General features: G+C 41.0%; 1 protein-coding gene across 4 annotated transcripts; it reads left to right on the top strand.

Annotated features, from left to right (window-relative positions):
* The first annotated feature begins 31658 nt into the window (after positions 1 to 31658).
* On the top strand, positions 31659 to 121629 carry rmdn2 (regulator of microtubule dynamics 2). 4 transcript variants are annotated; one of them, XM_073055998.1, is made up of 10 exons: positions 31664 to 32376; positions 71265 to 71484; positions 76668 to 76770; positions 79958 to 80018; positions 97828 to 97903; positions 105142 to 105219; positions 113230 to 113328; positions 119487 to 119540; positions 119674 to 119751; positions 120939 to 121629. In XM_073055998.1, exons 1-10 carry the CDS (start codon positions 31943 to 31945, stop codon positions 120990 to 120992), a joined length of 1257 nt encoding a protein of 418 aa, XP_072912099.1. In that variant the 5' UTR covers positions 31664 to 31942; the 3' UTR covers positions 120993 to 121629. The 4 variants fall into 4 exon arrangements, with proteins under 4 accessions (XP_072912101.1, XP_072912102.1, XP_072912100.1 ...); XM_073056000.1 differs by lacking the exon at positions 113230 to 113328 and having other exon boundaries at positions 31659 to 32376; XM_073055999.1 differs by lacking the exon at positions 105142 to 105219 and having other exon boundaries at positions 31661 to 32376.
* Positions 121630 to 144179: the final 22550 nt, after the last annotated feature.

The raw sequence follows: 144179 nt of genomic DNA, 5'->3' as shown, positions 1-144179 counted from the left end.
TACATTTTTATCTCTGAAAAAGACTGGTTTGGATGGCTTCCATTTCAGAAGACATAGAGGGAGAACTGTTGATAGACTGTGATGCACCATCAATATAACTCTTGGAGACGTGAGGCAAGATATAGACTTTTATTGGCTGGAAGAAAGAACAAGCAGCAAGTGACCACCACACAGCATCCTGGAGACTGAGGAAGGGGCAGTGCCTCCAATCGCCTTTATACCGGGGTCTGTGGGAGGAGCCACAGGAGCAGTCAGCAGGGTGGGGGAGTGTCCAGACAGGTATATGTAGTTCACCACAGACTGTAATAAGTTTGAACCATATAGAATTTTTTTTTCTGCAGCATTTAAATGAATTAATTGTTTTTTTTTGTTTCGTATGCTTTTGTAAAGAATTTTTTAAGTAATTATTTGGATTTCGTTATGTTTTAAAGATAGACTGGACAATTTAAAGATGGCGATTGTTTTTCTTCTGTGCAAATATTTCAAGAATTGTTTTGGATGTGTTTTTCTTCCCTTACCTAATGTTATGAAGGTTACTTTCAATTGAAGGTCGTTCTGTTTTACAAGAAAAACACTTTCCTTCCAAGTTAATTATATTGAGATACATGTCGACTGTAATGAGTTTTATGTTCGGTGGAGGGAGACAGATTTTTTTTTCTTTCTCTTTTTTTTACTTAAATAGGCAGAGCTTGCATTTGCATCTATGGTTTTCTTGGGGCTTGTGTCGATTGATATCGACCTGTTTCTGGGCTTTGTAGTTTGGGTGGGATTTTTTTTTCTTTTTCCCCCCATTATGGAATCACGGAGCATAAGCCAATTATTTTTATTGTTGTTCATCTCCGCCATTTTCGACTACCCTATCCTGACATGCGTCTAACTATTCTTTTTAGATATCATCATGGAACTTTGCATCTAAACAGTTAAATGTTTTAATTAGGAATGTTCACGGTTGGAATCATCCTATTAAGCGTAAAAAAAACATTTAAAGTTATTAACCGATTTCAGCCTGATATAATCTTTGCTCAAGAGATGCATATCAGGTTATGTGATAAAAATCAATTGTTTTAATTTTGGAAGGATCCTCAGTTTCATGCAAACTCCCAGAGTAAAACTAGAGGTGTCTCTATTTTTATTGATTCCAATATCCCCTTTAATCAGGAGGATATTATAGCTGATATTAATGGTAGATTTTTGATTGTTAAAGGAATAATTTGTAATAGGAAAATGGTTTTGGTTAATATTTATGGACCAAATGTTGATGATCCCTCATTTTTTAAAACTGTTTTTGCTCTATTACCTGATTTAAATGAATATATGTTATTAATGGGTGGTGATTTTAATCCTTGTCTAAATCCTTTAATGGATAAGTCATCATCCAAATATCAACTCCCTAATCGTTCTGCATCACTTATTAATTCCTTTTTAATTGATTATGGTTTAATTGAGATCTGGAGGCATATGCCCCCTAATGATAGAGAATACTCTTTTTTCTCACATGTTCATAATAAATATTTGAGAATCGACTATTTTATAGTTGACACTTGACTTTTATTCAATGTTCAGAAATGTGAGTATGATGCGATCGCTATCTCTGATCATGCTTCTTTAAACTTAATAATTGAACTGAAAGACGTAGTTTTTAACCAGACCACTTTGGCGTTTTCCAGAACGTTTATTACAAAGTTCAGAATTTGTTGAGTTTATTGAAGCTCAGATAAAAGAGTTTTTTCTCTTTAATAATATAGGAAACGTCTCTAAGTTAGTAACTTGGGATACATTAAAAGCTTATTTACGCGGTCAAATTATTTCATTTATAGCTAAACTGAAGAAACAAACAAGAATGGAATTAGATAAAATTTCTAAAATAATTAAAGAATTAGATAACATCAATGCAACCTCTCCAAATGTTGTTTCATTTAAAAGAAAAGTAGAGTTACAATCACAAACAATTTATTACTAACATATCCTATTGAAGGATATTAGCTTAAATTGAAAAGTCAATTTTATATTTTGGGGGATGAAAATAATAAGTTCTTAGCTTCTCAATTAAGAGCATCTAGAGCTAAAAGACAAATCTTAAAAGATTTGTAAAAATAATGGAGATATAGCAAGTAATCATGAGGACATTAATAATACTTGTCAAGATTTTTACTCTGATCTTTATAGATCTCAATTTCCTGCAGATTGCTCCAAAATGAAGGCTTTTTTTTACATAAGATTACATTTCCACAAATTTCTGTTGATGATCAACAGATGCTTGATGCTCCAATTACCAAGCATGAAATTCAGAAAGCTATTTTATCAATGCAATCAGGTAAAGCTCCTGGACTTGATGGTTATTCAGTGGGATTTTACAAAAAATTTGAAAGATTACTTTCTCCGTATTTTTTGGAAATATTTCATGAATCCTTTGAGAAGGGTAATTTACCTTCTTTTTATGAAGCATCTATTTCCTTAATTCTTAAAAAAGATAAAGATCCTGTTAAATGTTCATCATATAGACCTATTTCGCTATTAAACATGGTGCAAAAATTCTCTCTAAAATAATGGTTAATCGCTTGAAAATATTTTAACTAAAATCATTTCTATGGATCAAACGGATTTTATTAAAGGCCGTTATTCTTTCTCTAATGTTCGGAGAATGATGAACATTATATATTCATCATTATCTAAGCAACCTCAATGTGTTATCTCTCTCGAATGCAGAAAAGGCATTTGATAGAGTTGAGTGGCTATATTTGTTTAAAGTATTAGAAAAATGTGGTTTTGGTAATAATTTCAATAGATGGATTCAAATGATTTATAAGAATCCTATTGTCACGATCATTACTAATAACTGCAGGTCTTTTTTCTCACTTTCTTGTGGTACTAGACAGGGATGTCCATTAAGTCCTTTATTATTTAATCTTGTATTGGAGCCATTAGCTATAACACTACGTGAAGCTAAAAATATTCATGGTATCTCTATGAATGGAACCATACATAAGATTTCTCTTTATGCAGATGATCTTTTGGTTTTTATTTCAAATTTTGAGGAATCAATTTCTAATCTTTTGGAAACACTTAAAGATTTTGGTAAATTTTCAGGATATAAACTTAACTTCAATAAAAGTGAATTGTTTCCATTAAATGTCCCTGTTAGTATATATAATGATATTCCTTTTAGAATTGTTAATACATTTAGATATTTAGGTATTAGAATTACTAAAAAAATATAAAGATCTCTATAAAGTGAATAGAGTTCCTTTAATGGACTCCATGAAACAACTATTTTCTAGATGGAATCCACTTACTCTTTCTTTAATAGGTCGTATTCATGCTGTGAAAATGATGATTTTACCTAGATTTTTATATATTTTCCAAAATATATCTATCTTTTTAACTAAAATAATTTTCGACCAAATTGACTCTCTTATTTCTTCCCTTATTTGGAACAATAAGAGACCAAGAATTAATAAATATCATTTACAAAAATCTAAAAAAGATGGTGAACTTGCACTCCCTAATTTAAGACTATTATTGGGCTGTGAATATTAGACAATTATTTTTTGGTTATATTGGCTTGATAAGAACCAAAAACCATTATGGGTTGATTTGGAATTAAAATCTGTTAAACAATTTCATTTAACTTCAATTTTAAGAGCTCCTTTACCTTTACAGCTCTCTAAAGTTCCAAATTTAAATCTCTATCTGGTTATTAAACAATCCCTACAGATTTGGGTTCAGTTTCATAATTTTTTAAATTTTAAACAATTTAAGTTGTCTAGTTTTTTTATATCGAAACTTTTCATTTAAACCTTCAACAACTGACCCCATTTTTCTTCTATGGAAAAATAAAGGAATCCATTCTTTTACAGATTTATTTTGTGAAGGTCGATTGATGACTTTTGAAGAGTTAATTAATAAATTTTCTCTTGCTCATACACATTTTTTGCAACACTTTCAGGCTAGACATTTTTTACAACAATATTTACCCAAGTTTCCATATTTACAAGAATCTGATTTGTTGGATTCCATTTTGAAATTGAATCCCTTAGTGAAAGGTTCCATTAGCAGAATTTATAACTTATTTTTGTTACAGAAAGAGAACCTATCACTAAAGATTAAACAAGATTGGGAGAGAGAACTTAATATAACCTTTATTAATGAAGACTGGCTTCAAGTTTTGAAAAACGTAAATTCTTCTTCTGTATGTGCCAACCATTGTTTAATTCAATTTAAAATTGTTCACTGTTATTATTTAACAAAGGAGAGACTATCTAAAATATTTCCTAGTATAGACAACTACTGCAATAGATGTAAAACTGAAGTAGCTACTTTGTCACATATGTTCTGGTCATGTTCTTCATTAAAATCGTTTTGGAAATCTTTATTTTCAACAATTTCTAAAGCTCCGAAAATTAATTTACAAACTAATAGATTGACTGTTCTATTTGGAATTGTTCCGCATCATATTCAGGGTATCTCATCTTCAGATCAACATGTAATTGCATTTGTTACACTGCTGGCAAGAAGGGCTATTTTATTAAAATTGAAAGATATTTCTTCCCCTACATTAATTGAATGGTTTTCTCAAGTAATGTTATGTCTTAGTTTGGAAAAAATTAGAAGTAGAACTTTTGATCCTCGATTCGATTTTGAGAGAAGATGGGATTCTTTTGCCAAATATTATTATTTAATTTGAATTAAGCTATATGGTTTCTTCCAATTTTATTTTTTTTATAAATATGAAATGGCAGTTGATGACTTTTTTTATATTTAAATGATGGTCAAACGTATTGCTCCGGGGGTTTGATTCCCAATGGTCTTTTTTTCTTTTCCTTTTCCTTTTTTTGTAGTTAGTGGGGGGGGGGGGTTCTAGTTAGATGGGAGTTTTTTTCCCTTCTTTTTCCTATATATAAACATTTTTTTTCCCATTTTTATATTTTACGATCAGCATTTTTTCTTCAGCTTTATTAATTGCATACATATTAATCTGCTGAAGTTTTGTATCATTTTATAGCTGTAGAAGATTATGTACCAATAAAAAGATCCTAAAAATGAAAAATGAAAATGGCATTCAACATGCCTCGCAGCATACAGAAAAATTCTCTACTTCAAAACCTTTCAGCATCTGTGGACATTTTTTCCTGTCACATTTAAATAAATAATGGAGCTTAAACCTACATGAATCTGAGGCAAAAGCACTTTAAGCTGAGCTGAAATGGCATTCGGAAAAATAAAACATCAATATTGGATCGCAGCTTCGCTAAGCAATTGCCCCTTAGCAGCTATGCGGCAAATCAGCTGGTCAATAGGCAATCTGCTGTGCAATAGTGATGAGGGGCAAACAGATGCAGGACTGCACAATGTGTACAGCTACTATAGGGCATAGGTAATTACCATATAGGATTAGCAAAGACATTTGCAAACTCTGCTTTGATGTGTAAAATATCATTATCATCATGTGCCATGTCATATGATGTGGACAATCATGGTCTTCCATCTGTTTTTAATCTGAGAAATTCTAATAAGCTCATCAAAACTTTTGCTTGTCCATCCCTTGATGTAGCACTGTCAACAACAACTTTTTCTTCCGAAAAAATGATACTGTGTAATAAAGATGGCTTAAAATGGTGCTGGTTAATCTCAGCGATTTCTGCCTGATGGGCAATGAAACAAAGAAAACAATTAAATATTCTGTTAATCACTCTTTTTCTGGTAAACAATCATCGCCTGTAACTTCCCTATGGATTTAGAGGCAATTCAACATTTGTAGAACAGAGGCGAGGTGAGGCAGCTAGCCCATCACCAAGAGCGAAAGAGACCCAAGGTTGGATTAATTTAAGCACTGAGCCGAATCGGAAAGATTAGCAAATCGAGATGGCTTGATCCATGCTCCAGAGTGTATCGAAGGGACTGAATCCAACGTTTGGATGATTTAGGCACCAGGCCAGATTGAAAAGGTCAGGGTGTCAGGACCCAAAGGGGAGGGAGGGGCCTGTTCAGTTCGCTGCTCTGCTGTGTGCTGAACTAAGGGTCTATGGACAGGACTGTCATTGTGGACTTCAGTTCAGAACACTATTAGCTTACATTTATTGTTTGCATGATTTGTGTTTATCTCTGCACATCGGGCATTTGACATTTTATATGGAGGGTTATTTGGGTTTCTTGTTTTGTGGCTGCCTGTAAGGAGACTAATCTCAAGGTTGCATAATGTATATATGCTTTGATAATAAATGTACTTTGAACTTTGAACTTGGAGAAAAGTATACAAATGAACAATAGCTATACCAAAATCATCATATCATTATTCAAGTACAAAAGGTTTTTAGATCATGAAATTAACAAAAGTAGTCAAACAAGTTTTCCAAGCATACACGCAAAATGCTGGAGGAAATCAGCAGGCCAGGCAGCATCTATGGAAAAAGTACAGTCGACATTTCAGGCCAAAACTCTTTGGCAGGACTGGAGATAAAAAGCCTTTTTTCTCCAGTCCTGCTGAAGGGTCTCGGCCTGAAACATCGACTTTTTTTTCCCCATATATGCTGCCTGGCCTGCTGAGTTCCTCCAGCATTTTGGGTGTGTTGCTCAGATTTCCAGCATCAGCAGATTTCCTTTTGTTCGTGAAACAAGTTTTCCATCTTATTTTAGTAAAATCTCTGTCCTTGCCACACTTGTTCTGTATTTGTTTTATTCTTGTACTACCCTAATGTACTCATGCAACAAAATGATCTGCAATAAGGGCACACAGAACAGCTTCACTGTATACGAGACGATAATGAATCACTTTAGCAATTTACCTAAAAATGCTGATCTTTGCATTAATCACACTCTCAGGTCATTCTGTACAATTCTGCTTTATTTCAATGAAATATATATACAGTATATGTATGTATTAGGAGGCAAGGTAAAATAAAAGATTATTTATATTTCTGTGGCTAAATTACACTACTTGAAACTTGAATCAGGCAGCAAGGTGCTAGAGTATGCTGGTCATCACTATATATACCTCCATCAAGTGTTACAAGACAGGATCATATTTGCAATATCCCACTGAGAAACTTGCTTTGATATTAGTTATGCAGTTGGCAATTTGCTGATAGAATACCAAGAGCATTCTAACTGGCGACATCACTATTTGGTATGGCGGGGGGGGGGGGGGGGGGGGGGGGAGGGGTGAAGGACGCACTGTACAGGATCGAAATAAGCTGCCGAAAGTTGTAAACTCAGTCACCTTCATCATGGGCACGAGCCTCTCCAGCATCCGGTAGATTTTCAAGGAGTGATATCTCAAAAAGGCAGCATCCAGGACATGCCCTCTTCTCATTGTTACAGGAGCCTAAAAGCACACACTCAGCAATTCAGGAATAGTTTCTTCCCCTCTGCCATCTGATTTCTGAATGGACTTTGAACCCATGAACACTACCTCATCACTTTTTGTTTTATCCTTTTGCACAACTTATTCAACTTTTTAAAAATATATATACTTCTTAATGTAATTTACAGTTGTTATATTTCTGCCGCATAACAACAAATTTCATGACTTATGTCGATGATATTAAACCCGATTCTGATTTGTCACGTGGACGGTAACTACTACCCCAAAGTAATAGGAAGAGATCCTACAAAAGAGCAAACCATCCAAATGTATAGTCACGAACAAGAGAAAATCTGCAGATGCTGGAAATCCAAGCGACACACACACACAATGCTGGAGGAACTCAGCAGGCCATAATCTATGGAAAAGAGTGCAGTCAACGTTTCAGCTGAGACCCTTCAGCAGGACTGAGAAAAAAAGATGAGGGGTCGAGTTAAAAAGTTGGAGGAGGGGAGAGAGAAGCTCAAGGTGATAGGAGAAACCAGGAGGGGAAGTGGTGGAAGAGCTGGGAAGTTGATTGGTGAAAGAGACACAGAGATGGAGAAGGCGGAGTCTGATAGGAGAGGACAGAAGGTTATGGAAGAAAGTAAAGGGGGGAGGAGCACCAGAGGGAGGCAATGGGCAGGCAAGGAGATAAGGTAAGAGACAGAAAGGGGATGAGGAATGGTGAAGGGGGAGCTTTCCTGGGAGTTCAAGAAGTCAATATTCATGCCATCAGGTTGGAGTCTGCCCAGACGGAACATGAGGTGTTGTTCCTCCAGCCTGAGTGTGGCCTCATCACGACAGTGGAGGAGGCCATGTATAGATGTTTCAGAATGGGAATAGAAAGTGGAATTAAAATGGGTGGCGATGGGGAGATCCCGCTTGTTCTGGCAGACAGAGCATAGACGCTCAGTGAAGTGGTCTCCCAATCTATGTCGGGTCTCATCGATATACAGGAGGCAACACTGGGAGAATCGGATACAGTAGATGAAGCATTGCCTCACCTGTTTGGGGCCCTGAATGGTAGTGAGGGAGGAGGTGTAGGGGCAGGTGTGGCACTTGTTCCATTTGCAAGGATAAGTGCCAGGAGGGAGATCAGTGGGGAGGGGCCAACGGACAATGGAGTCGAGTAGGGAGCAATTCCTGCGGAAATCTGAAAGTGGGGGAGAGGAAAGATGTGCTTGGTAGTGGGATTCTGTTGGAAATGGTGGAAGTCACGGAGAATTATGTGCTGGACGCGGAGGCTGGTCGGGTGTTAGGTGAGAACAAGAGGAACCCTATCCCTGGTAGGGTGGCGGGAGGATGGGGTGAGAGCAGACGTGCGTGAAATGGAAGAGATGCAATTGAGCACGGCATTGATGGTCAAGGAAAGGAAGCCGCTTTCTTTGAAGGAGGAAAACATCTCCTTCGTTCAGGAATGAAAAGACTCACCCTGAGAGCAGATGTGGCAGAGACGGAGGAATTGAGAGAAGGGGATGGCGTTTTTGCAAGTAGCAGGGTGGGAGGAGGTATAGTCCAGGTAGAGAGAGAGCTTGAGAAAGGGGATGGAGGTGTCGAAAATGGACCAGGTAAATATGAGGGCAGGGTGGAAGTTGGAGGCAAAGTGGATGAAGTCAATGAGTTCCACGTGGTTGCAGGAAGCAGCCCCAATGCAGTCCTTGATGTAGCATAGGAAGTGTGGGGGACAGCCATCAGTAGGCTTAGAACATGGACTGTTCCATGTAGCTGACAAACAGGCAGGTATAGCTGGGACCCATGCGAGTGCTCATGGCTACACCTTTTGTTTGAAGGACGTGGGAGGAGCCAAAGGAGAAATTATTGAGCGTGAAGACAAGTTCCACTAGGCACTGGTGGTGGAGGGACACTGGGGGTGGAGGGGAACTGGTTGAGTCTGGTGTCCAGAAGGAAATGGAGAGGTTTGAGTCCTTCCTGGTGGAGGATGTAGGTGTATAGGGTCTGGACATCCATAGTAAGAATAAGATGATGGAGTCCGGGGAGCTTGAATGTATAAATGTATATTCATTCATTGGTTGATAACTTAACCAAAGTAATAATTGGAACATATATTCAGATCAAACACTTGATATTTTGATTGAGGAACAATAAATAACATGAAGAAACTTAAAGAAAACCTTTAAATGGATATGAGAAAAGAAAGATGATTTTCCTACAAGCAAGAAACATTTCTGATTTTATACACCTTAGGAAATTGGAAAACTTCTCACAATTTTAACTATTTAACCGAATTTGGAGTCAGAAAGAAAATCTTGGAATATTTCTGACCGTAAACAAATTCCCCAAGCAGTCTGTACAAAAACTGTGCTTAGAGTTTTCCTTTGCTGATGTCTACTCAGATCACAGGTACTCTGTGATCAGGAAGCAGCTTTTGAAGCATTCATCATCATCATGTGCCATGCTGTATGACGTGGGTGATCGTGGTCTCAATACCATGATTATTCTTGGCATTTTAAGCATCATAAAGTGTTCAATAAAGATTGAAATATATAAAAGTGTTTTGAATAAAAGCTAACATATCACAAAATATGAAAATCATCCCATATATCTGAAATATTCATGAAGAAATTACAATGGACATAGGCAAAATTAGATTTTAGGAGTCAATATAAACAGGGGTCCTATGGATGTACTGCACGTATTTGCCCAGTACCAACATCAAAAGGTGACAATTTCATGGAACTCAAAAAAACAGCATCCATCTTTTGAGCTCCATAGATCAAACTTAGACAGCAACTGTGTCCTCATCACACCATGTACCATGACAAAATAGTCCTTCAAAGCATTAATCTCCTGAAGACTCTTTGATTTATCTGACACACTGATGACTCAGTGCTGGCAGGTGGCCTTCGATGGAGATTAGCTTGTGGCCAAGTGGGCCATGTTAGTCAAATATATTTTTAAAATGACAGGGCATGATTTTTTGCTTCAGACGTAGATCTGTATTTTCTCTGGTTTGACCCATTATCTCTTTGCCATACGTGGTGAAATGGCTGGAAGTATATTTTCCTAATAATGACAACAGTCTAGTTTAATTTTCAATAAAGTTAAAAACTAAAATATGAGAAGTCATTATAAATGAACTTTGGTATTAGTTAGTCCTATTATAAATATTTAGTTGCAATATAAATAACAGAAGCTTAATTGTGAGTTTGATAACCGAGCCAACACTTAAACAGGTTTATTGTACATGGAACTATACAGGTATGTCAAACATGACTGGCCATTCCCTTTTCTCTCTTCTACCTTCTAAGATAAGATACAGGAGCCTGAAAACCTGGACGACTAGACCTAAGCATAAGCTTCTTCCACACTGCTATCAGACTTGTGAAAACTACCTTCTTTTTCACATCCCCTTCCCAGTAGTGTTGCCACATTCTTGGACTCCTAATTTTACCACCATTATTAATTCCATTTTGTCACCTTAACAGTTCATTTTAGACTACTTTAGATTGCACTACAAGCATTGTAACTTCCTGCTGTTTTGTGCTTGTAGCTGTATTCATTGTTGTGCTTATTATTATGATGTATACTGTTTACTCTGGGAGCAATGGCTTTCACTGTGCATTGGTTTATACAACACAATAATCCGAATCTGCAAGGCAAAGACCTGGTCCCAACCAGCTCTTCTGTGAAGGGATTCATACTCCAATGAAAGCTCCTCCCATACTTCCTCATCCAATTCTATCAGCAAAATTCTATCTCTTCTTCGTATCTACCTGAGGTGTTTCTCAGGGGTCAATACTGGGACCGTTACTTCTCACACTGGTTGTCAATGATTTAGATAGTGGAATTGATGCTTTGTGCCAAAGTTTGTGAATGATACGAAGGTAGGTGGAGGGGTAGGTAGTGCTGATGAAGCAATACGATTGCAGCAGGACTTAGACAAGTTGGAAGACCAGGCAAAAAAAGTGACAGGTGGAATGCAATGTTGGGAAATGTATGATAATGCAGTTTGGTAAAAGGAACAATAACGCAGAATATTATCTAAATGGGGAGAGGTGTAAAGGAGCATAGGAGTCCTCGTTCAAGACTCCCAGAAGGTAATTCACAGTTTGAGTCTGTGGTAAAGGAGGCAAATGCAATATTGGCATTTATTTCAAGGGGAATATAATATAAAAACAAGGAGATAATGCTGAAGCTTGATCTAGCCACTAGCCAGGCCACAGTTGGAGTATTGTCAACAGCTTTGGGCCCATTATCTCAGAAAGGATGAATTGTCAGAAGGGTCCAGAGGGTGTTCATGAGGATGATTCCAAGAATGAAGGGGTTAACTTATGAGGAGCGTTTGGCAGCTTTAGGCCTGTACTCACTGGAATTTAGAAGAATATGTGGGAATCTCACTGAAATCCACCAAATGTTGAAAGGACTAGATAAGGTGGATGGGGAGAGGATGTTTCCTCTGGTGGGGGTATCCAGAACTAGAGGGCACAGCCTCAAAATTGAGGGACAAACTGTTAAAACAGAAGTAAATTGGACCTTTTTTTAAAAAAAAACCAAAAGTGGTGAATCTGGAATGCTCTGCCACAAACTAGTTGAGGCCACATCAATGGGTATATTTAAAGTGGCAGTTGATAGATTCCTGATTGGTCAGGGCATCAAGGGATATGATGAGAGAGCAGGTGTATGGGGTTGAATGGGATCCAGGATGAAATGGCAGAACGGAAATGATGGGCTGAATGGCCTAATTCTGCTCCTGCATATTATGGAAGCTCGTCCACACTAATTTCCTCAGCCTCGTTGTAAGTTCCACATTCTCATCATTGTGAATCCAAATTTCTGGTAAATATGTTATTATGATTGGGAATGTGTAATTTTAAAAGATAGTGAAAACCTACTTTAAGAAGAATTGTTAGAAATTGAAAAGGTTACTGTATATTGCAAAGAAACTGTACCAGTTTACTAATCGGAAGCCCACGTCTGCAACCCTACCTCTCTGACGGCTCCACCACACGATCGTAAATGATCTCACATCTCCATTTGCATTTATTCACAGTATCTTTTTTACCCTTGTTCATCAAGAACCCATCCTCCTCCGACTTAAAGATATTGAAACGTTCTGCTTCCATTGTGAGAGAGAGTTCCAAAGATTCACTCTCCCTCCCAGAAAGAAAATTTCATCTCATATTTACCTCCTCTCGTCTTAAGTGTGTAACTGATAACTATGAGCCAATCATCATCCAGGGATCAGCAGTGGAGTGGGGCAGGAACTTTAATTTTCTTGGTATTATTATTTCAGAGGAACTGCCCTGGGTCAGCGTGTAAGTGCAATTATGGAAAAAAGCCCGACAGCACCTTTACTTCCCGTGGAGTTTGCAAAGAATCAGCCTGACATTTAAAACGTTGACAAACTTCTATAGATGCGTAATGGAGGGTATATTGACTGGCTGCATCACAGCTTGGTATGGAAACACCAATGCCATTGAAAGGAAAATCATACAAGAAGTCCATCACAGGTAAAGCCCTCCTGTGTGACTCTCAACACAGGACCCCCTCAGGGCTGTGTACTAAGTCCCCTCCGTTACTCCCTGTTTACCCATGACTGTGTCACCACCCACAGATCTAATCTGCTAATTAAATTTGCCGACAACACTATATTGATTGGCCTTGTCTCAAACAATAACGAGGTGGTTTACAGGGAAGAAGTCATCTCTCTGACACAGTGGTGTCAAGAAAACAACCTCTCCCTCAATGTTGCAAAAACAAAGGAGTTGGTTGTGAATTACAGGAGGAATAGAGATGGGCTAACACCTATTGACATCAATAGATCTGAGGTTGAAAGGGTAAACAGCTTTAAAAGTTTAAAAGGGTAAAAGTTCCTCAGCATTCACATCACCGAGGACCTCACATGATCTGTACACACCAGCTGTGTGGTGAAAAAGGCACAAAAGTGCAACTTACACCTCAGACAGTTGAGGAAGTTTGGTATGGGTCCTAAATCCTAAGAACTTTCTACAGGGGCACAATTGAAGTATCCTGACTGGCTGCAACACTTCCTGGTATGGGAACTGTACCTCCCTTAATCGCAGGACTCTGCAGAGAGTGGTGCGGACAGCCCAGCACATCTGTAGTTGTGAACTTCCCGTGATTCAGGACATTTACAAAGACAGGTGGGTAAAAAGGGTCCGAAGGATCATTGGGGATGTGAGTCATCCCAACCACAATCTATTCCAGCTGCTACCATCCAGGAAACGGCACCGCAGCATAAAAGCCAGGACCAACAGGCTCCGGGACAGCTTCTTCCACCAGGCCATCAGACTGATTAACTCATGCAGATTTGAGTGTATTTCTATGTTACACTGACTGTTCTATTTATAATAAATTATTATGAATTACTATGATTGCACATTTAGACAAAGACGTAACAGAAAGATTTTTACTCCTCATGGCTGTGAAGGATGTAAGAAATAAAGTCAATTCAATTCAGTTCAATTCATTGAACACATCTACACGGAGCACTGTCACAGGAAAGCAGCATCCATCTTCAGGGACCCCCACCACCCAGGCCATGCTCTCTTCTTACTGCTGTCATCAGGAGGAAGGTACAGGAGCCTCAGGACTCACACCATTAGGTTCATGAACAGTTATTCGCCCTCAACCATCAGGCTCTTGATCCTGTCATTGAAATGTTCTCACAACCTATAGACTCACTTTCAAAGACTCTTCTTCTCACGTTCTCAATATCTATTGCTTATTTATTTATCATTATTATTTCTTATTTTTATTTGCACACTTTGTCATCTTTTGCACACTGGTTAAATGCCCAAGTTGGTGTGGGCTTTCATTGATTCTAATATGGTTATTATTTTATTATCAATTTATTGAGTATGCCTGCAAGAAAATGAATCTCAGTGTATGTACATGATGACATACATGTACTTTTTATTAGATTTACTGTACTTTGAACTTTTAAACAGTGACTCCTAGTTCTACATTCTCCCACAAGTAGTAGCTTCTCTAAAGACACTTTGTTAAAACCCTTTGTGATCTTGTGTTTCAAAATTTCTTCTCTCAGTTTTTCCAAACTCCAATGGATACAAATGTGTCCAAGCTTTCCTCTTAAGACAATAATTACTAATAACAACACACACAAAATGCTGGTGGAACGCAGCAGGCCAGGAAGCATCTATAGGAAGATACTTTTTCCTACAGATGCTGCCTGGCCTGCTGCGCTCCATCAGCATTTTGTGTGTGTTGCTTGAATTTCCAGCTTCTGCAGATCTCTTCATTTGCTTTTTTAAATCTATAAGAGTTTCTTTAGCCAAAGATTGGTTGGTTGGTCGCCCTCTTTCCCATTCCAACAATCAACTTGCTTGAAGCCTATGGCCATGCCCAGACCTTCCGCACCCCTCCCAGAAAACCTCTGAAGAATCTACAACTGCCTGATGCTAGACAAATTGCCTTCTCCTGATGGTCTGAATCATAGAACCAAACAGCCTAGAACTGGCTTTTCCACCAATTACATCCATTCCAGTCTATCTATGCTAGGGAATGCCAGCACCTAGCCTATGCTCTCTTCTCACTGCTGCCACCAGGAAGAAGGTACTGGAGCTTCAGGACATACTTTATCACATTCAGGAACAGTTTCTAGCCCTCAACCATCAGGCTCTTGAACCAATGGGGATAACTTCATTCAACCTCACTTTCCTGTCACCGAACTGTTCCCACAACCTAAGGACTCACTTTCAAGGAATCTTCATCTCATGCTCTTGATACTTATTGCTTTTGCATTTGCACAGTTTGTTGTCTTTTGCACATTGGTTGTTTGTCCACCCTTTTGCGTGGAGTCTTTTATTAATTCTATTGTGGTTCTTGGATTTACTGTGTATGCTTGCAAGTAAATGAATCTTATTGTTGTATATGGAGACATACTGTATGTCCTTTGATAATAAATTTACTTTGAACTTTGATGAAGTGCTTACAAAGCTCTGTTTTTAATTTTGAGGCATTGTTCTGGAGACACACACAAGGTAGTTTATCTGCTCCATCAGACCAATGATGAGCAAATTTTTCATATTAAATCTTTGCAGAAAGCTTTTATATCTGCAAAGATTTTGTCAATACTAATAGGTGCTATATTAGTAATTGTCACAAGGTGGGGACGAGGGTGCTGGGAGAGGACCCACACGCAGGACACAAACACGTCTTTCTTAGGTACAATAAAATAGCGTTTATTACTCCCTCCACAGAAGATCAGGAAATTGAGGACAAAGAGAAACACGAACCTCAGACTAGGGACTTGGATCACCATGGACCTGGGACTTGGAAACAGGGAACTGGGACAGCCGCGGACCTTGGACTCGGACCCTGGGGACTGGGTAGAAAGGGGGGAAGCCCCACCGGGCAGCAGCAGTCCGGCCGGATCTCCCCAATGAGGCAACGGGTAGGAACATCGAGTCAGGACTCCGTCTTCCACTCAGGCACTGAGCCGGGACTTCTTCAAAGGGTAGACACAGACAAGGGGCATAAACGTCGAGTGAGGACTCTGCCTTTCACTCGCCCCTGGTAGATTGACCTTGCCCGGACCCACTCTGGCGACGGAAGGTGAATTGCTGGTACTCCGATGCGGGCTGGATCACTCTGGTGACGGAAGGTGAATTGCTGGTACTCCGATGCGGGCTGGATCACTCTGGTGACGGAAGGTGAATTGCTGGTACTCCGATGCGGGCTGGATCACTCTGGTGACGGAAGGTGAGTTGCTGGTACTCGGATGCGCGTTGGGTCACTCTGGTGACGGAAGGCGAATTGCTGGTACTCCGATGCAGGCTGGATCACTCTGGCGATGGAAGGTGAATTGCTGGTACTCCGATGCGGGCTGGATCACTCTGGCGACGGAAGGTGAATTGCTGGAACTCCGATGCGGGCTGGATCACTCTGGCTTGTCGTAGTGGCGGCGACTTGTGAAGACCCGAACGGCTAAAGCCAAGGGCTTATAAACTGTCGGTTCGGGCCGAGGGTAGATTACCTTGATTACCGAGCTCAAGGGACGCGTAAAACGGAATTAAAAGGGAACAAGGCGTCAATGGTCCGGATCACAACCTAACTAAATTTAAAGGGGAACCGATCCAGACCAGGACAGTAATTATGATTTTCCAGGTATGGATAAATGCATTTTCTGCAACTTCAGTAGCAGGTGAAGTTTTTGCACTGAAAACAATGTTCACACATTGAACCATGACATTAGGAGATGAGATTCCTTACAGATCTTGGATGGCATAGGTACATATGAACAGCATACTTTACACCGGTAATACAGGTGGAATTACATGCCTTTTTGGGACCTGTACAAAGACAGGTGTGTAAAAAGGGCCTGAAGGATCATTGGGACTTGAGTCATCCCAACCACAATCTGTTCTAGCTGCTACCATCCAGGAAATGGTACTGCAGCATAAAAGCCAGGACCAACAGGCTCCAGGACAGCTTCAGACAGATTAATCCATGCTGACACATTTGTTTTTCTGTGTTATATTGACTGTTCTGCTGTACGTACTATTTATTATAAGTTACTTTAAATTGCACATTGAGATGGAGACGTAACATGAAGATTTTTACTCATTTATATGAAGGATGTAAGCAATGAAGTCAATTCAATTCTAAATTCCATTTAGAGCAGAAATGCAGAGAAATTACTTTAGTCAGAGGGGTGATAAATCTGTGGAAATTTTACCAAGAGCGGCTGTGGTGGCCAAGTCATTGGGTGCACTTAAGCAGAGTTAGATAGGCTCTTGATTAGCCAGGGCATCAAAGGGTATGGGAGAAGGCAGGGAGTGAGGATGTCTGGAATTATTGGATCAGCCCATGATTGAATGGCAGGGCAGACTCGATGGGTCAAATGGCCTACTTCTGCTCCTATATCAAAGGTCAAAGGTCCAATTTAATGTCTGAGAAATGTATACAATATACAGTACATCCTGAAATGCTTTCTCTTCGCAACCGTCCATGAAAACAGAGGAGTGCCCCAAAGAATGAACGACAGTTAAATGTTAGAACCCCAAAGTTCCCCCCAACCCCTTCCCTCCCATACGTAAGTGGCAGCAAGCAACAATCCTCCCTCCCCACACCGGCAAAAAAATGCATCAGCACCCACCACCGAGTATTCAAGCATGAGCAAAGCAACAGCAAAGACACAGACTTGCAGTTACCCCAAAGACTTCACGTTTCACCCAGTATACAACACACCACAGGTGCTCTCTCTCTCTCCTTAATAAAGGAGAAGGAGGTATCTCTGTTTTCCCAGCGAGCGGGGAGATATAACAAACAACTCACTGGTTTATGATGTTAAGAGTCCATTACGTAGCTTTTTTCGAGCTCTGTGCCTGAAGATCTCAAATATCTCGTGTCTCGGGGCACACAGCCGTAGATATTTCGACTCCCCCACGACACACGGGTCTTTTGCTGTGACATTGACCCTCGATCCACCCGACTCCAAATCCCTGAGATCTTAGGCTTCTGAATCTGAGCCGGACTCTTAGGCCAAGCCCTTGGCGTGCCAAACAGCAGCCAGTTATGAAACCCCGAAAGCGAGTCCCATTCCCACAAAGAACTGAATTCAGCATGTAACTCAAGGTCAGGGTCTTCAAAGGAGCCCTGAATGGGAAAATTAAAGATGGAAGTAGAGCTGTTTCCAAAGATGCAAGCAAAGGAACCATCATTACTCCACTCTGCCTCTTGGTGGTCTAATTCAATTCAATGCTGTCATTTAAGTGCTGCTAGTGCAATTAACATCCTACACTAATTTTATTTCAAATGCCAATCATTTTCAGGTGCTTTCTCTCATCTGGTTAGTGACAGAGTTGGAAAAGGCAAAATTGATCCCACTTCTAGGAAGTGAGTAATTCTACAATAGCTGTGTAGGAACAGAATTTTGATAGTAAATCATGATGCAACAGACTTTCAAATTAAGTTCTGCTATTAAAGTATGAATTTTAAAAAATCTGCAATAATTAATTAGAATTGGATAGGAAACAAATGAGTATAGAAATGACTTTTAATTCATATTTGAAAGGAATCAAAAATTACGTTTAATATTTCTTACAGTCAATTGTCTGAAAAGAATTCCCTCCAGACATTTCGGGGTAGTGAGAAAGTATTTTGGGATCAATGTGTATTTTATCATTATAGCACAATTTTGAAGCCCTATATGATGATGTGAGAATGCAGAGTAAAATTTTAAGGTGAACAAACTGGAGGATAGACATGTAGCTTTTGCTCTGCCTGCAATATAACCCCATGTACTAACATGTTTGTGCGGTGGAAGTGCCACATTAATGCTGGGGAAGATCAAATAGATCTTGTTTCACAACTATCTTAATGCTTCAAGTCTAATGTTAAAGCTCTGGAACTAGGAACCACCAACACTTGCCTTTTGATAATGATTGACAGGCATATTGGACCACCATCCTTCACCTGCACAATTAAACAAGTCAAAACTTACTAAATGATGCTATCGCTCAGAGTTCATCCATATCACTGTTATGTGCTTAGAAGCAAAGTACTTCAAGGAGGCTCACCCAGATGTTGTGTAAGATAAAGTGTTCACAAAGCATCATATGACATTGACATTGACCTACTGTGTGTTTGTTCATGGGTGAATGCCATCCTATTATCTCCTGTTATCCAATGCCAAACAACATCAAGGTTGCTGAGGTTCATAAATATATGTCCCATTTAAACTTAATGAATAGGGGATGGGGGTCTTAAAAATAACCCTTCTTATACACAGGCTCCAACAATGAAGTGTGAAAATATCGGTGATGTGCAAAATTGCACGCGCAGAAGTTATGTATCCTTTCATTCAGCATAACCTTTTACAATTATCTGCTTCTGGTAGTAGCTAATTTAGTTTGCAGGGACGGTTTGAAATAACTTTGCCAAGAGGGAACATATCCTATTCATATTCATATCATATCCATATCATATTCATTATAGAAGAATGAGAGGGGATCTCGTAGAAACATTTCGAATGTTGAAAGGGTTGGACAGAGTAGATGTGGAAGGGCTGTTTCCCTTGGTGGGTGGGTCCAGGACAAGAGGTCACAGTCTCAGAATTAGAGGGTACTCATTTAAAACAGAGATGAGGAGAATTTTTTTTAGCCAGAGGGTCGTGGATTTATGGAATTCGTTGCCACATACAGCTGTGGAGGCCTGATCATTGAAGGTTTTTAAGGAGGAGATTGACAGGTATCTATTTAGTCAGGGTATCAAGGGATATGGGAAAAAAGCCGGAAATTGGAACTAGACGGGAGAACAGTTTAGCTCATGGTGGAGTGGCGGAACAGACCCGATGGGCCGAATGGCCTGATTCTGCTCCTTTGTCTTGTGATCTTATGATCCTAACATTATAATAATCTCAGCATTATTATGAAATAGCTTCCTCTAAAATGGTTACATCCAACTAACATTTTGAATTACTTAAATATGTCAGTGTCTTTAGCAGCCTTACTGTTAGGCAATTTTATACTGTGATTTGTACATTCTTGTATTCAATTATAGTATCAGTTATATTGAAACATTTTGCCTTTGCCACTAAATTTATGGTCTAAATATTTGTAATAAAACATAAAACCTCCAAATTGTGCAATAAATTGATTAGTAGCAGTACTTAGATAGCTGAAGGTTGCTCATTGCAGAAAGTTAAACTAAACCATGTCAAGCACTCTTTTAATAATTTACTGTTAATTAATGATGGAATGGACCTTAACCCTATTGATCAGGTGAAAGGCTAATGACCAGGAGAAACAGTAACACTTGGAGGAAGAACAAGCGGGAGTAAAAGATCTGGGTTACAAACTTTGTCCTGCCCAATCTGGACATGGAAACTGATGCAAGTGTGATGCCTCAAACCCTCAGTCAAGTCCCCATTTGATCACACATATTCCATCTGGTATAGGCCATCATATCAACCCCTTGGCCACAATGCAAAAATAATAGGCAATCACCATTCTTTATCATTATGTGCTGTGTCATATGACGTGGGCAATCTCAGTCGTTCCATGACCATGATTGTTCTTGGCAAATTTTACTACAGAAGTGGCTTGCCATTGCCTTATTCTGGGCAGTGTCCTTACAAGACGGGTGACCCCAGCCATTATCAACACTCTTCAGAGACTATCTGCCTGGCGTCAGTGGTCACATGACCAGGATTTGTGACATGCACCAGCAGCTCATGACCATCCACCCCTGCTCCCATGGCTTCACGTGACCCCAATCCGGGGGGGGGGGGGGTGGGGGTACTAAGCTGGTGCTACACTTTCCCCAAGGGTGATCTGCAGGCTAGTAGAGGGAAGGAACACCTTATTTCTCCTTTGGTAGAGCCATATCTCCACCCCACAGTGTGAAAGACCATTCAGCCCATCATTTCCATGCAAGCTTGGCGTCAGAACAAATCACTTGTTTCACCACTGCCCGCTTACAAATATCTCCTCATTGTAAATTTATTAAATTCCCTTTTAAAGCTACAGTGTAACCTGCCTCCACCACTTTGTGCATGCAGTGCATGCCAGATTTCAATCACATACTACAAAAGTGTTTTTCTTCATTCCAGTATTAATTATCACCTTTATTTTATACAATTACCTCTAATCTTTGACTCTTCCATCAAAGGAAAGAGGCTCCCATGAAACACTTCGGCTAGTTTGGTATGGGCCACCAAATCCTAAGGACTTTCTACAGGGGCACAATTGAGAGCATCCTGACTGGCTGCATCACTGCCTGATATGGGAACTGTACTTCCCTCAATCACAGGACTCTGCAGAGAGTGGTGCGGACAGCCCAGCACATCTGTAGTTGTGAACTTCCCATGATTCAGGACATTTACAAAGACAGGTGTGTAAAAAGGGCCCGAAGGATCATTGGGGACCCGAGCCATCCCAACCACAATCTATTCCAGCTGCTACCATCCAGGAAACAGTACTTCAGCAAAAAAGCCAGGACCAACAGGCTATCAGACTGATTAATACATGCTGACACAATTGTATTTCTACGTTATATTGACTGTCCTGTTGTACAGACTATTTATTATAAATTACTATAAATTGCACATTGCACATTTAGAAAGAGATATAATGTAAAGAGTTTTACTCCTCATGTATATGAAGGATGTAAGAAATAAATTCAATTCAATTCAAAATTTTATGTCTAATGGATCTTCCCTCAGCCTTCTCTTTAAAATGAAACAATCCCAGCCTCTCTGTTAATAACTCATCCCAGGAACCACTCTGATCATTTTTTTCAGAATGTTCTCTAATGCACGGTCTCCCTACACTGAACTATAACACTATATTCTGCACGTCGTTATTGCTTACTTCAGTGTAGCGATGTGGTGAAATGATCAGATGAAATAAAGCTTCTCACTGTACTTTGGCACAAGTGACAATAAACCTATTAAACCAACAACTTTGACAGTTCTGGAATAATATGTCATTGGTTCTCGGTGTAGATTTGGCTAGAAACCTGCTATAAGCTTATCATCCATTCATGCGTCATGATAACCCCCCCCCCCCCCACCCCACCTAATCAGCACCTCCCTGGTCTCGCTGCTAACCTCATGATCACCTGCATCCACGTCTGTGATCTGTCATCCTCTGTTACTCAGTTGCCCGGCACATTGAAACTTCCGGCCTCAATCCATCCTTTTATAAATTGTTGGTCCCAATCCAGTACCTCACCTGCCATTCCATATCCCTACACCAAATGTCCAGTTACAGTCTTTCCCCAATATGCACCCTCCTCCACTCCCCAATGTCTAACTTGCCGAGTTCAGATGTTTCATGACCCTCTCCAACCGGCTACAGCACAGGCCTTATCAACCCTTTAGCCACCAGTCATCCAGAACACAGCTCCCAGGAAGAGAACCGGGCAGTGTGCTTTTGGTGCCAAGAATGTGCAAGATCTTGTGCAATAGATTAAAGATTAGTTATATTTGTCACATGAAAATCGAAAAATCAAAGCATGCAGTGAAATACGTCGTTTGCATCAGAGCAAGTCAGTGAAGGCTGTGCAGGGGCCAGCCCGCAAGTGTCACCATGCTTAGCATGCCCACAGCTTAGTGACCTTGACCCTAATTGTATGTCATTGGAACGTGGTACACCCAGAGGAAACCCATGTGGTCACGGAGAGAAATGAATCCCTTACAGACAACTGCAAGGATTGAACCCCGATAGGTAATCGCTGGCGCTGTTGAGTGATTGCACTAACCGTTACACCAGCATGTCGCCTTAACACTAGTATGACGACTGATAAAAGAGGAAGTGAACAATAGGGCAAACAAGTGAGCTTTCTTACCCTTTCCTTTCCCTTTCTTACTCTTACGAGAGTTCAACTTTACAATTTGCAGCACGGACAATTAGGACCACTTGTTAATTTATCAATAATATGTGTTATGCCTCCTGCAAATATTATCACACTTTTACCACTATTATACACCCCCATCCTGCTTTTACTTAAAATTATTCAACTTGTGAGATCCAGAACTTCGATAAACATTGCTGTGTATGAGAGTTATTAAGATAGTCACTCTGGCCAAATATAGTCTCTGAAGTCAACAGTCCCAACTGCTGCTCACCTGCTACTGATTACAACAGTACTGCCCACTGCAGCAGAATTGTTCAGTGTCCATGGCTATTGATAGCTGGCCATTTTACTATTGGTATCCTCTTTGTTTGATTCCTGCACAGGCCGAGGCTGTTATCCTTGTGCAAAGGTCTGTATTGTGTAAATTTATGGAGTGTTGTTTATCAGTTTACTGTACCCTTGTGTGTCATAAACTGTCCTTCACCAGTCCTAGGTTATAACAAAGGGAAAAAATTCCAAGATTCTCTGCCTATTAATTATCCTTCTTGCTGATAATTTTCATTTCTCCATTTGACTATTTGTACAGGAGGATAAACTACGGGTTTGTAAGTGGGAAGGGAAAAAAGTAAATGTGACAGAAGGTAAGGGATAAGCAACCTTCAAGGCAGATGGGGTAGAGAATAGGATTTTCACAGTGCGTACCAAACTCAACCTTCAGCATTTGTTTGCTTTTGTCACCAAAACACTAATCCTCAATACTTTATCACCTGCTTAATGTGAGAGAATGGAGGAAAAAGAGAAAATCAAAGCATAGTTAATGCCTTGAAGTTGAATAGCAAGTAAAAGAGAAAATTAGCTTGACAAAGACAGTAAGGACTTTAACACGTCTCCTTTGTACGTGTGCAATGGCATAACACACTGACTACTATTAATGTCAACATGATTTTTTTGTATTTATTCATTCATAGAATGTGAACACTGCTGACCACTTCAACACTTTCTGTCTACCCCTCGTTTCTCCTGAAGGGAGGAGATGAAAAGTCAACTGGCTTGGTGCATTTGACACCACACGTAGACTACACTGTTCAAAGAACGATAAACTTCAATCCACGAGTGACATTTGTTAACTAGATGGAATATTACAACTCTCCAGCAATTCTAAGTTTACCATTACTGAACCTACATTTTTCTCAATTCTAGATATACAGTATTTAATTACTTGACTTTCATTATTCCTACAATGATGAATCAGAGTACAGAAAGGTGGCAAGTAACTTAGTGATGTGGTGTCATGATAACAACCTACCCTCAATATCAACAAAAGAGCTGATCGTTGACTTCATAAGGTGGGTGCAGGTGAAGCACACATTTTCTTGTCTATATCAATGGGTTTGAGGTTGAAACAGTTGAGAGATTCAAGTTCCCAGGTGTGAATGTCACCAATACCCTGTCCTGGTCCAACCACATTGATGTCATGGCCAAGAAAACTCACCAATGCCTCTACTTCTTCAGGAGCCTAAAGAAATTTGGCATGCTCCAGTCAATACTTACCAATACTTATCAATGCACCATCTTATCCCAATGCATCATAACTTCATATGGCAATTGCTCTGCACATGACAGCAAGAAACTGCAGAGAGTTCTGGACACAGCTCAGAACTTCACAGGAACCAGCCTCCCCCCATGGACTCCATCTATACTTTTTGCTGCCTCGGAGAAGCAGCCAGCATAATGAAAAACCCTACCCACCCGAGACGTTCTCTCTTCTACTCTCTCCTATCAGGCAGAAGATACAAAAGCCTGAAAGCACGTATCACCAGGCTTAAGGACAGCTTCTATCCCACTGTTATCAGACACTTGAACAGACTTCTTGTATGATAAAATGGACTCTTGACCTCACATTTTATCTCGTTATGATCTTGCACTTTTTCGGTAGGTTTTGAACTTTTTTCTGCATTGATGTTGCTTTACCTTGTTCTGCCTCAATGCAATGTGTAATGATCTGATCTGTATAAACAGTATGCAAGGCAAGCTTGCCGCTGTATCTTGGTACATGTGACAATAACCAACCATCTGCCATGTGGGGATTCAAATTCATGTTTTGGATTAGTGAATCATTGGTAGGTATTCTGGTGCTTGCTTAAGCATGAGAAAGCAAATTAAAAGGATTTCTTGATATTTTATGCCTTTCTTTGAAGTTCTATGCATTCTTGGTATTTTCTATTTTACAATATTAAGTGGTTCAGTTCTTTTCTCTTTCTTTTTTTCTCCCTAGACATTCTAATGGAAATTATCAAGTACTTCTTAGTCACAGTGTCTGTGAGCTGAAAGATGAAGGAATAGAAATCCATCCTCGATCTGTGCTTTTAACATTTAGTTTCAATGGAACCGAATTTCAGAAATGGAGAACAGGGTACATTAAACAATGAATTAAGCAAGAACACACGTAAATGACATTGGCAACCCTAAAATTTACAATAAGATACCATTAGACTAATCATGACTGCATATCTACAGTACAGTGCAAAAGTCTTAGGCCCATACATGTAAATATGAGTCACCAGAAAAGGTAATTTGATTACATATAATTGACCTATTGATCACTACAGAACATCTACTTGGTGTTTCCCATTCCCTCCCCTCTCCCTGCCCCATTCCTGCTCTCAGTCCACAGTAGAGACCCATATCAGAATAAGGTTTATCAACACTCACATATGCCATGATATTTGTTTTTTTCACAGTGGCAGTACAGTACAATACATAAAATTACTGCAGTACCATGCAAACATCTTAGGTGCTCTGACCATATATGTGTGCCTAAGACTTTTGTACAGTGCTGTGTTTGGATGGAACTCCAACTTAAATATTTAGTTATGAGAAGAACAATCCTAAAATAAACATTTTACTTCTAATTTTCCCCAAGACAAATACTGTACCACTTCAGTCTTTTGATCACCAATTAATCTAAGACTTTATTTATCAATCTGATTTAGGGTCACTTCATGTACCACATTGTTTAGGTTAGCAATACCATCTAATTTCATGAAGGAGGTTATAATCTTAATTATTATTTCTTTAAAATCTTTTCGGTTGGCAGGATAATATCATCAGTCTTGTGAAATGCACTGCTATCTTCTTACTATTTATTTAATATCCATTAACCTTCTGAAAGATAATCCATTAAAATTCAAAGCTAACAATTTTGTGAAGTTTTTTGTGCATTTGTGTAAATGTTTATAGGAAGGAAAACGCCAGCTTCTCAGAAGGCCAAGTCATTCATCTGCATGAGAAAAAAGATAATAATAATAATAATAATATTGATGATTTTAGCATTTAGCGATCTCTTCATTACTTTATTTTATAAGCTTGCCAAGTTCCCTACCTTTCTGTCCACCATTAAATGTTTCTGTGACAGCCTACCAAGACTCTTGTCCTTGCCTGCCACCCCATGAGCCTCCACATCCAACACATCATTCTCTGCAACTTCCGCCATCTCCAAAGGGATCCTACCACCAAACACATCCTTACTTTATCCGACCCTCCCCTCAACCCGCTTTCCTCAGGGATCACTCCCTCTGCGATTCCCTTGTCCATTCATCCTTCCTCGCTAATCTCCCTCCCGGCATTATCCCTGCAAGCAGCTGAAGTGTTACACCTGCCCATTCACCTCCTCCCTCACCTCCATCCAGGGCTCCAAACATTCCTTGCAGGTGAGGCATCACTTCGCCTGCAAATCTGCATAACTTGTATGTACAGGGGAAGAATTTATTGTGTCCAGTGCTCCCAATGCAGCCTCCTCTACCTTGGTGACACCCATCATAAATTGGGAGACCGCTTCTTCAGGCACTTCCACTCCATCCACCAAAAGCAAAACTTCCCGGTGACCGAATATTTTAATTCTGCTTCCCATTCCTGTTCTGACACGTCAGTCCATGGCTTCCTCTTGTGCAATGATGAGGCCACTCTCAGGGTGGAGAAGCAACATCTTAAATTCCGTCTGGGCAGCCTCCAACCTGACGGCATGAAAATCGATTTCTCCTTCTGGTAAAAAAAAATCCCTCTGCTTCCCATCTTCTCTTATTCCCCACTTTGGCCTCTTACCTCTTCTCACCTCCCCCTCAGTTTCCTTCCTCTTGTGGTCCACTGTCCTCTCCTATCAGATTCCTTCCTCTCCAACCCTTTACCTTTCCCACCCACCGGGCTTCATCTATCACCTTCTAGCTATCCTTCTTTCCCTCCCCCCACCTTTTTATACTGTCATCTTTCCCCCTTCCTTTCCAGTCCTGAAGAAGTGTCTCGGCACGAGATGTCAATTGTTCATTCATTTCCAGAGACGCTGCCTGACCTGCTGAGTTCCTCCAGCATTTTGCGTGTGCATGCTATGAATTGCCTTTTGACGATTTTCTCCCCTTTTCTCCAGCCCGGCCATTAAATCACAAGATTGTTTATTTAACGGTGCAAAATAAAAGAATGGTGTGAAAAGCTAACCTGAATAATCCATGGATAAAACTTGAATAATTATTTTAATACTGAGTGCACTGTTTTGCTGTAATTTAAAACACTTTTACCTTTTTGAGTTTCTGTGGAGAGTTTGTCTCACTTCAAAACTTCTTATCGCAGATATGCATCACCTAGTCAGAATCAGAATCAAGTTCATTGTCACTGACAAATGCCATGAAATTTGTCATTTTGTGACAGCAGTACAGAGCAAGACGGAAGTAATTGCTAAAAGTTACAACAAAAGAGTTACTATAAGTTACAAATACTATGTTACAATGAAGTAAAAAGTGTGATAGAAATCTGATGGCAGAGGGGAAGAAGATGTTCCTGAAATGTTGTGTGTACCAGCTCCCTGATGCTAGTAGTGAGAAGAGGGCATGTTCTGGATGGTGAGGGATGCTGCCTTCCAGAGGCACCATCTTTTGAAGAAGTCTTGGATTATGGAGAGGCTTGTGCCTGTGATGGAGCTGGCCGAATCTGCAACTCTCTGCAGGCTTTTTTAGATCTTGGGCACTGGAGCTTCCATTCCAGATGGTGATGCAAGCAGTCAAAATGCCCTCTCTCCTCGAACACCTTTAGGTCGTTCGCCAAGAACAATAAATGGGGCCTTTAAGAAGGGTGAAGTCTTTATTCTCCAGGGTTCATAGGACACCAGAAGAAGAAAGATAAAAATGGAACCATATCCTTCTTTTACAGTGTGTGGGGGAGGACCACAGAATCAGTGGTGATGGGAGACTGAGAAAAAGCTGCCATCAATGAGTGATTGAGTGTGTCTGCTGGGCACTGCCAGCTCTGCCTGACCCCTCGCACACTCGACTGTTGTGTCTTGGCTGGTGTGGAATGTGGGGTGGTGGAGTGCCGGAATAGTGGAGAAAAGGCATGTGGAAATGCCCTGCTCCCAGCTGGCAGAAGATGTCTGCAGCCTAGAGCCAACACCAAATCCTTCGCCATCTACCTCACTGGTCTCCCAAAGCTCATTTGTATCTAGAAGGTATCCATATATCAGGTATTTGTAACCTGAGGAGGTATTGTACACAGTACTTCAGGTGTAATCCCACTAAAGTCCTGTGCAGACTTCCTTAAATTTCTACTCCAAACCCCTTGCAGTAAAAACTTATACACCTTCTTAATTCTTTGATCTATTCCATACTAATTCTCATCTTCAGTCAAACTCTCACCTTGTGACTGGTTTTTGAAGAGACACATGTATCCTGACATTCATTTGTTGCTTTTAAATTAAAAAATTAGTTTGTCAAATGTTACTAGTTTGACTTTATGACCTAAGCATACTATGTGGTATGACTTTTGATTCATCACTATGTTATGTTTTTGTTAATGGTGAGTTGACTCTTCGATTTTTTTTTGATAGCACTTCCTCCATTGTTGGCCTTTGCAACTGCACAAGAGAGCTTACAGACATCACAGAGAAAGTGAGTTTGTGTCTTTGCCACTCAGAGGTGTAGCGGGGCAATAATGTAGTGTGAAATTAATGGAGAATGGCTTTGAGAGGCATTGATGGTGGATAGTGGATCTGTTAGACCATGTTGGCTTAGCTTAGGACTTTACTCAGCTAGTGGCCTTGCAGTGAGTGGAAATTTTCCAGAGGGTGGATGATTTGATTGAGGTTTGGGGGACAATATATAATGGGGCCATATAAGAAAATAGATTTATTGCTGGGTTAGACTTTGGCCTTTTTAACCATGAGAGTGAGGTTTCTTACAAGGACAATGTAAAAACCTTGGAGACATTTCAGTCCAGCAGCTTTTTAGATAGTTGCAGTTTTGGCATGTGAAACCAGTAGAGGCATTAGGCAAAACAGATCAACAGTTAACTCTTTCTGCACAGATGCTTTCCAGCATGAAGAGTGTTTCCAGAGTTCTTAGGTCTTATCATGACAAATTTGTGGTCAGTGTAGGAGCCAAGCATCTGTTTTCTATCTGCATTGTATTCTGTACCACGTGTTTATTATGGTAACCAGTCACGTGGGTGTGATAAGATCAAAGGGAATAAGTCACATATTCGTGCTTTGTTAATCACAGTTTGTAGTAGCTTGGGGGTGATGGATGTCATATCTTTTGCTGACCACCCAATTACACTTAGCTTACACTTGGGTATGCTTAAGTTTTATTGCTTCATGATTATATGTTTGCTAATTGCACATAAAGGATCGAATACATATTCTCAACTTTTGGAGCAATAATTACAGGAGTGAGGGCACATCATGCAAGTATAACAAATCAGTAGGGTGGCAGGAAGCGGCAATTATTTTGGTTAGGTTTGGCCGCTGCAGTCAGGTTAAAGGCATTGGCAAGCAGTATATTTTCGAGATACCTTATATGAGGCACTGTGCTGAAATTTAATACAGTATCTAGGCTGGCAATGATGGGATTAAGACAAAAGTTTTTGAGGTAATGAACCTGACACTTAATAGAGTTGGCAGAATATCAATTAACGTGGAGATGACATCATTCAAGGCACTATTCAAAGGCGGAGCAGTGAGTACAGTAATTCAGAGATAGGAATGGCTGTGTCTTCTTTCTCATGGCCAGATCATGTGGGCACAATTGGATGGTTCAACGGGAGAACGATTGGAAGGCTGTAAGTCGCAACTGTGGAAAAGACAGGAGGCTTGGCATTGGATGTTATGGGGACCGCCTGAATACCCTAAACCAAAGATGCATCTGGGTGCACATTCTTTAACTGTTAGCAAAGGTGGGTTTCCTATTTGCTGAGGTTGCAAAGGAGCACAGGTGTGAAACACTCCAGGTGAGGTGCAATAGACATAGTGGAATCAGTTCATGGAATAGAAATGGGAATTTTGAATAGCATTTACTACTCTCCAAAAGTGGATGAAATGAACTGTTGAGGGATCTTTACTGCTTGAGAGAGCAAAAATAAGCACGTGCATTGACACTACTGTCAATTTGTTGCAGGCCAGGATATGTATTTGAAATAACAACTTCTTTATTTTAAGGTACTGCAAAATGATGTTCAAAGTACAACATTCAAAGTAACTTTATTATCAAAATACATATATGACACCATATACAACCTTGAGATTCATTTTAATGCAGGCATTCACAGTAAATACAAGAAACACAATCAGATCAATGAAAGACCAACCCCCAACAAGACGAGCAACCAACCAATGTGCAAAAAGACAAACTGTACAAATACAAAATAAATATTTAATAATTAAGTAATAAATATTGAAAAATGAGCTGAAGAGTCTTTGAAAGTGAGCCCATAAGTTGTGGGAACCATTCAGTGATGGGGTGAGTGATAATGAGTGAAGTTATCCCTTCTCCTCTGGTTCAAGACCCTGATCTTGAGGGTAAACAGTTGGGCACAAATGCAGAAAGGTCACCCCAAATCATAAAGGAACAAAAAGCACAGTTGGGTTGCTATTTGTGGACAGATGGGTCTGGCTGTTCATTGAAGTTTGTAGCTAGCATACATCATCAATCATGGGCATACCTTGGATTGAGTCACTCAGAATGGCATTGCAACCATGGGAAGAGCAGAGATGCAACAGAAACACATGTTTAGCACTGCACTGATCCTCCAAAAATAATCAATGGAGGGACCACTGTCAGACGAGAGTCACCATCATCAAAATTATGAGCAATCATGACCACCATCTGGTTGGTGTAAACGCAGCATTCATACAGAGCAGGCCGCAGGGGTGCAGCAACACGAGGCATAATCATAGTTTGTGCATTAATCAAAATGATCAAAATTACACACAGCTTATCTCTTTTTATCCAGATAGTGAGGAAATACAATATCGTGGCAGTAAACTTCCACAGTAGAGAATATTTTATAACAGAGAGAACTAGGAGTAGAAGTACAGTTTTCAGAAAGTGGAATCACCTGGAGACAAGGTGGTGAAGAAGGCACTTGGGACACTGCCTTCGTCAGTCAGAGCACGTGAGTATCTCTTCTCTTCGGTTGTCCATCAGGATCCGATGACGACGTCCACTCCTTTAACGGTGAGATCTTTGGTGACTATACAGTCCTACCCTGGACCCACAAGTTCTATTGCGGACGTGAGTATAGGAGTTATGACATCATGCTGTGTATATATATATATATATAAGGCACTGGCGAAATGACACTTGGAGCATTGTCTACAGTTCTGGTCATACAGCTATGGGAAGGATACAATTAAGCTAGAAAGAGTGCAGAAAAGATTCATGAGGATTTGAAGAAGAGAGCTTGAATTACAAGGACAGACTGGAACCTTTTTTGGAGCATATAAGGCTGTGTGGTGATCTTATAGGGCTTATAAAATTATAAAGGGTATGGACAGGTGGTTGGTCATAGTCTTTTTTTCCCTGGGTACAGTCATCTAAAACTAAAGGACACAGGTTTAAATGTGATGGTTTTTCCACATAAGGGTGGTGGGTATGTGGAGCCAGGAGGTGGGTACAATTACAATGGTTAAAGGGCAGGTGGACAGTTATATGAACAGGAAGGATTTAGATACAGAAATATTGACTAACACAGGCCAGTTCGGGAAGGCATTACGATCAGCATGGATGAGTTGGGCCGAATGGTCTGCCGCCGTGCGGTTAAACAAATAATCTTCGATGGAGGTCCTGGATCAGAAGAGAGTGTGTTATCCGCACCCGGGGCTAATCTGAGGAGGGAGGATCCCGATCTGAGAGCGGAGTAAGAAGTAAGCGATCAGGTTGCGACGAGTGACGGAGCCGAGAGGCGGCCGCTACGGCCGTCCATTAGCTTTGAATTCGCGGCAGCCGTTCGCACTCGAGCGCCGACCCGCTCGACGTAATGGCGCCGACGGCCGAGGTTAAGGCCGTGGTTCTGGGCCTGTTAGCCGGGATCGGGGCGGCCGGTTTGACGCTGGCCGCGGTGGCGTGGTACCGCCGAAGGAGGGAGAGGGAAGGCGACAGAGGCTGGGCCGAGGCGGTCGGCTACTCGAGGGGGCTGCGGCAGGCGGACATCGTGGACAAGTTGGACGGGCTGATCCGCGGCCTGGAGGAGCTGAAGAGAGAGGTGAGGAGCCTGAAGGAGACGGTGCCGCGCCTGGAGAAGCGAGTCTGCAGAGAGCTCGGTCAGGCCGGTCCCCCAAAGCGAAACAGCCCCGCACACACAGCGTCCAGGAAGAGGAAGAAGAGCGCACGGAGCTCGGACGAAGGCGGCGCAGATGTTGAAGCAGCTGGACAAGGTTCCCTGAGCTCTGAGGAAGTGGAGAGTGAAAAGGGGTGAGACATCTGCCTGCTGTTTATTTTACACACACAGTGGAGTTTTCTTTATCGGGATGTATATTATCTGGCGAATTTCCAGTGGCTGCTGTACTTTCAAACTAGGTTTGTCTTGCAATATAATTATACTGGGACAAACCTTGCAGCCACTTAAGTGTTCCCTCTAGTATTAAAGGTTGCTTAAAGTGTTGAAGCAATTGATGCAGATTTATTTAAGGGAAAGGTAGATTAACCCATTTAGAAATGGATATGTTTTATAGGGTCCGTTAGGGAGTGGGACGGCGGAAGACTGATAGTGTTGGTGATGCGCAAATTAGAATTTCTCGAGCTAATGTCATGGTTCTCTGCTTTCTTGTATTTCATTCATATGATACTCAAGTTTAAAGATTGTTTAATGTTATTTCCTGTACACACGTGTAAAGGAGAATGAAATAAGTGTTATTCTGGATCCGCACAAAAATGCAATAAGATAAAAAAAATACAATATTAATAACACAATAGTTATAACCACAAGAGGTAGCTTATGTACATTGTATGCCCATAAAGTGATGCTAGGCATTTGTCTGGGAAAATGAAAGAATAAAGGACACACAGATGGGAGAATGAATAGAGTATAGAGGGATATATTTTCCATTATTAACCTAGGTGGCATAGAGGATGGGGCATAACAATTTGTTGTCCCCTGCACTCTGGTTGATCTTTCATTGATCCTGTTACAGTTACTATTCTATAGATTTACTGAGTGTGCCCATGAGGAAATGAATCTCAGCTTTCTTTATGGTGACATATATGTACTTTGATAATAAAATTTACTTTGAACTTGGATATTGCAGAAATCATGCATTATCACCTTACTGCACAACTGCACCTAGGCTGGAATACAGTTTTGGTTGCAGATGTGTAATTTTGACTCTCCCTTTCCACTGATGCTGCCTGACCTGAGTTTTTCCAGTGCTTTCTGGGTTTAATTACCCGGTCTGGTAACATCTGCAAAGTGAGGAATCTATTATGTTTGAGTTGTCGCTCTTTTGTCAGATCTAGTCATTATTCAGGAAGTGGTGGTCGGTTTGGTCTCCTTAAGGAGAACTATATTTCTACTTGAAATAGGTCAAGGAATATTCACTGGTTGATTACAGCTTAGGTGTTACCGTATAAGGATTAACAGGCTGGGCCAGTACTGTTTGGAATTTAGAAGAATAATATCTGTTAATATTCCGAGACAAATGGCTATAAAAATTGAGAGGATGTTTCCCTTCAGAATAAGGGGATGCCCTTTGAAGTCAACTGCTCCTATCTTGTACATCTCCTACTCCTGTCATTCTTTGTCCATTTTAGGGACAGAACTGGAGAATATCACAAATATGAGCTATAATTTTGAAATATACAGTGTAAACATTAATATTTTTGGCTCAACTGGTCTACAGTGTAACTTATGCATTAACATTGTCATGTTCTACTTTGATCCCTATAAACATATTTTTTCCTTTTCCCTTGCAGATTATCTAGCTGTCCCTTGAGTATATTTATGTTGTAGACTTAAACCAGTCTTGATGGTAGTAAGCCACTATCTAAATCAATAAGTTTTTATTAGTGACTTGTTATGGTTCATGTTTTTAGATAACAAGTTTCAACATTCTTTCTATATCTACCTATTAACAATAATTTGCACAAATAAGAGAGTAAAGCACCCTGAGGATCTTCATTGCAGTATTTCCACATTAAACACATGATGTCAACTTTGTAGCTGATTGTAATCTTGAACAGTTGGGTTTTGAGGAGAACTTTGGAGATGTGAAGAGTTAGACCAGTTTAGGATCAGAACTGCCCAAAAGTTAGGTTAAAGCTGCTGAATACATGTTGGGCGATATCAGGAATGTCCGGAAACTAGGCTATTCGAGAAAGCATAATAGGAGAAGCCTATTTCTAGGTTAGTCATAATGGCAGTTTTATGGCAGTTTTAAGCCGAGTGCCATTTGTACAATTTGGTCTTTGGACCATAAATTATTTTTAAGTGAACAATTGCTTAAGAAAATAAAAAATATAGAACGTACTTTATAGGAAATGAGCAAATTCTCTGATTAACCACCTGCATTTGGGGCAGTTTAAAGCAGCCAGTTGACTTACCAATCAGCATGTGCTCACAATGCTGGAGCATCTAGGGAAATACATGGGTCACAGGGAGAAGGTGTAAACTTTATACAGACTGTACTGGAGGTCAAAATTGAACCTCACTCACTAGACTTTTGAGACAGGTGTTCTACTTGCAGTGCTAATTTGCTACCCTCAATACATTAGAAAACAGAAGTATTATATTAAACATTTATCATGATGTCTATTGCATTGCATTAAAGTTCTTGTATGAAAGATAGACACAACTAGAAATGTCCAGGGGCCATTCTGCAATGTAGACAACCTGAACGATGATTAAGGAGAAATAGGAAGGATTAGAACATTGTCATGTGAAATATCAGTCTTATCATGTACTGGACATATATTTTATTCAATTATGAGTGAGCAGGTAGAAATGATATAACCATATAACAATTACAGCACGGAAACAGGCCATCTCGGCCCTTCTAGTCCGTGCCGAACGCTTACTCTCACCTAGTCCCGCTGACCCGCACTCGTCCCATAACCTTCCATTCCTTTCCTGTCCATATACCTATCCAATTTTACTTTAAATGACAATACCGAACCTGCCTCTACCACTTCTACTGGAAGCTTGTTCCACACATCTACCACTCTCTGAGTAAAGAAATTCCCCCTCGTGTTACCCTTAAATTTTTGCCCCCTAACTCTCAACTCATGTCCTCTCGTTTGAATCTCTCCAACTCTCAATGGAAAAAGCCTATCCACGTCAACTCTATCTATCCCCCTCATAATTTTAAATACCTCTATCAAGTCCCCCCTCAACCTTCTACACTCCAAAGAATAAAGACCTAACTTGTTCAATCTTTCCCTGTAACTTAGGTGCTGAAACCCAGGTAACATTCTAGTAAATCTTCTCTGTACTCTCTTTATTTTGTTGACATCTTTCCTATAATACGGTGACCAGAACTGTACACAATACTCCAAATTCGGCCTTACCAATGCCTTGTACAATTTTAACATTACATCCCAACTCCTATACTCAATGTTCTGATTTATAAAGGCCAGCATACCAAAAGCTTTCTTCACCACCCTATCCACATGAGATTCCACCTTCAGGAAACTATGCACCATTATTCCTAGATCACTCTGTTCTACTGCATTCTTCAATGCCCTACCATTTACTATGTATGTCCTATTTGGATTATTCCTACCAAAATGTAGCACCTCACACTAACCAGTATTTAACTCCATCTGCCATCGTTCAGCCCACTCTTGTAACTGGCCTAAATCTCTCTGCAAACTTTGAAAACCTACTTCACTATCCACAATGCCACCTAACTTAGTATCATCTGCATACTTACTAATCCAATTTACCACCTCATCATCCAGATCATTAATGTATGTGACAAACAACATTGGACCCAGTACAGATCCCTGAGGCACACCACTAGTCACCGGCCTCCAACCTGACAAACAGTTATCCACCACTACTCTGTGGCATCTCCCATCCAGCCACTGTTGAATCCATTTACTACTTCAATATCAATACCTAACGATTGAACCTTCCTAACTAACCTTCCGTGCGGAACCTTGTCAAAGGCCTTACTGAAGTCCATATAGACAACATCCACTGCTTTACCCTCGTCAACTTTCCTCGTAACCTCTTCAAAAAATTCAATAAGATTTGTCAAACATGACCTTCCACACACAAATCCATGCTGACTGTTCCTAATCAGACCCTGTCTATCCAGATAATTATACCATCTCTAAGAATACTTTCCATTAATTTACCCACCACTGACGTCAAACTGACAGGCCTATAATTGGAAGGTTTACTCTTAAAACCCTTTTTAAACAATGGAACCACATGAGCAATATGCTAATCCTCCGGTACCATCCCCGTTTCTAATGACATTTGAAATATTTCTGTCAGAGCCCCTGCTATTTCTACACTAACTTCCCTCAAGGTCCTAGGGAATATCCAGTCAGGATCCGGAGATTTATCCACTTTTATATTCCTTAAAAGCGCCAGTACTTCCTCCTCTTTAATCGTCATAGTTTCCATAACTTCACTACTTGTTTCCCTTACCTTACACAATTCAATATCCTTCTCCTTAGTGAATACCAAAGAAAAGAAATTGTTCAAAATCTCTCCCATCTCTTTCAGCTCCACACATAGCTGTCCACTCTGATTCTCTAAGGGACCAATTTTATCCCTCACTATCCTTTTGCTATTAATATAACTGTAGAAACCCTTCAGATTTACTTTCACCTTACTTGCCAAAGCAACCTCGTATCTTTTTTTAGCTTTTCTAATTTCTTTCTTAAGATTCTTCTTACATTCTTTATATTCCTTGAGCACCTCATTTACTCCATGCTGCCTATATTTATTGTAGATATCTCTCTTTTTCCTAACCAAGTTCCCAATATTCCTTGAAAACCATGGTTCTCTCAAAATTTTAACCTTTCCTTTCAACCTAACAGGAACATAAAGATTCTGTACCCTCAAAATTTCACCTTTAAATAACCGCCATTTCTCTATTACATCCTTTCTATAAAGCAAATTGTTCCAATCCACTCCTTCTAAATCCTTTCGCATCTCCTCAGTTAGCCTTTCTCCAATCAAAAATCTCAACCCTGGGTCCAGTCCTATCCTTCTCCATAATTATATTGAAACTAATGGCATTGTGATCACTGGACCCGAAGTGCTCCCCAACACATACCTCTATCACCTGACCTATTTCATTCCCTAACAGAAGATCCAACACTGCCCCTTCTCTAGTTGGTACTTCTATGTATTGCTGCAAAAAACTATCCTTCACACATTTTACAAACTCCAAACCATGCATCCCTTTTACAGTATGGGCTTCCCAGCCTATGTGTGGAAAATTAAAATCTCCCACAATCATAACCCTGTGCTTACTGCAAATATCTGCTATCTCCTTGCAAATTTGCTCCTCCAATTCTCGCTCCCCATTAGGTGGTCTATAATACACCCCTATAAGTGTTACTACACCTTTCCCATTCCTTAATTCCACCCAAATAGTCTCCCTAGATGAGCCCTTTAATCTATCCTGTCAGAGCACCGCTGTAATATTTTCTCTGACAAGCAATGCAACACCTCCCCCTCTTGTCCCTCCGATTCCATCACACCTGAAGCAACGAAATCCAGGAATATTTAGTTGCCAATCACACCCCTCCTGCAACCATGTTTCACTAATAGCTACAACATCATATTTCCAGGTATCAATCCATGCTCTAAGCTCATCCACCTTTCTTACAATGCTCCTAGCATGAAAATAAATGCATTTAAGAAATTCTCCACCTCTTCCTCTCTGCTTATCTCTAACAGTATAAAGAACTTTACTGTCTTCTTTTTCTTCCTTCTCCCATACATCTGTTCCTACACCCTGGTTCCCCTCCCCCCCGTATCTAATTTAAATCCACTGGAGCCTCTCTAGCAAACCTACTCGCAAGAATATTTGTCCCCCTCCAGTTCAGATGTAAACCATCCCACTGGAACAGGTCCCACCATCCCTGGAAAACTGCCCAATTATCTATAAATCTGAAGCCTTCCCTCCTGCACCATGTCTTCAGCCACGCGTTGATCTGCACTATCTTACTATTTCTAAACCCACCTGCACGTGGCACTGGTAGCAATCCTGAGATTGCTATCCTGGAAGTCCTGTCCTTTAACTTGGTGCCTAGCTCCCTAAACTCACCTTTCAGGACTTCCTCACTCTTCCTACCCATGTCATTGGTCCCTACATGGACCACGACATCCGGCTGCTCACCCTCCCTCTTGAGAATACTGAGAACTCAATCTGAGATATCGCGGACCCTGGCACCACGGAGGCAACAGGCCATCCGGGATTCTCGATGTCTTCCACAGAACCTCCTATCTGTCCCCCTATCGCATCCCCTATCACTACTGCTCTCCTCTTTTCCCTCCTTCCCTTCTGAGCTGAGGGTCCAGTCTTGGTGCCAGAGATGCAACCACTGCAACTTGTCCCTGGTAGGTTGTCCCCACCAACAGTATCCAAACCGGTATACTTATTATTGATGGGAACGGCTCCAGCTCCAGTTCCCTAACACGGTTTGTCAGGAGCTGCAGCTGGATGCACCTTTTGCAGGTGTAGTCATCAGGGACAGCTGTGCTCACCCTGACTTCCCACATACTGCAAACGGAGCACTCAACTGCCCTAACTGCTGCCTCCATTACCTACTCCTAAGCTAATTAGATTAATTAAAGGAGCTTACCCGGCCTTGCCTCACCTGGAGTGAAACTCATACTCAGCCTCTGCTCGCTTTTTAAATTCACCCGCTGATCTCACAGGCTGACTTTCATGCACTTGCGCAGTTGTGCCCCGTTCAACCCCCACCTCTGCCTGTTCTCGCCGAAGCCCGATTGAGCCAAAGCCGTCCCACTCTGCCTCAGTCCACTCCGACGATGGCCGCTGTATATGGCGGTCTTTCTTTTTAAACCTTTGCTGTGCTACGTCACGCGCCTGCGCAGTCTAGCCTCTTTGCCGCGATCAGTTTAAAAAAAAACAGCTTCTCTCCGAGCTTCTTTTACCTCTTCCCTCTCCGCCTCTTGCTGCGATTTAAATAAATAACCGTTGAAATGATGTGTCTGTCTGATTAAAGACTTAACAAGTATGGATACACAAATATTTATCAAAATATTTTTTATATCAAATTTTTTTTTCAAAATGAAAGTACTCCTGTTAGAGAATATAATTAATTGGAGAAATTGCACTTCTTTATGATAGGCTTCTCTTGCATAATTACCAAAAGTTTAATTAGTGTGAAATTTAGAAATGAAGATATCAGTGATAACTTTTGGCAAAATGCTGAAGTGCCAAATACATATTGATGTAATTTAACTTCTACAAGAATGTCAAAGTCTTTTGTATTTAGGAACGATGTTTTAAAGGATGTCTGTATACCTATAGTGACAAATTAAATACCTTTCATTCAATCGTTTGTTATGTGCCGTGGGCGATCATAGTCTTTCCATGACCGTGATTGTTCTTGGCAAATTCTTGTATAGAAGTGGTTTGCCATTGCCTCCTTTGGGGCAATTTGTAAAGGTGTTTGGTGACAGACAGAATCTCCTTACACCTCAAATGAAGTAGAGCCACTGGTGTGTTCTCCTTGTATTGGGCTCAGTATTGGAGCTCTGATATGTTGACGTCCAGGAACTTGAAGCTGCTCACTCTTTCCAGTGCTGACCACCTCCCCCCCCCATGAGGACTGGTGTGTTCTTTCCCGACTTCCCCATCCTAAAGTCCACAAACAATTTCTTGGTCCTGCTGATATATATTGATGACGTTTATGTGATTGTAAATTTAATTTGGCTAGATAACAGCTGGTTTTTAAACCACAAATTTTAGATTGCGTTAACATGAGACGGTTTAAGAATTAGAATCAGGTGTATTATCAGTGACTTGCGTTGTGAAAATTTGTTGTTTTTGTGACAGCATTACAGTGCTAGACGTAAAAATGCTGTAAATTGCAAAAATTGAATAGTGCAAAGAAGAATTAGTGAGGAAGTGTTCATGGGTTTATGAATTGTTCAAATCTAGTGGCAGAGGGGAAAAAGCTGTTCCTAAGACACTGAACATGTGTCTTCAGGCTTCTATACCCCCTCCCTGATGGACGTAATAAGAAGAGGGCATGTCCTGGATGGTTAGGGTGCTTCATGATGGATGGGTGCCACCTTTTTCAAAATAAGTCTGAAGCTGTCCTTGATGGTGGGAGAGGTTATGCCTACGATGGAGCTGGTTGAGTTCCCTGTACATTGGAACCTCCATTTCAGGATGTGAAGCAGCCAGTCAGAATAACTCTCCATCGTAAACCTGTCGAAATTTGTAGAGTCTTTAGTGACGTACCATATCTCTTCAAACTACCAATAAAGTATAGCTGCCGGTATCCCTTCTTCATGATAGCATCAGTGGGTTGCACGCAGGATAGATCCACTGAGAGGTCGATGTCCACCCTTTCCACTGCTGACCCCTCAATGAGGATTAGTGTGTGTTCTCCCGGTTTTTTTTCCCTTCCTGAAATCTACAATCAATTGTTTGGGTTTGCTGATGTTAGGTGCAAGGTTGTTGTTTGAGCAGCCTGTGCTTTTAACTGCAATTTACAAAAAAAACTGAAAGGCTATTTGCAAGCTTCTCAAACTTATTTGCATTTACAATAAGAAATGTAAATAAGCCTGGTTCCTGTTTGAATTAATATCTGTTATATTTACATGACTCCAAAACACTCCCTAACGTTCTCCTCTTGGCCCCAGACAGAAATTTGTCCCAAGAAGGCCAAACTTTAAGGAGGATCTGATTAAGTAGGACAGCAAAAACACCCTTCACGTTTATTGGATATAATTTTATTTTTGAATAAAGTATATTTTGTTTAATAAAAAAAACAACAACTTCTTGGCCTTTTGGCTAAGATTAAGTGTAGTATCCTTGGGACACACGACGATCGGAAGGCGGAGAAGGTTTTGCGCTGACGCAGGGGTGGATCCTAATGCTGATTGGCTCCCAATCTAACACCCCTTTCCAGCGACGACGACAGTGGTGAACAGAATGGCTGAAGATAACAGCGCATCGGCCCGAGGCCCGGGCATCAAGAACACTGTCCGGCTGACAGTGCGATGCCAGAGCGAGGGCAACGGCTTCACGAGACTGACCTTCATCCAGAAGGTCTTGATGGACTGCTGTGGATTTATAATCGACAACATCTACTGCGTCCAGGACTTTGCTGGGCTCTTCGACGTCACCTTCCGACGACCCGCAGGGTGGCAGAAGTTGCTCCAGCTGTTCCAGGAGAAGGGGAGAGAGGCGCCGCTGTCGCTGCTGCAAGCACAGCCCCTCTTCGCTGCCGCCCAGCAGGAACGGACTGTCACCGTGCAGATGTTCAACCCGTACGTGCCGGTGGCCGACGTCCTTACATTCCTCGCTCGGTATGTGGAGAGCGTAGGAGCTTGTCTGGATGTGAAGCACAGCCTGGGGTGCTGGACGAGCAAACGGCAGGCCAAGGTGAAGCTGAGAGTGGACTCTAACGGCTGCGTCGTCCACCCGCCCTCGGTCTTCGCCATCGGAGGGAACTGAGGCTACGTGATTTAAACCGGGCAGCCCAGGGTGTGCCGCAATTGTGGCAAGGTGGGGCACGTCGCAGCCCAGTGCAGGGCGGTCATCCGCAGGAACTGCAAGGTGGAGGGACACCTCACCAAAGGCTGCACACAGGCCAAGTCCTGCAACCTCTGCGGACAGGGCGGCCACCTGTACAGGGTCTGTCCGAAACGTGCTGGCACCTATGCACAGGCGACCAGGGGAGGTGCTGGCACTGGAAGGGCCCCGGCAGGATCGGATGTACCCACCACCCCTGCAGAGGTGGCACCCGAAGCGAGGGAAGACGCCAGCAGAGGAGAAGGCGCAGCCACCCCGAGGGCCTCCACCCCCTCGCAGACCCTCCAGGACCCGCCACAGGAAAAGGAGGAGGAGTCCATGGAGGAGGGGAGAGCCGAGGGGGAGGAAGGCTGGAGCGTTGTGGGCAAACGAAAGAAGGCCCAAAAAGCTCCGGCCAAATGACAGAGAGCGGAACGGAAGGAGCGCGTGAAGAGAAGGGCAGGGGACCACGCAGCCTCCGGTAACCTGTCCACTTCAGACGAGGAAGGAGTTGGGGGAGGCCAGCAGCAGTCCCAGTAGACGAAGCGGTGGACAAAGCCAACGGAGAGGAGGAGAGGGAGTGGGGAAAGTCTGCTGGCCACCCCCCAAGGACAAGCACAGGAGGCGGAGACCACCAGAGACCCCCAGCTATGGGAACCCAGGAGCGGAGCCACGTATGGCGCCTCACAGCCTAAAGGGGCAGCAGGCCTGGGAGACTCCAAGCCCCCAGGCACAGAACAGAAACTGCCACACCCAGGGGAGGATAACCTGCAGTTCCTGAGCCCACAGAAGTTGAAGGACTTCACAAAGGCCGTGGGCATGAAGGCTCAGGACTGCGAAGGTAAGGAGAGTGTGCTGCTGAAATAAAGAACTTTAAATGGCGGACATTTCACTGGCATCTGTTAATGTGCGCAGTCTGAAGAGTACTGGGCGATGCTTCAGCACGCTCTACTTGGACTCGGTAAAGGCCAACGTGACCTTCCTCCAGGAGTGCGGACTGCCACACCTCGGCAACTACCGGAGGCGGTCACATTGGTGGACCCGGGGTTTGTCGGTGTGGTCGGGGGGCAATGACTGTCGTGCTTCCGGCCTGGGGATTCTGCTACGGGGAGGCAACTTCTCAATCACCCAAGTCAAAGAGGTGATGGCCGGGCGCCTCCTGGTCGCAGACGTCAAATACCGGGGCACTCCGCTCTGGCTGATCAACGTGTACGCCTCCCCCATGCAGAGCGAGCGGCTCCCACCGCTGCTGGCGACATCCCGGCCGGTCGTTCTGGCCGGAGACTTCAACTGCACCATTGATGCGGCTGGACGATCTGGCGGCAGGCTGGACAGTACCTCCAGACTCCTGATGGATACGGTGAAGACAGCCAAGCTGTGCGACACCTTTGGCACCCCCACAGGTGCAGCTCAGCCGTAAGCCACCTGGACACGATCGGACGGCTCAGCCCGCTCCCGGATCGACTTCCTCTTCCAATCAGAGTCCCTCACAGTCAGATCCACCAACGTCACGCCGGTGTTCTTCTCTGACCACTGCCTTCTGCAAGCCACCTGTCATCTACGGGAGGATCAGAAGGCAGATAGGGGGACGTGGAAGCTGAACGTCAAGCTGCTGACCCCAGAGAACATCGAGGAACTAGAGAAGGAGTACACAGGTTGGAGAACCTTGAAAGCCTTCTTTGATTCCCCGGTTCACTGGTGGGAAGCCACCAAGGAGAACATCAGGAGGTTCTTCATCCACAAGGGTATCTAGAAAGCAAGGCAGGGGCAGAGGGAACTGCGTAAACTCCAGACAGAGTTGCAGCAACTCCTCCTTCTGCAGTCGAGGGGGTGGATGTCAGGGAGGAACTGCGGGAGGTGAAGGGCCGGCAAGCCCAGCACTTTGCCACCGAATCCTCCAAGATCATCTTCTGACTTAGGGTCCAAACCATGGAGCAGGATGAGACGTGCTCAGAATTCTTCTTCCAAAAGGTGCACAGGGGGAGCTCTGTGATCCACAACCTTAAGGAAGAGGACGGCTCAGTCGCATCCTTGCAGACAGACATACTGAGGATCTGTAGGTCCTTCTATGCTGGTCTGTACGGAGAAAAGGCCACAGACTCCACAGCCTCCCGCAACTTCCTGTCGTCTATCACGCAGGTCTTAGACGATGGCAAGCGGGAGAGTCTGGAGCAGCCACTGACCCTGGACGAGCTGACTGGCTCCACCCGTTCCTTTGAGTCGGGTAAGACTCCCGGAAGCGAAGACTTACTGGTCAAGTTGTATTCGGCTCTGTGGAACCGGATGGGCCCCGACCTGCTGGAAGTTTACAATGCCATGCTCCTGGCAGGCAGCATGTAAGAATCCATGAGGAAGGGCATCATCACCCTCATCTACAAGCAGAAGGGGGAGAGGGAAGACATTAGAAATTGGAGGCCCATCTCACTCCTGAATGTGGACTACAAGATCCTGTCCAGGGCTATCGCCAACAGGTTCAAGTCTGCACTGGAGCAGGTGATCCATCCAGACCAAACCTGTGCTGTACCGGGCAGGAAGATCTCAGACAGCCTCGCGCTACTGAGGGACACCATCACCTATGTGCAGGATAGTGGGGTGGATGCCTGTCTGGTCAGCTTGGACCAGGAGAAAGCCTTCGACAGGATATCGCACACGTACATGGCGGATGTACTCTCCAAAGTGGAATTTAGGGAGGGAATCTGGAATTGGATCAAACTGCTCTACACAGACATCTGTAGCGCAGTCCAGGTCAACGGGTGGGAAACAGAGAGCTTCCCCATCAGGTCTGGAGTCAGGCAGGGCTGTCCTCTCTCCCCTGTCTTGTTCGTGTGCTGCATAGAACCCTTTGCTGAAGCCATCAGGAGGGATGAGGGCATAAGAGGAGTGACGCTGCCAGGCAGTGGAGGGACCCAAGTCAAAACCTCCCTGTACATGGACGACGTCACCGTCTTCTGCTCTGATCCGAGGTCAGTTCGCAGGCTGATCAGCATCTGCGAACAGTTCGAGCAGGCGCCAGTGGCCAGGGTCAACCGCACGAAGAGCGAAGCCGTGCTCTTCAGCAACTGGCCCGACCGATCCAGCATCCCCTTCACCATCAGGTCTGATCACGTGAAGATGTTGGGGATCTGGTTCAGAGGGTCTGAGGCGTGCAACAAGAACCGGCAGGAGTGGACTGCCAAGGTCAAACAGAAACTGGGACTGTGGGGAGGGCGCTCCCTATCGATAACGGGCAAGAACCTGGTCATCAGGTGTGAGGTGCTCTCAGGGCTGCTGTACTTGGCGCAGGTGTGGCCAGTCCCCCGCTCCTTTAGCTCGGAAATCACCTGAGCCGTCTTCAGATTCGTCTGGAGATCCAAGATGGAGCAGGTCAGACGGACCACCATGCACAAGTCCCTGGACAATGGGAGCAAAAACGTCCCCAATGTCGCCCTCACCCTGATGACCAGCTTCGTGTGTGGCTGCATCAGGTTGTGTGTGGATCCTAGGAACGTGGGCACCAAGTACCACTATGTGCCCAGGTTCTACCTGTCGCCCTGGCTACGAAGGATGGGTCTGGCCCCTTTCCCGCTCAACACCCCTGTCAGCTGGTCGTTGCTGCCATACCTGTCCTTTGTAGAGAAGTTCTTTCAGGTCAATGCCTTTGACCACAGGGCCATCAGGCAGTGGTCAGCAGGCACTGCAGGAGAAGGACGTGATGGACACAGTGGGGTGGTTCCCTGAGCAGACTGTCCAGTTCATCTGGCAAAATGCCTCATCGCCAGACCTCACCAACAGGCACCAAGACCTCGCCTGGCTGGCGGTGAGAGGGGCCCTCCCAGTCCGATCCCTTCTGTACGCCCGGAACGTCGTCTCCACACCCCTCTGCCCACGGGAGGACTGCAGTGAGGAGGAGTCGGTCACCCACCTCTTTGCACACTGTGGGTTTGCGGAGAAGGTTTGGAGGAGGATGGAAGGGGCAGTGTCAAGGTTCATCCCTAGCAGCCCATCAGAGTCTCTGATCTACAGGCTGTTCCCGGGGACGCACGCGGACACCAACATCCGGGGCTGCTGGCAGATCGTCAACTTGGTGAAAGACGCTCTTTGGTCGGCCCAAAACTTGATGGTCTACCAGCACATGGAGATGTCTGTGGGGGAATGCTGCCGACTGGCACATTCTCGGCTGCAGGAGTAAACTCGGTGCAGCCACCGCAAGGGCCCGGTGGGGAAGGACCACAGTCTAGGGGCCTTCTCCCATGGGAGTTGAGGGGTAGGGGGTGTGGGGTGTATACCCCTGAACAAGTGTATGCAAATGTGGAATTACAGAGTGCCACGTGGGTGGCAAAAGTGTGGGAATGTAAGGACAGCAATGGAAACAGTTGTAAAGGATTGAAAGTCATTGAATGGTTTATTGTATATAATTTTATTCTTGAATAAAGTATATCTTGTTTAATAAAAAAAATACGACAACTGTTACCCGACTGCTTCACCAGTGACAGCTTTATGGGAGAGTGAAAAAGAGAAAGCCACCATTGGGGGAAAAAACCTCACATGAAATCTCAGCTAGAGGAGACTCTGAAGTCAGCTGGAAGAAGGTTCCATGGTCTGATGAAACCAAATTTGAGCCTTTTGGCCATCAGACTAAACACTATGTCGTAAACCATACACCACACATCACCAAAAACTCACCATCCCTACTGTGAAGCATGGTGGTGGCTGCATCATGCTTTGGGGATGCTTCACTATAGCAGGCCCTGGAAGGCTTGTGAAGGTAGAAGGTGAAATGCAGGGAAATCTTGGAGGAAAACCTGATGCAGTCTGTAAGAGAACTGCAACTTGGGAGAAGATTGTCCAGCAAGACAATAACCCAAGCATAAAGCCAAAGCTACACAGGAATGGTTTAAAAACAACAAAATTTATGTCCTGGAATGGCCAAATCAGAGTCCAGACCTCAATCCAATTGAGAATTTGTGGCTGTTCACTCACGATCCCCCTGCAATCTGACAGCGCTTGAGCGTTTTGTAAAGAATGGGGGAAATTGCAGTGTCCAGATGTGCAAAGGTGAGTAATTATTTTGGGTTTAATAATTGTAATAAATCTAGACCAATTTGTATTTTCACTTGACACAAAAAGGTCTTTTCTATTGATCAATGTCAAAAAGCCAAATTAAATCCACTGAGTCAATGTTGTAAAACTATAAAATATGAAAACTCCCAAGGGGGAATACTTTTTATAGGCACTATATCTGGGTGTAAACTCTCCCTCAAATATCTCCACACTATTTCCTATACTATGCAAAATATAATGGGTGGATAGAAATGAAGAGGAACTTACTCAAAACCCAGTGAGTGTACTCTGCATCCTTTCACCACTGACGGCCCTGTTTCACCAAGCCAAGCAAACTGTCTGATAGCTGGTCCCATATATAACACACATGCCACACCACGTTTTTGTATCTGCCATGTTCCTTGATACTTCGTGATTCTTCGTCATTGACCTGAACAGATCTAAGTGTGGGTGCTTTTGTTAAAGACTCAGTTGATCATGAACATCTCCCGGATGAGCTCTCAAATGTTGTGACTGTGATCAAATTCACTGGAGAGAGACTGAAGCTGGTGATATACAAGTCTTTATCCGGCACAACGAGGAGGATTCCAAAGGCACGTCACATTTTTATACCCTTAAGATCAAAAGTAACAGTAGGGGATTTCAATAGTTACAACGACATTGTTTACTTCTATGGGTTGACAAATGATATACATAGTGAAAGTACATTGTAACAGATAAGATGCCTCTGAAGGTCCAAGCACCTTTGAGAGAAACTAATTAACACAAACATTTAAACACTTTAGACAACAGAGAGCCAGAGACCCAAACTTAATGTTGTTTCTGAATACACAAATTTGGTAAGTACAGAGAAACTACTGATTGCCGATACCTGTGATCACATTTGATATGCTAAGTGACAACATCTGTCTGGATGCTAGTCAAATACTTTCACTCAAGTCACAATGGTGTAAATAATTTAGCCATGTTGCCTGGTTTGATGCAATCCAATTAATACAACTCCCATTGTTTTAACGTTTGGCTCATGCATATGCAACCTCTTAGTCTGCGGAGCAGCTTGTGTTTTTAATTTAAATTTACCGCTTGCAATTTACAAAAAAAAACTGAAGGCTAATTGAAAGTTTATAATCCAGTTGACTCCTTGGATATTCATCCTTGATTTATCCCCATAACAAACCATGCGTAATGTTAGCGATAAATGGCAATTGAAGTCCTAGCTGACTGGACATCTGCCTGACTGAGTGGAGTTGAGTGGTGGTTGTGGGAAAGATGCAAGATTGATGGAAGATATAGCTAGACTAGGGATAAAGAGAAAAAAGACAGTTGGAATGAGGATAGATGGAGAGGGTAAGAGACAAAGTGTGTGTGCAAGTGAAAGAGAGAGAGATGTCTTGTATGTTTTATTTGGTGTCTAGATGGAAAAGTAAATTTGTTACAATATTGTATAAAATTTTTATCCTGTTTTAAGATTTGATTGAACTATTGTATACAGTTATATTATGTACATATCTTTGATTGAGATTCTTGCGCTCTAGAATACAAACTGAATTTTTAAATTGAAACTTATAGGAAATGTTGTATCACAAATTTGAGTTAATTAATTGCTTACAGAATGCAAGGGCTTTGTATGGTATCTAGAATAAGTATGTTGTTGCACTTTTAACTTGTGCCCCTATTATCACATGTTCAGACTAAATAGTTTTAACCATCTTTCTTTCCTTAATTCCCAGTTGGCTCCATTACCTGTGTTGCATAATTCAACATGTTTAATCATTCATGATTTAATTTAGAAAATTGCTGTGAACGTAGAATATACCACCTAGAGGTAAATTCTGAGTACTACTACATGCAACTATAAGCTTTCTCAGTTGCGAATGATTTGTCTTATGAAAATATAACTTTTCTCAAATTCTCCCATGCATTTTCAATTGTTCAATAATACCATTTATGATCAGAGAATGTATGAGAGAATTTTTGAAGCATTTTCGAGCTGGTAATAATTGTAAAAGTTTTCATGGTATTCATTAATGACTACATGGAGTATATGTTCTGTTAGTTTAATGACAGGTAATGCTTGGGTGAGTGACAATACAATGAATTATCATAAATGTATCACAAGTAGAGTGAAATGATATGGGTTACTTTAGAAAATAAATGCTTCTGACTTAGGGAGAAATTGGTTTTTAGTCAGTTATCTGGAATGGGACTTTTGAGTAACTCAAGGACTGCCTGTATATGCTCTCTACCATTTGGCTTGCTGTTTACCAGTAATGTTTGGTAAAGCTCCATACTGGATTTGGGGATGATGTCATCATTCGTTAAATGTGCACAATATTCATTAACGTTGCTTATGTGGTTCATATTTCAGTTTCAAGGTGCAGTTCAGAGAATTCATGATCCAGTTGAGGATCTGATCATGCCTATCAATGTAGTGGATAAAATTTAATATATTAATTTTAGTAAAACATGAAAGAGCTTTTGTAAAAATGTGAAAATTTAATATTTCTGTTATCCCAAGTGTTAATACATATTGATTTGGAGTTATCAATTCAAATGAAACATTTGTTCCAATGAAACGCATTGCAGCCTCTAATAGAGTGATTGAGGTTCTTGCAAGACATTGAGTTCTGAATATTTTTCTTTGTGGTTTTTTTACTAATAACCCCAGTGAATACCCTTTGGATCATGAAATTCCTTAACTATTCCTTCACTAGCATTACTTCTCCACAGGGGTGGCAAAAAAAAACCCCCAATTACATTCATAAATAGATTTTTATTTTAGCTGAATAGGCAGTGTACAGGGAGGCATGGTGGTGCAGCATTAAATACTGCTACCTTACTGCTTCAGTGGCTTAGTTCCATCCTGGCTTCATGCTTTCTGTGGTATTTGCAAACTCTTCCTGTGACCACGTGGGTTTCCCATTGGTGTTCCGGTTTCCACAGAATGTACTGGCAGATCAGTTGGCTGTTGTAAATAACCCCTAGTGTAAGCAAAAGAATCGAAGTGAAACTGATAGTATGTCACTGAGAGACTGTGTTGCGGGGCTACGGTGAAATACGTAGTGGAAGAATCCGACTGATAAGATTGTTCAACTGGGAACCGATATATATTAGCAACTATATCCAATTGGTGTGAACCATAAACATTTAAGAATTTTATCATTTAATTTTTCTACATGATTTTTTGTTCACTTTCTTTACTGTTTATTTGCAATGGATCAAATGACCAGTTTCTGTGCTATAAATTAATATGATTCTATATGTTTTGATCAATGACCGTGCAGGTTTCCTCCCACAATCCAAAGACATGGGTTAAAGAAGGGGCTATTCCGCTCTGTATCTCAATAAATCATTATAGAAATCAGATTGGTGTGAGTACTATCGCACAACAAGATGTATATAAAACAAATGCTAGTTAGTCATGCTTTAAGCAGAAGAGAGCAGTTCAAAATAAAATCAGAAATGGAAAAAAGATTTAGCAGAGGTTTTTATGGAAAGGGAAAAGGGCCAATAGATCTTTTAACTTAGTGATAGGGTAAAAAATGAATGGTATTGGAAACAAAGTTGTGTTGAATGAACTTGAATTTCTTCAAGGAGGGCATCCTGGGAAGTTCCTTTCATTTGTATCTTTTTGGGGGTTATGGACAACACTGCCAAGGCCAGTGTTTTATGCAAGCTGCCTGCCATTTTCTTCTAATGAAGGTACTTGCAGAAAGTTGCTGAATAGTGAATTCCAGGATTTAGGAACAGTGATCTTTTTCCAAGCTGAGTTATGTTCCCATTTCCCTGCTGTCCTACAGGACTGCATTTGGGCTGAGCTATGTAGCAGCCAAAGTGAGTAATTGCAGTGTATTATATAGGGTCTCCACTAAGTGGGTGATCTGGTCTTTGATTATATAGTATTCAGTTATCTGACTATGTTGGGAGAAGACTCTGCTAACATGATCATGATTTGCCCCTCTGCATGAGAATATTATGGTAATTATTAGTCAGATAACAATATTCCACTGTTTGCTTTGTAGTGAAATAAATTGTAAATCAAAGAATTTTTTAAAAATGAAAAGGTTAGGGATAATAAAAAATAAAAACAATGATATTTCAGCAATAAAATACAACAAAGAGAAACATCAATTCTACTAATTCAACAAAATTATCAGAAGTATAAACAAGGGCTACATTAAGTTTTGAAACTCTTTAGCCCAATGCTGTAAACCTAAAAATATAGTGCCATCCCCTGCAGATAAACTCAAGTCAATTAAGTTCATAGAGAAAGCTTTAGGAAGGTGCCTTAGGAAGGTGGCATCCATCATTAAGGACCCCCACCACCCAGGACATGTCCTCTTCTCACTGTTACCTTCAGGTAGGAGGTACAGAAGCCTGAAGGCACACACAGTGATTCAGGAACAGCTTCTTCCCCTCTGCCATTCAATTTCTAAATGGTCATTGAACCCATGAACACTACCTCATTTTTTTTTAATTTCTGGGTTTTTTTGCAGCTTATTTAACAACTATTTAATATACATAATGTAATTCAGTTTTTTTTCCTCTATTCTAATTTATCATGCATTTCATTGCACTGCTGCCGTAGCATATACAAATTTCATGACATGCCATTGATATTAAACCTGGTTCTGATCCTGATTCATGTACTTTTTCTTCTGGGTTTTCAAAAACAGAGACTCTTTGTCCAGTTTTGCAGTTTGGAGTACGACAGAGGGTTAACAATTCCAGATTGGTTAATGTAAACATGCAAAGGAGAATATTTCAGATCTTGCAACTTGTCAGAAGGGTTGAAAGATGTACAGTATTAAAAAAAGAATTATTTTTACCTTCTCATTACATTATCTTTCTGAATTATCCATGCATGTGTGGGAAATCATTTTAGATGAATATTAACAACATTGTAAGTACACTAGTAATGACTTCAATGATAAAAGCAAAGTTAATTATTTACACAAGAGATTCTGCAGATGCTGGAAATTCAGAGCAGCACACACAAAATGCTAGAGGAACTCAACAGGTCAGGCAGCATCTATGGAGATGATTAAACAGTTAATGTTTCGGGCCGAGACCCTTCTTCAAGACTAGAAAGGAAGAACGATGATGCCAGAATAAGAAGGTGAAGGGAGGGGAGGGAGGAAAGCTAGGAGGTAATAGGTGAAGCCGGGTGGATGGGGTGGGGGAATTAAGTAAGAAGCTGGGAGGTGATAAATGTAAAGGGCTAAGGGCTGGGGAAGAAAGAATCTTCCAGGGGAGGAGAGTGGATCATGGGAGAAAGGGAAAGAGGATGGCCATCAAGGGAGGCGAGAAGCAGGTGAGGAGAAAAGGTAAGAGGCCAAAGTGGGGAAATAGAGAAAAGGAAAGAGGGAGGAGAAAAAATTGCCGGATGTTGGAGTAATGGATGTTCATACCATCAAGTTGGGGGCTACCCAGATGAAATATGAGGTGTTGTTCCTCCACCCTTAGAGTGGCCGTATCATGGCAGAAGAGATTGCACAGACCGACATGTCGGAATGTGAATGGGGACAGGGATTGAAATGGTTGGCCACCGGGTAGTACCGCTTTTTGCAGATGGAGCCGAGGTGCAGTGTAGAGGAAGATGCGTGCGACACAGTTGACGACCCCAGCAGGTTCATAGGTGAAGTGCTGCCTTACCTGGAAGCACGGTTTGGGTCCCTGAATGGAGGTGAATGGACAGGTAGCTTGTAGCTTGCAGGGATAGGTGCCAGGAAGGAGATTAGTGTGTTAATAAACTTCTTTCGATCTACCCGATGCAAAGACACCACGTACTTCAGTGAAAGTAACTTTAACTCTTTATTAGCAAGTTACTCGAGAGAACCCTCCTTAAGCACTCTCTCTGGGAGGCTGCTTTGAGGGTCTCTGCCTCCTGAAGCAAATACAGTTCTTTTTATATCATGCAGTCACGTACACAGATACATGTGGGTTCACCCTTAGTTTCTCTACAGATGAGTATTGTTAATGTTATCAGTCATAAATTGTTTATATAACAGTTTTAATTGCTACTATGTCTGGATACAGACATGCACAAGCCCCCACCCAAAGTCTGCTGCCCTTGTAAATAGTAACTCCCTCTAATTGCTTATCTTGCAGGTGCCATAAGAAACACAAGGCACAATATATTTCTCACACCAAGGCTATTGTCACCTGCTCAGCTTATCTTATGGGAAAGCATTTGTACATTTATACTTTTTTCGCAAGCTCAGCTTGTCTCATGAGAAAGCATTTGTGCATTTATACACTTTTTCTCAAGCTCATAGCTGCTATGACCTTTAAAAAATAGCCAGGGTCACAAGCGGCCTGCGAGATGCTAACTTCTTAATATTACAAGTGGGGAGGGACAAATGGACGAGGGGATCATGGAGGGAGAAATCCCTGTGGAAAGCGAAGATGGGGGGAAGTAAATGGTTGTAGGGTCCCATTGAAGATGGTGGAAGTTGCAGAGAATGATGTGTTGGACGCAGAGGCTCATGGGAGGTAAGTGAGGTCAAGAGGAACTCTATCCCTGTTAAGGTGGTGGGAATACGGTGTGAGTGCAGAAGTCATAGAAATGGAGCAGATGTATGTGAGAGCAGCATCAGTGGGAGGAAGTGGAATCCTGTTCTTCGAAGAAGAAGGAGATCCTTTCTCTGGAAAGGAAAGCCTCATCCTGGTACTCGATGCGGTACAGAAAAAGGAACTGGGAAAAGGGAGAGACAGGATGGGAAGAGGTGTAGTCAAGATATTGGTGAGAATCAGTGGGTTTATAAAAGATATCGGCAGACAGTTTGCTCCACTAATGGAAACTGAGAGATCAAAAAAAAGGGAAAGAGGTGTCAGAAGTGGATCAAGATAATTTATTGATGGTTGTCTGGAAATATACTGTTAGTGTAGATGTTTGTTACTTTGAACATTGTTTTGTTTGGCAAATTTAATGACACATTTTGTACTTACTGTAATAATTTATATTCTATATTTATCTCACTCCACCCACATTCCTTGTAGGTGTTATGTTCTCCTCAAATACACTCCCCATATTGATGTGTTAGTTGAGTTTGACCATTGCAAGTCCATCTCACTTAATAGCTCAACAACATCACTGAATTTAACACACAAAGTACAAATCAAGAGGCCAGAGGTAGTGCCCAAACTGTTGTGCAATGTGGATTAATGCATGTAGACTGAGCAGTATCTCTTCATAGTGTCAATGGCACTATCAGCAACTTACCACAAAAAAGATGAAAGTAATCTACTACATTACGGCTGTTTTACGTGCAGTTAAATTTCAATATGTAAAAGTTACTTTGACCTGTTAATGGTGTCTAGAAGAAATTTTGCTTTGTTTAGAAGTAGGTTTGGACTTGAGAAAAGATAATGGTATGATATAGTTGATGTATTACAATAGCATTAAGAATATTAAACTGGAAAAATTATTCTCTGGATAGAATGCAAAAAGGCAGAATTAGTCACCAGAAGTTGCCAGAATTAGTCACCAATCAATTTTGATACTGTTATGATTAAGACAAAAAACTGCAAATGGATGTAATTATATTTGTGCAATTAGTATTATGCAAGCTCGTTCAAGGCCTTTTCCTGTTTCGTACACAGAAGTTTTAAAGAGACCATTGATTGCATTTATTTTAGTTTGACAGAATGACTTGGAAAACTGCCTGACAGTAAACTTATCAAAGCAAGCTATTGCCATTTCTAGCCAAGTTAGATTGAAATCCCTTGCGGGTACATACCAGCAACTCCCTCTGAACATTCACAAAACAGACCAATCCTTTGAAGGCTTGGGGATGAAACACACCTGCTCCTTGATTTTAAGCATACAGGGAAAAAAAGATTAAGGGCATCTGTGGTATGATACAAACCCAAGTGTGTCGTGAACTAATAAGGGTGCTAGTTAATAGAAATATGTTCCGAGGTTGTCAGTGAGAGGAAGGGCATGGATTACTGGAAATACTAATAAATAACAACAGTGCCTCACGATTTCTGAGTAGTACTATTAGAGCACAGCAAGTTAAGATGTGCAGTAAGTGTTAGGTTGGCCAGTAAAGGTAGATCACATGGGATCCAGGGTGAGCCTGCCGACTGAATACAAATTTGGTTTGGCAGAAAGACTCAGAGAGAGTAGTTGTGGAGGATCATTATTCAGATTGGAGGCCTACAATCAGTGGGGTGCACGGGGATTACTTCTAGATCCACTGTTGTTTGTCAGCTGTATTAATGATTTATTTATTGAGATACACCATGGAATGCTGCCCAGCAATCCGCTGATTTAATCCTCACCTATTTGACAATTTACAATGAATCAATTAACCTACCGACTGGTAAATCATTGGACTGTGAGAGGAAACCAGAGCTCCTGGAGGAATGTGCAGACTCCTTACAGGCAGTGATGGGGATTGAACCCGGCTTGTCTGTATTGCAAAGCATTGTGCAAACCATTATGCAACCATGCTACCAATGCCACTGCATAGTTAGTCTGCAGATGACACCAAAATTAGTTGTGTAGTGGACAGTGACAGTTATCTAAGATTACAACACGATCTAGACGAACTGGGAAGTCAGCCAAGAAATGACAGATAGAATTTAACTCAGGCAAGTGCAAGCAGTTGTATTTTGGTAAGTTAAATCAAGGTAGGGCTTACACAGTAAGTGATAGAGCTCTGAAGAATATTGTAGAACAACAAGACCTCGGGATACAGGAGTTATAAGGAGAGATTGGAGAGGCTAGGAGTTTTTTTCCCCTGAGAGCGACCTTGTAGAATCATGAGGGGTGTAGGTGAGACAGATGGTCACTGTTGTTTTAGGAGAGTCTAAAACTAAAGGAGCTACTGTAGATTTAAGGTAAGAGACAAGAGATTTAATGGGGTCCTGTTGCAGAATTTTCACTTGGATCCTCGATATAAACATATGGTTAAGATGGCGCTACCAAACGTGTGTGACAGCTTCTGGTAGTCAAAAAGATAAGACACCTGACTAAAAACATCTTTAAAAATACCTTCTCTGTGGTAAATTGTGTTAAATTATCGCTGCAAACATTGAAGGGGGAGCACTGCGAGGTGAGTTCAGGGGATGAGCCGAGATGATGTGTTGCACAGTTGTTGCAATTAGAGTTCCAATGCTCGTTCAACTGGCCGGAGTGCGAGGTTGGATCACTCTGGGGACCGAGCTGATATGAAGAGCTTGAGAGCAGCATCGCGCTGGGTGGCGAAATCTGGGCCTGGAGCAAGTTGCTGAGCAGTGTGGTCTAGGCCTGGAGCCTTTTGCAGCAGTGATGCCTGGTGTGAGGTAGGATATGCCATTTAGACGATTTAAATGCCAGCCCAGACCAGAAGCAAGAGTCGATTTTGCTCTCTTTCTGCAATCTTCACTTCTCTGTCCAGGGCGCCAGAGCCTTTCACTGTGCCATTGTTGGGTCAGTGTAAACGCCAGCCAAGATAGACTGAAAAGACAGGGTGTCGGTCTGGACGAGAGCTGATTTTGCTTGTTCCCTGTGATGGTCATCTCCATAGCAATGAGTCTATGAAGACTGCCCCAGCTGCTGTGCTCCCTGCCTGCTAATATGATGAACTGATATGCAAGTCTTTGGGCCTACTCCAGGCTGCTTCATGGTTCAGATCTGGGGACTAAATTTTTTTTCTTTAATTGAGTTCTCTTGGGTTTCCTGCTTTGTGGCAATCTGTGAGCAAGCAGATCTCAAGGTTGTATAATTTACACATTCCTTGATAATAAATGAATCTTGACAGTTCCTTTCCTCCAATAAATCTGCTGAATTCCTTCAACGGATTATTTGTTGCTACAGATTCTAGTTGCAGAATCTAGATTCCAGCGTCTGTAGTCTCCAAGGTTTAAAAGGGACCTCCAAGGCAAGTTTTTCCACACAAATAGTGTTTGTTGTATAGTATGAGCTGTAGAAGCAGGTAGAACTACAATGCTTAAAAGACATTTAGACAGGATCATTGATAGGAAAAGCTTGGAGAGATAGGGGCAAACTCAGGCAAATGGGACTAACTCAGATAAACCTCTTGGATGACATGATGAGTGGGGCAGAAGGGCCTCATTCCTGCTGTATAACCTCCATTATGCACTGCAATTTAATTCAATGCTGAAGTGCTGTGGATACTTTAACTGTTTTCAGCATTTTCTAATGTTAAGTTGGAGGAAGAAATAGAGTAAACCTTTTACGTTAAATAAACTTCTATTGGGAAAAGTCATTTAACAGTATTCAGCTTTTCATTTTTTTATGCTTGAAGACTTAGCCCCACAGCATGCTTTGCAACCGTGACTTATAGTTTGCATAAACCAACAACTTTTCAATCATCAAGTCCCATCATTCAAGCATGATGCTTGATACTTGCTGATACATTTTCCTGTTTCAGATAACAAGATTACAAGAGAAGGACAAGAGTGCTTGCTTATTTAACTGTGCATGGAGAAAGTTGAGATATCTGTTGTGGGAAAGAGCGTAATTGATATTGAGATCTTTGGCAAAAGTTCTACAGACCTAATCTCTCACAGAACTAACCTGGAACATTGGCCTTGTCGAGAATGAAGCTGGGGATTGTACCTATGAGGAACGAGGAAATGGTAGAGGAGTTGAACAGAATATGACCCTCAATCAAGATTTCCTCAAGATCAAGATCAAAATCAAGATGTCCTCAAGATAAAGCTATGACCGCCGCTGAGGTTGCAGTTTGGCATTAGTTTTTTTTAGTGTTTTCTTTAGTTTGTGGGGATGGATTTGGGGACAGAGAGGGTCAAATGAGGGTTTAGGGACAGTGGTGTTGGGGAGTTAGCGTACAGGTCAGAGTTTTGCTTCACTTTCGAAGGCGACCCACACAGACGTAGGACTTCCACAGAATGATCTGCAATGTCAGGCCAGAAGACCAACATCAATTAAGTTTGATGGCCCCCCCCCCCCCCCCACAATGTCCAAGCCAGAAATCTGTGCGAGCAGGAGGACCCCCTAATTTCGAGAATGGGTGAGACTGGAGTTCAAAGGCCGATGTTCAAGGTCCCGTCACTGGTGATTCCGGAGTTCGAGGCTTTGTGTTTGCTGATCGGTGCGACCTGGGATCAATGTGGAAGTCCACCGAGGGTCAATTTGAAAGTCCAGAAGTCGAGGCCTATTGATTTGCCCGGGGTCTACGAATCTCTGCGTGTCTGCCAAGATGGTCAATGGCCCAATATCTGCACATCTGAGTCCAGGTCTGTGTCCGCTGGAGTTTGGAGGCTGAAGAAGACTGCCTGTGTTGGGGACCATGTGCATGGGCAGGAAGGAGAAGTGGACTTGTTTTGTTGCTTGTTGTATTCTGTGTTGTTCTGCCAGGCGCTGTGGGCAGACTATGTTGGTGCGGGGATGTGTGGCAGCATTTGTGGTCTGCTCCCAGTATGTCAGTGGTTAATGCATATGAAACATTTCATGCTATTTTTCAATGTACATGTGATAAATAATCTTGAATATTAGATTTATCATAATTTTTCACAGAAAATGCTAGGTTTATCCCATTAATAACAAATAATGCTAGGGTGCAGTTAAATACCATCGCCATCATTGAAGAATTTGGATTTGACTAAAGGGTGATAAGTGCCCTCGCCCGAATGGCTTGTGCCCCAGGATGCTTACAAAGTGAATCCACAGTTTGTGGAGCTATTGCTTGCGTTCTAATGGGGATGTCATGTCTGATAAATTTATTAGTGTTTCCTGAGGACATCTCAGAGTGGATAGAGGGGAACTGGCAGATGTATCTAAACTTCCAGAAAGTATTCACCAAGGTGCCTCACAATAGATTATGTCACAGGGTAAAAGCCCACTGTATTGGATGTAACATTTGGCATGAATAGAGAATTGGCTAATAGGAAAGAGTGATTAGGAATAATGAGCTCATTTCAGGTTGATGTATCACTGTTGGGATTGCAATATATATTGATGAGGGAGAATAAAGAAAAGGTCAGACATGTATTTTCTAGATTAAAAGGCTCAGCCCAAAATGTTGACTATCCATTTCCCTCCGTAGATGCTACCTGATCCACTGAATTCCTCCAGCATTTGTGTGTTGGTAGAGAAATGCATTATGGGAAAAGGGAAGGAAAGCAGATACAGGCATGTTGGATCAGCCACGTCTCTCATGGGACGGAAGAGCACATTTGAGTTGCAAATAGTCAATTCCTATTCCTTCTTCATATAGACTTTGTCCCATTTTTCATTTAGCTACCAAGAACTGAGGGAAGAGGATGAAAACCTGAGATGCATTGTACTCAATATTATACTTGCAGTATTTGGTTGTCACATAGGGACATGCCCCTTTCTAGACTTATCTTCATCCATATCTTCTTCTCTGGTGAATATTGATGGAAAGAGAACTGTATCAGATGGAAATGAGGGATCGCTGCATTCACTGAGTCATGGCTCACCTCTCACTTTTCATGCCAGCGGGCAGCGGCATCAGGAAAGGGCAAAGGCGGCAGCACCTGATTCATGATAAATTCATTGTAGTGCTCGGAAGTAGTGGTCTCAACTCCCAACCTGTAACACCTGATGATTAAGTGTCAACCATTCTACTCACTGAGAGAGTTTTCCACTCTGATCCTGACAAAGACCGATGTCAAGCTAGCACTTGATATATTGAGTGACATGATTAACAAACAAGAAACTACCTGTCTTTCGCATCCATGCTGGTGTCTTCAAGCAGGCTAGCTTGAAGAAATATCTACCCAACTACCACTAGCACGTCACCTGCAGGACCAGAGGACCCAACACACTTGACCACTGTCACACTACCATCAAAATGCCTACTGTTCCATCCCTCAACTGCATTTCGGGAAATCTGACCATCTGGCAGACCTCCTCCTACCTGCATATGGCAGAGATTAAAGAGAGAGGCGCCAGAAGAAAGAATAACAAAGGGGTGGTCACAGGAAGCAGAGGAACAACTATGGAACTGCTTCAAGTTGGTGGACTGGGCCATCTTTAAGAACTCATCATGTTGTTACGTACTTTATAAAAACAGAGTCTTCCCCAACAAGAAGTCCGGAAAGAATCTAGGGATTGGCAATCTGCTGTGGGTTAGATTGGTGGTGTGTAGGACTGGTGATCTGGGAAACATATAACCTCTGGAAGGCCATTCACATGCAAAGTGTCAATTCTGGACCAAACTTGAAGCACAAACATATGCTTGACAATGATAGAAGAGCTTGAATGCCATCGCTTCCTACAAAGTAAAAATAAAAGGCAACGAGGCTTCGCTTCCAGTTGAGCTCAATAGCTTTTATGATCGCTGTGACTGAGAGAACATGGGGGCATCTTCACGAACCCCCACAGTCCCCAGTGACCCTGTGATCTCCGTCTCTGAGGCCAACATAAGAGCATCTTATGAGGGTGAATGCACAGAGATAATGTGACCCAAACAGCGTACCTGACAAGTAGTAAAGACCTGTGCTGATCAACTGGCTGGACTGTTTACGGACATCTTCAATGTCTCACTTCGGCACTCTGAGATGCCCAACTGCTTCAAGCAGGCAACAGTCATACTGGTGCTCAAGAAGAACGTGGTAACCTGTCTGAATGACTAGAGTTTAATAGAACTTGCATCTACCATGATGAAGTGCGTCAAGAGATTATCATGAATCATATCAATTCTTGCCTGATGTGTGACTTAGATCCATTCCAAGTTGCCTTTGTTACAGCAGGTGCTATTTCATTGGCTCTTCACTCAGCTCTGGGACACCTGGACAATGAAGTTGCTTCAAGATGCTCTTCATTGACTACAGCACAGTGTTCAGCACTATTATCCACTCAAAATTCATCACTAAGCTCCAAGACTTAGGCCTTGATACCTCCCTGTTCACTTGCAGATCCCAGTCTGCTTGGACTGGCAATAACATCTCCTCCAAATCTCCATCAGCACAAGTGCATCACAAGGCTGTGTGCTTAGCCCCCTGCTCAACTCGCTCTATAATTGTGATTGTGTCACTCAGTAGAATTCCAATGGCATATTTAAGTTTGCTGATGTCACCAGTGTTGGCCAAATTAAAGGAGGCAGTGAATTGGCATATAAGAGGGAGAGTGAAATTCTGGTTGCATGGTGCCACAATAACAACCTCTTATTCAACATCAGCAAAACCGAAGAGTTGATTATCAATGACAGGAAGAAGAAACAGGTGGTCCATGCGGGGGAGGAGAAGGGGATCAGTAGCTTTAAGTTCCTTGTCGTTAACATATCAGAGGATCTGTCCTGAGACCAGCACACAGGTGTCATCACAAAGAAATGATGACAACAGTTGTATTTTCTTAGAAGTTTGCATAGATTTGGCATGTTACCAAAAACTTTAACTAACTTCTACAGATGCACACTGGAGAGTATCCTAACTGGTTGCACCATGGCCTGGTATGGAAACACCAATGCCCAGGAATGGAAAAGGCTGCAGAAAGTGATGGATACAGCCCAGACTATCACAGTCAAAGCCCTCCCCACCATTGAATATATTTATTTGGAGTACTGTCTCAAGAAAGTAGCGTCCATCATCAAAACCCCCACCGTCCGAGCTATCCTTCTTCTCAATACCACTATCAGGCACCGGGTACAGGTTCAGGAACAGTTATTACCTGTCTACCATCATGACCTAGAGCTAGCATGAATAACCCAACTCTGAACTGATTCTACAACTTTCTTCTTCTTTTCCTTAAGCCTGTCACCCCAACTTGCCAGAGTCCTCTGTCCTGGGCCAGTGTTTCTAATTGTTCTCAGGTGTCGCCCATCTTCAAAAACTCTTCCCAGGGAAGTTTTTGGAACTTCTGTTGGCGTTTCTGAAACACTGGGTTTTTACGGGATGGGGTTGATAGCCCAATGGCCAACCCTCTCCTTTTGCAGCCGGGCTTGAGACCGTCAATGGCGGAGTTGATTCCACAACCTACACACCCACTTTCAAGAACTCTGTACAACTCATGACCTCAGTATTATTTTTATTTGCATGATCTGTCTTTTGCAGATTGGTTGTTTGTCAAATTTTATTTTGTGTATAGTTTTAATTTCTGACATTCTATTGTATTTCATTTTGTTTTTTTTGTAAGAGCCTGTAAGAAAATAAATCTCAAGGTAGTATATGGTAACATATAGTATACGTACTTTGATAATAAATTTACTTTGAAAGTACATATTAATGTCTGCCTACTTCCTCTGGATCCATGCATTAGTTCCTTTCTTTGTCCTTGAGTGGATCTACCCTTTCCCTAGCTATCCTCTTATTCCTATTGTGTGTTTAGATTGCATTGGGATTTTCCTTAATGCTACTTGCAAAGATCATTTCATGACCCCTTTTAGCCATCCTAAATCTTTGTTTAAGTTCTTTCCTGCTTCCTTTATATTCCTCAAGGGTTTGTCTGATGTCAACTTTCTAAACCTTGCATCCACATCCTTTTTTTTCTTTTTGTTTGAATTTTTCATCTTAGAATCTATTTTCATTTAAGTTTCCCAAACCTTGTCACCCTTCCTCCTATCAGAAACATGCTGGTCCTGAACTAATTAGCTGGCCTTTAAAAGACTCTCACATGTCAGATGTAGATTTGTCCCTAAACATTCCTTCCCAATTCACTTTCCTTAGTTCCTGCCTGATACTGTAATGATTAGCCTTAGCCATGTTTAGCACTTTCACTTATCCATAACTATATTTAAACTGTTTCCAAAGTTCTCCCTGCTGAAATTTGGATCACTCATTCCCCAGTATAAGACGTAGATGCTCTTTGTGGGTATTAATCACAAAAAGTTAGCATGCAAGTGCAACAAATGGCTAGGAAGGCAAAGGACCTTTATTGCAAGGCTTGTTGTTATGAAACAAGGAATTGTTATTACAATTGCACGGGGTACTTCTGAGGCTATACCCGGAGTACCGTGGGCAGTTTTCGCTTTATTTAAGAAAGGATATATTGACATTGGAAGCAGTCACAAAGCAGTTCAATCGACTAACTTGGGAAGGTTGTTCCATCATGATCAGCTGTTTTTTTAATTGAGAAGAATGAGGGGGTAATCTTACTGAAACACCCAAGATCCTTAATTGGCATGGTAGGGTAGATGTCAGGATTTTCCACCAATGGCAGAATATTGAGCAAGAGGATATAACTGCAAGATTAAATGATGTTCATATAAAGCTGAGGTCTACAGAAACATTTCATAGAGTGTGATAAGTCTCGGGAATTTCTATATCATGGAGGGTTGTAGAGGCTGGATTATTGTAGGTGCTTTGCGATCAAAGCTACGCAAAGTATTCCAGGTGCATCCTCACCAATGTTTTATAAAGCTGTACCCTACTTTCCGTGCTCTTTTATTCTACACTAAGTGCATAAATAAAGAGCTGGAAAGTTGATTGGTGAAAGAGATGCAGGGCTCTCTTTCACCAATCAACTTCCCGGCTCTTTACTACCCCCTCCCAGTTTCACCTATCACCTTGAACTTCATCTCCCCTCTCCCCACCTTCTTACTCTGACTCTTCATCTTCTTTTCTCCAGACCTTATGAAGGGTCTCGGCCCGTTATGTTGACTATACTGTTTTGAATTAATTGCGATTCCTTTAACAAGTATGCGTGGGGTAAGGGAAATGTGTTGCCTGTGGCAGAGCAAAAGTGGTCCTTTATACTTTGCAGTTCATCTTCAGCTGTGTGTGGTTTGTATTGGCATGGAAATAGAATTCAAGATTGGCAACATTGTTATCTGATTGGCATTGCACACATGTTTTTGATAGATGGTTTCTGCTCTTCAAGCTGCCTGTGGTCATACGGGATGTGCACAGATTCTGCATAACTAAGATGGTGTATTCTGCATGTCATTGTAATAGTTCCTTATTAGTCTGTGAACTGTTGCTGAGCACAGGTATGGTGCACAGACCAACCTAGCATGTTTGCAAATCTTCAGCTGTGATTCATTTCATTTACTCTACTTTTCTGACTGCTTATTGGTGAGAAAAATCTCTACAATAATTGATACATGCATATACAGTTTTAATCCCATTATAACTACAGCATTGGACTTAACTATAATGGAAGTTCAAAGTAAATTTAAAGTACCTATACACTCAATGGCCACTTTATTAGGTATCCTGTACCATAATAAACTATGCCACGGAATGTATGTTCATTGTCTGCTGCAGCTCATCCACTTCAAGGTTTGATGTGTTGTGCGTTTAGAAGTGCTCCTCTGCACACTACTGTTTTAATGTGTGGTTAATTGAGTCAACTTGAACCAGTCTAAACATTCTCCTCTGACCTCGCTCATTAACAAGGCGTTTTTGCCCACAAAACTGCCACTTACTGGGTGTTTTTTGTTCCATTCTCTGTAAACTCTAGAGACTGTCGTGTTTGAAAATCCCAGGAGATCAGCAGTTCCTGAGATACTCAAACCACCCTGTCTGGTGCCAACAATCACTCCATCAAAGTCACTTACATCGCATTTCTTCCCCATTCCGATGTTTGGTCTGAATAACTCTGGTTGGAAGAACAACACATTGTATTCTTTCAGGGTAGCTTCCAACCTGATGGCATGAACATTGATTTCTCAAACTTCCGGTAATGCCCCCCGCCCTTCACCATTCCCCATCCCCCTTTCCCCCTCACCTTATCTCCTTGCCTGCCCAACACCTCCCTCTGGCACTCCTCTTCCCTCCCCCCGCCCTGTTTTTTCTTTCTTCCATGTCCTTCTGTTCTCTCCTATCAGACTCTCCCTTCTCCAGCCCTGTATCTCTTTCACCAGTCAACTTCCCAGCTCTTTACTTCACCCCTCCCCCTTCTGGTTTCACCTATTATCACCTTGTGTTTCTCTCTCCCCTCCCCTACTTTTAAATCTACTCTCCTTTTTTCCCCCCTGGCCTGCTGAGTTCCTCCAGCATTTTATGTGTGTTGCTTGGATTTCCAGCATCAGCAGATTTTCTCTTGTTTGTGAACCTCATGTCTGCATGTTTTTATGCACTGAGCTGTTGCCACGTGATTGGCTATTTAGTGAGATACCTAATAAACTATGTTACCATATGCTACCCTGAGATTCATTTTCTTGTGGGTATTCACAGTAGAACAAAGAAATACAATAGAATCAATGAAAAAAAACTTACATACACTGACAAACAATGTCCAAAAGAAGACAAAACTGGGCAAATACAAAATAAAACTAATAGTAATGTATAAATAAATAATACTGAGAACATGAGTTGTAGAGTCCATGAAAGATAGTCCATAAGTTGTGGAATCAGTTTAGTGTTGGAGTGAGTGAAGTTGTGCGCACTGGTTCAGGATCCTGATGGTTGAAGGGTAATAATTGTTCCAGAACCTGGCAGTGTGGGACCCAAGGCTCCTGTACCAGTGAGAAGAGAGCATGACCTGGCGTAGGAGGGTTTAACTAAAGCTTCTCACAAACTTTTATGACATTTGAATTGTAGCTAGATTGGGTCAGGAAAAGAACAACAATGAACTTCTTTTTGGAGCTGATCCTAAGAACTTATGCTTCTGCCAAATATACTGAACTAAATCCATTTATGCTTTTTTTTGCACCATTGTCTCTTAACACAATCTCTTTCTGTAAAATGTTTTTATCGCTGCAAATACAAATCTCCGAAACAGTTTGTTATACATTTGGCTAATTCTTCATACACCAGTTGCATGGAGCTGCAATTCTTTCATGCTCTTACTCAAATGTTTTAGGTGGGTGGTGTTGTATTCCACAGTAAGATAAGTTTCTGGTTAGATCAGAATCAGGTATTGTATCTGATACAGCGCTTGCCTTTTGTCCACTGTGGTCTTTGCCAACTGATCTACTGCTTTTTAGAGGATCTCCTACAATTTCTTATGGTCCTCAATATTGCCTCTTTTCACATCTCCCAGTAGACTTAGTATATCAGCCATTAATTTAAAAGTGCTTTTGGTTCCAAAGGCTAAATTGTGAACAGCAGCAGTCTGTGCACTGATTCTTTTAGAACATCCCTGTCCACCTCTGTCTCTATGAATAGGTACCCTTTATTCTGCCTTGAAGCTGACTAGAAATCTATTCCAGTACTTACCCTGACTCTGCCTTCTTTGACATGCTTTACTCTATGAAGAGATACCTGTTTCGAAATTCTTGATGATATATGAAAAACTGACACAACACACAGAAGAAAATACTGTCTTAAACAATTTAATAATGTTAGTCAAGCAAGATTTCTCTTCGAATTTCTTTCTGCTGACATTTTATTACTGTGTGTTTCCCATGTTTTTAGCTTCCTGCCAGGAATTCCTTATATTTTTTTTCCCCACATCCCCTGGTTAAACTAACTATTTTATCATTTCCTGAATGTTCTAGCTCCCCTTTATAAATAAAGATAGGTTAGCTATCCACCAGGACTCTGGCACAAAAAATGTGTGTATCAATGCCTCTGCTGTCTCTTCCATAGATTCCTTTAAAATGTATTGCTGCTGTCTATCCTACCTGTGGATTTGTCCTTCTTGATTTTGAGGTAATTCATAACATAATTTTAAATGCACTCATTTACTCATTGTAGCTTCCATGCTATGCCTACTGTTTTTTAAATTGGTAAATGCCAAAACAAAATTGGTTTATTATTTCTGCCATATCTCATTGGTATTCTACCTTTGATATTGTTTTGCCTTTCCCTTAATAGCCTTATACCTTTTTAATTGATGGTTCTGTCAAATATTTAATTTTGTTTATTGAAAAATTACCTTCATAGTTCTTTTTGTGCCTTTATATGTATTTTTCCTTTTTCTATTCTCCTAATATTCTCTTTAATTATTTACTAATAACTTTTCTATATTTCTTTTTCGTTACACTTAATTGTTACGTATGCATCCTTATTTATCCATGGAGTATTAAGTGTGTTTGGTGGCTCTTTCCATGTAGTTGAACATGCCTGTCCGCATTTTGGATATAGTTTCAGACATTCCTATTCTTATCTATATTATTGTGTCCCAATATTTTTACCAATTTTATCTTTCAAAATGTTATCTTCAATCTCCTAAAAGTTAACTTTTCACCATTTTAGTAACCAAATTTATGTTACACTTGCTTTCTTGAGTGTTGTCTTAAAGTATATTATTTTATGACCACGATTCTTCAGTTTTCCCCTCTGCCTCTTCTCTGCTTTGATTCATTCCCCATTAATACATCAGATGAGTCTTGCTGAGGTTTTTACATAAGTTAGATTGGAGTCCTGCATTTATTTTAGGAAACTCATTCCCATGGTTTTTGTCCAAATAATATCCAGCTAGTAGAAAACCCTCATGCTGTTTGTTTGTTGACTCATTTCCACCTCCTTCCACCATTAGATGGTCTATAGACTTTGTCTTTTAGTGTGAATAATCCTTCATCACCTTTTATGCCAAACTACATGAATTCTGTATTTGCCTTCCTTTTAACCGTATGTTTTCTTCTTTTGCTGTTGTTCCACTCCACGCCTTGTGGCGCATTGAGCGGCAACCTTGCCGTTTCTTTAGCAATTGTCTGCTATTGACGAGGCTGAGTTGTTAACTCCACACTCAATCCAGCACAGATAGAAAGCATGCAAGGAGCTGGCTGGATTCGAACCTGGCACCGCTCATCCTTGTGGATGCCACTACACCACCGGCCAGCTTTCTTTTCTTTTTACTGAAAATATATTATCGTTAACAAATATTGCTGTGAACTTCTTCCTTTTTCTCTAATTTATTTAAATATGTTATTCTTGCAATATTACTTTCTAAGATGTATCGGTGGCCACTTTATTAGGTACATCTGTACACTTCAATATTGCTTATCAGCCAATCATGTGGCAGCAACCCAATGCACAAAAGCATCCAGGCATGGTCAAGAGGTTCAGTTGTTGTTCAGATCAAACATCAGAACAGGGAAGAAATATAATCCAAGAGACTTAATATAATCCAAGACACAGTAATTTAAGTATCCAAGAAATTGCTGATCACCTGGGATTTTCATGCACAACAGTCTCTAGAGTTTACAGAGAATGGTGCAAAAAACAAAAAAATTTCTAGTGAGCAGCGGTTCTGTGGGCAAAAACGCCTTGTTAATGAGAGAGGTCAGAGGAGAATGGCCAGACTGGTTCAAGCTGACAGGAAAGTGACAGTAACTCAAGCAACTGCACGTTACAACAGTGGTGTGCAGAAGAGCATCCGTGAGTGCACAATGCGTCGAGCCTTGAAGTGGATGGGTTACAGGAGCAGAACACCACGAACGTACCCTTAGTAACCACTTAATTAGGTACAGGCAGTGCCTAATAAAGGGAGCACTGAGTGTATAATCTAGACAAAAAAGTTTCTGTGTTCTAATATGCTCTTAAAAATGCTTCCGGCACAGCCTGCGAATTTTCCTTTCTGTGTTCCAACACTATGTGGGTGCATGCCCACTGTACCTACAACAATTTTGCAATAATCTGTGAAGAGCAAGAAATGAAAAACCATGCCTTGGAATTGGATTAGAAAAGTAAAGGCAGGTTTTGAAAAGACTTAGGACATTTTAGTAAAACTGGAGTATCCCAATAAATGTAGGCTTTTGCTTTGCAATGCAAAGAAATGCACTAGTTTTAGTAGCTTTTAGATTTTCACCAGTTATCAAGTGACCCCCTCAATATCATCTTAAAAATGGATAAGCTACAAAAACTGTCAGTGAATGTAATGCCTTATTTCTCCTCTTCTGGACCACCTTCTTTCTGATCATGACTAAAATTAAAATCAGCTTTATATACATTTATCATCTTAAATGATTTGATAGATCCTTCCAAACCACAAATTTACTTACTTCCATAATTATTGTTTTTTAATGAACTTTTCCTGAAATCAATTTGTCCTCTTAGCTGGTGCCTGACTATTTGGGTGATTATAGAAATAAGCCATCAAAACTACATGCTACTCAGGTTTGGAATTCCTAAAGCATTTGTGATGCAGCGGTGTGCTGGGCCTGTTGCCGCTTGGCACTGCATTCCCTTGATGAAGACAGCAAAACAACATGAACACAGTGTTGGATTTGCAACCCTGAACTTTATATTTCAGTTGTACAGTTTTGAGCCAGTGGTTGACAAATTAGCCCAATTTTAAATGGGTATAAATTCTAAAGGTTCTGCAGTCCCTGATCCAAATGAGATACTTCTGCCTAATGAACTCCAGGAATTGTAATATGTGAGTTACTGTATCAGCTTCTGTAAAGAGGCAGTCTCTACTGTTAAATGAAGATGCAACTTTTTTGTTATTGGTTTAATGGGTTAATGTGGGATGAAACATGGGAACAGTGTGTGGACCTACTTACTAATTCATGCTCCTCTGCCAAAATTTTCCTCTCAACGCATCACCATTCATATCTGCAAAGGAGCAGTTGCACGTGGATACCGTCACATTGTAATGTCACAACCGTGGTTTCTGCCATCCTTTTTAATATGTGGATATTAGCATTTATCGATTGCTACCTACATAAACTAATTAGATCGCTATGATCGCACTTCTTCCGAACTGGCAACGTATCCACGGGCAATAACCTTGCAGCAATTCATGAAGTTTTTTTACTGGACTGTTCTCTCGGTCGTTATGGAAGGTGTGCATTGGAGGTGGTGGCTGTCCGTCGTGTCCGACGATGACAGGAAACCTGTGCAGGAGAGTTCTTAAAGTGGAAAAGCCGTTGCGTTGGGGCAGCCCCTCTCCTTCGACCTCAGGAGTAGCCAGTGGTACGAACGAGCATCTCAAACTGGGGTCTTTCTTGGTTGCAATGGATGACCATGACATCCTCTGTGCCTTGTCATGCCCTTTGCTCTCCATGAGGCATTGCAGTACCGCCTTCCTAGCCGTTGGATCTCACTATAGATCTCACGTGTCCAAACCGCTGGAGCTGACTTCGCATGTCAGGGCAGGGATGCCCCTACCTCACCGGGGCGTGAGGGCACTGGCTTCCCTCACCTGGTTTAGCCCGCCTGTCAAAGCAGGGTACTAGGGTGTGACTGCTGTCACGTGCAAACTGCTATTTGGAGCTAGGGGTGAAAGCTGAGTGTCCAGTGGGGACCAAAGGTGAGTGATCTGCCCCGGAATGGACATGACAAGCCTCTTCACCAGAGATGCTACCCCTCCCTGGACACCCCATACACCCGGCATTGGAGGACAGCTAATAATTTGCATATTATCTGCTGTCCAATTATGGGTTTTTTTCATCAAAAGCCTCCAGAATCCAGCATCTATGTCCGGCTAAGCAAACTTAAAGAAGAGCAGGTTCTTAGATGTTTGACACTTCATAACTGCTTCTTCCACCACTCTCCACTCAAGCTAACTTATAACCTGTGTGTTAACAGCTGAACACATTTAGTCATAATGAAGCCCAGAAGTTTTTGTATCTGCCTGATATTTGGTTGCCATATATCTATTCTGAGAAAGTATTAAGCCCTCAGAGAAATCATTGGCCCAAAGAGCCTTGCGGTCTGTGTGGTGATATCAGATGATCAAGAGCTAATGAAGTGTCCAGAAAGGTTGCTATTTAACAACATTAGTATGATTATAATTTCCTTTGATTCTGAGGTTAAGAATGCGTAAGTCAAGCTAGTTTCAGTTATTTAATTCTTGTCACCATCCAGTTGTGGAGTTGTTTTCCTCTATTTTTGATAGTCAGGGCCACAGATGTACCGATAATCTCCTCAGCTGCCTCATTTGTAGATGTTAGATGAACTACCTGTAGTGGGCTTTGAGGAAAGATATGTCATGGATGTGGGAAGCTGCATTACAGAAAATAAGTGATTCTACAATGCCTTTGCCTGATAAATTATTAAAGCACTGCTCCTGCAGTTGGTCAGTATATGCAGTGCTATTTGAGTTTTCGTTAATCCAAAAGGTATTGCTAAAGAGCATAAAATAAACAGATGCTGGAAATCTGAAGTGAAAAAAAAAGACCAAGTGTTGGAATAGTAAGCAGGCCTGCAGTGTTTCACCACACACAATTGCAGCATGTCCTTTTGCTTTTCTCCCTCTCCAGTTGTCCTCATGACTACATGGCTCCAAAAACATTATGCCACCAGGACAACTTTGGTCTCCGTGTTATCATAGACACTCCTTTTAGTTCCACATTTATTGTTTGACCTCAGTCTTTCCAACATTTCATTGTGATGTCTTTGACCTGTTCTCTCCTTCTCTGCAGCTTTAAACAAACTCATTTCCTCACTTCTGTGGTTCTGACAAAGGACTATTAACCTGAAATACTATCTGTGGTTTTCTGTGTACAAAGTGCTGCCTAACCGGCTTATTTTTCTAGCACTTTAATTATCCCAGCTACAGCTGTTGTGTAATACATAATAGAGTTTTGTTTTGCTTTTAAAGAATAACTTGCTGATGGTTGCCATAGAATTTAGCAGTGACTTTATAGAGAATGCAAAAACTACAAATAAAGCATAAAAAAAATTTAAAGACTTGTGTCTATTTATCGAGCAAGGTCACTTAGACATCTCACCCTTGACTCATATTGGGCACAGCAGTGGTTTAAACAGTCAGGGTCATGCCAGTTAATTTCATCATGTTTTTGCAATGATGCTTGCTCTGGTGTCAATAGCACACTCGGTAGAATAAAACTATAAACTTTTAATTTGCAGTTACATAACCGCGCACACAGATACAGAAGACGAATCTGAAGAGGACAGATTGAAACATTGCACTGAGAATTCCATACTTGGAGCTTCACTGAAAGATGTACGTGAGGACAATGACACCAGTGAATTTGATGCTCTGATGCAGAAAGCAGATCAACTGCATGGCAGTCTCATGGTAGAGAAAAACGAAGGATTCCAGTTACTGCTTGAGAAAAAGGACCAGGTAGGCGCAAACAACTGTGTACTCAGTTATATTTTGTGTTAAATGGTAAAACCCGACTAGCATTTGGTCAAGGAAAATGTGCTAATTATCCTAAAATACAAAATTATCAAATACAAACACTCTGCTTACAGCAGAGTAATCAATGTTGTTCAATTGTGCACTGAAAGCCGGAATCCAGATTCATAAAATAGTTGCAACATGAAGGCCAATCATCCCCTCAAGCCCACAGTCACACCCTGCAAAAGCAATCTAGTCTGTCCACTTTTCCAAATCTGTCCGTGAAGGCTTTCTGAACATTTGGAGTATTTTACCATACATAACAATTAAAGAACTCATTTAAAGTGACGTGCAAAAGTTTGGTCAAAATTTCTGTTACTGTGAATGGTTAAGTGAGTAGAAGATGAACCGATCTCCAAAAGTCATAAAGTTAAAGCTGAAACATTCTTTTCAACATTTTAAGCAAGGTTAGTGTATTATTTTTGTTTTGTACAATTTTAGAGTGGAAAAAAAGGAAAGGAGCACCATGCAAAAGTTTGGGCACCCCAAGAGATTTGAGCTCTCAGATAACTTTTACCAAGGTCGCAGACCTTAATTAGTTTTCTAGGGCTGTGGCTTGTTCACAGTCGTCGTTAGGAAAGGCCAGGTGATGCAAATTTCAAAGCTTTATAAATACCCTGACTCCTCAAACCTTGTCCCAACAATCAGCAGCCATGGACTCCTCTAAGCAGCTGCCTAGTACTCTGAAAATTAAAATAAATGATGCCCACAAAGCAGGAGAAGGCTATAAGAAGATAGCAAAGCATTTTCAGGTAGCCATTTCCTCAGTTCGTAATGTAATTAAGAAATGGCAGTTAACAGGAACAGTGGAGGTCAAGTTGAGGTCTGGAAGACCAAGAAAACTTTCCGAGAGAACTGCTCGTAGAATTGCTAGAAAGGCAAATCAAAACCCCCATTTGACTACAAAAGACCTTCAGGAAGATTTAGCAGACTCTGGAGTGGTGGTGCACTGTTCTATTGTGCAGTGACACCTGCACAAATATGACCTTCATGGAAGAGTCATCAGAAGAAAACCTTCCCTGCGTTCTCACCACAAAACTCAGCATCAGACGTTTGCAAAGGAACATCCAAACAAGCCTGATGCATTTTGGACACAAGTCCTGTGGCCTGATGAAGTTAAAATAGAACTTTTTGGCTGCAATGAGCAAAGGTATGTTTGGAGAAAAAAGGGTGCAGAATTTCATGAAAAGAACACCTCTCCAACTGTAAAGCATAGGGTTGAATCGATCATGCTTTGGGCTTGTGTTGCAGCCAGTGGCACGGGGAACATTTCACTGGTAGAGGGAAGAATGAATTCAATTAAATACCAGCAAATTCTGGAAGCAAACATCACACAGTCTGTAAAAAAGCTGAAGATGAAAAGAGGATGGCTTCTACAACAGGATAATGATCCTAAACACACCTCAAAATCCACAAGGGTCTACCTCAAGAGGCGTAAGCTGAAGGTTTTGTCATGGCCCTCACAGTCCCTCGACCTAAACATCATCGAAAATCTTGGACAGACCTCAAAAGAGCAGTGCATGCAAAATGGCCCAAGAATCTCACAGAACTAGAAGCCTTTTGCAAGGGAGAATGGGCAAAAATCCCCCAAACAAGAATTGAAAGACTCTTAGCTGGCTACAGAAAGCGTTTACAAGCTGTGATACTTGTCAAAGGGGGTGTTACTAAGTACTGACCATGCAGGGTGCCCAAACTTTTGCTTTGGGCCCTTTTCCTTTTTTGTTATTTTGAAACTGTAAACGATGGAAATAAAAAGTAATCTTGCTTAAAATATTAAAGAAATGTATCATCTTTAACTTTATGCCTTTTGGAAATCAGGTCATCTTTTACTTGTTTAGCTATTCACAGTAACAGCAATGTTGACCAGGGGTGCCCAAACTTTTGCATGCCTCTGTATTTCCTGTGAAAATTAGAAACATTTCAACATTTAAAGAAAATGAAGCAAATGACTAAAACCAGTAAGATGTTTAATGTCTCAAGGTAAACATCAGGAACATTAAAATTCCAAATTGTCTGCTTACATAGTTGCACATTGGCATGTGATCTATGTGACCTTCTATGATTAATGTAAATTGAGTACTTTTAAATTATACATAAGAACATAAGAAATAGGAGCAGTTGTAACACATCTAGCTTATCAAGCTTGCTCTGCCTTCAATGATCTGGTTGTGGTCTCAGCCCCACTAACCTGCCTTTTCCCCATAACCCTGAACTCCTGCTCTGCAAAACTCTAACTGTGTCTTAAATATATTTAATGAGTTAACCTCTTTCCTGGGCAGAGAATTTTCCCTCTCTCTCTCTGGGAATAGCAGTTTTTCCTCATCTCCATTGTAAATTTATTTTCCCAAATATTGAGGGTATGGCTCTAGTTATAGTCTCATTTACCAGTGGAAACAACTTTCCTGCTACTATCTTATCTAACTTATACCTTTCATAATTGTATATGTTTCTATAAAATCCCTTTGTGTTTTTCTGAAATCCACTAAGTGTTCGCAATGTGGCCTCCCCTACATCGAAGAAACTAGATACAGATTAGGTGATCCTAAGTTGTATACCTCTCTAATTCTCAATCCTGTTCCCTTTCCAACCTATCTGTCTGCAGTCTCCTCCTTTGCCTAATGTTAACTAGGAAGCAGCATCTTACTTTATGAACTTCTGAAATGAACAACTTCAAGTACACTACTCTGTAGTGTTCCCCATTATGTCCCTTTCTCATCGTATTTCTTGTTAATGGTCAGTTTTAAGTTCATAGTTATATAGCGTGGGAATACCTCTGTGGTCCTACTTACACATGTGGACCAAGATGTTTATCTACGATAATTACATCTGCCTTATGCATGTACCTATCCAAATTTTTGATTAAACTTTGTAATTATACCTGCCTGTACCACATCCTCTAGCAGCTCATTACATATCACTGCCAACTTCTATGTAAAGGCTTGTCCCTCAGATCCTGTTTAAACCTTTAGCCTCTCATCTTAAATACATACCTTCTGGTTTTAGACACTCTTACCTGGGATAAAGACTGTTATTATCTACCCTCTTCCCCTTCATAATTTTATAAACCTCAATAAAGTCACAATTCCACAAAAGACAGTCTCATCTAATCCAATCTCTCTGTAAGGAAGCCCTCCAGTACAGTCAACATCCTTATGAAATTTAACTGGCTTAATCTCATCCTCTAGCTCCTTATCACTTGATCTGTCTTAATCTGTCTCCATATAATCAATATCTAATTGTGTTATCACATTTTTGGGTACAATTGCCTTGGGCCCCAAGATTACTATGTATATCAACACTCCTAAAGTTCCTGCCATTTATAGTATAGTTTCCTTAGGCATTTGACTTCCAAAACTTCACCAGCTCACACATGTCCAGACTAAACTCCACCTACCAATTTTCTGCCCAAATTTACAGTACTCTGCAAAAGTCTCAGGTGTGTGTGTGTGTGTAAATAAAACTTACAGTATCTAAGACTTTTGCACAGTACTGTATTAATTTTATGTACTGTGCTGTACTGCTGCTGCAAAAAAACTAATCTCATGACATATATGAGTGATGATAAATCTGATTCTGAAATGAGTTTCAATTGTGGACTGAAAGTGGGAAGGGGGGCAGGGAGAGGGGAATCATAGTTGGGAAGAGGGGAAGGGAGAGGAGAGTGAGCAGGAAGCACCACAGAGACATTCAGTAATGATCAATAAGCCATTTCTTTGGAATCAAATGACCTTGCCTGGTATCTCGGGGCTGGGTATGGCTGCACCCATGCCAGCCCCTGCCCCGGCGCTCCTCTGCCACCTGTCCCACAGCTCTCCCACAGTGCTCTACCTTCGCCATTTCCAGCATCCTTTGCGCCCGGCAGATTTGCAACTCATTCTCCGCTCGACGTTGACAGATACAGTGCAGTGGTATGTAAAAGTCTTAGACACCAATTGCTATCTAATAATATATTCCACCATTTTGTGTCATCTGCAAATTGCAGACCACTTGCATGTTCATCCAGATCATTAATATATATGTTATAAATAATAGTGGTTCCACAATTAATCCTTGAGGAACACCACTGGTCACTGTTTTCCATCAGAAAAAGTCAAGTCAAGTCACTTTTATTGTCATTTCGACCATAACTGCTGGTACAGTACATAGTAAAAATGAGACAACGTTTTTCAGGACCATGGTGTTACATGATACAGTACAAAAACTAGACTGAACTACATAAAAAAAACAACACAGAGAAAGCTACACTAGACTACAGACCTACACTGGACTGCATAAAGTGCACAAAAACAGTGCAGGCATTACAATAAATAATAAACAGGACAATAGGGCAAGGTGTCAGTCCAGGCTCTGGGTATTGAGGAGTCTGATAGCTTGGGGGAAGAAACTGTTACATAGTCTGGTCGTGAGAGCCCGAATGCTCTCTTATATCTCTACTTTGTTCCTTAACTTTAATGTGACCAGCCTATCATGAGGAACATTGACAAATGGTTTACTAAAGTCCCTATCTACTGCTCTATCTTCATTAATAATCTTTGTCAATTCCTCAATAAACATCAATCAAATTTATGAGACAGGACCTCTCCCACACAAAGCTATACTGACTATCACTAATAAGTCCATGCTTTTCCAAATTAGAGTAAATCCTGCCCTAAGAACTTTCTGAAGTAATTTCCCTTTCATTGATGTAAGGCTAACTGGCCTGTAATTTCCCAGTTTGCCCCTGTTATTGCCTCCCTTAGTATCCTGAGAAAGATCCCATCAAGTCCTGAAGGCCTATCCACCAAAAATGTTTTTCAAGACAGCCAATGTCACCTTCTCCTTGATATTGACATGCCCTAGAATATAAACATACCTTTCCTAATCTCACCATCAACCACATCCTTCTCCTTGGTGATGCAAAGTGCTCTCTCAATCTGTTCTTCTCTACCCCTTAACACACAACCTTCCTTAGTTCTGTTTGTCCCTTCTTCCTTCTCTGCAGCTTTAAGATGAATTTACACTCTAACTTTTCCCATTTCTGAAGACAGGTCATCAATCAGGATCATTTAAGTATTTTTCCCCAGAAATGCTGCTGAACATTTCCTGCATTTTTAGATTTTATTTATGATAAATATTTGTTTTTCAAGTTCTGGGACAAAGTGGAATTTCTGTGGCGACTAGCAAGGGCATACAGCGATATGCATGACATTGCATCGGATGTAGAAGAGAAAAAAAACTATGCTATGATTGGTAAGGCATGTAACTAAAATTTTTCTTTGTGTTCTTTAATTTGAACAATTAGAGCTTGTTGAATTTTGTTATTTGTTGAGAGTTTTTTAGATGATCAAGTGTGTCTTTGAGCTTGAAGAATGTCCACAGCTTTTAAGACGCAGTTATAAAGTAGAATGCTCAGAACAGAGTCTTACATTTTCAATTTAATCTTGCTAGCATTTATGCATATCAAGGCTGACAGTTGTTTTGCCTGCATCCCTTGACGATGCATCGAGAAATAATTTGCTTGTGATAACAGATGAGTGGAAGGCTAACATGCAAAAACAGTTACAGTACCCCCAAATACTTTCCCAATAGAAATAGTTACCGGTAATAAATTTCACGACCTATGCCAGTGATACTAAACCTGATTCTAAAATAAAATCCAAAATTTTTTCCCCATCTTTTATGGATTTGGGAGAAATACTTTCAATTTATCCGTCACCTCTCATCTCAAAGCTTGTATTGCTGTCTTTTCAGGAAGATCTATGCTCCTTTTTATTAGTTTCCTTTTAACAGGGTTATAAAGTCATTGAATGACACACTTTAGTCTGTTTTTCACCTTGCAGTACAATATTGGTTCAGCAAGGCAAAGCACACAAAATGCTGGAGGAACTCAGCAGGTCAGGCAGCATTTGTGGAAATGAATAAACAGCTGATGTTTCAGGCTGCATCCTTCATCAGAACCCTTCATGAGTTCTGAAGATGGGTGTCGGCCCAGAATGTTGACTGTTTATTCATTTCCATAGATGCTGCCTGATCTGCTGAGTTCCTCCAGTATTTTGTGTGCTTTGCCTTGGATTTCCAGCGTTCTGCAGATTTTCTTGTGTTTGTGATACAGCAAGGAGTTTATTTGCAGATTTAAAAAAATAATTTCTCCTTTGGAGACAACGGAGGTTCTCTGAGCTGATTTCACTCAGGCAAGAGATGGATTTAATTGCAATATTGAATGAGTACAGTGCTTCTGGTTTGTAGGTATTCCTGCATCAACATCTGAATCTATAAAGATTTAATTACGTAGATGTAGGAATAGACCACTTATCCCATGAGTCTGTTTTGTCATTTAGTATCAAGTGTGTCCAACTGCACCCTTAACTCCACATTCATTTCTATGTCTGGTAACCTTTTACTCCTTTGCTTATGAAGAATAAGTCTACCACTGCCTTAGGAATACTGATTGTCTCTGCTTCCACTGTTCTTTGGTAAAGGGAGTTTCCAAACAAACTTAACAATTAAAAGAGGGGGGAAAATCTGCTTTGTCTCAATCTTAAATGGGACAACCCTTATTTTTGAACAATTGCCTTAACATTCTGGGCTCTCCCACTAGCAATACCCTCTCCACATTCAGCTGTCAGTTTCCCTTGGGATCTTCTATCATTTAATCATCTCCTCTCACTCTTGACTGCAGTGAATATAAGACTAGCCTGCTTAGACTTCCCTTTTAAGAAAATCTGCCATTTCAGGTATTAATCTATTAAACCAACTTTTACCTACTTCCTACCTGAAATGGCAGTAGTCTGTCTTAAACAGCAGGCCGAGCTGCCTTTTCATAGCTGCAGCGAGCTAGGTTCAATACTGACCTCTGGTGTGGAGTTTTCACATTCTCTCTGTGTCTCTGGGTGCTCTAGTTTCCTCCTACGTACATCCCAAAAATGTGCAGATTGACGGGTTCGTTAGACAATGCTGTGTGGCTGCGTAATGGAACCTGGGGTGGAGAGGATGATTGGGAGGTGGGGACAGTGGGATTAGTGTAAAAAGGAGTGTTTGATGGTCAAGGTGGACTGCAGGGCTTGGTTCAGTGCTGCGTTGCTCTGTCACTCTTTGACTTTGAAAGGGGAAAGCAGTACCATACATACTACTTGAAATGTGGCTTCACCAAAGCCTCATGTACACTTCAATTTGCAGAGTGACATTCTGTCAGCTTTGCTGAATCTGCAGTGAATTATAGTTAACCAGTTATAAATCATACACTGGATAACCAGATCCTCTGTATCAGAGCTCTACAACTTTCACCATTCAGATAAATTATCCATTAGTAAATTTAAAACATTCTCATTTTGTCTCATGGTGTATTTGCCTGATCTTAGCTGCCCCCCCATCTTATCTACTATATTATCACTTTTGTGGCTGGTATATGCGATTGCAGTCAATCCTTTCATTACTCTTTCATACATACAGGTACAAAAATCTTGATTTATAATTTTCCTTTCTCTACCCTTTGTGATTTTTATCCTTGTTATACTCTGTTTACTCAAGAAGCTTTTACCCCCTAATTGCTACCTAATTTTAGGTGCATTCATTATAAAGTTCAAAGGAAATTTATTATCAAAGTACATACATGAGATAATATCTACAAAATGAGATTTATTTTCTTGTGGGCATACTCAATAAATCCATATTAGAATAATAACCATAATAGAATCAATTAAATACTGCACCAACTTGGGTGTTCAACCAGTGTGCAAAAGACAAACTGCAAATACTAAAAGAATAATAAAAATTAAATAAGCATTAAGTATTGAGAACTTGAGAAGAAGAGTCCTTGAACGAGAGTCAAGGGAACATTTTAATGATGGGGCAAATGAAGCCCTTTGGTTCAAGAGCCTGATGGTTGAGGGGTAATAACTGTCCCTGAGCCTGGTGGTGTGAATCCTGAGGCCCCTGTATCATCTTCCTGATGGCAGCAGCGAGAAGAGAGCATGTCCTAAGTGGTGGGGGTTCCTGATGATGGATGCTGCTTTCCGTCGACAGTGTTTCATATCAATCAGCTCAGTGGTGAGGAGGGCATTACCTGGGATGGACTGGGCTAGATCAATTAGCTTTTGTAGGATTTTCCATTCAACAGTATTGGTGTTTCCATACCAGGCCGGGATGCAGCCAGTCAATATACTCTCTACTACACATCTATAAGAAGAATTTCAAAGTTTTAGATGCCATGCCGATTACCTTAAATTAAATTAGATTAAATTGAGCAAAACATGACATTTGTGCCCAACTGAAAGTCTTTCTGTATCACAATTTGAAATATGTTGTGTTCAAATAACTAAAAACATGTCTATTGTTTTTTCTGGTTTTATTTCATTTCTGTTAACATAAATCCTCAAAGTTACATCTGTAGTAAATTCTGTACATGGTGTAATTTATGTTTTCATAATATTCTCTTCAGGTAAAGAGTTTGCTTTGAGTGCTGTTAATCTCGGACCAGAGTGTGCTGATAGCCACATGTGGTAAGTGCGATTCACTCCATAGTCATTATTGGATAAGAATGACATAAATACCAAAATTAATGTAAAACTCTAAAGTTGTGGACAGTTTTTGTGCATGGGAAATTCTAAGTTGTGTTATAACACTGTGCCCTTCACACAAGCAAGACATCCTAGTACAGGTACGTAGCAATAAACTCATCCAAAACTGATCTGAATTGAAGAAACTACTTGTATCTAATTTTCATTTTAACTCGTACCTTATACTTCTTGCCACCTTTCTAGCAAGGTCAATGTTATTGGGAGCATTGCTAGAGAATTCTGTCAGTAATTGTTTGTACAAATATCAGGTTCTGATGAAGGTTCTCTAAACTGAAATGTTGACTATTTCTCTTCTCTTGTTTGTGGCCTGGTGAATATTTCAAGCACTTATCATATAAGTGTTTTTATTTTAAATTGAAAACTCAAGAGAATGCTTTTAAGACTTTGAAATAAGCTTATCTAAGGAACTGATATGCGAGCATTGGAGTGCTGCTACATTTTAGTACATTGAACAGCCATTTATATGGATGGGAGTGCCACAGCGTTGGGTTATATACTGCAATGAATATGTATTTCAGCAGATATTAACAGAGAGAAGCGAGTAACAGATGGAAGTTATAGAATGAGTTGAAGATGCTTGTGGAGCATGAATACCAGACTAAGAACTCTGAGGTTCTGTGGACATTTCTACTCATCAATCAGAGGATAGTGAATCTTTGAAAGTCATTGCCCTTAAGTTTGGAATTCACTGTCCTTAGGGTGGTGGAGGGCAGATCACTAGATGGATAAATATTTTAAAGACTGAGAAACTAAAGACACAAAAATAGAGCCAAGGCCATTGTCATGTTGAATGGGGGGATAAACTTAAGGGGCTCGTGGCCTGTGTCTACACCTATTTTCTTGCATCTTGTGAATGAACTGTTTCTGTCCAGTAACTGTTATGTAATTTCCTAAAAATCATTTCTAAAACCTATATTTTCTAATTTTTTATTTAATTTAAACTAAATTTCATTTTAATTAAAATATTTGGTGGTTAACATATTTGCTTAATTAGATTTAGGGAGATCTTTGGTTCCTTTAAAGAAAAATACTTGTATTTTAAAAGTAATACTGATAGAATTTTAAATGTTCATTAGGTATTAATCCTGATTACTTTCATTAACCTGGTTTATTTTGTATTAGTGTGTGCTCCTGAATGCTTTTGAACACTTAATTATTGCTGAAATGTATATTAGCAGGAGCATTTTCAAAATATTGCATTTTAGAATTTTATAGACAATAGGTGCAGAAGTAGACCATTCGGCCCTTCAAGCCTGCACCGCCATTTTGAGATCATGGCTGATCAACTACTATCAATTTTACATGTTAGCATGTGTATTTATGCTGTAGAATCCCAAATAATTCAATAATTAATGGAATTTCGAACACTAAAACAAATGAATGACATGTGGGTCTGTCTATCTCATTATTATATTCTGCATGTGAATTTTCTCACTACACCACCGGAACTCCAGATATTAATATAATCATGTACCCGTAATGAATTGCGTAGGGAGCTCAGGGAGTTGGGTGCGAAGCTGAAGAGCAGGACCTCCAGGGTAACAATCTCAGGATTGCTACCTGTGCCACTTGCGAGTGAGACAAGGAACAGAAAGATTATAAAGATTAATACGTGGCTGAGAGGATGGTGCAGGAGGGAGGGCTTCAGGTTTGTAGATAATTGGGCTTTGTTCCAGGGAAGGTGGGATAATTGGGCTTTGTTCCAGGGAAGGGACGGTTTACACCTGAACTGGAGCGGTACTAACATTCTTGCAGGGAAGTTTGCTAGTGCTTCTTGGGGGGGTTTAAACTAAATTTGCAGGGGGCGGGGATCCAGAATGTGAGAGAGGATAGCGAGAAGAAGAATAAAGGACAGGTGGGGACTACACGGTTCCGGAATATTAAGTATGTAGTAGAGAAAGATGAGGCGGAACAAATGATGAGGAGGACACATGTACAGAGGGATGGTCTGACGAAACATGGAGTTAAATATGTTGAAAGAGTAAGTAAATTTAGGAAGGACAACAAAATTCTAGGAGCGTATAGCCCGATGGGAGTTCGGGGAGCTGGGTTAAGCACAATAGGCAGCGATTTAAATAGAGAGAGGAGAAATGGGCTAAAAATTCTATATCTGAATGCACGAAGTGTCAGAAATAAGGCGGATGAGCTTGAAGCTCAGGTGCAAATGGGTAACTATGATGTTGTTGGGATAACGGAGACATGGCTGCAGGGAGATCAGACCTGGGAAATGAATGTACAAGGGTATACGTGCTATCGTAGGGACAGAAATGTGGGCAGAGGGGGTGGGGTGGCCCTGTTGGTGAGGAATGAGATTCACTCCTTTGCAAGGGGGGACATAGGATCAGGAGAAGTAGAGTCTGAGTGGATAGAACTGAGGAACAGTAAGGGCAAAAGGACCCAAATGGGTGTTGTCTACAGGCCACCAAACAGTAGCATGGATATTGGGTGCAAGTTGAATAGGGAGTTAACATTGGCATGTGGCAAAGGTAATGTTGCAGTAGTTATGGGGGATTTCAACATGCAGGTGAACTGGGAGAATCAGGTTGGTGCTGGACCACAGGATAGGGAGTTTGTAGAGTGCCTACGGGATGCATTCTTGGAACAGCTTGTACGAGAGCCGACCAGGGACAAGACTATTCTGGATTTAGTGTTATGTAATGAACAGGATTTGATAAGTGATCTTGAAGTAAAGGAGCCATTAGGAGGTAGTGATCATAATATGATAAGTTTTTATTTGCAATTTGAAAAGGATAAGGGCAGCTTGGAGGTGTCAGTGTTGCAGTTGAACAGGGGAAACTATGGAGCCATGAGGGAGGAGCTGGCCAAAGTTGACTGGACGGATAGCCTAGCAGAAAAGACAGTGGAACAGCAATGGTAGGTATTCTTGGGAATAATGCACAAGGTGCAAAATCAGTTCATCCGCCAGAGAAGGAAGGATTCAAAGGGGGGAAAGGGGCCACAGTGGTTGACAAAGGAAGTCAGAGATTGCATAGCATTAAAAAAAAGGAAGTATGACAGAGCTAAGGTAAGTGGGAGGACAGATGATTGGGAAGTTTTTAAGGAACAACAGAACTTAACTAAAAAGGCAATATGGGGAGAAAAAATAAGGTACGAACGCAAGCTAGCCAGGAATATAAAGGAAGATAGCAAAAGCTTTTTTAGGTATGTGAAGAGAAAGAAGATAGTTAAGAACAATGTTGGGCACTTGAAGAATGAATTGGGTGAAATTGTAATGGGAAACAGAGAAATGGCAGAAGAATTTAATGAGTACTTTAGATCTGTTTTCACTAAGGAAGACACAAGTAATCTCCCAGATGTATGGATGGGCCAAGGACATAGGGTAACAGAGGAAATGAAACAGATTGACATTAGGAAGGAAACGGTGATGAGTAGACTGATGGGACTGAAGGCTGACAAATCCCTAGATCCAGATGGTCTGCACCCTAGGGTACTAAAGGAGGTGGCCCTGGAAATTGCGGATGCATCGGTAATCATTTTCCAATGTTCCTTAGATTCAGGATCAGTTCCTGAGGATTGGAGAATGGCTAATGTTATCCCACTTTTTAAGAAAGGAGGGAAGGAGAAAACAGAACTATCGACCTGTCAGCCTGACATCAGTGGTGGGGAAGATGCTAGAGTCCATTATTAAGGATGAAATAGTGGCATATCTAGATAGCAGTGATAGGATTGGGCCGAGCCAGCATGGATTTACCAAGGGTAAATCATGCTTGACTAATCTGTTGGAGTTTTTCAAGGATGTAACCAGGAAGTTAGACGGGGGAGATCCAGTGGATGTAGTGTACCTCGATTTTCAGAAAGCATTTGATAAGGTCCCACATAGGAGATTGATGGGTAAAATCAAAGCTCAGGGCATCGAGGGGAAGACATTGACATGGATAGAAAACTGGTTGGCAGATAGAAAGCAAAGGGTAGCGGTGAATAGGTGTTTCTCGGAATGGCAGGTGGTGACTAGTGGGGTGCCACAGGGCTCGGTATTGGGACCACAGCTGTTTACAATTTATGTCAACAATTTAGATGAAAGCATTGAGAATAACATCTGCAAATTTGCTGATGATACTAAGCTGGGTGGCAGTGTGACATATGATGAGGATGTTAGGAGAATTCAGGGTGACTTGGATAGGCTGGGTGAGTGGGCAGATACTTGGCAGATGACGTTTAATGTGAATAAGTGTGAGGTTATCCACTTTGGGAGTAAGAACAGGAAGGCAGATTATTATCTGAACGGTGTAGTTAGGTAAGGGAGAAATACAAAGAGATCTAGGAGTCCTTGTTCATCAGTCACTGAAGGTGAATGAGCAAGTGCAGCAGGCAGTGAAGAAGGCTAATGGAATGTTGGCCTTTATTACAAAGGGAATTGAGTACAAGAGCAAGGAAATCCTCTTGCTTTTGTACAGGGCCCTGGTGAGACCACACCTGGAGTATGTGTACAGTTTTGGTCTCCAGGGTTAAGGAAGGACATCCTGGCTGTAGAGGAAGTGCAGCGTAGATTGACGAGGTTAATTCCTGGGATGTCTGGACTGTCTTACGCAGAGAGGTTAGAGAGACTGGGCTTGTACATGCTGGAATTAAGGAGATTGAGAGGGGATCTGATTGAAACATATAAGATTATTAAGGGATTGGACAAGATAGAGGCAGGAAATATGTTCCAGATGCTGGGAGAGTCCAGTACCAGAGGACATGGTTTGAGAATAGGGGGTAGGTCATTTAGGACAGAGTTAAGGAAAAACTTCTCCCAGAGAGTTGTGGGGGTCTGGAATGCACTGCCTCAGAAGGTAGTGGAGGCCAATTCTCTGGATGCTTTCAAGAAGGAGCTAGATAGGTATCTTATGGATAGGGGAATCAAGGGATATGGGGACAAGGCAGGACCAAGTATTGATAGTAGATGATCAGCCATGATCTCAGAATGGCGGTGCAGGCTCAAAGGGCCAAATGGTCTACTGCTGCACCTATTGTCTATTGTCTATTGAATTGATCCACTTGACCCGAAACAGGAGTGTGTGGGCCATGGCAGTCCAAGTTCAAACTAGGCACAGCACCTGATGATGATGATGACCCGTAATGAATATCTGTAATGATATGCTTCAGAAAGAGTCAGACAAATAATCCCTTCACACTCTCTCACATGTCAGTGTTGCCATTGTATCTATTTACACTGATCCCATTTACAGGCTTTGTACAAATTAGTGTAATTTAGATATCAACATTGCTTTGAAAACCATGCTGAAAATGTAATTCTAAATTCCTTTAAGAACTTTGGCGCGTGACCAAGTGGTTAAGGCGTTCGTCTAGTTATCTGAAGGTCACTAGTTCGAACCTTGACTGAGGTTGAACCTTGGCTTGCGTGTGTGTCCTCGAGCAAGGCACTTAACCACGCATTGCTCTGCGATGACACCGGTGCCAAGCTGTATGGGTCCTAATGCCCTTCCCTTGGACAACATTGGTGGCGTGGAGAAGTGAGACTTGCAGCTTGGGCAACTGCCGGTCTTCCATTAAAAAAAGACCTTGCCCAGGCTTGTGCCCTGGAAACTTTCCAAGGTGCAAATCCATGGTCTATCGAGACTAACGGAGGCCTACTACCACAAGCACTTTGATTAATTTCTCTGTAAAAACAAAGAAATATTATGTCATATCTGGACGTAATATTAAACTCTATAATTTCAGATGCTTCACTTTCTCTGTGTGCGTCAGAAATGACCATTTCTACTCTAGGTCACGATCTGTGATGTTGTCTGCATTATTCTGTCCCCTTAGCACAACTTGACTTGCTGGATAGAACTCTGCAATTTGCAAATTTTACACTTTGTATTCTTGTGCTTTAATTGCTGATTATTGGTATGACATAAGATCTAAGAAGACATGAATAGGTCAGAAAAGATTGCAGAGGATGGAGCTGGCTTCTGTAAGAAGGAGAAGTCTGAAGATTATCCTGATACTGCTCTCTAAAATAGTGAATATTTTTTACATTGGACTTGAAGAAGCACTTCCACATGAGAATTTGTGAAACTAGTTGAAGAAAGGAACTGGAAAATAAAATACGAGGGGTGGCTGATAAGTTTGTGGCCTAAGGTAGAAGGAGATGAGTTATACAGCTCTTGTTATATGCACATGCAGTTCAGCTCTTTGAATGAGTATGCAGAAAGTTTGAAGTTAATAACTCGTCCGGGGTGATTGTTAAGTTTGTGGCCTAGAGTAGAAGGAGATGAGTTATTAACTTCAAACTTTCTGCATAATCACTCAAAGAGTTGACCTGCATGTGCATGTAACAAGAGTTGTATAACTCATCCCCGTCTACCTTAGGCCACGAACTTATCAATCACCCATCTGTGGACACTTTCTGGAGGTCCAAGATCCGTATGCTCCACGACTGCTGGACGAAGTGTGTAAATGTAGGAGGCGACTATGTTGAAAAGTAAATGTGCTAGGTTTCGGAAAATTGACTCCTTCTACCTTAGGCCCTGAACTTATCAATCACCCCTCGTACAAGAGTTCAGAAGAAACTCTTCATACAAACAGTTGTAAGAACTTATAAATTTCTTGTTATTTTTCAGGATGTGGTGTCACTTCCAAGGTCCATGCTTATTTCTTATCCCAAATTGCCTCGAAGATGGTGGTCAGCTGCCATTTGAACTAGTGTGGTCATTCTGGGGAAAGTATTTGCACAGTGATGCTGGGAAGAGAGTTCTAGGATTTTCAGCTAGCAAAGATGAAGGAACTGTAATATAATTCCAACTCAGGATTGAGGGCAACCTGAGGAAAACTTTGGTCAAAATCATGGGTTTTCCAGGAGGCAGATAGAATAATGAGCTATGCAGAGGCTAAGTTATCAAATGAGGGAAGAATGAATAGAAAGGTTCAGAATCAGGTTTATTATCACCAGCATGTGACGTGAAATTTGTTAACTTAGCGGCAGCAAATCAATGCAATACATAATACTCTTCGTAAAAAAAATTAAAATAATGCAGTAATAATAATTAAACAAGTAAATCAATTACATATATTGAATGGATTTTTTAAAAGTGCAAAAACAGAAATACTGTATATTTTTTTTTAAAGTGAGGTAGTGAGGTTATGGTTGCAGTGTTGGAATTGAAACCCTTTAAAGGATCTATACAACACTGACCTCTGCTGCATTAGCTGAAAAATGGCAGTGCATGAAGCAAAGGGGAAGAGCTGCCCACATCATTGCTGGAGACTCTGGTATTTCCATGAAGGAAATCCACAAAAGGAGAGTGCCTTTATGTAGGTATCCTGTAGCATATTGACTTATCATAATCTCTCCAAATTTGCAAAGGTGGGCATTCTTCACTCTACACATGCTATTTTTGTGTCAATGCTGTAATCATTCAGAGGCACCAACTGCCTATGGTTAGTTATTAAATCTTTAGAAGCAAGTTGAAGCTTGACGATGTATCATACAGCTCATTTGCAGAGCCCCCTTGCATTGTACATGATGTTTTACTGACATCACATCAGTGAATCATCCATCACATAGGTTTCACTCCCAAAGACATATCCTTGAGATCTTCTCAGAAAATGTTTAGACACTTAAATGTCCCTCCACATATAATATATGTAATGATAGAATACCTTTTAAATACCATGGTTACTAGGTTCTACTTTCACTTCCTTTGCTGATTTGTAGAATGATTCTTCTGTAATTTTAGCAGGGAGAATTGACAGAGGGGAATTTGTAGATGTAACATATTTAGACTTGCAAAAGGTATCTGAGAAGATGCCACATAATAGGATGGTGCATAAATTAAAGACCCAGACTATTTGAGAAAGTGTGTCAGCATGGATTTAAAACTAATGCCACGGAAAACAAAGTTGGACTAAATGGATTTTTCAGGCTGGAAGGATGAAACGCCAGGGATTGGTATTTGTTCCCTCAATTATTTACTAACATTAATGACCTGGAGGCATCATTGCCTCTATCATCAATGTCATTCTTCCATAGCTACCATCAGGCAGGAGGTACAGGTTCAAGAACATCACCACATCACCAGGCTCAAGAATGGCTTCTTCTCTTCAACCACTCGTTGCAATTGTCCATGTGACAATAAACACAACTTTGACTTTTCCACGTTGAAGGAATGAACAGTATGCAAGGTTTGTAAATTTGCTGATGAGATGAAAATAGACATGCTGTGATGAGGGCATGGTGTTTCAGCAACAGGATAGAGTGACTGGGCAAAAGGTGCTTAAATGTGGTTAAACGCGTAGTCAAACACTTCAATGAGAGGAATATACAAACTGATTATTATCCAAATAGCGATAGATTACAAATGAGTGCAGTTCAGAGGGATCTAGATGTTCTAGTTCATGAATCACAAAATATTAGTTTGTTAAGAAGGCAATTAGCATGTTGCCTTTTTTCGTGGAGAGTTTGGAGTTGAAGAATGGGAGGTTTTGTTATAGTTGTACAGGGTATTGGTAAGGTCATATCTGGAATAAGTGCATAGTTTTGGTTTCCTTACCTATAAAAGGACACAGCAGAATTGAAGGCAGTCCAAAGAAAATTCACCAGGCTAATTCCTATGATGAGAGAATGTTCCGTCAAGAGAGACCAGACAGCATGGGTCTCTATTCCTTGGAGTTTAGAAGAAAGAGGAGTGATCTTATTAAAACATAAGGATCCTAAGGGGATGTGGCAGGATAGATGTTGAGATGTTTCCACCAGAGGGAGAACCACAAACATGCGGACATGGCTATGAAATGAAAGCCAGCATTTAACGCTAAGGTGCATAAAAATGTCTTTTCTCAGAAGACAAGTGAATCTCTGGAATTCCCTGCCTCCAGATGTGCTGGAGATCAGATCATTAGATAGATTTAAGGTGGAGAAGAGACCAGAATAGATCAGCCATCATTATAATGAATGGCGGACAAGCTTGAAAGATCTGGTAGCCTATTCTTGCTTCTTGTGATTGTGATATATTTCCAAGTCAGAACAGTGTGAGAGTTGGAGGGAAGCCTTTCAGGGTGTGTTCCCATTTATCTACTGCCCTTTTCCATCTCAGTGTTGCAGTTCAGAGATTTCAAAGGTGCTACTGGAGTAACCTGGTTGTGTAACCACAGTGCATCTTGTAGATGGTGTATGCTACACCCACCACGTTTGGAGTTGGAGGGAATGTTTAGGATGAAAATCCAAAAAAAAATGGCGTGATTGATTAGGAACCAATCAAGTAATCTGATTTGTTCTGGTTGGTGTTGATCTTCTTGAAGATTGCTGGCATCATACTCATCTATACAAGTAAAGAGTCTTCCATCGGGCTGTTTTAGATGTGGAAAGCCTTGTAGAGTGGTCTCAGGAAATGAGAAATTTGCGGCAGGATACCCAGCCCCCGAACTGCTTCTGTAGTCATAATATTTATGTGACTAATCCAGCTGCTTCTTTGGACCGGGATGTTACAACTGAGATATATGGAGAGATTAGAGGATAGTTTAGAGTATTGCGAGGTGACCTCATTGGGACATACAGAATAGGTTTTGACAGCGAGGATATTTCCCTTAATTTTGAAGAGTCGAAGGGATGTGGTCAAGAAAAGAGGTCAGGCATTTAGGAGTAAAATGAGGAAAATGTTGTCATTTGGGGGGGGGGTGATGAACCTTTAGAATTCTCTACTCGAGAGCTATGGAGTCTCAGACACTCACTAATTGCTGGAGGAACTCAGCAGGTCAGGCAGCATCTATGGAGGGGAATAAACAGTCAACGTTTCAGGTTGAGACCCTTCACTGGGCCTGGAAAGTGAGTGGGCACAAGCCAGAATGAGAAGGTGGGGTGAAGGGGAGGAGCACAAGCTGACAGATGATTGGAGAGACCAGGTGAGGGGTAAGGTGGTTGGGTGGCAGAGGGCTTTCGCGCTGCCGCAGAAAGCAAGATTTCCTGGTAGCCATCCATTTCGTTTAGAGTTACCATTTCCGTACCATCAGGTCTGTCCATGGCCTCGTCTGCCACATGAGGCCACATTCAGGTTGGAAGAGCAACACCTCATATTCTGTCTGTGTAGTCCCCATCCTGTTGTTAAGAACATCAATTTCTTTAACTACCAGTAATTACATCTCCCCTCCCTCCCAGCCTTCTCTCTTTTTCTACTCCTCATTCTAGTTACCCTCTCACCCCCTCTCTTCCCTTATCGCCTCTCTCTGGTTCCCCTCCTCCTTCCCTATATTCCATGGTCCACTGTCCTCTCCTATTAAATTCCAACTCAGTTCCATTATCTCTTCCACCTATCACCTCCCAGCTTTTTGCGTCATTCCCCCTTCCCCACCCACCCACCTTCTCCTTCACCTGGTCTCGCCTATCACCTCCTCCTCCTGAAAGCTGGTCTTTAAAGAGCATGGTAATAGTTAAACCTCCCTGTAGCAAGGGTACCTGCAGATACCAGATAGGCCTTAAAATCTCCTGAGTTAAAGGCTTTGTAGATTGTGAACCAAAAAGCAAGTGACGCCTGATTGCACAACAGAAGCCTTTGTTGATCATAAATTATAATTTGAGTACCGCATGACTTAAAATCTTCTAAACTGTTTGGCCAGATTTTTCTGCTGTTGGCTTTAGGTACAGCCTCATCTTGTTCATATATGCAATATGTATTCAAAGTCTACTACAGTGATGAGTAACCTCCAGAAAAAGTTAAATATATTTAATAATGTTCAGTGCTACAAACTAAATTTATTACTAATGTATTTGTAAGAACATACTGAGCATTAATGGTGGAAATATTTCATTTACGATCCAACTAAAACACTGTACTTTTATGTCTTAGGTTTCTTGGACATTAACTTGGCTGCATTGTAAATATATTGGCCAAGAAATTGAATTTTGCTGCTTTCCCACCCCTCCCCAGAGCCAAACAGCTGAAAATTTATTCATTCTCACATCTATGTTAAACTGTACCAGTCCAGTTAATTAATTGAGAAATTTCAATTGTTGCTCATTCCAGTGCAGATGGTGTGATTTCCAGTTCTTTTGCTCTCAGGTTGATAATCATTGGAAAGTTGTCAGGGAAGTTATTACATCATTTCCCAAGAAGTAACCATCTTTGGCACACATGGAACATGTTTCAATAATGGTTCTTCTGAATGGATTTTTCACTCATGACAGAATTCTTAATATAACAAAATATGTAGAAAACCAGTAAGAATTTTATACTTTTAAAAATGTAGTAGTGATGGGAATAGGCTGTTTGTTTTAAATGGTTTGGCATGGTCTAGATGGGCCAAAGGGCCTGTTTCTGTGTTGTTCTTTTCTCTGACTCTATGATATTCTAGTTATATTTTTAAATCAAGCAGGATAAACCTGCGTTAGTATCACAAATTCCTTATTTTATTGTAACTAAATCTTGAAGGCCCCCAGTAGAAATTTTTTTAACTAATTTGTCATTAAATCATCAAAGCAAGCCATTGCAAGAGAAACATGATTAGCAAATGTAAACAAAAGATGGATTGAATCACAACAGGAATTGTCTCTTCCGGATTTTTAACAAGAAATTGGCACAGGCATCAGATCAAACTTCTGCTGACTGAGGATTCCATGCAAGATCTGCAAACTCTAGCACAGCTGGGATGCTGTTCTTCATGTAGATAGAGCAAGCAAAATATTTAATTTTTCCTCCATGGCATGTTTGTGGCTTCCATTGCTGAATGTTGTAGAGACTTGAGATGCTTGTACTTTATGGATGGTCCTTTATTTTGACCAGTCGCAAACCAGGATTTCCCATGAATTGGTGAGGATTCTATTCAGGGAATGCCTTGGAGCATTTCCGTGAATTCCTTGATATCTCATGCTCCATCATGCTGGTTGAATGTTGTGGGGGTGTTGATGCCAGGGACATTGAGCTTGGAGAGAATCTGACTTGATCGGTGTTTAGGATGTTGTTCTCTCGATGATCACCTTTCAAGTGGGAGCTTTACTAGGGTCCTGATATATCTTTGCAGCAAGGAATATTGAGGGAAGGAATGGTCTGATGGCACAGCCATGCTTGACCCAACTCCAGCATGGAATTGGAATTGTTCATTATACCACAGTTTACATTCTTTCATTTTGCAGATTAAGACTGGTAATGGATAGAAAGCCAGACATGTATACTCTCTCACTGCCCATCAACACATCCCCTTCCCTGATTCTCCTGCCCCCAACAAAACCCTTGCTCACACTGAAGATATTTTATGTTAACCAATTAGCCTCTTAAGCACCACATTTTTGGGATGGGAGATCTGAAAACTGAATGCAAGCATGGTGACTTCCACAGAAGTAAGGCAACATGATGCCAATCTGAAATTCAGGCAATAACCAACTCTGAGAAAGTGAATCCCAGGGTTGTATATGGTGACATTAATTTACTTTGATAATAAATTTACCTTGAACATGATTCTTTGTCAATGGCCATACATCAACTGGATGTTGAGTGACTAAAATAATTCAGTTCATGAACAGGACTGACTTAACATGTAGCACCTGCAGAATGATATTGTAGGCACTCACTGACACGTTGACAGATACATTCAGTACTAATGAAGCTGAATGCTTTATTTGTCTGCTATTCTCAGAAAATCAAAATGAAACATAACCTCAATGAACATCTCTTATGCAGTAGTGCATATATTTACAGGAAGCAGGTGGGTGGACTCTATTTTTAACCAAAATCAAAGCCTAGCAGAAAATCACAGCAGAATTAATAGTGATTAATATTGATAATTCCTGATAGTGAGCTTCAAAATTCAAGGGAAATTTATTATCAGAGTATATATGTGTCACCAAATACAACCATGAGATTAATTTTCTTGTGAGCATAGTGAATAAATCTATAGAATAATAACCATAACAGAATCAATGAAAGACCACCCAATCTGGGTGTTCATCCACTGTGCAGAAGACAGCAGACTGTGCATATACAAAATGAAAGAAATAATAATATTAAATAAATAAGCAATAAATATTGAGAATATGAGATGAAGAGTCCTTAAACGTAAGTCCATTGGTTGCGGGAACATTTCAGTGATTGGACAAGTTATCCCCGCTGGTTCAAGAGCCTGTTGATTGAGGGGTAGTAACTGTTCTGGAACCTGGTGGTGTAAATCCTGAGGCTCATGTAGCTCTTTCCCGATAGCAGCAGTGAGAAGGGTGGGGGTCTCCAATGATGGATGCTGCTTTCATGAAAATGTGCTCAGTGGCTGGGAGGGCTGTACCTGTGATGTACACTACTTTTTGTAGGGTTTTCCATTCAAGGACGATGGTGTTTCCCTAGCAGGCTCCGATACAGCCTGTCAATATACTCTCCACTACACATTTAAAGAAGATTGTCGAAAGCTTTAGATTTCATTCCAAATCTCTGCTAACTCATAGGGAAGTAGAGGGGCTGCTGTGCTTTCTTTATAATGCGCTTGCATGCTGGGTTCAGGACAGATCCTCTGAAATAATAACACCAAGGAATTTAAAGTTGCTGATCCTTTCCACCTCTGATCCCCCGATGAGGACTGGCTCATGGATGTCCAATTTCCTCTTCCTGAAGTCAATAATCAGCTCCTTGGTCTTGCTGACATTGAGAAAGAGATTGTTGTTATGGCACCGCTCAGCCAGATTTCCAACCTCCTTCTTACATGATGATTCACTACCACCTTTGATTTGGCCTACGACAGTGATATTGTCAGCAAACTTGACTATGGCATTGGAGATGATCACACAGTTGTAAGTGTAAAGCAGGTAGAGCAGGTGCTATGCACCTGTCTGATGGAGATCATGGAGGAGATGTTGTTGCCAATCGAAAGTGACTGGCATCTGCAAGTGAGGAAATGAAATAGAATCAGAATCTGGTTTAACCTCACCGACATATGTTGTGAAATTCGCTAGCTTAGCAGCAGCAGTACAATGTAATACGTGATAATACAGAAAAATAAATAATTAAATCAATTACATTAAGTATAATTATGTATATTAAATGGTTACATTGAAACAGTAGGAATACAGAAGTATTGGAAATCGAATGGTGGAGGGGAAAAAGCTGTTCCTGAATCACTGAGTTTGTGCCTTCAGGCTTCTGTAACTCCTTCCTGATGGTAACAATGAGAAGAGGGCATGTCCTGGGTGATTGTGGGGGCGGGGGGGGATCCTTAATAATGGACACCGCCTTTCTAAGGCAAGGATTGCACAAGGCGTTTTTGAGGCCAAGGTCTTGGAGTTTATTGATTAGTTTTGAGAGGTTAATGGTATTGAATGCTGAGCTGTAGTTGATGAAGAACATCCTGATGATCTTTGATGTCCAGTTGTTCCAGGGTTGAGTGAAGATCCTGAGATGGCATCTGCTGAGGACCGATTGCTCTTGTAGGCAAATTGGAGTGGATCTAGGTCACTTCACAGGCAGGAGATGATAAACACCAACCTCTGTGGATGTAAGTGCTACTGAGCGATAGTCATTGAGGCAGGTCACCTGGCTCTTACTGGGCACCAGTATAATTGAAGCCTGCGTGAAGCATGTGGGTACCGCATACTGTTGAAGCGAGAGGTTAGAGATCTCATTGAACACTCCAGCCTGTTGATCAGCACAGGTCTTTAGTCCTTGGTTGGATGTTTTTCGTGGGTTCACCTTCCTGAAGGCTGCTTGCACATCGGCCTCAGACAGATAGCTAATGATTACATTATTTCATCTAATGGTTTGTTGTTTAGATCCAGAAAAAGAGTGCTCTTCCCATTAAAGTAGTCATGTGCAGGGTGTAAGAGGACATGAATATCTAATATTATTGAAGAAGGAATGTGTGGTACAATTGAATTTTTTTTCTCTTAGTTCTTATGCAGATAATGGAAAGTAGACCTTATATAGGCAGAAATGTCTTGTTTAGTTGGGTGTTTCATCACTAGTTTAGTTAGTTAAGAACAATATTGTGGGCCATGGGGTCTTTTCCTGTGCTGCACTGTTCCATGTCTGTATGTCATTCTGTCCTTTAATTGAAAAGTAATCTGCCCACCTTTGACCATAGTGGAAAGGAGTATGCAGATGAACTCCTAACACTATGACCCAATAAAAGATAAGAATTTTGGGCCACTTCACTCCCGTAATGTTTAATTTTTCATATATAACACCATTCCAAAGGGTCCAGCTTATAACTGAAGAGCTTCCACTTGCACAACGTAATGCATGAATCATTGGAGTAGATGTTGACTTTGGAAAATGTGAGACGTGCTCTTTCAAGAGAAAGAAAATTAATTTTAAGGAGCTTCAGTACAGGGATTGTTGAGAAATAGTTTATGTTCCATGCAGAATCCATTTTCATTTTTGACGTATGCCCACAATTCAGTGAAGTGCTGTACCTCCTCACTAAGATATGATGTTAATGAATGTCTCCTTCCTTATGCTATTTTAAGGCATTTTTCTGTACTTGCAGGTTACTTTCAGGTTTACAATTTGAAGTTACTGTGGGCATCTAAGAGGATATTTTTCACACTCAGTCTAACAAAATCTAATTAGATTGTATGTAAGTTTTTGCTGCTCTTTCACTGTTGCTGCTGTTTTTTTGAGTGGGGAATTAACTACCAGAAAAGGAGGAGAGCATTTTCACAGAGCTCCATCATGTAGCCCTTCTGCTCATTGAGAAGCAATGCCGTTACTTTACCAAGGATACTAGCAACAGCTTATGCTCACTATTCTAGCCAAAAACCAAGACAGGAGTAATATTAACACAAGCAGTTCTGCGGATGTTGGAGATCTGAAGCAAGACACATAAAATGCTGGAAGAACTCGGTAGGTCAGGTAGCATCCATGGAAATGAACAAAGAGCCTACGTTTCAGGGTGAGACTCTTTTTCAGGACTGGAAAGGAAGGAGGAATTCATCAGAATAAAAAGGTGGGGGAACGAGGATAGCCAGAAGGTGATGGGTGAAGCCAGGCAGGTGAGAAAGTTAAAGGACTGAAGAGGAAGGAATCTGTTTGGAGATGAGAGTGGACTATAAGAGAAAGGGAAGGAGGAGGGGCACCAGGGGGAGGTGATAGGCATGTGAGAAGAAGTAAGAGGCCAGCGTGGAAAGGGAAAAAAAATTACAGGAAGGAGAAATTGATTTCATGTCATCAGGTTGGATGCTATCAGGCAGACTATATATAAGATGTTGCTCCTCCACCCTGAGGGTGTCCTCGAGAGACGAGAAGAGGCCATGGACCAACATGTCAGAATGTGATTGAACACTATGTTCAGACAGAGATCTACAGGCCAAATCAAGGCTTTGAAGTTCAGCTTATCCAAGTGGCAGAACCCGTTGTTCGGATAGAGAGTTAAGGTTCTGATAGCTGTTTGAAGCAGCAGAACCTAACGTTCAGATGGAGAGTTAAACACTGGGCCCGACTCTAAAGGTCACGGTACTGGGGCCCTGAGGCCAGGTGCGGGTGGGCTCAGATCGCTGCTCTATGATCTTTGCTCACCTCTGCACCGAACTATAGGACCTTCTTGGCAAACTTTAGTTCAGAAACGCTATTTGATTGTGGTTACTGTTTGCATGATTTGTTTTTCATTGCACATTGGGCATTCAACTGTCTTTTTTATGGGGGGTTTTTTATGGGCATGATGTGGTTTTCATTCTCTGCACCTTCTCTACATTCCAAATATATATATATAATCTATATCTACATAGCTTTTTTTTTGGGGTGTCTTTGTTTCACAGCTGCCTGTCAGGAGATGAATCTCAAGATTGTATAATGTATACATTGATGATAAATGTACTTTGAACTTAAAATGGTTGTCAGGAAGTTCTGCTTTAGGTGGTTGGAGTGGAGATGCTCGACAAAATGGTCCCCCAATTGATGCTGGGTCTCACCAATGTAGAGGAGGTCATATCGCGAGCATTGGATGCAATAGCTAACCCCAGAAGATTCGCAGGTGAAGTGTTGCCTCACCTGGAAGGACAGTTTGGGGACCTGAATGGAGGTGAAGGACGAGGTGAATGGGCATGCAACTTGCAGGGATAAGTGCTTGGAGAGAGATTAGTGGGGAGAGACAAGTGGACAAGGGATCCAACAACACTTAAAATAGTTTCACCATTTAGGACAAGGCAGTACAGACCTTTGGCATTACAATCCCAGCTGGCTCTCTGAAATCATTGAAGTACAGTAGATGATGAACTCCTGAACTATAAAATGCCTAGTCAAAATATAGCTTTGTTAGAATGTGTGAGAGGCCAAAGACCTTGTGGTCAAAATGGAAATTGGATGAAGAATTAAAATAACAGGCAAATGGGTCATTTTTGCAAACTGAATTGGAGATATTTTTGTCAATCGCCCAGTCTTTCTTAGAGGAGATGACTTTGTGAGCATTTAATCAGAATCAGATTTTTTTTTAAAGTATGGAGGAATTGCTGCTCCACTTGGAAGGAATGTTTTGGTCCTCAGAATGCAGGAAAGGAGAGCTGAAAGGGTAAATCTTCTGCAGATGCTTGGGAAAGTTCTGACAGAGTGAGAGCAGCCCCTTAGAAATACTGAAAGAGGAGGGAAGAAGTGCATGTTGTAAATGGCTTTACCTTTATACAGAATTATAAATTATTTATGTTGCCTTAAATGAGCCAGCTGGAGAAGTTTTTTCCTTGCGTTCTGATAACTAAAATATTATTGTTTGCGATTTGTATTAATTTATGTATTTATGATTTTTTTCCTGTTATTTTTCTTGCAGTTAGACTGTCAAAATATTTATAAATTTTATACTTCAGTTGAATGATTGAGATTTTTAATATTTGCAGGCTTGCAATTACTTGTGGCCATCTTTCGGGCTATGGAAGTGTGCAGACAAAAATAAAGGATGGTTTTTTATTCAAGGTAAGTGAGTCAAAGAGATTGGAAAACTATTCAGTTAATTGGCATTGTTTTTTAAGATTGGCCTTGTAGTTAACTTTAAAGTGGTCCAACATTGCCAAAAGTGTGATGTCTTGAAATAGCTATAAGCTGGAATGCTCGGTTTGTTTGGAACAGAATTCTGAAGACAACATTTGAATTTTAAAGTACCGTAGTGTTTTAACAAAAAGGATCTGTTTTCAATATATCATATGTAAAGGTAGTTACACTATCTCTCAGGCATCACCCTTGGCAGTCCTTTGGGGTCTACTCCTGTTCTTTGAGCTCAGCAGCCACAACAAAACCTACTGTAAGATGGGCAGATTCTGCCACTGCTGGGACATGAGGTGTTCGAATGGAGAGTGTGATTGGGTAGTTTTAGGAGACGTGCATTCTGTCTGCTATTTCTGCATCAGGTGATGCTGCAGAGCCATTCTAAATGCTGCCGCTTCATTTTGATTGGCCGTGCGGCAGGACTTCCATTGGGTCAGTGTTACCATTTGTTAGAGAGACTTTGAGGACACCTTTGAAGTATTTCCTCTAAACTTCATGTCGTCTTTTGCCATAATGGGCTCAGAATAAAGTGTCTTGTTATAGGAGTCTAATGTTGGGCATGTGAACAATATGGCTTATTACAGTTAGCTCTGAGCATTTGGAGCCATAGCACTGGGAATGTCTTGGGAGCAGAAATTTACTTTGGTTTGTTTATTCTCCTGGAGAATGAGGAAGAGATGATCAGCATCATGTGCTGAGTTGTATGGCATAAGCGATCCTTGTCTCGTGACCATGATTCTTCTTGGCAAACTTTTCTACAGAAGTGGTTTGCCATTGTCTTCTGGGCAGTGTATTTACAAGGCAGGTGACCCCAGTCATTATCAATACTCCTCACAGATTGCTTGGCGCCAACGTTCGCATATCCAAAACTTGTGATATGCATCAGCTGCTCATACGACCTGCACCCATGGCTTCACATGACCCTGACTGGGGTGGCTAAGCAGGTGCTACACCTTGCCCAAGGGTGACCTGCAGGCTAGTGGAGGGAAGGAGCGCCTTACACCTCCTTTGGTAAAGACATATCTCCATCCCACACCCAGGGAAGAATCTATGGTGCCCTGCTGTTTGATAGACTATAAGCATTGTATTGGGGTTTGAGATCTTGAACTTCAAACACCCTTCTTTGAATAACCAAAAGCTATCTTCGTGCACTGGAAGTAGAGTGAATTTCATCATCAAAATTTGCTTTTGCTGAGACACGGATATTGAGAGATGGAAAATAATCCATCTATCTTGTGGTTGTGTCTGGATCTTTATTGTTGGAACAATGGAGGCAGCCAGTAGAGAGGTTTTGCTCCACGCATGTTCAGTGTAAGCCTTTTTCTCTGATATAATTCAGTGAACATGCCAACAGTGACATGGACCTGGTCTCTGTAAGCATATGTAATTGTCATCTCAGTACCCTGTTTCAAAGACGGGCTGGTTCTGGAGCACAAGTGATAGAGATTTAACAATTTCTGTTTTGTTCCATGGAATAGTTCCACACCAGCAAGAAACTGGTTGGAGGAGAGTGCAATATTGTGGCAAGAAAGATTGGGTAAGAGGTTGAGTGGTCAAACACAGCTGTATCAGTCTGCATTCTTATTGGGTCTATGCCAGATCATTTTTTTAAAATCATGGATTGCAAACCATAATGTAGCATAATAGAATAATGATGAATTCTTCAACTAAATTTAAGGTGGTTTCTCAACCACACTTGCTTGACAGAGTTAAATGCCTTTGCAGAATAATTAAAGGTCATATACAATAGTCGTGGGCAGAGGTTGAGGATTTAATTTCTTATCGGCTGACATCGGCCAAAGCTTGATCAGATTTATACCTTGCATGCAATGAGATATCACTAAATCTTTGTTGGAAGCCACTTTAAAAATATAGGTTGCACATCGAAGAAGATGCAAAGGAAAAGTTCAATGACGAACAAAATTTACCTAAGGACATAACTTGCATTGACAGTTTTCTTCACAGTCTGATTGTCTGCGTAACTTCAGTAGAGTGGGAACTTTTCAAGTTTTCATCAAAAAGCTTTTCTCATCAAAGCAACTGTTATTTCATGATACTAATTCACTAATTGCACTGATTGGGTGAATGTACATAAGCTTAGCAGGAATAAACTGAGTATGGAAGGGACTCTCACACAGGGAAAGATTTGCAACAGCTATTGTCATGGATGTGGTTCTTGATTGCTGTGTTCATCAGAGTTAAAGCTACAGGTTTTATAACTGTGTTTCAGCGGTACATGGTACTTTCTATGTAAACTTAACAAAATAGGAGCAGGAATTGACCATTCAGCTTGTTGAACCTATTCAGTATGATCATGATTGATTCTCCAAATAAAGTGCTGTGTACCTGCTTTCACTACATGTAGCCTTGAACCTTTTAGCCCTAAGAACTATAGTATGTCTAACTGCCATTGAATCTATTTAACAGTTTGCCCTAATGTAGTAAAGAATTCCACAACAGGCTTGCCACCCTCTGAGTAAAGAAATTTCTTTTCATCTCAGTTCTGTGTGGCTTACCCCTTGTCTGCAGGCTGTGACTTAGAGTTGCCTAATCTATATATGGATTAATCACCCGTAGTTACAACTGTATCCAAATTGCATGCATCTCTTATTTCTATCTTAAATATTATTCCCTACACCACCACTGTGTTTGTTGGCTCTCTAAGCAGCTTCCCCAGTGTTTTCTGTCCCTGATGTTTATTACCTTCATCCATTTTTTAAATTATTGGACGTAGTCATTCTGGTGCCTGTGAGCTGTACTTTCATCTTTGGGGCATATTGAAATTTCTCATCTAAGAACTCCTTGCATTTGTGGCTAATTAGCTCCGGTTCCTTCAGTCATTGTCATCAAAACAACCCAGGCGCTATGGTCACACTAAGCAGGTATCCTCAGTAACATTTAACTACTGATAAGTTAACATTGGTCAAAAGTTGACAGAACGTCCTATCCCAAAATGCCAAAAGAGATTCATTATCATTATGTGCAGTTTTGTATGATGTGGGTGATCATGGTCCATGACCATGATTGTTCTTGGCAAACTTTTCCACAAAAGTCTTTTGCCAGTATCTTCTTCTAAGCAGAGTCTTTGCAAGACAGGTGACCCCAGCCATTATCAATACTCTTCAGAGATTGTCTTCCTGGAGTAGTCGCATAATCAGAACTTGTATTTGCACCAGCTGCTCATACAACCATCCACCACCTGCCCCCATGGCTTCACACAACCCTGATGCAGGTGCTACACTTTGCCCAAGAGTGACCTGCAGGCTAGCAGAGGGAAGGAGCATCTGACACCTCCTTTGATAGAGTTGTATTTCCACCCCATCACCCATTATGAGAGATTATGGAACATTTTAAAACACTTTAAAATAATCAAAGTGGAAGCTGAAGACTAACACAAGGGCACTTTACATCATCAGTTCTTTTCACTGACACTGCAGTTTGTCGGCAGAATTTCCCCTTGAGTAAAAGCAATTTTCTAAGGAATTAATAAGCTCGGAGTTCTTCCCCATCGCAGCATTTTGGTGAAAATTGATGACAAAGACTAACTGGATTAAAATGGATGAATTTGAAAGAAGTAAAGTGGGCATGCAAACAAGAATCGTCAAGGAAAGGATTTGTGTTATTTAGTTGTCATTCTTTCATGTTGTCAGGAGAATAGTTTCAATTATTGGACCACATTGATTTAAAAAAGAAGCTTTGAACCAGTCAAATTAATCAGTATTGAAGGGGACAACTGCTTTGTTACATTTGCAGAATGAGTTGTGTTCTTAATCAGCATTAGAGACAATTGCATTGCAGTAAGGAATTCAAAGATGGGTAAAATCAAAGGTTACAAAAATATAGTTTGTAATATTTTCTATCATGTCATCCAATAACATTCTTTTGTAGTTTTTGTAACATGTCCTAGTATTTGTAGTTCTTAATAAACTTTCAGAATGTTTTACATAGTGACGCTCTGTGAGTCTCAGCCAGCTTTTTAAGATTGGCTCAGCTCCTTTTGGTTGGGAGTTGTTTGGTTGCTGTCTCAGTGGAGCTCTCTGTTCTGCCATTATTTTGGGGCCAGACTGATGGAGATAATCCAAAAGATTAGGCAATGGTCAGCACAGCAGTTCTCAGTAAATCATAGCTCAGCATATTTGTGGTTTCTTGCTTGGATAATGCTGTAATCTAAAATGTGCCAGTACCTATATTAAGATCAAGCTTGAGTTGAATTATCATTCAACCATACATTAATACAGCAAAACAAGGTGTTCCTCTGCAAAACACAATACCAATAGTCATACACATCACAAAGCACGTATCAGTAAACATACAGTCACATAAAAATATAATATAGCCCAAGTCCCTGAGTGTCATGGCCTATAGACCGATGGTGCATTGATGTTGTTGACAAGAATGAGTCCACAGACAAACGCAGTCCAGCTTGTCTTCCACTGAGTGAATGCTGGTGGGAGGGGACAGCCCCCAATCCAGCATGGACACCACACCGCTCTGCCTCCGGCATCTCCTCTCCTGGGTGTCTGCAACAGGCAACCCCGCGGCGAGTCCGAGTCTGCATTACACCGAGGCCATGCACCTCTCTCACTACTGGTCTTGCAATATTCTACATTACCAATGTCCAACAGGGTCTTGCGATCACAAGAAAAACAGTCAAGAGAATCACTCACTGTTAGACTGCACACTGCCCTGATGCCTTTCTGTAGCAGGCAGCAGCATGTTCCACACCAAGTCCAGCTCCTTCCTTTGGAGTACACTTGCAGTACTTGAAGTTCTTAATATCCAATACCTGCTCCTATTATATTAAGTTTACATAAAAAGTACCATGTACTGCTGCAACACAGTTTATAAAAACTGTAGCTTTAACTTCCTTCTAGTGAACTGTAGCTTTGATGAACACAATACTCAAGAATCACATACACAAATTTTTTTAAAAACAGTAACACCCTTGGTTGGACCTGAAGATGTCTCTCTAGCAAAAATGGTATTAGTTAAGAGGGCGTCATGTTCTAGGAAGTTTTCCAGAAGGAGAAATTCACTGCAGTTAGTTTTCCATACACATGGAGGGCATGATTGGAAGGGGAAGTTGCTTCCTTTCCAATCCTGGCATTGAATTGCCCTGGAGGACCAGTTTTCTCAAGGTTGTAATGAAAATCGTGCTCTACCTTGTTCCCGAGGTCCTTCATTTACTGAACCAAACACCATGAGTGAGTTCTTCTATCATTGAATCATTGGGAGGCTAGATTAATTTTATTCTTGACAGTAAAACTCTCTCCATAAAGATGGTGTTCCTCTTCCTGTTTGTCCTTTCAGAAGAAATTGTTGTACTCCCCATATTTTTCTATGAGCTGCCCATCTTACTGTGTTTCTTTCAGGGAGGTGATAACGCCAGAGCAGATGAGTTTTTGAGCTTTGTTAACAGTGAGCTATGTAGGTGTTGTTGCTGGAGTTGTCAGTGAGAGGCCTGATACTGCATGTTTTGAATTTCAGATCGAGGAGGGACAGTAGGGGTTAAGTACAGAGTGAAGTGCCCTCAAAACTGTCCCATCGCACACTCCCAGGGCAGGGACAGAAGGGGTTAGATACAGAGTGAAGCTCCCTCAAAAGTGTCCCATCGCACACTTACATTGAATCATATACAAAACAATCTCCTAATGTAGGGACAAAATGGGTTAGATATGGTAAAGCTCACTCTGTACTCTGCCAGGAAACTAATCAAAATGGGATGTAAAAAAGATGTCTGATTTCTTTTATATATTGTAGTTTATCTGATTTGAGAGCCTTTTGAGTGTCCTTAGCATTTTCCCAGGTGGGGGCTTGTGGTGAAGAATCTGCCTGATCAAGAGGGCAATAGCCTCTTTCACAGCTTTTAGCTAGGTGCCTGGTGACGCCACTCGTTCTGGGTGAGGTCAGAGTCGGGCACGTGCAGAAAATCTGAAACAACAAGCCACACCATCAGAATAGAATGACGTCTCTTTAGAACAGAGATGATTTAGGCAGAGGGTGGTGAATCTGTGGAATTCATTGTCACAGATGGTTGTGGAGGCCAAGTCATTGGGTATATTTAAAGTGACGACTGATAGTTCTTGATCAGTAAGGGCATCAAAAGTTACAGGGAGATGGCAGGAATAGGGGGTTGAGAGGGATAATAAATCAGCCATGATCAAATGGGGGAGGAGACTTAATGGGCCGAAATGTCTTAATTTTGTTGCTGTGTTTTATGCTCTTACTCACGGTCCATGTGAATAGTTTTACTGAGATACTAAATGTCATACTTCCAAGCTTATCAGGCAGGATGCAAAAAAGATCTTTCCCCTTGATGAGAAGTCTAGGATCAGGGGCTCAATTTCAGAACAAGGGGTGAGTCATTTAGGACTGGGAGGACAAGAACTTCCTTCATGCAAAGGGTAGAGAACCTTAGGGGTTTTTACTGTGTGGTACTGTGGAGGCTCAGCTGTGTTCATTGAAAACAGATTGATAGATGCCTAACATAAGACCATAAGACATAGGAGCAGAATTAGGCCATCTGGCCCATTGAGTCTGCTCCGCCATTCAATCATGATCCATTTTTTAAAATCTCCTTCTCAACCCCAGTTCCCGGCCCCCTCCATGTAACCTTTGATGCCTTCTTCAATCAAGAACCTATCAATCTCTGCCTTAAGTACACCCAACGACCTGGCCTCCACAGCTGAATGTGGCAAAAAATTCCACAAATTCACCACCCTCTGGCTAAAGAAATTTCTCCACATCTCTGTTTTGAAAGGGCGCCCCTCTATCCTGAGGCTGTGCCCTCTTGTCCTAGACTCTCCCACCATGGGAAACATCCTTTCCACATCTACTCTGACTAGGCCTATCAACATTCGAAATGTTTCAATAAGATCCCCTCTCATTCAGGACATTAATCAAAGAATATAGGAAAAGTCTAGAAGATGGTGCTAAGGTAGATGAATCATAATAATAAATAGTGGAAAAGGCTCAAAGAACCAGATGGTGTCCTCCAGCTTTTTCATGTAATGAAAGCCAGAAAATTACAGAAAAGAGTTTAGATTGAGAATATGGAATTATTTTATTTGATTTGTTTTTTTCTAAATATTTTGAAATGGTTTACATTTTAGGCAATATTGGCACATTGATATTCTGCACTAACTAGTTACTTCCTTTTTTTTAAATAGGAACATATCGATAAAGCAATTCAACTGAGGCCACAAGATCCCAATTTGCACTATCTTCTAGGAAGATGGTGCTATTCTGTAAGTTGGCAAACTTTGTAATCTACCTTTGGGATAATATGTAGCTCAGTGAGGCAGAGGTGCAATAGTCTTTCACTCTGTCTTTGTACTTTTCACTTTCTGCATTCCTTTACCAATAATATTTTATTATTTAGAGGAACTTTTCTTGTGAACTCACGTATAGGCCTCTTCAGAAACTTTAGATCTCTTCATTTAACGATGAATATATTTAGCTTAGACGCTATAAGACCATAAGACATAGGAGCAGAATTAGGCCATTCAGCCCATCGAGTCTGCTCTGCCATTCCATCATGGCTGATCCTGGATCTGCTCAACCCCATACCCCTGCCTTCTCGGCATATCCTTTGATGCCCTGACCAATCAGGAACCGATCAATTTCCATCAGAAATACACCCATGGATTTGGCCTCCACTGCAGTCTGTGGCAGAGCATTCCACAGATTCTCTACTTTCTGGCTAAAAAAAAATCCTCCTTACCTCTGTTCTAAAAAGTCACCCCTGTATTTTGAGGCTGTGTCCTTTAGTTCTGGGTACCCCCACCATAGGAAACATCTTCTCCACATCCACCCTATCTAGTCCTTTCAACATTCTGTAGGTTTCAATGACATTTCCCACACATTCTTCTAAATTCCAGTCAGTACAAGCCCAAAGCTGCCAAACACTCCACATATGTTAATCCCTTCATTCCTGGAATCATCCTCATGAGTCTCCTCTGGTCTCACTCCAAAAACAACACATCCTTTCTGAGATATGAGGCCCAAAACCGTTGACAATACTCCAATTACGGCTTGACTAGTGTCTTATAAAGGCTCAGAAATTATCTCCTTGTTTTTATATTCTATTCCCGTTGAAATAAATGTCAACATTGCATTTGTCTTCTTTACCACAAACTCAACCCGTAAATTAACCTTCTGGGAGTCTTGCACGATGACTCCAAAGTCCCTCTGCACCTCTGATGTTTGAGCCTTCTCCCCATTTAGATAATAGTGCGTTCTATTGTTCCTTTTAACAAAATGTATTATCGTACATTTCCCAACACTATTCCATCTGCTTCTTTTTTCACCCATTCTTACAATTTGTCTAAATCATGCTGCAATTCCATTGCTTCCTCAGCACTACCTACCCCTCCACCCATCTTCATGTAATCTGTAAACTTTGCCACAAAAGCCATCATTTTCATTATCCAGATCACTGACAAACAACCTGAAAAGTAGCGGCCCCAACACCGACTCCTGAGGAAAACCACTAGTCATTGGCAGACAACTAGAAAAGGCCCCTTTTATTCCCACTGGCTGCCTCCTGTCCGTCAGCCATTCCTCTAACCATGCCAGTATCTTTCCTGTAACACCATAGAATTTTATTTTCTTAAGCAGCCTCATGTGTAGCACCTTATCAAATGCCTTCTGAAAATCCAAGTAAATGACATCCACTGCCTCTCCTCTGTCCACCCTGCTTGTTACTTCCTCGAAGAAGTTTAATAGATTTGTCAGGCAAGATTTCCCTTCACAGAAACCATGCTGACTTTCACTATTGATGATCAGACTCCAAGTATTCCAGAATCTCATCCTTAATAATAGGCTCCAACACTTTCCCAACCACTGAGGTTAGGCTAACTGCCCTATAATTTCCTTCTTTTTCCTTCCTCCCTTATTCAAGAGCGGAGTGACATTTGCAATCTTACCATCCTCTGGGACCATTGCCAGAGTCAAGTGATTCATGAAAGATGACGACCAATGCATCTGTTACCTTTTCAGCAACCTCTCTCAGGACTCTGGGATGTAGTCCAGGTGACTTATCCACCTTAAGACCTTTGAGTTTGCCTAGTACTTTTTCCTTTGTAATAGCAATGGCAGTCACTCCTGCTCCCTGACACTCACAGACCTCTGGCACACTGCTAAGTCTTCCACAGTGAAGACTGATGCAAAGTATCCATTAAGTTCATCTGCCATTTCTTTGTCCCCCATTACTACATCACCAGAAACATTTTCCAGTGGTCCAATATCAACTCTCACCTCCTTTATACTCATTACATAACTGAAAAAGGACTTTTAGTATCCTGCTTTATATTATTGGCTACTCTGCCCTCATATATCATCTTTTCCCTTATAGCTTTCTTAGTTGCCTTTTGTTGGATTTTAAAATCTTCCCAATTATCCACCTTTCCATTACCTTATATGTCCTTTCATTGGATTATGCAGACCTTAACTTCCCTTGTCAGCCACAATTGCCTACCCTTGCCATTTGAGAACTTCTTCCTCTGTGGGACATATCTATCCTGCGCCTTGTGAACTATTCCCAGAAACTTCAGCCATCTCTGCTCTGCCGTCATCTCCACCAGTATCCTTCTTCAATCCACCTGGACAAGCTCCTCTCTCATGCCTCTGTAATTCCCTTTATTCCATTAACAATACTGATACATGTGACTTATGCTTCTCCCTCTCAAATTGTAGTATGAATTCAATCGTTATGACCATTGCCTTCTAAGGCTTCCTTTACATTAAGCTCCCTAATAAGAAGTGGGTTATTACATCACACCCACTCTAAGATAGCCTTTCCCCATGTAGGCTCAAGTATAAGCTGCTCTAAAAACCCATCTCGTAGGCATTCAACAAATTCCCTCTCTTGTGATCCGACACCAACTTGATTTTCCCAATCCCCTTGCATATTGCAGTCCCCATTACAGTTGTGTCATTACCCTTATTACATGCCTTTTCCAGCTTTCTTTGCAATCTCAACCTCACATCTTGGCTACTATTTGGAGGCCTATATATGATTCCCATATGTTTTTTTTTTGCCCTCTCAGTTTCTTAACTCCATCCACAAAGAATCAATATTCTCTGACCCTATGTCACCTCTTTCTAAAGATGTAATTCCATCTTTTACCAACAGAGCCACACCACAGCCTATGCTGAAATCTGAATCCCTGCCCCTGCTCCAATTCTTCAGCCGTGCATTTATCTGCCACCTTACTCTATTCCTATCCTCACCATCACTTGGCATGACAGGAATCCTGAGATTACTACTTTTGAGGTCCTGCTTCTCTGCTTCCTTCCTAACCCCCTATATTCTTTTTTCAGGACCTCCTCCCTTTTTCTACCAAGTCGTTGGTACCAGTATCTAACACGACTTCTGGCTGCTCATCCTCCCTTTTCAGGATATTATGGACACATTCAGAAACATCCCAGACCCTGGGACCTGGGAGGCAAACTACCATCTGTGTTTCCTTTTTGCATCCACGGAATCGCCTATCTGTCCCCCTGACTATAGAGTCCCTTATAACTGTTGCCATCCTCTTCAGTTCCCTACCCTTCTGAGCTACAGGACCAGATCTCAGTGCCAGAGGCACGACCTCTGTTGCTTCCCCCAGGTAGGTCATTCCCCTCCCCAACAGTACTCAAAATGGAGTACTTATTGTTTATGGGAACTGCCACAGGGGTGCTCTCTATTATATGACATTCTCCCTTCCCTCTCGTGACAGTCATCCATTTATCTGTCTCTTTTAGCCTTTGAGGGTTATAGAGATCTAGCACTTGAGTCAGTGATAACTATCTAGACAAATATTTGAACTGCCAAGGCATAAAAGGATAGGAACTATGTGAAGGTAAATGGGATTAGTATGAATACTCATGGACACAAGAGGAGGGGGTGCAAAAGTATCAGTCAATGATGCTTAATGAGAGGCAATCCCATTGAAACACACAGAATAGTAGTAACCATGAGGATGATAATTCCTCCAAATGGAGTGCCCAGAACCTAGATTCTTAACTTCAAAATGAGTGGGCCAGTCAGGACAGTGGTATACAATCCATGCCATTCCCTTAGCCCAAACCCAGTGCTTAGAAAATTCACTAGGACAGGCTGCGGAGGGTATGACGGTCTTTTAGATACGGTGAAGTCAAGGGTGAATGATCTAGTACAAAGGTTTGTTTTAGCATTGTACTGCCAGCTACATCCCAAACACAAAGCTGAATTCATTCATTCTTATAAGCAGAAAATGTCAGCATTAGCCTTTGTGATCACATCAGCTTCACATCACCGGGAGGGAGATCTGAAAGAGGTTCAGGAGTCTGATAACAGTGGGGATGAAACTTGTTGAGCAGGAACAGAAGTGGGAGCCACACTCATTATGGAATGATGAGGGGAATTTTTTAAAAAAGAGAAAGCAGAAAGAGCATGAAAACAGTAAAAGAGAATACAAAAAAATATTTTTAGATATTCAGTTACCCTGTGAACTGGGAGAGAACTGTACGACCGAAGATTCAAACTAAATTTATTAAAGTATGTATGCAGTATACAACCCTGAGATTCATCTTCCCACACACAGCCTCAAAACAAATAACACCATAGAATCCATTCAAAGAAAATGGCAAGCACCCTACATGCAAACATATTGCATAAATTGCAAAAAATCTGTGAAAAACAAAGAATAGAAAACTTCAAACCACAGTTCAGTTCAATTTAGCGCCGTGTCATTCATTGACTGCAGGCCGCGGAGCCAGTCCACCCTGATCAAAATTGCACAAAATAGCAATTTTAAAAAATAACCAGAAACACATCATAACATGAACTACAGAATCCAATCCACATCGATTAAACTTTCCCCAAAATCCAAGGTTCCGGCAGCATCGAGTGAGAGGAAGAGAGACCAATCAAACACAGGCACCTTCCTCTGGCAGTAGCTCTCGCCCCGCCTCCAGTAATCACACCCTGCTCCAAACCCCACTGAACTCCCTCGGAGACAGCAAAGAGCCAGATTCGCTAAACGCACCATCAAAATGTAAATCACAGGTTCAACCAGTAGTAGAATTATATTTGAAAAAAGAAGATATAAAAGAAGTAGAATTGTCAACTGTCTAAAGGACGCCACTATTGGTAGTGTTGATTGTTAGCACGATCTCCTTTTGTCAGGTAAAAGGCCTTTGTTGGAAGGTTTTAGAATTTAAAAACTGAGAGGTCTTGTTACAGTTGTAGAAGTGATGCTTGGACCATGGATGGAAAACTGTACACGGTTTTGGTTCCCTTAACTGAAGAAGGACTTTGAATTTGGAGGCAGTCCAAAGTAAATTTAGAAGAATGGATAATGACCTTACTCAAATATATAAAATCTGAAAGGGGATCAATGGCATAGATGTTGAAATGTTTTTACCATAACATAGATGTTGAAAGTCATAAACTAGGAGACATAATTACAAACTAAGTGGCTGCTCAATTTGAAGTGCATAAAGATTTCTTCTCTGAGTGTAGAGATGCTCTGGAATTCTCTGCCCCCACCCCCACCAAGGTAGTGGAGACCACATCATTTCAATCATTTAAGATGGAAATTAAAGTGGTCAAGGAATTGAGGGTTTTGGGTAATCAACAAGGTAGAGGAGTTACACACACAAAATGCTGGTGGAACGCAGCAGGCCAGGCAGCATCTATAGGAAGACGCACTGTCAACATTTTGGGCCGAGGCACTTCGTCAGTGCTTCTTCCTATAGATGCTGCCTGGCTTGCTGTGTTCCACCAGCATTTTGTGTGTGTTGTTTGATATTCCAGCATCTGCAGATTTCCTCAGGTAGAGGAGTTGAGGCCAACATAGATCAACCATGATGTTTTAGAATGTTGAGGCAGACTTAAGGTGCCTGGTGACATACTACTCCTAATTACGTATGTTCTTATCCAATGCCCAAAAACACAAAATTATTGGCTCTGTATCATATTGATGGGGGAACACAAGCGGTGTCTAGTGACAATTTATTTTAAGTTGCACTGAAAGTGAGTATCTCTAAATTGTAATGGAAATGCACGACCCTGCATTATGCAGTCTGTTTCAGGCCATCCCAATAGTAGCTCCAAGGGTATGATAGTAAAACTATCAATTATAATTTTTGACATATTCTTATACCTCATTTGTGTTCCCTTGCACAACTTTGAAATTGACAATGAAGTCATTCATCAGACTGGCTGTATCAGCTCCTCCTTTGGCAGACTCACACAAAGCCTCTTATAGATAAATTATTTTCCCAGGAATGGTTTCTTTTCATTATTCTCTTAAACATCCACATCATGGATATGCTCTGAAAGTCATATCAGCAATTTAAACATTTCACTTGTTATTGGCACTAAGTAGCAGATCAGTGTGTACAATGTTTGAAAAGTCAAAGTAAATTTATTATCTAACTGAGATTAATTTTCTTGCAGATGTTTACAGGAAAATAAAGAAATACTACTTATTTTGTGGAAAACTGTACATAAAGACTGGCAAAACAACTATTGTGCATATGAAGGCAAATTGCGGACATAAATAATAATGAGAACATGAGATGTAGCGTCCTTGAAAGTGATTCTGTAGGTTGTGGAATCAGTTCGGAGTTGAGGTGAACGAAGTTATCCACAGTTCAGGAACCTGAGAGTGGTAGGGTACTAACTGTTCCTGGTTGTGTGGGACCTAAGGCTTCTATACCTCCAGACTGATGGTAGTAGCAAGAAGGGAGCATGGCCTGGGTGTGAGAGTCCTTGATGATGGATGTTGTGAGAAAGCTAAGAGTCTTTATACGAAGAATTAAAGGCAATTAGTATAAACATAAAAAGTACTAGAAAAAATAATGATGCAGAAAGCCAGTACATCCATAGGGCCTGATAATCTCCACCCTAAAGATAGCCTTGGAAACAGTGGATAAATTTGCTGACATTCTTCCAAAATGCTGGAGTTTATGGAACAGTTCCTTCAGTTTGGAAAGTGGCAAAGGTGACCCATAATTATAACACACTGTAGATCACACACCCATTTTACTCTCCATAAGTCTGCGATCATCCAATAGACTGTTACCTGTGTTATTATTTGCACCAGGACCATTACCTGTGCTCACTTATAAATGTTCTTTTGATTTTTGTTTTCAAATCTTCCAATAGATTAATTTACTACTCCAGTAATAAAACTCTGCCAGATATCTTGACTTGCAATTCGAATAGTATCACTGAGTGCTGAACTATTATGCCTAGTCCCATTGAACCGCACCACACCCCTCCATTTATGTATCTATCCAAACTTTTCTTAAATGTTGCAATTGAACCTGCATTCACCACTTCAGTGGCAGTTCATTCCGTACTCACGCCACCCTTGGAGTGAAGAAGTTCCTCCTCAGTTTCCTCTTAAATATCTCACCTTTCACCCTAAACCAAGGACCTCTAGTTCTGGTCTCACCCAACCTGAGAGGAAAAAGTCTATGCACCTCATAATATCTATACTCATAATTTTGTATACCTCTATCAAATCTCCCCTCATTCTCCTATGCTCCCAGGAATAAATCCTAATCTTTCCCTATAACTCAGGTCCTCAAGTCCCAAAACATTATTGTCAATTTTCTCAGTACTCTTTCAGTCTTATTTACATCTTTCTTGTAGGTAGGTGATCAGAACTGTACACAACATACTCCAACTAATTCAGCCTCACCAACCTCTTATGCAACTTCAACATAACATTCCAAGTCCTGTACTCAGTACCTCAATTCATGAAGGCCAACATGCCAAAGGCTCTTTTTACAATGCTATCTACCTGTGACGCCACTTTCAAGGAATTGTGCATCCGTATTCCCAGATCTTTGTTCTACCACCGTCCTCGGTGTCCTGCTGTTCACTGTGCAAGACATACCATGCAGCTCCCAAAGTGCAACACCTCACACTTGTCCCCTAACAGATCTGATTTATTGCTCCACTCTTGCCCAGCATTTGTTTGGTTGGCAAGACATTAAGCTGTAGAGTTACCTACGACTTTGTTAGCCTCTAGGCTTCCGTTTCTCAAAGACGTACCATGAAAAGTGCCTCCTTGACCAAGCTTTTTGTCAGTCAGCATAACATCTGTCTGGATATTGGTGTGGTCTCATGTTTTACTTCTGTATAATGAATTTTAAAAGGTTTTCTCTGTCAAGGGTTCAATATAAATAGAGTTGTTGTAAGCTGATTCCAAAATTAATATTAATATTTGATTTCAATGCTTGTCTTTATAAGAGTTGAGTTGCTTGGTTTGCAGGCTTCTCAGTTGACATGGATTGAAAGAAAAGTAGCTACGGCCTTGTTTGGAGAGCCACCAAATTCAACAGTACAAGATGCTTTGCAATGTTTTCTCAAGGTAATAAACCAACGAGTTACTCAATTTTCGGTATCCTACGAGCAATTTGGGTTGCTCATTTATACTGGAGAATGTATTACTTGTATTAGTCAATGATGAAGACTGGGATTGATTGATAGAGACAGCAAGATAAATTGAAATGCCTATGCTTTGTGTATCAATATCTGCAATTTTAGTTTTGGGTTTTTATTGTCCCTGACCCAGTCCCCAAATGCACATTCCAACAAGAGCTACAGGACTTTGTTCAGTTGTTCTAAATGTAACAATACAAGGCAAAAAATGGGCATTTAACAAAAGATTTTTGTCAACTATTGGACTCACTAGCTCATTGTTTCATTTTTAACATTCTCTGGGGCTGATGGTTCCAGCCATTAGTGAAATTATGTTCTTCATATAGTTACTTGTACTTGCTTGTACCAATGCTTTCTGGCAGTAGTGTCATTGTTGTGCAAGTTACATATCATTTATGTTAATTTATGATTGTCCTCATCTTGTGTGCTGCTTTTGCAAAAGGCTAATTTTTAGGCATCTATGCCACTGTATATGTGCCTTGTCAACAGTAAACTTGAACTTGATAATTGGTTTCACTTACTCTGAAACCATAGTTTTACAGTTAATGGTCTATATAATTCAAGCTGACATCATTTGCAGATATTCATCAGAACTAATAGAATATACCATATTTAAATATTGAAGATAGAACATAAAGTCATAGAGCACTACAGTACAGAAATAGACCCTTCAGTCTACCTAGTATGTACTGAACCATTAAAATGCCTAGTCCCATCTAACTGTACCTAGACCATAGTCATCCATACCCCTCTCATCCATGTACCTATCCAAATTTCTCTTAAATGTTGAAATCGACTTCACATCCACCATTTGTACTGGCAATTTGTTCCACACTCTCACCGCCCTCTTAAGTGAAGAAGTTTCCCCTCATGTTTCCCTTAAACATTTTGCCTTTTACCCTAAATCCATGGTCTCTAGTTGTAGTAATACACACAAAATGCTGGAAGAACTTGGCAGGCCAGGCAAACAAAATGGCAGATGAACTTAATGGGTATTTTACATCAGTCTTCACTGTGGAGGACATTAGCAGTGTACCAGAGGTCCGTAAGTGTCAGGGAGCAGGATTGAGTGCCATTGCTACTACAAAGGAAAAGTGCTAGGCACACTCAAAGGTTGTAAGGTGGATAAGTCATCTGGACCAGATGGACTATATCCCAGAGTCCTGAGAGAGGTTGCAGAAGAGATAACGGATGTGTTGGTCATGATCTTTCAAGAATCACTTGATTCTGGCATGGTTCCGGAGGACTGAAAGATTGCAGATTTCACTCTTTAAGAAGGGAGGAAGGCAAAAGAAAGGAAATTATAGGCCAGTTAGCCTAACCTCAGTGGTTGGGAAAGTGTTGGGGTCTATTATTAAGAATGAGGTTTAGGCGTTCTTGGAGACTGATGATAAAATAAGTCAAATTCAGCATAGTTTCTGTGAAGGGAAATCTTGCCTGACAAATCTGTTAAAGTTCTTCAAGGAAGTAACAAGCAGAGTGGACAAAGGAGAGTCAGTAGATATCATTTATTTGGATCTTCAGAAGGCATTTGATAAGGTGCCACACATGGAGGCTACTTAACAAGATAAGATCCTATAGCATTACAGGAAAGACAGTAGCATGGATAGAGGAATGGCTGACAGGCAGGAGGCAGCGAGTGGGAATAAAGGGGACCTGTTCTGGTTGGCTGCCAGTAACTAATGGTGTTCCTGAGGTGTCAATATTGGGACCACTACTTTTCACATTGTTTCAAAATGATTTAGATAATGGAAGTGATGGCTTTGTGGCAAAGCTTCTAGATGATACGAAGATGAAGGAGTTGTAGGTAGTCCTGAAGAAGCAATGCGACTACAGCAGGACTTGGACAAATTGGAAGAATGGGCAAAAAGTGACAGATGGCATACAGTGTTGGGAAATGTATGATAATGCAACTTGGTAAAAGGAGCAACAGAACAGACTATTACCTAAATGGGGAAAAGGTTCAAACATCAGAGGTGCAGACGGACTTAGGAGTCCTAGTGCAAGACTCCCAAAAGGTTAAGAAGGCAAATGCAATGTTAGCATTTATTTCAAGGATGGTGTAAGGGCAGACATGCACAAAATGGAAAAAAACGTGGGTCAGGGCAGCATGGATGGTGGAGGAAGGGAAGCCTCTTTCTTTGAAGGAGGAGGACATCTCATTCATTCTGAAATGAAAAGCCTCATCCTGAGAGCAGATGTGGTGAAGACAGAGGAATTGAGAGGAGTTAGCATTTTTACAAGTGCCAGGGTGGGAAGAGGTATAGTCTGTGAGAATCAGTGGGTTTATAAAAAATATCAGTAAATAAACTATCTCCAGAGTTAGAGACAGGAAGATCAAGAAAGGGGAGGGAGATATTGGAAATGGACCAGTTAAGTTTGAGGGCAGGGTGGACATTGGAGGCAAAGTTGATGAAGTTGACGAACTCGGCATGGGTGCAGGAAGCAGCACCAGTGCAGTTGTTGATGTAGCATAGTCCCACTCAGCCTCAGTAGGGAGAAAAACCTGCTTGCATTCCCCTATCTATACCCCTCATAACTTAGCAAACCTCTGTAAAATCCATCCTCAGTTTTCTACTTTCTAGGGATTAAAGTTCTAACCTATCCAACCTTTCCTTATAACTCAGGTTCTCAAGTCCTGGCAACATCCTTCTGTATTTTCTCTGCACTCTTTCAATCATATTTACATCTTTCTTGTAGGTAAGTGACCAAAACTGTTCATAATACTCCAAATTAGGCCTCACCAATGTCTTATACAACTTCAACATAACATCCCAACTCCTGTACTCAGTACATTGATCTATGAAGGACAATGTGCCAGATGCTTTCTTTATGACCCTATCTACCTGTGATGCCACTTACAGTGAATTATGGACCTGTATTCCCAAATCCCTATGTTCTACTGCACTCCTCAGTGCCCTACCACTCAAAGTATAAGTTATGCCCTGGTTGGTCCTTACAAAGTGCAACACCTCACACTTCCCTGCATTGAATTCCATTTGCTATTTTTCAGCCCATTTTTCCAGCTGGTCGAGATCCTGCTGCAAGTTTTGATGGCCTTCCTTGCTGTCCACTACACCCCCAATCTTTGCTGATGCAGTTTGCCACATTATTCATCCAGATTGTTGATATAGATGACAAACAACAATGGACCCAACACCAATCCCTGCAGCACAGCACTAATCACAGGCCTCCGCTCAGAGAGCCAGTTATCTACTACCACTCTGCCTTTTCTGTGAAGCCAATGTCTGATCCAGTTTACAAACTCCTCTTGAAAGCCAAGCGACTGAACCTTCTTGACCAACCTCCCATGCAGGACCTTGTCAAAGGCCTCGCTAATATTCATGTAAACAACCTCCACTGCCTTGCCTTCATCAACATTCCAAGTAATTTCCAGGAAAAACTCTAAGATTGTTTAGACATGATGTACTTTGCACAAAGCCATGTTGACTATTCCTAATCAGTCCTTGTCTTTCCAAATATTTAATGTCCAGTCCCTTAGAGTACCTTCCAGTAACTTTCCCACTGCTGGTGTCAGGCTCAATCATCTCTAATTTCCTAGCTTATTCTTAGAGCTTTTCCTAAACAACAGAACAACATTAGCTATCTTCCCATACTCCGGCACCTCACTATTGCTAAGGATGTTTTAAATATCTCTGCTAGGACCCGTACAATTTCTTTTCCAGCTTCCCACAGGGCCCAAGAGAGTATATTGTCAGACCCCGGGGACTTATCCACCCTAATTTGCCTCAAGGCAGCAAACATGTCCTCCTCAGTAAGCTGAATGGGGTCCATGACCTCACTGCTACATTGCCTCAGGTCTATAAACTCTGCATCCATCTCTGGAATAAAAACTGATGCAAAAATCCTTGTAAGAACTCCCCCATCTCTTTCGACTCCACATATAGATTACCATTCTGATGATCTAGAGGACCATTTAGTCCATTGCTCTCATTTTGCTCTTAACATAAACCCTTGGTGTTCTCCTTCACCTTGTCTGCTAGAGCAACCTTATGTCTTCATTTATCCTTCCAGATTTCCTCCTCTAGTATCCTCTTGCATTTCTCATACTCCTCAAATACCTCATTCGTTACTACCTGCTGTGCATCACCTCCTTTTTCGTAGCCAGGTTCTCAATATCTCTTAAAAATCAAGGTTCCCTAAAACTTGTAACCTTGCCTTTTATTGTGACAGGAACATACACACTCCAATTTCTCCAATTTAGAACCTTGAAACTAATGACGTTATGATCACGGGATGCAAAGTGATCCCCCACACAAACTTCTGTCACTTGCCCTCATTCCCTAATAGGAGATCTGGTACCGATCTCTCTCTGGTTGGGATTCTATGTACTGATTAAGGATGTTTCCTGAACACATTTGACAAACTCTTTCCCATCCAGTCCTTTTACAATATGGGAGTCCCAATTAATATGTGGAAAGTTAAAATCAGCTACTATCACAACCTGAGACATACAAACAAGCTGGAGGAACTCAGCAGGTCGGGCAGCATCCGTTGAAAGAAGCAGTCAACATTTCGGGCCGAGACCCTTCATCAGGACTGAAGGAGGAGGGGGCAGGGGCCCTATAAAGAAGGTGGGGGGAGGGTGGAAGAGGTGAGAGAGGTGATAGGCAACTAGAAGAGGAGGCAGAGTGAAAGTGGGATGGTGGAAGGGAGAGGGAGGGAATTACCGGAAGTTGGAGAATTCGATGTTCATACGAAGGGGCTGGAGACTACCCAGACGGTATATGAGGTGTCGCTCCTCCAGTTCATACCAAGGGGCTAGAGGCTACCCTGACGGTATATGATGGTCTGGGTACCCTCCACCTCTTTAATGACTCCGCCTTCTTCTACTACCCATAGTGCTTTCCCCTTTCATTCCTTCTTCACCTCTCCGGCCTATCCCCTCCCCACTTCCCCTCCCCCACCCCTTGATCTTTCCTCTGATTGGTTTTTCACCTGGCACCTTCCACCCTCCCCCCCACCTTTTTATAGGGCCCCTGCCCCCTCCTCCTTCAGTCCTGATGAAGGGTCTCGGCCCGAAACGTTGACTGCTCCTTTAAACGGATGCTGCCCGACCTGCTGAGTTCATCCAGCTTGTTTGTGCGTCTTGATTTGACCACAGCATCTGCAGTGTACTTTGTGTTTACTATCACAACCTTACGTTTCTTACAACAGTCTGCGATCTTGCTACAAATTTGCTCCTCTAAATCCCGTGGGCTATTGAGTGGTCTATGATATAATCCTATGAACATGGCCATACCTTTCTTAGTCCTCAATTCTACCTATAAAGTCTCACTAGACAAGATCTTCAGTCTGTCCTGACTGAGCACTGTTGTGACATTTTTCCTGACTAATAATGCCACCCCTCCCCTTTTAATGCCCCCTATCATGTCTAAAGCTACAGATCCCCAGAACATTGAGAGGCCTGTTCTGCCCCTCCTGTAACCAAGTCTCACTAGTGCTACAATGTCATAATTCCACCGGCAGATCCATGCCCTAAGCTCATCCGCCTTTCCAACAATAGTGCTTGCATGAAGTATATGCAGCTCAGGATATTAGTCCCACCATGCTCGATCTTTTGATTTCTTACTTTGTATATAGGCTTAACAACATCTTGCTCCACAACCACTCTACTATCTGGTCTGGTGCTCTGGTTCCTATCCCCTTGCAACTCTAGTTTAAACTCTTACCCATCCCTCTCACCCATTCAGCACTAGCAACATTACAAAGCTGTTCATAGAGAAGTCATCAAACAAAAAATTAACCCACATAAGTTATCATTAAGACAATCCACGACATCTGTAATTGAGGAAAAGGGGTGATTGAAAGAAGGAAGAGAGGTAATGACAGAGATTTTGAAAGAGATAAAGCCTAGGCAGCTGAAAGCATAGCTGCCATTAATGAGATAATAGAAATCTGTACTGCATACAGCCCAGCTATCTCCGATACATAGGCATCAGTATGAGATATCTGCTGGTCAATTTATTAGTCTTTCTAGTGGATTCTCATTGTTCATTTTTCAAATTAACTATTCCTTTTTCTGTTTAAATTTTATGTAAATGTGTTTGGTCTTGAATTTTCTAGGTAGAGGAAATACACCCAAGATATTCCAAAGCTAACTGTATTTATTTGACAAAGGTAGGTGCTAAATTTTTCTTATTTCATCGAAGTATAATTATAGATCTGTTTAAAATTTCCCAACTATGTGTGCGTTCTGATGGCCAACGCTGCTTGTGATCCATTGCACATCCTCCCTGTGTTTTACTTTCAGTGTTATAAAGAACTCGGACAGAACACTAATGCACAAACGTGGTGTGACATGGCTGCTTCCTTTCCTGATGCCGTAGAGGTACTAGATATTAAAATTAATGCCGTTAAAATAAGCAGTTTAACCTTTTCCTGTATATACATGAAGCATTGTAAGAATACATGAACTGACTCTAATTATATTTTGCAAGCCAAAGTTGATCTGAGGTTGTTTATGGTGTGCTTTGTGACACAGATGATCCGTACTAATCAAGAACTGATTAATTCCTGGGCAACATGAGTGAATCTGCAGATGCTGGAAATAAATAAAAACACAAAATGCTGGCAGAACTCAGCAGGCCAGGCAGCATCTATGGGAGGAGGTAGTGACGACATTTCGGGCCAAAACCCTTCATCAGGAGTGAAGTAACATGGGGTGGTCAAGGGGGTTAAGAAGTGGGAGGAGGGATAAAGGAGAGAGCTAGGAAGTGATAGGTTGGAGGGAAATGGGCTAGGGGGAATGTGGAGAATTATGGGAAATAAAAGAGAAAGAAAGGTAGGGCTGGGGGGAGATTATAGTGAGGGGGGGAAAAAGAGAGAGAAAGAGAACCAGACTGTCCAAAAGTTTCAGGGTCGAAGAAATAGTAGGTTGGGAGCAGAGAGAGAGGCTCTCGCTGAACTCCATTGTTTTCATGCCTTGAAAATTTCCCCTTTGTCATCAACAGAAAAATTTGATGAAGGCAGTGTTCAATTTTAATGTGGCAGCTTCTAATTATTTAAAGTATAATTTTTATTGATCAGTATAACTAAGCATTTGGTTCACATTGTTTACTAAGGCCTTAATAAAACCCCTACCTACTCCTTCACAATGCATAGCAAGTGTGTGGTATTCAATGTTCCTTCCAATATATATTTCCAAAACCTCTGCAGAAATTTGGAAGCTTTTGAACTTTTTATGTTAATGATGTATGTAATTTGATGCTCAGTGCTTTTTATTATCTTTCCATATCATACCTCAACATACTCTCAGTTCCCTAGACTCTTGAAAATAACTCTACTTTCAGCTTCTATTTCAGATAATTTTCTTGTTAATTATAACTCCTTAAGACCTTTCAGCATGCTCCCTCTCTTACTTACCACAGTATTGCTTCAATTCCACTCCTTAAATTCCTAACATATAAGGGTGATTGGCAAAATTTAATATTAGGAGAAGCAGGTATAAAAGTACCAGTTGACAGAAAGTGGAATTTCTAGAATATCCTCATGGGTATTTCCTTTCCTTCTCCTCAGGAACAAGAACTTCAAGAAGAATTCGAAAGCCTTCTCTCTGTCCTCAAGCAATGAGTTTTATTCCTTTGAATACAATTCTGAAAATGGTTTAAATGTTTGAATGATATAACTGCACTATAATTTTTCTTTGAGGAAAGGGACATAATTGTTGCATTCGAAAACCAGCACTGAGGATCACTACTTTTGACTGGCACTGAATTTTGCTTTATAGATTTATTTATTGAATCGTACTAAATTTGTTGATCCTAACCTTAATCTGTTAAGGCACAAAAGTGAAAGTATCCATGGTATAACAGTTAAAATTTTTTTTTTAATTATGCACTATATTTAAAAATAATTTTAATTGTATTTACTGTAGAATTTCCATAATTACTCTAATATATCTATAATATCTTTAACATCTGTGAGATTTTTTAATAATTTGCAGACGCCATTACTTGCCTTTTTCTATAAATGTTACTAGAGGTCCAAAGTAAGAAAAAGTCTAAATATCAGCTTGCTTTTTTATTTTGATTGAAAGAACATAAATATGAAATTATATAATTGATTTCAAAAGAATTACTTTGATTTACAATAGTGTCTTAAAGTGTATAAATATTTAATCAATTTTTACAAAAATTAATAAAGATTTCACTGGTTCCAAAATTTCTGTTTTCCATGTTACAAACAATAAAACTGTGTGTACAGGAGAGAGACTTTGAAGGTTTCTTTACTACACAATTCAAATTCAAGTTTAACATCACAAGTTAATTTTCACATCTCCTGCTTAAAATAATTATAACCATATAACAATTACAGCACGGAAACAGGCCATCTCGGCCCTTCTAGTCCGTGCTGACGCTTACACTCACCTAGTCCCACTGGCCCGCACTCAGCAATGATAAGAAATGATAAAATGTATTGTTTGTGGGAAGTCAAATTCACGAGAGTGCACCCATCACCATGGCTGACTTGGTTTTGATTTTTTTGTGTACATCTCTGATACATGCTTCAAAAGTGAATACATGTTAAACAAAAGCTAAATAATCCTAATTTTATTGTCTCCAGCCTTTTAGAGAAAAACTACATCAAAATATTTCTTACTTCCACTGCTGACTTTTTAGCAGCTAAGCTGTAAGTGACCATGCTCTTAGAATAATTGTCTTGTTGAAATCCTGGGATAAAAACCATATATTTCCTATTGTGATTTATAGTTTTCTTTTATTATCTTTTGCACTGTACTGCAGCAAACAACAAATTCCAAGACATACTGTATGCCAGTGACATTAATTCTGATTCTGGCTATGAGAGGTTTGTATTACAATATCTCACTAATGAATGCACCTTATTATTTTCCTGTTAAGGCTGAGCACCTTGAAAGTTGATAACTATGTTTTGTATTTGGCTTTAATTTATATTATAGAATTTGAATAAGGATATTAACCACGATGACACTAGAATGCAGTTACACAGAATTATGTAAAGTGTATAAAACAAATGATCCGTTCTGCCCATTCAAACTATGCCAACATTTCTGCTTCATTAGAGCTTCTTCTCATCACTCCTTCTCTAACTGCTTCTGTTTAACCCTCTTTTCTGCTTGTGCAGTTTTCTGTAAAATCATTCATACTAATTTGCTTCACCCACATTCTCAACACTCTGGGCCAAGTTTGTTCCAGACTCAGTACGATCTTCTGATGATCATTGTAGATGTGTGGCCTCTTGTCATGCTTTTTCCTCAGCACAACATTCCGTACTGTCGCAATCAAAACCATTTACGTTTTAAGCTCTACTATTTGTTCACCTTTCAGCCTTTCCCCAAGAGGATATCACCTTGACTGTATATCATTTTTTAGATATGTATAACTATGTTTATGATGCAATCCTTGTAAATATTCCCTGCATCTTCTTCATTAACCTTCACCCTTTTCAGAACCATATGTATTACTCCATGTGGTCTAACCAAAGCTTGATATATCTTTGGCATAGTCACATCTGCATAATTCAACCCATCTAGAACTAAAAGCTAATGCTTGGTTTGATTATGTTTAGTGCCTATGACACAACTTTCAATGACTGATACATTTAGACTACACACTTTGTTCCTATACCTCACCTGGATTCTCATCTTTAGGGTGACATGGTCTTCCTGTTCCTCCTACCTTTATGTATTACCTCACAATTATCTATGACAAATCTAGCTATCATTGGCCCTTTCTGTAAATTTATGGCCTCCTTACAAGTTCAAAGTAAATGTATTATCAAAGTAGTTGCATGTTACCATATACTACCTTGAGATTCATTTTCTTGCAGGCATTCACAATAGAACAAAGAAATACAATAGAAGCAACAAAAAACCACACACAATGTGCAAAGGAAGTCAAACTGCAAATACAACAAAAAAAATCTCAAATGAATAATACCAAGAACATGAATTGTAGACTCCTTGAAAATGAGTCCTTAGGTTGTGGTCAGTGATCAGTTGGGTGCTCAGGTGAGTGAAGTTATCCACACTGGTTCAGGGCCTGATTGTTGAAGAGTAATAACTGTTCCTGAACCTGGAGGTGTGGCACCCAAGGCTACCGTACCTCCTTCCCAATGGTGGCAGTGAGAAGAGAGCACGGCCTGGGTGGTGGGGAGCTCTTGATGGTTGATTCTGCTTTCTCGTGTCAGTGTGCTTAATGGTGAAGAGTGTTTTTCCTGTGATAGACTGAGCCACTACTTTTTGTAGGCTTTTCCATACTTAGACATTGGTGTTTCTATACCAGGCCTTGTTGTCAGGATGCTCTCCACTGTGCATCTATAAAAGTTTGCCAGAGTTCTAAATGACATGCCGAAACTCCACAGTGTCTAAAAAAAAACAGAGGCATTGCCAAGCCTTCTTTAAAATGGCACTTGCATGCTGGTCCTAGGACAAATCATCTACTATGATAACAGTAAGGAATTTAAAGTTACTGACCTCACCACCTCTAATCCCCTGATAGAACTGGCTCATGGACCTCTGGTAGCTCTTTGGTTTTGCTGACGTTGAGTGAGTGGTTCTTATTGTGGCACCATTCAGCCAGATTTACAATCTCTCTCCTATATGCTGATTTGTCACCACCTTGTCATCTGCTAACTTAGATGTTGCCAATCCGTACTGACTGAGATCAGTAACTGAGAAAATCGAGGATCCAGTTGCATAAAGAGTTACCGAGGCTTAGCTGTTGGAGCTTATTGATTGCTTTTGAGAGAATGGTGGTATTGAATGCAGAGCTGTAGTAAATGAAGGACTTCCTGATGTTTACATCTTCACAGTCCAGATGTTCCAGAGTGGTGTGAAGGGTCAGTAAATTGGCATCTGTTGTTTGAGCTATTGTGACAGTAGGCAAACTGGAGCAGATCCAAGTCACTCCTGATACATGAGTTAATATGCTTCATGACCAACTTCTGAAAAGCACTTCATCACAGTGGATGTAGGTGCTACCAGATGATAGTCATTGAGGCAGGTTACCACGTTCTTCTTGGGCACTGTTGTAGGACAGAAGTTGTTGCAGTGCTAACTATTCCGCCCACTGACTTCCTCTCAATTTCATATCAAACTCAATTTTAAAAGTTATGTTCTTCTTCCAAATGATTATGATTAGCAATAGTCCCATGACGAAAATGCTTTTAGAAACTCTCAGCAAGTTACATTTTGATGGATAATTTGGAAAAGTGATTGTTCTGAAATTCCAGTGGTTCGGCATTGATCTAGAGTGTGAGGAAGGATCACGGCGGAGGAAATCATGCAACCAAAGCCAGAGTTAGGGTGAGGAAAATTTAAGGCGATTTGAAGCTTACAGGCAGTAACTCATCAGATTCAATGTCCTCTTCCCTTTAAACCCACTGAGTTCACTGAAAAAAAGAATTACACAGTTAAATTTTTTAAAAGTGAGATAGAAGTATGTCTGCATGTTAGCAGGAGTTACATGCAACAGTCTGGAAAGTTGACCTGTCTGACAACACCAAAGAGCCAAAGGTTCAGTATTATTGGGATTTTATTTATACCCTCCTCAAAAAAAAATTAAGTAAGGTTATCCAAGTAAGATTTTTGTTTTGAAATCCATGCTGATTATTTTTCATCATACCTTTCATTTTTAGATGTTACTTTCTACTACGAATTCCTTAGATTTTCCATCAGCAGGTTAAGTTGACCGGTTCATAGTTCTCTAGACGTAGTCTATTCCCCTCTGTAAACAGAAACATTACTTCAGCTATTGGCAAGTTCTCTGGCATTAACTTTTATTAATTCCTGGGAAATGTTTCATAATGTCTGGAAAAGCTGTGTTACATTATAAAAAGTATTATTATATTTACCTACCTATTAACCTCTTATCTGAAAGCATTTCTGAAACTGATGCAAGTACTTCATTCCTCTATTCCTTTTTAACTTTTCTGGTTCAATTAATATCAGGATAGTTGAATAATTGTATTATTATTATTATTACTTTTTCACCTGATTGTCCTGTAATTATTCCTACAACTCTAACAAAAGAACAAATGAAATAAGAAGCAGGAGCATGCTGTTTGCCCTTTTAGAGCCTCCTCCCCATTTATCAAGATCACAACTCTTAAACAATAATGCTCAGTTCTGAAAAGTCAAACTCCCAAAATCATGACTACTCCTCTTTCAGCAGATGTTGCTCAACTTGCCTGTTTTTTCCAGCTTTCACTGTTTGTTATAGATGATCCATCTGAAAGCCATTTTCCTGAAATATCCTCTCATTCCTTGATTCCTTGAATATCTGGAGACCTATTGATCTCTGTTTATAAATAAAGTCCCTGACTTAAGTCTCCATAGCCCTTCAGGATAGATAAAGATTCTCATCCTTTGAAGAACTTTTTCTTCATCCTAGACTTAAACAGCCTGCCACTTATTCAGAGACCGGGGTTTAATATCTTATCTAATCTAATATCTAATCTTTCCTTCCTGGGCAAGGTTCTTGAATTAGTCATTTTCAACCAACTCAACAACTTTCTGAATGAGAACAATATTCTAGAAAAGTTTCAGTCAGGTTTTAGAGCAAACCACAGAAAAGAATTGGCCTTTATCAAAATTGTCAGCGATCTTAGGCCAACAGGGTCCCAGTTCTAACTCTCCGAGATCTAAGTGCCTCCTTTGACATATTTAACTGCAACGTTTTTCTAGATCGCCTTGAGAACTGGGTTGGTCTCTTTGGTAGTGCCTATTTTGTTTCACATATTTAGTGCACCTTAGAGAGAATTTTTTAAAATCTGTCTTGGAGACCAATATTTCTAAAAAATACAGTATACCTTTTGGTATTGCTGAGGGAAGCTGTCTTGGTTACCTGCTCTTCTCCTTATACTCATCTCTGATTAGGAGACATCATTAGAGAGTATAAATTTGAATTTCACAGTTATGCAGATGTATATCTCGGTTGAACTTGATGACAATAACACCCTATCTTCTCTGATTTCTGGTATGGCTGCAATAAACAAATAGATGAGCAATTATTTCCTAAAACTAAATGAAGATAAAACAAATACGTTTAGTTAGTCCCCAAGCCAAAAGAGGTAAACTTCTTGATAGACTTCAGAACTTGGCTCCTCTTGTAAAGTCTGAAGGAACAAGCTTGGCTGTTATCCTTGAATCAGATTTGGATTTCAAATCCCAAATAAAGAAGGTGACTAGATATTTCAAAGGTGTGTTCATTTCCGTAATGTATTGATGCTTGGAAACTATTCACATCTTTATATCAAATCGCCTAGATTACTGCAAAGCACTTTTTACTGGCCTTCCAAAGCAATCTATTGACAAACTTCAGCTCATTCCGAATACCGCTGCTAGACTTAACTAAAACCAGGATGAGAAAGTATATCACTCCCATCCAGACTACTCTGCAGTGGCTTCTGTTTCTTTCAGAATTGATTTTAAAGCTCTCATACTTGTTTTTGAAGCTCTTCAGACTGGAGTACGTCACAGAATCACTTTTGTTTTATAATCCTGTTCAAGCTCTTAGATCGTCTTCAGTCAGTCTGTTAAATTTAAGACCAGTCTCCCTCAAAAGGTAATTGCCAGGTCAGCTCAATACCTGAAACTATAAGGGATGCAGACTCGGTTCACACTTTTAAACACCAGCTCTAAACCTATTTACTTAGCCTTGCTTTTAACTAACATCTTTTGGACTTTTATTTTCATGTTTTCACTTATTGTAAAATACCTTGAAAAGTGCTCTATAAGTAAGCTGCTGTTATATATTTATTGTAATTTACTTTTTCTCAGCTCAGGCTGGTAAAACCTGAGGTATGGGTATACCCCAAGCACACACATTTGTCAATTGCCAAAAGCTTTTGGGCTATTCTAGTGGTGTTTAGTTTTGTGGCTTTCTGAAGATTTACATAGATATTACTGTGTAGCCCTAATTGTTTCATGCCATTGCGTAGTGCCTTTGAGATGATACCAGTTGCAGATATTACTATCAGGATATTATTATTACTACTACTCACTGGGACTAATATTCACAGTAAATATCCTTACCACTTTCATCCTGTCAAACCTGATAACAGTTTGGAAAATTTCAGTGAGGTCATCCCTCATTCTTCGAACTTAACCAAGTGGCTTGTAAACTATGCCTTTTAGTGTCTTTGATTTGTTACTATTTTTTACCTCTATCTGAATTCTAATTTTTGGTCTTACTTATAACTGCATTTTTTTTGTAGTATTGTTGTATGATCACTGATAACTACTACAACTCTCTCTTTGTTTTCTCTTCGTAACTTTTTAATGATACATTGTACTGTAAAATGTTTTATTCTTTGCCCTTTTTTTCCTGAAATCTCACTAAGTCCCTCTTTTGTCTGATTTTTATGACTGCGGATGATCCTAGCTTTTAAGTGGATATTGTGCAAGCTGAATGGACAGTTTAACTTTGACCCAGTAATTAGTAAGATCTTCTGACACTATGATAAACCATTTTTACACTCCGGCTACTCTACGCTTGCTCCTGTTCTTGCCTCCCTTATTATTCATTCACATGTTCTGTTTTCCTCTTTTGTTTCCCTTCAGCCTGCTACTGGCATCATACAGCATGAAAACAGACCCTTCAGCCCAACTGGTCCATGCTACCCACTGTATCCTCACTGCTAGTGCCAGTTGTCAATGTGTAGTCCATAACCTCTCCTCCATGTACCTATCCAAATGCCTTCATAAATGTTGCAATCATGCCCTCCTTCATACTCGGTGTAAATAAATTACCTCTCAGAACTCTTTTAATCTCTCCTGTCTTATCTGTGTCCTCTAGTTTTGGACTCCCCAACTCTGTGGAACAGATTATGACAATCTACCTTGTCTATATACCCCTCATAATTTCATAAACTTCTATGAGGTCATCCTTCATTCTCCTGCACTCCAGGAATAAAGATCCAACATGGCCAACCTCTCCCTATAACCCAGGCTTGTAGTCCAGGCAGTATCCTTGTGAATCTCTTCTGCAGCTTGACAATGTATTTCCTAAAAGAGTGTAGCAAAAACTGTACACAACACTCCAAACACGGACTCATTTACAACTTGTATAACTGCAGGATAATGCCTCTACACCGTAGTTCAGTGTACTGACTGATAAAGGCCAGCATGCTAACCGCCTTCTTCATCACCTTGTCTACTTTTGCAACTCCTTTCAGTGAGCTATGCACCTGTATTCCCTCACTGCCCAACTCTCATCATTGCCCTGCCATTCATCGTACACGTCCTACCCTGATTTGATTGTCCAAAATGCATGGCTTCAAACTTAAGTTAAGAACCATTTTCCATTACTGAGCCCATCTTCCAGATCAGCCTGCCATGTGGGACCTTGTCAAGGGCCTCATTAAAGTCAATATAGACAACATCCACTGCCCCATCTTCATTATTCACTAAGTGACCTCTTTTTAAAAAAAATAGCAAAGGTCCCTCAGACTTGACTTCCCATACACCAAACCATGCGGACTATTCCTGACTATCCAAATGATGGTTAGATCTTGTCCTTCAGATTTCCTTACAATAACTTACCTACAACTGAATTCAGGTTCACTGGCCTGTAGTTCCCTGGCCTGTACTTGCTACCCACTTAAACAATTGAGCAATATTAGCCACTCTCCAGTCTTCTGGAAGTTTACCCGAGGCTAACGACAAAGCAAATGTTTATTTATTGAAATACAGCACAAAATAGGCCTTTCTGGCTCTTAACCACCTGATTTAACCCTGGCCTAATATTGGAGCAATTTACAATGACCAATCAACCTAGTAACTGGTACATCTTTGGACTGTGGGAGGAAACTGGAGCACCTGGAGGAATCCACTGGGCACACATACTGTATAGACTCATTACAGATGACAGCAGAATTGAACTCTGAACTCCGACATTCTGACCTATAATAGCAGGACGTTAACCGCTACACTGCTGTAACGCCCAAATATCTCTCCGAGGGCCTCTGCAATCTCTTCTCTGGCCTCCCAAGAGGTTCAGAGGTACACTTAGTCACACCCTGATGATTTGCCCGTCTTAATGCATCTCAGGGCTGCAAGCACCTTCTTTCTCATAATTTGCCAACAATCCAAGTCCTCACTGCCTATTACTATCATTTCCTTTGGCATTCATGATACTTTCCTTAGTAATCACCGAGGAGAAGTAGACATTAAAATTTCAGCCATCTCCTGCAGCTCCACACATAGGCAGCCCAGATGGTCTTTAAAAGGACCCAGGCACCCTTTTACTCTTAATGTAACTGAAGAACCCTGCCTGCCAAATGCATCCAGTGCCCTCTTCATGCCCTCCTGATTTCCCTCTTATGCCTGGTCTTTTTTAAGATTCCTACTGCCTCTCCCCTTCACTAACTTGAAGCTTTATCCTGCATTCATCAGGCATTTTGTTTGGTGTTTTGTATGTACTGAAAATGTCTTAAAAAATAATAATAGGCAATTTTAATGCTCTGATTTTCCCTTGCTCAAAGCATCTGAGAACATTTGTATGTTTGGGGCCTCAAAATCAGTCCTTCAGTTAAATTCCAATTCATGGACTACCATTCGACTTTCACTATCAGACTAACAAACCATTTATAACAGGAATTCCACCGACCCCTCAGTAAATGGCAGGGGTCCATGGCATCAAAAAGGATGGAGCCCCTGATTTATAATATCCTTAGAGCAACAATGTTACCCTATACTTCAAGAATGGTAGCAATACTTCAGCCTAGTAATTAGTGGTTATCAGTTACTAATCTGTAGCTACTAGGTTGCTGAAACACAGCTATGGCTATCTGAAAAAGAGCATCTGAAGATCAAGACCTTAGACGCAGCACAAAACCTACATCGAGCTAAGCAGCTGTGATCCCCGTCCCTCCTAAATACTTCCTGATCATTTTCAATTACTAGTTGCTGTAAGTCTTATTTTCCATAGTATGCTGGAAAATATATTCTATATACCATTTCATCAGAGCCTTATATAATTTGACCTGTACTGTTTCTTTGATAACAGATTTCAGTATTTTCCTTGCAACTGATGTTTGGTTAAATTGTCTATAATTCCCTACTTTCTTCAACAGTGGTGTGACATTTACCACATTCTGAATGCTGCTCACTGGCACTGTAATTTCATTGTGCTAACTGGTACATTACTGTGCCACCCCATGTATAATTTAACCTTCTAGACCAGCCTACCATTCGGGATCTTGTCTACAAAAGCAAGGACTTTGACATCATCATCCACCTGGCCCATATCAATCCCTTTGGTCAAATCCTGAAAAAAATTAATATTTGTGAACCATGTTAACCACAGTTAAGCTGTGCTGACAATCCTAAATCTGTTCTTTTGAATTGACTTTATTTCTTACATCCTTCACATACATGAGGAGTAAAAATCTCTTTACGTTACGTCTCCATCTAAATGTGCAATGTTCAATTGTAGTAATTTATGATAAACAGAACAGTCAATGTAATATAGAATACACTCAAATCAGCTTGAGTTCATCAGTCTGATGGCCTGGTGGAAGAAGCTGTCCCGGAGCCTGTTGGTCCTGGATTTTATGTTGCGGTACCGCTTCCCGGATGGCAGCAGCTGGAACAGTTTGTGGTTGGGATGACTTGGGTCCTGTACAAGTAAATATTATTCCTCAGATTCACTTCCAGATACTTTCTCACTACCCAGCTTTTAGTTCCCTGGATTCTCTCTGTAGCTCTTCCTAGTAATGATATGAATAGTTAACAGTTTCCTTCTGCACTGAGGCTAACTGATCCAAACATTTCAAGCATGGTTTCTCCTTAAATTAATTTTAGTTGCCAAAATATCAAAAGAGTTGCAAGGCAGGAACTAAAACGTTTGCTTATGTTACATAGGTTTGTGATGCAGACCTGCGTGTGTGCCAAGTGATTACATTAAGAGCTATCACTACAACACATTGTGCTCAAACCAGATTTGCTTGCGGTAACAGGAGAAGCTGGGATTGTGTTCTCTTTCCATTGTTTAAATCCTTAGGAACTCAAAACAAAAGCCTAAAGTATATTTTCACACGTCTTCTCTCTAAAAGTATGAACAGTAATATGAACAATGTACTGCTAAGAAGCTAGTTATTGCTTAATATTCAGTTGAAGATAAAATTATCATCTAAGTACATATTTGTCATATACAACCCTGATCTTTATTTTCTTGCAGCATACTCAGTAAATCTATAGAATAATAACCATAACAGAGTCAATGAAAGACCACACCAACTTGGGTATTCAACCAATGTGCAAAAGACTACAAATTGTGCAAATACAAAAAAAATGGTAATAACAAATAAGCAATAAATATCGAGAACATGAGATGAAGAATCTTTGAAAGGGAGTCCATAGGTTGTGGGAACATTTCAATGAAGGGGCAAGTTGAGTGAAGTTATTCCCCTTAGTTCATGAGTCTGATGGCTGAGGGGTGGTAACTGTTCTTGAACCTAGTGGTGTGAGTCCTGAGGCTCCTGGACCTTTGTCCTGGTGGCAGCAGTGAGAAGAGAGCATGGCCTGGGTGGTGAAGGTGGGGTCCCTGATGATATATGCTGCTTTTCTGCAACAACGTTTCATGTAGATGTGCTCAATGGTGGGAAAGGATTTGCTCACGATGGACTGGGCTGTATCCACTACTTTTTGTAAGATTTGCCATTCAAGAGCATTGGTGTTTCCATACTAGACTTTGATGCAACCAGTCAATATTCCTCATGCTAAATCGCTCCAAGCTCCTAAGGAAGTAGAGCCACTGCCGTGCTTTCTTCATAATTGCACTAGGACAGGGCCTTCAGAATAATAACTGAGGAATTTAAAGTTGCTGGCCCTCTCCACCTCTAATCCTCCAATGAGGACTGCCTCTTGGACCTCTGGTTTCCCCCACCTGAAGTCAATCATCAGCTCCTTAGTCTTGCTGGCATTGAGTGAGAGGTTGTTGTCATGGCAGCACTCAGCCAGATTTTCAATCTCCGTCCTTTCTGCTGATTCGTCACCACTTCCATCAGCCTACAACAATGGCGTCATCAGCAAACTTGAAAATGGCACTGGAGTACTGCTTGGCTACATAGTCCTAGGTGTAAACTGAGTAGTGCTTTACACTTATGACTGAATATTGCTAATGCCATAAAGAGTAAAAAAAATCTGTTGTCGGCTTTAGCTATTTTAAAGTATTCAGTTCTAATTAATGTTGATAGTGCACTATTTTGTTGAAGGGCAATTCAAACTGCATGTAGAGTACATTTCAGTTCATCCAGCACCAATTAAGATACCCACATTTTAATCTCTGGGAAAGTAATGCTAAACAGTGTCCATAGAACCTTTGATTACCATGGAACAAATGAAAGTGGTTGAAGTGTAAAGTCAGAAGAGAAAATGCTGGAAATGCTCAAGTAAAGCAGCAACTGTGAGGTGAGAAATGGAAGTAACATTTCAAATCAGTGGCCTTTATCTTAGTCTACATTATTGCACTCTCACTTTGAATAATCTCCCCATGTTATCATTTAATCTCTTGCTATCCAACATATCACAGATGAGCTTGTCTGCTCTCTTCATTCTCCCTTTTGTGCCGCCAATTTATAATCTTGACTCAGTCTAAATGAAAGGGCAACTTTTTAAATGTTAACAAATGTCTGGGCGGCATGGTAGCGTAGCAGTTAGCGTAATGTCTTACTGCATTCACGGCCTGGGTTCATCTCCTACCGCTCGTCTGTAAGGAGCCTGTACGTTTTCCCCATGACCTGGTTGTCTCCTTCAGGTGCTGTGGTTTCCTCCCACATTCCAAAGATGTACTGGTTCGTAAATTAAGTAGCGTCATGGGTATAATTGGGGGGCGCGGGCTCATTGGGCTGGAAGAGCCTGTTACTGTGCTGTATCTCTAAACACTTTCTCTCAGCACATACTGTATGCTATTGGACTTCCTGAGTGCTGCCATTGACATTATTGTGAACTGTGATGTGTCCGCTTACAACGTAATCACATCAGGTGTTGAGTGAATAGATCATATCTTGTCATGGTGTAATTTCCGATCACAATCATAGTGAGATGATGAGCCTCAGAGTTGCCCTGCCCTGCAATAGTCACACTCGGGGCAAAATTAAATCTCAATTACATACTTTACAAGTTAGATCCCAAGCTTCCTCCAAAAGAACATGTGATACATGATGCAACTTGTCCGCACAGAAACTGTGCAGCACTCTGCCAGTTTAGGGGCGGAGCCAATAAATCACGAGCACACATAAATCAATGCAAATGAGGTAGATTTATTTCTCAATATTTTATACAAATACTCAGATTTTTATCAGTCTAATCCTATAAGCATTGTCAATTTGACCCTGCCGAACTTTTCATCGTTTCTTCTTTATACCAAAACTCAGATTTTAGTCAAACTAATCTAATAAGCACTGTCAACTCAATTGATGTCAAATGGAGAATGTGTGGAGCAGGTTAAGACCTACAAATATCTGGGAGTACAGTTAGACGAGAAGCTAGACTGGACTGCCAACACAGATGCCTTGTGCAGGAAGGCACAGAGTCAACTGTACTTCCTGAGAAGGTTAGCGTCATTCAATGTCTGTAGTGAGATGCTGAAGATGTTCTATAGGTCAGTTGTGGAGAGCGCCCTCTTCTTTGTGGTGGCGTGTTGGGGAGGAAGCATTAAGAAGAGGGACGCCTCACATCTTAATAAGCTGGTAAGGAAGGCGGGCTCTGTCGTGGGCAAAGTACTGGAGAGTTTAACATCGGTAGCTGAGCGAAGGGCGATGAGTAGGCTACGGTCAATTATGGATAACTCTGAACATCCTCTACATAGCACCATCCAGAGACAGAGAAGCAGTTTCAGCGACAGGTTACTATCGATGCAATGCTCCTCAGACAGGATGAAGAGGTCAATACTCCCCAATGCCATTAGGCTTTACAATTCAACCGCCAGGACTTAAGAACTTTTTAAAAGCTATTATTAATGCTTTTTGAGATAGTGATTTAGATGCATATCATATTTTTTTACTGAGTTAAGTATTGTATGTAATTAGTTTTGCTACAACAAGTGTATGGGACATTGGAAAAAAAAGTTGAATTTCCCCATGGGGATGAATAAAGTATCTATCTATCTATCTATCTATCTAAATGCATTTAAATTCTAATTTAATTTTTGCCTAGCTCAAATCTACCCTGTCCCCCTTGTGCTGGTTATGTTACATTAAGGAATTTATTTTGTGCTGCCTGTGTAAAGAATCATAGAGTTCACTTACAAACGAGAAAATCTGCTGATGCCGGAAATCCAAGCAACACCCACAAAATGCTGGAGGAACTCAGCAGGTCAGAAAGCATCTACGGAAAAGAGTACAGTCGACATTTCGGGCCGAGACCCTTCATCAGTACTCTTTTTCCATAGATACCTGGCCTGCTGAGTTCCCTCAGCATTTTGTGAGTGTTGCATAAAGTTCACTTGTATGAAGACCATGTAACATCAGGCACAACTATGAATTCGTAAACTAATCCTGACTCTGTAACAGGAGATCCCCAATGACCGTGGTTATTCAGAGGTGCCAAGAGCAACGTGTGACTTCAGTGAAAGAGGCTAGACAGTTAAGTCATGAAACAATTAGATTATTAGAAATAGCCAATAAAAATCTTAGCTAACACATTAGAAAAACAATTAAAATAATCATTCTCATATTCACTGGGAGTTATGACAATTTGTTCTTACACAAGTTCTGAAGCTTTTTCTGTTTATTTAGGGACGATTAAAGCAGATTTATTCCCTCCATATCTCTCTTACAGTTCTACAGACTGAATTCTCATCGCATGTCTCCACATTTAGGAAATGTTGCAGCTTGCTGTGCAATTAAATGTCTTTGTGTTAACCAAAAATTATTTTAAACAACTATTGTGCCAAAGCAAATACTCTGCTTATCAACATAATTTATCATGGGATAAAGTAAATAAGATAACCACAAAGGTCAGGGCTTAGCTATTTGTAATCAATATCAATGTTGTTGCTAGCAACCCAAAAGAAATATATGCAAGTTATCTAAGAAAGCAAACTTTGAGGAGGATACAAGGGACTGCAGGGGATCCAGATATATTCCCTCGGTAGACATGCGGCAGGCAGTGTAAGATGATGAGAGGCATTGAACCTGTGAATAGTCAGAGGCTTTTTCTCAGGGCTGAAATGGCTAACACAAGGGGGCATAGTTTTAAACAAAAAGTACACTACAGATGCTGTGGTCAAATCAAGACGTACAAAAAAGCTGGATGAGCTCAGCAGGTCGGGCAGCATCCGTTGAAAGAAGCAGTCAACGTTTCGGGTCGAGACCCTTCGCCAGGACTCACAAAGTCCTGACTCATGAGTCCTGACGAAGGGTCTCAACCCGAAACGTTGACTGCTTCTTTCAACGGATGCTACCCGACCGGCATAGTTTTAAGGTGCTTGGAAGTTCGTACAAGAGGGATGCCAGAGGTATTTTCACACAGAGAGTGGAGGGTGCGTGGAATGCACTGCCAGCAACAGTGGTAGAGGCGGATACCATAGAAAAATAGAAGGAGCTTAGAAAAATAGAGGGCTATACGGTAGGGTACTTCTAGGCAGTTTCTAGAGTAGGTTACACGGTCAGCACCACATTGTGAGCCAAAGGGCCTCTAATGTGCTGTAGATTTTTATGATTCTATGATTAAGTTTCTATGATTTATCAGATTTTGCAGAAAAATTCATAAAGAATAAAAAACTGAGAGATCAGCAAATATTTTTTGCAGGAACTTATACGCATGATTTTCAGGATTTTAAACACTCAACTAAAGTCAGCGCAATGACTTCCTCTGACTCGTTCATTCAAACCTTTGGTCATCACTTCTGACAAACTACATGCCTGGGAGGAGAGCGCAGTGTCTTTATCTTGTGTAGTGTAAGACATCAGAGTGGATCGGAAATACAGATTGTAAGCAAAGGGACGCCTCTGTATGTCTTAAGTGCTTACGTTCTTTGCAGAGAACAATGAACAGGTCAGTAAAATGGATAACAGGAGCGCTAAGGGAATCAGAAAAGCAATTTGGATCAACACCGCAGGCCCGGACTCGGTCTGCTGACCCTCTAACGACAAGAACAAGAACATCCGAACGAAGGCAGAAAAAATATCGTAAGACGAAACAGAACTTAAAGGGGCCCGTTGGTTCCCTGAGGTCATTCGCGGACGAGATTTGGTTGAAAATGGTACTACCTAGGGATCTCTGTGGGGATTGGCTTTTTAGCAGATTCTTTGATCTCAAAAAGATTCAGAATTGGCAAAATGAAACAAAAGCTGGGGGCTGAGATCCTCATTGGGATTTAGAGTATATGATGTGTTCTTTCGACGATTGGGAAGAGGTGGCTAGACGACACCAGCCTCCAAAGGTTAAACCCAAAAACGAGGAAGAACAAATTACCCAAACGGCCGAAGTGCCCCATCAGGACCCTCTTCTCGATTTTGGGTTGCTTTGGCAACATTGGGGGTTCACTTCGTCCACGGGTTAAACCCATCCAGCAGGGTATCTGATTAAAATCCTGCTACTTGCAGTGCAGTTGCCCGAACAAATCGCTGTCATTAAGTGCGAAGCTCACTCTCATGCCTCTGACCCCATACCTAAAGGAAATGCGGCTGTTAGAAAAGCTGCTAGTGCGTATACAGGTACAATGCATCCCTGCAACCCCTACCTCAAATCTGAGAGATTTAATTTCCGCCCAAGATGACACCACAGAAAGGGAGAAGGGAGCATGGAAGGTAAAGCAGAGTTTTAGGGACTCTGAGGGGGTGTGGAGGCATCCAGATAATCGTTGTGTGTCCCAGGAATCTCCTACGTGCCCTTGTTCGACTAGTACATGGTTTGTACCTGGGTTACAGTTGTGCAAAGCTGTGAGATTTGCCGGTGAGAGTCACCTGCTAGACCATTTGCCACCCACAGAGGCACCATTTGCTAAATTACGGATAGACTTTGCGCACACGCTTGCCGGTGGGGGTTATAAATACCTGTCAATAATAGTGGACATGTTCTCCAAATGAGTGGAGGTGTTTCCCACTAGAAAAATTGATAGTAAAACTGTGGTTAAGACATTAATGAAGGAAATTATTCCCAGATTTGGGGTTCCATACACATTTATGGAGGGGACACATTTTACAGGTAAAGTAATTAAGGAATTGGGTCAGACATTAGGATTTACTTGGAAATATCACCTTCTGTATCAGCCACAGTCCTCAGGACTAGTAGAAAGAATGAATGGAGTATGAAAAGATACATTGGTGAAGGTATGTCGAGAAACTGGATTGGAATGGCCAACGGCTCTTCCTATGGCATTATACACTCTCAATCAGGTGAGCTGGACAACTAAACTGACTCCCTTGGAGGTGTTAATGGGACGGTCAATGTTGGCAGGGTCTTGGCCCCCTTTGACTAGTGCACAAACATTCCTGGTCTGGACTGGTGAGAAAACCACAGAACCTGTTAAAACCCTAGGCTAAGCAGTAAGAGCAAACCAAGGAGAGAGGTAGCTGCTACGTTATCTCAGCCAGGGGAATAAAACACTCAGCCCTTTAAACCCAGAGACACTTAAGATTCTCTTTCTCCTGGGTGGAAGGAACCCTATCAGATGATCCTGGTGACAAGGATAGTTGTGAATGTCCAGGGAAAGTCAGAGTGGATACACAGAACCAAGTGCAAGTTATCTTCTCCTGAAGAAGAGGAATTGGAAAACTGAATTGGGAAGAAATTGCTTCTGTTGTGTGAACTAATGGGGTTTATTATGCTAGGGAGAACTTACAAGAACTACTTGGGCTTAGCTCGTGATTGTGCCACACGGAGTTGTTGGGTGTGTATGGGAATTCCTATGCATGGAGCAAGAGGTGTACCCTTATGGCCAATTCCCTTCAGTGAGAAGCAGCGAGAATACTTCAATAAAATAACCAACAGGTTTAAAAGCTATTACTGGCCAGACAAAGGGAAGGAATGGATAGAGGAGGGAGTAGGTATAATCAACAGAAGAAGAAGGCTACGTGGCTGTCAATGGGATCAGTATTCTTTAAGGGATGTTGCTTTGAGGGATGATATATGCCTAACCATAATTTAGCAAATCATAATGTGCCTAGATTGCAAGTAGCTACTCAAACAGCTGAAAAGTACTGGTGCTGGGAAAACAAGACGGGTCAGTTAATGGGAAGGAGTAGGAGGAGAGAAAAGACTGATTTATCATGGGGTAGCCACAGCACTTCTGAAATGTCCCCACGATTATTAAATGGCACATACTGGATATCTGGGGATCCAAATTATCCCTGGTTACCTCTTAACTGGACCAGGTGTCGTTAGCCCGGATTTGTAGTACTGGCGGTACGTCTCTCTCACGACTCATACCCCCTTGCCCGTGCGCAAAGGAAGAGGGCAGTTACGGATAGAGCAGCATCCTGGACGATTATGTTTCCAATGTGCGGGGTGGGCAGGGCAGCTCAAGAATTGACGCAGATGGCTTCAGCCCTCAAACTTAGCTATTGACACTACCCTGGCTCTGGAGGGTATGCAATTACCGATAAAAGAATTGAAATAGTAGCTACCAGAACTGTGGCTTTGCAGAATGGTATGGCCCTAGATTTTGTTAGCTGAGACAGGAGGCACTTGTGCCATCACAGGACAGGAATGTTTGTGAACCCTGTAGAATTTTCTCTAGTTCTGTGTAAATATGATCTAAAATACATGAAGATTTGGTCACAAGTCCTAAAACTAGATAAGGTGAACCCAATTAAATAAATACACAAAAAACTTGTTCATTTATTTATTGAGAAAAATGATCCAATATTACATGTATTTGTTGGAATAAGTATGTGAACCTTTGTTTTTAGTAACTGGTGTGACCCCCTTGTACATCAATAACTTCAATCAAATGTTTCCGGTAACCATTGATCAGTCCTGCACATTGGCTTGGAGGAATTTTAGGTCATTCCTCCTTACAAAGCTGCTTCATCTCTTGCTTCCTTGCATGAACTGCTTGCTTCAGGTCCTTCCACAACATATCTATAGGATTAAGGTCAGGACTTTGATTCAGCCATTCCAAAACACAAATTTTCTTCTTTTTGAACCATTCCATTGTTGATTTACTCTTCTCTTTTGGATCATTGTCTTGTTGCATTATCCAACTTTTATTAAGCTTCAGGCACCCTGCTACCCTGACATTCTGCTGTAAAATGTCTTGATACATGTTTCAATTCATTGTTCCCTCAATGATTGCAAGCTGTCCAGGCCCTGATGCAGCAAAACAGCCCCAAACCATGATGTTACCTCCACCGTGCTTCACAGTTGGGATGAGGTTTTGGTGTTGGTGTGCAGTGCCCTTTTTCCTCTAAACATAGTTGTGTGTATTTCTGCCAAAAAGTTCAACTTTTGTTTCAACTGTCCACAGAACATATTCCCCAGAAGTATTGTTAAACATCCAGGTAGTATTTTGCAAACTTGAGAAGTGCAGGAATGTTTTTTTGGAGAGCAGTTGTTTCTTTTGTGGTGTCCAGCTATGAACACCATTCTTGTTCAGTGCTTTTCTTGTAGTAGACACATGGGACACATGAACAGAGATACTAGCAAGTTCTAGAGATTTCTGCAGGTCTTTTGCTGTTATCATTGGTTTCTTTTTCACATCCTTCAGCTTTGCATCTTGTGCTCTCGGTGTGATCTTTGCAGGATGCCCACCTAGAGAGAGTAGCGACAGTACTGAGTTTCCTCCATTTGCAGACAATTTCTCTTGCTGTGGACTTATGAGCACGTGGGCCTTTAGTAGTGCTTTTGTAGCCTTTTCCAGCTTCATGCATCTCTACAATTCTTCTTCTACGGTCCTTTGAAGGTTGTTTTGATCGAGGCAGGGTACACATAAACTTAGCTTGCTTGAGAAGAGCAGGCTCTGTCAGTAACTTGACTTTGTCTTTTTTTAAAAATAGGGCAGGGGTTCCTCTACAACCCACACCTCTAATCTCATCTCATTGAATGGAACACCCAACTCCAAATAGCTTTTGTAGAAGGCATTACCCCAGAGCTTCACATACTTTTCAACAAATACATGTAATATTGGATCATTTTTCTCAATAAATAAATGAACAAGTATAATGTTTTGTGTTTATTTAATTTGGTTCTCTTTCTCTAGTTTTAGGACTTGTGTGAAGATCTGATCACATTTTAGGTCATATTTATGCAGAAAGAAAATTCTACAGGGTTCACAAACTTTCTTGCATCACTGTATATTCCTAATGAGTCAAAGAACGTAACTAATCTGACAGACCCCATTACAGAGAAACTGGAAAAGATAATGGTAGGAGAAGAATTTCATGATTATAATTCCCCAGGGTCTTGTTGGTCACTAGGGAATATTTTTGGAGGATGGTGGAGAACTATCACACATTATGGGCTGATATTGGTGTTAATTGTAATACTGGTACTGGTAATCCAATTTACTTACACCTTAGTCCCAAGGTTGCAACCCAGACCCATGGGGATGTTTCCTAAAATGAAACCAGAATTACTTGATCCTGAGTATTATGAAGACACTCACTTAAGCATGTGGCCTCTGCCCCAGCTTATGGAGCCCCATATCCGGAAGAGAGGAGGTGTGGGGTTGATCTGCTGATCAAAAAGAAAGGGATTGTGGAGGAAAGGGGTTAAGTTTGGGGACTGGGGTTGGCAGAATCATGGGGAGACCATGATTTAAAACAAAACAGAATAGGTCTTATCTTCCTTGTACTAATTAACAATAGATCATGTCATCAATGAGGAACTGATTGTATATGTGCTAAAGTGTAAATTGCAGAAACAGTGTCCTAGTAGACTCACCAGCAGACCTAGTGTGATCAGATTACAGTATAAGTTTGAATTGTAACTTGTGTTCCATTGTGTGGAACAGCTCCCCGTGAATTCACAAAATAAAGGCAGCAACCAGCTTTGAGGTCTTTCCCTACTTTGTGTTTGATCAGTACTAAACTCTCTAACAAACTGGAAGGTCCAACTGCTGCTGAGTCAGTAACCTGGCAAAAACTACATTATGACGACAAGATAACACTCCCAAGCAACTCCGTAAAAAGGTTATTGAAAAGCACAAGTCAGGAGATGGACACAGGAAAATTTCCGTGTCACTGAATAGACTTCAGAGTACACTTAAGTAAATCATCAGGAAATGGAAAGAATATGGCTCAGAAGGAAATCTACCCAGAGCAGGCCATTCTCAAAAGCTGAGTGACTTTACAAGAAGGGGTCCAGTGAGGGAGGCCGCTAGGAAACCTACGGCAACTCTGGAGGAGTTACAAGCTTCAGTGGCTGAGATGGGAGAGACTGTGCATACAACAACTGTTGCCCAGGTGCTTCACCAGTTGCAGCTTTATGGGAGAGTGGCAAAGAGAAAGCCACTGTTGGTGGGGGGAGAAAATTCTTGAGTTCTCATCTAGAGATTGCCAGAAAGCATGTGAGAGACTGAATTCAACTGGAAGAAGGGTCTATGGTCTCATGAAAGCAAAATTGATCTTTTTGGCCATCAGACCAAATGCTATGTTTGGCGTAAGCCAAACACTGCACATCATCAAAAACACACCATCCCAACCGTGAAGCATGGTGGTGGCTGCATCCTGCTGTGGGGATGCTTCACTGCAGCAGGCCCTGGAAGGCTTGTGAAGGTAGAGCGTAAAATAAATCCCGCAAAATACAGGGAGGAAAACCTGATGCAGTGTGCAAGAGAACTGTGACTTGGGAGAAGATTTGTTTTCCAGTAAGACAATGACACCAAGCATAAAGCCAAAGCTATACAGGAATGGCTTAACTCACAATCCCCATGCACTCTGGCAGAGCTTGAGAAATCTTGTAATGAAGAATGGAGGAAAATTTGCAGATGTGCAAAGCTGATAGAGACCTATCCACACAGACTCTAGGCTGTAATTGCTACCAAAGGTGCATCTACTAAATACTGACTTGAAGGTGGTAAAAACATGTGCAATAAATTAATTACGAATATAAAACACAAAGTAATTTGGATCACTTGGTAGAGATCTGTTTTCACTTTAACACACGAGTCTTTTTCTGTTGATCAGTGTCAAAAATAAAGCCAAATTAAATCCACTAATTGTAAAACAATAAAGCTTGGAAACTTCCAAGGGGTTGAATTTTTTTTTTTTGGGCACTGTACCTCCTTCCTGGTTGTAGCAATGAGAAGAGGGCATGACCAAGGTGATGGGGATCCTTAACGACGGATGCCACCTTTTTGAGGCATCGCTCCTTGAAGATGTCCTGGATACTACAGTGTCTAGTGCCCATGATGGAGCTGATTTAAGTTACTTGGTTGGCCAAAAACATAGTCAAAGAGGGAGGTGCAGTAGATGTGCTACGTATGGACTTCCAAATCATATCCACGTGGAGATTGTCAATGTCAATTCCTGTGGATGATAACTGTCCATTGCCGCATACGTAGAAAATTTGCCAAGTAAAATCAAAAAGTGAGACCCCTCATCCTTCTTGACAAAGGTCTCTGGCGTGAAACATTGAAAGTCCTCCTCCTCCTACAGTCGCTGCTTGACATGCTGAATAGTTCTAGCATCTTCTGATTCATTTTAGATTTGCTTTGAGTTCCAAAAGGAAAGAGGATGTCATATTGCGTGATTGTCTGGACTAGAGTTGCCAAGAGTTAGTCACTGCTTTTCTTTATGTGTGTTAATGACTTAGACTTCCTTGGCTGCACAACAGTTTCCAAAATTGCAAAACTATTTCAGTACACTCCTGACAGGTAAAGCTAATCTTATCTGCATCAATTCAACTGCTGGTATGCTGAAATCAAACTCTGTCCAAAGTTCTGCTGATCAAGTTTTGAATGCTATGGAGGAGCTGGACTTCTCATTTCCTTTCAGATTTTCCTCATAACCCTGACCTCTGACTAAATCATGCAGCAACATTATGATGTCCTGTATGCACCATGCCACCAGGATTCAGTGCTGAGGACCATGAAGTGACCTGGATCCTATTGACAGAAGAAATCTGGCCTTGTCTTTTCCAAAAGGACAAAGCTCTCATATTAATATCAAATGCACCTGGTACTGATGAATTATGGAATAACAAATAACAACTTGCGTTTACATAGCAGCTTTAACGGAACAAAGTGTCCTCAGGTGTTTTACAAACTTTGTTGAAGTGATTGATACATTTTAATGACTTCCTTTTAGTTAAAAACAAAATAATAACAAAAATAAAAAAATTCATCAAGAATTTGCCAAGAGGCAAAAGGTATGACCGCCATTATTGGAATGTTTAAAACCAGGATGTGTGTGATCCCAGAAAGGAGGGGGATAAGGCTGTGGAGAGAGGTGAACATGGGGATAAGGGCTTTAAAATCCAGGGGCCATTCTCAGTCTAATGCATGGATGAGACTTGGAGAGAGTTTACTATGCGCAGCGGAATATTGACTGGATGATGAGATGCACTGGAATTCAGAAGGAGGTTTCTCGCAGCATTTGACCTGACGGCAGCCTGGAGTCAGACAACATCACTAAGGTGGAATAGGCCCTCTTCTTGAAGGAGTCGAAAAATGGAAGGAATCTATATTGGGATGACCAGAACTGTGTACAATATTCCAGATGTGACCTAATTTGTCTTATTTTGCATATTGGTTGTTTGTCAGCCTTTGCGTGTGGTTTTTCATTGATTCTATTGTATTTCATTGTTCTACTGTAAATACCTGCAAGAAAATGAATCTCAGGGTAGTATGTAGTGGCAATAATAAATTTACTTTGAACCACTTGTGT

This window comes from Hemitrygon akajei, chromosome 9 (assembly GCF_048418815.1).
Source record: "Hemitrygon akajei chromosome 9, sHemAka1.3, whole genome shotgun sequence".
In the NCBI taxonomy this organism is placed as follows: domain Eukaryota; kingdom Metazoa; phylum Chordata; class Chondrichthyes; order Myliobatiformes; family Dasyatidae; genus Hemitrygon; species Hemitrygon akajei.
The sequence above is the reverse complement of the archived record's forward strand: the minus strand, read 5'-3'. Positions and strand labels throughout refer to the sequence as shown.

Excerpts from the sequence above, each read along its gene's own strand:
- rmdn2 (XM_073055998.1), top strand. The coding sequence starts at position 31,943 with ATGGCGCCGACGGCCGAGGTTAAGGCCGTGGTTCTGGGCCTGTTAGCC. Across the intron at positions 76,771-79,957 it reads AAAAAACTATGCTATGATTG|GTAAAGAGTTTGCTTTGAGT; the intron begins GTAAGGCATGTA and ends TATTCTCTTCAG. Across the intron at positions 97,904-105,141 it reads AGGATGGTTTTTTATTCAAG|GAACATATCGATAAAGCAAT; the intron begins GTAAGTGAGTCA and ends TTTTTTAAATAG.